General features: G+C 43.9%; 1 protein-coding gene across 3 annotated transcripts; it reads left to right on the top strand.

The window, feature by feature from the left end:
- Positions 1 to 850: 850 nt before the first annotated feature.
- Positions 851 to 106,466, top strand: PLEKHA2 (pleckstrin homology domain containing A2). Of its 3 annotated transcripts, none has more exons than XM_077262265.1 (12): positions 851 to 906; positions 16,574 to 16,734; positions 21,152 to 21,208; positions 29,646 to 29,694; positions 31,681 to 31,778; positions 62,966 to 63,097; positions 63,256 to 63,408; positions 73,111 to 73,179; positions 76,126 to 76,196; positions 87,735 to 87,798; positions 92,672 to 92,749; positions 105,940 to 106,466. In XM_077262265.1, exons 2-12 carry the CDS (start codon positions 16,582 to 16,584, stop codon positions 106,249 to 106,251), a joined length of 1,236 nt encoding a protein of 411 aa, XP_077118380.1. In that variant the 5' UTR covers positions 851 to 906; positions 16,574 to 16,581; the 3' UTR covers positions 106,252 to 106,466. The 3 variants fall into 3 exon arrangements, with proteins under 3 accessions (XP_077118380.1, XP_077118382.1, XP_077118383.1); XM_077262267.1 differs by lacking the exon at positions 851 to 906 and adding an exon at positions 13,869 to 14,275; XM_077262268.1 differs by lacking the exons at positions 851 to 906; positions 16,574 to 16,734; positions 21,152 to 21,208 and adding an exon at positions 29,356 to 29,433.
- Positions 106,467 to 121,896: the final 15,430 nt, after the last annotated feature.

The following is a 121,896-nucleotide window of genomic DNA, read 5'->3' as shown; positions in this document are numbered from 1 at the left end:
TGTGGCTATTATACAGTATTGAGCATCATGTGTGGCCATTATACAGTATGAAGCATCATGTGTGACCATTATACAGTATTGGGCATCATGTGTGGCCATTATACAGTATGGAGCACTGTGTGGCCAATATACAGTATGGAGCATCATGTGGAGCCATTATACAGTATGGAGCATCATGTGTGGCCATTATACAGTATGCAGCATCATGTTGGCCCATTATACTATATGGAGCATCACGTGGGGCCAGTACACTGTACGCAGCATCATTTGGGGCCATTATACAGTATGGAGCGTCATGTGTGGCCATTATACAGTATGGAGCGTCATGTGTGGCCATTATACAGTATGGAGCGTCATGTGTGGCCATATTTTTTTTTGTTTATAATTATTGTTTATGAAACATTGTGATCAGAAGTGCTAAATGGGTGTGGTTGGGGCGTGACTAGTTGTGAAATGGGTGTGGTCAGAGTGTGGCCTAAAATTTGCCGCTGACTTTATCCCTCTTTCCCTTCCTCGGAAGTTGGGAGGTATGGCTGCAGGATCATGGGGCAGGGTGAAGACATATTGGGCTGCATCATGGGGCAGGATGGAGATGATGAGACACATGAGGCAGTATTATGGGACACAGATGGGCAGGATCATGGGACACAGATGGGGCAGGATCATACGGTATACTGTTTTCAATGGGGGGTGCTGGTACTGTGTAGGACGACACTGTGTCTCCTTTTTTTCTTCATCTGGTGTAGTGCAAACGTTGGGAAAAAAATTAATAATGTGCTCTGCAAACGGTGCTCTAGATAACTGTATTATTTTCTGTAGAGATGAGTCCTGGCTGGAAGAAGTGATGGCGGTCTGCACTCGATAAAGAAAAGCGAAGATGAAGGACTTCAACTAGAGACGTCAATGGTGAGTCAGTGTATTACCTGTACACTTACACTATACACTATTATACACAGAGCTCTTGTGTATAATGTCACTGGTGATCACTGTATTACCTGTACACTGACACTATATACAGAGCTTCTGTCACTGGTGATCACTATATTACCTGTACACTTACACTATACACTGTATATTATATACAGAGCTCCTGTGTATAATGTTACTGGTGATCCCTGTATTACCTGTACACTGACATTATATACTGAGCTCCTGGGTATAATGTCACTGGTGATCCCTGTACACTGACACTGTACACAGAGCTCCTGTGTATAACGTCACTGGTGATCCCTGTATTACTTGTACACTATACATTATAAACAGAGCTTCGGTGTATAATGTCACTAGTGATCACTGTATTACCTGTGCACTGACACTATATACAGAGCTCCTGTGTATAATGTCACTGGTGATCACTGTATTATCTGTACACTGACACTGTATACAGGATACCGTGTGTATACTGTCACTGGTGATCACTGTATTACCTGTACACTATATACAGAGCTCCTGTGTGTAATGTCATGGTGATCACTGTATTACCTGTACACTGACACTATATACAGAGGCCCTGTGTGTAATGTCACTAGTGATCACTATTACCTGTACACTGACACTATATACAGCACTCCTGTGTGTAATGTCACAGTGATCACTGTAGTGCCTGTACACCAACAGTGGTGGTATTTGTTCCTTGTGTGTGATATTATTCAGTCACTATATGGTGGTAATATGTGGTCTGGTCATGGTGTGGCAGTATCTGTCCCATGTATATGGTATTATTGGTCATTTTAAAAATTGGAAAATAAATAAAAATATACCTAAAGAGTATTGGATATTTTAACAAATGCTTAACAGGTTAAAGTAGAGTAGGGCCTGGCCAAAAGAGTCTACTTTGTCATGATGGCAGGCTTAAAAACCTTTTGGCTAAAACAAAAGCTGTTGGCTATGTATGCGATATGGTGATGGGAGCTGTTAATGTGCGATTGGTGAGGACGTGGTGCAGAAGTGGAGTTTTTCCAAGAGTGGGCGGTGTGACTGTGGAAGGTTTGAGGGTTGGAGTGTTGTGAATTTACCTTTTGGCTCCCTCTAGTGGCTACTAGTGATTTGACTCTGGGTATGTCATTCATCCCTTGTATGCTCACCTGGGTCGTTAGGTCAGGGGTGTTGCTATATAAGCTCCCTGGACCTTCAGTTCAATGCCTGGCAACGTTGATATCAGAGCTAATCTGTAGTGCTCTTGTCTACTGATCCTGGTTCCTGCTTGATTAAGCTAAGTCTGCTTTCTTGCTTTTTGCTATTTGTTTTTGTTTGCATTTTTGTCCAGCTTGTATATAATCTGTTTCCTGACCTTGCTGGAAGCTCTAGGGTGGCTGGTGTTCTCCCCCCGGGCCGTTAGACGGTTCGGGGGTTCTTGAATCTCCAGCGTGGATTTTGATAGGGTTTTTGTTGACCATATAAGTTATCTTACTACATTCTGCTATTAGTAAGTGGGCCTCTCTTTGCTAAAATCTAGTTCATCTCTGTGTTTGTCATTTCCTCTTTCCTCACCGTTATTATTTGTGGGGGGCTACTATCCTTCTTTTGGGGTCTATTCTCTGGAGGCAAGAGAGGTCTTTGTTTTCCTCTTCTAGGGGTAGTTAGTCCTCCGGCTGGCGCGAGACATCTAGCGACCAACGTAGGCATGTTCCCCGGCTACTGCTAGTGTTGGCGTTAGGAGTAGATATATGGTCAACCCAGTTACCACTGCCCTATGAGCTGGATTTTTGTACGTCGCAGACTTACTTGTTTCTCTGAGACCCTCGCCATTGGGGTCATAACAGTTTGCCAGGCCAGTATTAAATGTTAAATGCATTGCAGAAGCGGGATTATAAGAAAGAAAGTTCTGAGGTTTTTTTTCTCTCTCTCATTTTTTTTTCTTTTCCCCTTTACCTCTGAGTGGCTTGTGATTGCTGCAGACATGAATGTCCAGACCTTGATTACAAGTGTGGACCAGCTTGCTGCTCGTGTGCAGGGCATACAAGATTATGTTATCAGAAGTCCTATGTCAGAACCTAAGATACCAATTCCTGAACCGTTTTCCGGAGACCGATTTAAATTTAGAAATTTCAGGAATAATTGTAAATTGTTTTTGTCCCTGAAACCCTGTTCATCTGGAGACTCCGCTCAGCAAGTAAAAATTGTTATTTCTTTTTTACGGGGCAACCCTCAGGATTGGGCCTTCTCGCTGGCGCCAGGAGATCCGGCATTGGCTGACATTGATGCGTTTTTTCTGGCGCTCGGTTTGCTTTATGAGGAACCCAATCTTGAGATTCAGGCAGAAAAGGCCTTGCTGGCTATGTCTCAGGGCCAGGACGAGGCTGAAGTGTATTGCCAAAAATTTCGGAAATGGTCCGTGCTGACCCAGTGGAACGAGTGTGCATTGGCTGCTAATTTTAGAAATGGCCTTTCTGAAGCCATTAAGAATGTGATGGTGGGTTTTCCCATTCCCACAGGTCTGAATGATTCTATGGCCCTGGCTATTCAAATCGACCGGCGGTTGCGGGAGCGCAAAACCGCTAATTCCCTCATGGTGTTGTCTGAACAGACACCTGATTTAATGCAATGTGATAGAATCCTGACTAGAAATGAGCGGAAAATTCATAGACGCCAGAATGGCTTGTGTTACTACTGTGGTGATTCCACACATGTTATCTCAGCATGCTCTAAGCGTATAGCTAAGGTTGTTAGTCCGGTCGCCATTGGTAATTTGCAACCTAAATTTATTCTATCTGTAACTTTGATTTGCTCACTGTCATCGTATCCTGTCATGGCGTTTGTGGACTCGGGTGCTGCCCTGAGCCTTATGGATCTGTCATTTGCCAAGCGCTGCGGATTTGTTATTGAGCCATTGGAAAATCCTATCCCTCTTAGGGGTATTGATTCTACGCCATTGGCAAAAAATAAACCGCAGTTTTGGACACAGGTTACCATGTGCATGACTCCCGAACATCGGGAGGTAATACGTTTTCTTGTTCTGCATAAAATGCATGATTTGGTTGTTTTGGGTTTGCCATGGTTACAGACCCATAATCCAGTCTTGGACTGGAAGGCTATGTCAGTGTCAAGTTGGGGCTGCCATGGAATTCATGGAGATTCCCTGCCCTTGTCTATTGCTTCTTCTACGCCTTCGGAAGTTCCGGCGTATTTGTCTGATTATCAGGATGTCTTCAGCGAGTCTAAGTCCAGTGCACTGCCTCCTCATAGGGAATGTGACTGTGCAATAGAGTTGATTCCTGGCAGTAAGTTTCCTAAGGGGAGACTGTTTAATCTGTCGGTACCTGAACATACCGCGATGCGTTCATATATGAAGGAGTCTCTTGAGAAGGGGCATATCCGTCCTTCTTCTTCCCCTCGGTGCGGGATTCTTTTTTGTGGCCAAAAAGGACGGATCTTTGAGGCCTTGTATTGACTATCGGCTTTTAAATAAGATCACTGTCAAATTTCAGTATCCTTTGCCGCTGTTGTCAGATTTGTTTGCCCGGATTAAAGGTGCCAAGTGGTTCACCAAGATAGACCTTCGTGGTGCGTACAACCTTGTGCGCATTAGGCAGGGCGATGAATGGAAAACCGCATTCAATACGCCCGAAGGTCATTTTGAGTACTTGGTGATGCCATTCGGTCTCTCTAATGCACCTTCAGTTTTTCAGTCCTTCATGCATGACATTTTCCGGAAGTATCTGGATAAATTTTTGATTGTTTATCTGGATGATATTCTGTTTTTTTCTGATGATTGGGACTCGCATGTGGAGCAGGTCAGGATGGTTTTTGAGATTCTGCGTGAAAATTCTTTGTTTGTAAAAGGCTCAAAGTGTCTCTTTGGTGTACAGAAGGTTCCCTTTTTGGGGTTCATTTTTTCCCCTTCTGCTGTGGAGATGGATCCAGTCAAGGTCCGAGCTATTCATGATTGGACTCAACCCTCGTCAGTTAAGAGTCTTCAGAAGTTCTTGGGTTTTGCTAACTTCTACCGTCGTTTTATCGCAAATTTCTCTAGCGTTGTTAAACCGCTGACGGATATGACCAAGAAAGGCTCTGATGTAGCTAACTGGGCTCCTGCTGCCGTGGAGGCTTTCCAGGAGTTAAAACGCCGGTTTACTTCGGCGCCTGTTTTGTGCCAGCCTGACATCTCACTTCCTTTTCAGGTTGAGGTGGATGCTTCGGAGATTGGGGCAGGGGCCGTTTTGTCACAGAGAGGCCCTGGTTGCTCTACTATGAGACCTTGTGCCTTTTTCTCTAGGAAGTTTTCGCCGGCAGAGCGAAATTATGATGTGGGCAATCGGGAGTTGTTGGCCATGAAGTGGGCATTTGAGGAGTGGCGTCATTGGCTCGAGGGTGCTAAGCATCGTGTGGTGGTCTTGACTGATCACAAAAATCTGATGTATCTCGAGTCTGCTAAACGCCTGAATCCTAGACAGGCCCGCTGGTCATTGTTTTTCTCCCGTTTTGACTTTGTGGTCTCGTATTTACCAGGGTCTAAGAATGTGAAGGCCGACGCTCTGTCTAGGAGCTTTGTGCCTGATGCTCCTGGAGTCGCTGAACCTGTGGGTATTCTTAAGGAAGGAGTTATCGTGTCTGCTATTTCTCCAGATCTGCGACGTGTGTTGCAGAGATTTCAGGCTGGTAGGCCTGACTCTTGTCCACCTGACAGATTGTTTGTGCCTGCTAGATGGACCAGCAGAGTCATTTCCGAGGTTCATTCCTCGGTGTTGGCAGGGTACCCGGGAATTTTTGGCACCAGAGATCTGGTGGCCAGGTCCTTTTGGTGGCCTTCCTTGTCAAGGGATGTGCGGTCATTTGTACAGTCCTGTGGTACTTGTGCTCGAGCTAAGCCTTGCTGCTCTCGTGCCAGCGGGTTGCTCTTGCCCTTGCCTGTCCCGAAGAGACCTTGGACACACATCTCTATGGATTTCATTTCTGATCTTCCGGTGTCTCAGGGCATGTCTGTCATCTGGGTGATATGTGATCGTTTCTCCAAGATGGTCCATTTGGTTCCTTTGCCTAAGCTGCCCTCTTCTTCTGATCTGGTTCCTGTGTTCTTCCAGAACGTGGTTCGTTTGCACGGCATTCCTGAGAATATTGTGTCGGACAGAGGATCCCAGTTTGTTTCCAGGTTCTGGCGATCCTTTTGTGGTAGGATGGGCATTGAGTTGTTGTTTTCATCCGCTTTCCATCCCCAGACTAACGGACAAACGGAGCGAACTAATCAGACTCTGGAGGCTTATTTGAGGTGTTTTGTCTCTTCTGATCAGGATGATTGGGTGACCTTCTTGCCGTTGGCTGAATTTGCCCTTAATAATCGGGCTAGTTCAGCCACCTTGGTTTCGCCATTTTTCTGCAACTCTGGTTTCCATCCTCGTTTTTCCTCGGGACATGTGGAACCTTCTGACTGTCCTGGGGTGGATTCCGTGGTGGATAGGTTGCAGCGGATCTGGGGGCATGTGGTGGACAACTTGAAGTTGTCACAGGAGAAGGCTCAGCGTTTTGCCAACCGCCGCCGCGGTGTGGGTCCCCGACTTCGCGTTGGGGATTTGGTATGGCTGTCTTCTCGATTTGTTCCTATGAAGGTCTCCTCTCCCAAATTTAAGCCTCGCTTCATTGGTCCTTACAAGATATTGGAAATCATTAATCCTGTATCCTTTCGCCTGGATCTTCCGGTGTCGTTTGCCATCCACAACGTATTTCATAGGTCCTTGTTGCGGCGGTACGTTGTGCCTGTGGTTCCTTCTGCTGAGCCTCCTGCTCCGGTGTTGGTTGAGGGCGAGTTGGAGTACGTGGTGGAGAAGATCTTAGATTCTCGTCTCTCCAGGCGGAGGCTTCAGTACCTGGTCAAGTGGAAGGGCTATGGTCAGGAGGATAATTCCTGGGTGGTCGCCTCTGATGTGCATGCGGCCGATTTAGTTCGTGCCTTTCACGCCGCTCATCCTGATCGCCCTGGTGGTCTTGGTGAGGGTTCGGTGACCCCTCACTAAGGGGGGGGGGTACTGTTGTGAATTTACCTTTTGGCTCCCTCTAGTGGCTACTAGTGATTTGACTCTGGGTATGTGATTCATCCCTTGTATGCTCACCTGGGTCGTTAGGTCAGGGGTGTTGCTATATAAGCTCCCTGGACCTTCAGTTCAATGCCTGGCAACGTTGATATCAGAGCTAATCTGTAGTGCTCTTGTCTACTGATCCTGGTTCCTGCTTGATTAAGCTAAGTCTGCTTTCTTGCTTTTTGCTATTTGTTTTTGTTTGCATTTTTGTCCAGCTTGTATATAATCTGTTTCCTGACCTTGCTGGAAGCTCTAGGGTGGGTGGTGTTCTCCCCCCGGGCCGTTAGACGGTTCGGGGGTTCTTGAATCTCCAGCGTGGATTTTGATAGGGTTTTTGTTGACCATATAAGTTATCTTACTACATTCTGCTATTAGTAAGTGGGCCTCTCTTTGCTAAAATCTAGTTCATCTCTGTGTTTGTCATTTCCTCTTTCCTCACCGTTATTATTTGTGGGGGGCTACTATCCTTCTTTTGGGGTCTATTCTCTGGAGGCAAGAGAGGTCTTTGTTTTCCTCTTCTAGGGGTAGTTAGTCCTCCGGCTGGCGCGAGACATCTAGCGACCAACGTAGGCATGTTCCCCGGCTACTGCTAGTGTTGGCGTTAGGAGTAGATATATGGTCAACCCAGTTACCACTGCCCTATGAGCTGGATTTTTGTACGTCGCAGACTTACTTGTTTCTCTGAGACCCTCGCCATTGGGGTCATAACATTGGAGGCAGAGCTGGAGTGGAGCCTGGGCAGAGTTTCAAGGGCCCTGAAATTCCTGGTGGCATCATTGGTTGTGGCTGTTGAACACCTGCAAGACATGCAGGCGCGGAGACTCGAACATATTATTCGAGCAAGCTGAAGTCATTTGGTTATTTTTACCCAAGCATGCTCGCTAATCACTTGTGAGTATAAAAGGTGGGACAAATAAATGACGTGGCAGGACAGTGGGTCTGAGCCCTTGAAACGGGACAGTCCCGCTGAATCTGTTACAGTTGGGAGCTATGGAACCCTGTGATGATAACCAACTAAACAGGAACTGCAGCCAAAGAAGGATACAAATAAAATGCATAACAATGAAAAACATATATAAATACAATTTCATCCATTTAACCACCACGGACTGTCAGAGCAGTGGAATTCCATCTTCACATCATTGCCAGTATCTGCTCTGTATGGAGCGAGCTCAGCTCCTGAGTAATAATGGTATATTATGGAGCGTTAAGGAGTTAGAGAGGATTTTGAAGCTGATCTGCTAAAAAAAAATCTTCCTTAAAATACTCATCGTGAACATAGCCTAGTGTTGCCCAGATAGGCTCAGATATGGGTTTTGTATGGTACTTGGACAAACAATTGATTCTATTCTTATTTTATTTTTTTTTCTGCTTGGATGTACGACCTCAACATTCATTCCACATTTCACATTCCATACTGCAAATCTGACAGTAATCGAGCAATACGACCCATGTGTAGATCAGCGTGCACGCCCTTGTTCTCCACAACCTCCTCCAGAAAACAGCAGCACACCCATGTGTGGGAGACACGGAGGAATTAAGAGAGCTGATCAGGACAAAACATGAATCCAACAAAAAGTGTTTTGTTTTTCCCATTTCTCCGAGGCTTGGGCCGACCCCTGAATGTATTAGTCAAGTATCTATCTTCTTTTTTTTTTACACTTTGGTAATCTAAGAGACTGTGATGAGCCTACATGACTGAGATCAGTCGATTGGGCATTCGTAGGAAAATGTGTTCTTGCCAACGGGCGGCGACCAGCTGACAAAAGCCCAAATACACAATCGGCTGGTTACATCAAATCAAATATCACTGTTTTTGGCAGCGCATCTCTCCAAAAATCCACAAATTGTATAGAGACAGCATGATTTTATTGACAACCGATCTTCCTATATAAAAGGACTTTTAATCAAGTCCTGTAGACTGTGCAACAATACCAAGGATGATGATGGGTCCATGGAGATGTGTAGTTGAAGGCCATAAAAATTTCCCCTAAAAAGGAACCTTAATGTGCCACTGCTACAAAAAAATAAGCGACATGGGTATGCATGGGTAATCAGCTTTATTAAAGTGGTTGTGTTATGGTTGGTAGCATAAAGAATAATGGCCAAATTTTGGGCTCCCTGGAAAAAGCAGGTGGCAGAGGGTAAAGAGCACAGTGCCTACCTAATGCCAAGAGCTCTACATCACTCTATGTGACTTCAGACTTGGGAATCCTCACAGTACACACTGTCAAAATTCTCCAGTACCAACGCCGGGAGTAGGCAGGTGCGTGGCAAAAAGTCTGTGATGTGCTGATTTGCATTCATGCGGTCACGTTCCTACTAGACTTGTGCAGCCTCACTCAATACAAGTGAATTGACAGAAGCCGGACACGTCTAGTCGGAATATGACTGCAACTATGCAAATCCCATACTTGCGGTCATATGATTACCCGCACTCCGCACTGACATCGCCCGCTGTGAGAACTCACAAGTCTGCAGTCACATAGAGTTACTGTAGATTTGTACCCAGAGGACAGACAACCCCTTTAAAGAAACAATTTTCCTATTATAATGCAGATAAGTCGACCCCTATTGCATTTGGTCACCCATTTCTTTATGCCACGCTCACACGTTCAGTATTTGGTGAGTACTTTACCGCAGTATTTGTAAGCCAAAACCGAACGGAATAATCAGAGGAAAAGTATAATAGAAACACGTCACCACTTCTGGATTTATCACCCACTCCTCATTTTGGCTTACAAATACTGAACGTGTGGACGTGGCCTTACAGTCGGTCACATTTAGGACCCAATTCATCATTGGTTTTGCACCTTTTTTTCTGGAGTAATAATGGTTCTAACACTGACATTACTGTTTGCTCCTTTTTTAATTAACTTTACTTGATGTTGTCTTTTCAAAATATCACAAAATTTTGGTACAAATGAATTCCAGTTCCCTAGTGGAGAAAAAAATGTCTCTAATTTTACTTTTGCATAGCTGAAGACAAACCTGCAACATATTAAAGATCTTCGCTCTCAAAAGAACTGTGAAAAAGATAAAAGGAAAAAAATTCAAACATCTTTAATTTAAGTAGTTGGTGCAAAAAATGGCAACAATTGCCACAAGAAAAAAAAATCAGTCAATTAAAAAAACACATGTGATAAATTGAGGTGTTAAAATGGTATTTTAGCTAAAAGAAAGAAAAATTGTGTTTTAATTTTCACAAGATCTCTGCTTGCTATCAATGAATTATAACATTCTTGTTCACGTCTAGGTGCTAAAACAGGTACAGGACTCATACGTTTCACAGCTGAGGACAGGGTCTGTTTTAGACAAAGTGGGGCCCTGTGCAAAACTTTAAAATGGGGCCCCAAATGCTCACATATTGCACCATCACACAAAGAAACATTTTGGTTGCATTTACATGCACAGAGTTGAGCCCGTTAAATAAGCGTGATCGACAATATTGAAGTCATTCTGCTGCCTCTTTACACCAGCTGAGGAAGAATGATGGGCACAGAACAATCACTAATAGATCAATCTGTCCGCATACAGTATTATGTTATCAGCAGCATATCAGCACCGGGCGATGTGCTGCCGAGAACAATTTTTGTTCCGGCATAAACAATTCAATCACTTGATGAGTATGCAGCATTTTGTTTGCTGAGTATAATGTACCCCATAGTCCTCCATATAGTATAATACACCCCATAGTCCTCCATATAGTATAATACATTCCCCATAGTTTTCCATATAGTATAATGCACTCCCCATAGTCCGTCATACAATAAAATGCACTCCCCATAGTCCTCCATATAGTATAATACACTCCACATTGTCCTCCATATAGTATAATGCACTCCCCATAGTTCTCCATATATTATAATGGACTCCCCATAGTCGTCCATATAGTTTAATACGCTCCCGTTGTCCTCCATATAGTATATATCAGTATTTACAAAAGAAAATCCCATGGCAGCCAATATGACTAGTGCTAAAAATTCCCAATTAAATGTTACCTGCTTAACCCAGCAGGAAGTACGGCGGCGTCTAAAAATCACAAAAATTGACAAATCTCCAGGGCCGGATGAGATACACCCCCGAGTACTGCAGGAATTAATTACAGTCATTGATAGACCATTATTTTTAATCTTTAAAGAGTCCATAATAACAGGGTCTGTACCACAGGACTGGCGTATAGCAAATGTGGTGCCAATATTCAAAAAGGGGACAAAAACTGAACTCGGTAATTATAGGCCAGTAAGCTTAACCTCTACTGTGGGTAAAATCCTGGAGGGCATTCTAAGGGATGCTATACTGGAGTATCTGAAGAGGAATAACCTCATGACCCAGTATCAGCACGGGCTTACTAGGGACCGATCATGTCAGACTAATTTGATCAGCTTCTATGAAGAGCTAAGTTCCGGACTGGACCAAGGGAACCCAGTAGATGTAGTGTATATGGACTTTTCAAAAGCTTTTGATACGGTGCCACACAAAAGGTTGATACATAAAATGAGAATAATGGGGATAGGTGAAAATATGTGCAAGTGGGTTGAGAGCTGGCTCAGGGATAGGAAACAAAGGGTGGTTATTAATGGAGCACACTCGGACTGGGTCGCGGTTAGTAGTGGGGTACCACAGGGGTCAGTATTGTGCCCTCTTCTTTTTAACATATTTATTAATAACCTTGTAGGGGGCATTCAGAGTAGAATTTCAATATTTGCAGATGACACTAAACTCTGCAGGGTAATCAATACAGAGGAGGACAATTTTATATTACAGGATGATTTATGTAAACTAGAAGCTTGGGCTGATAAATGGCAAATGAGCTTTAATGGGGATAAATGTAAGGTCATGCACTAGGGTAGAAGTAATAAGATGTATAACTATGTGCTTAATTCTAAAACTCTGGGCAAAACCGTCAATGAAAAAGACCTGGGTGTATGGGTGGATGACAAACTCATATTCAGTGGCCAGTGTCAGGCAGCTGCTACAAAGGCAAATAAAATAATGGGATGCATTAAAAGAGGCATAGATGCTCATGAGGAGAACATAATTTTACCTCTATACAAGTCACTAGTGCGACCTCACTTAGAATACTGTGCACAGTTCTGGTCTCCGGTGTATAAGAAAGACATAGCTGAACTGGAGCGGGTGCAGAGAAGAGCGACCAAGGTTATTAGAGGACTGGGGGATCTGCAATACCAAGATAATGCACTCCCCATAGTGCTCCATATAGTATAATGGACTCCCCATAGTCCTCCATATAGTTTAATATGCTCCCATCATCCTCCATATAGCTTAATACACTCCCATCATCCTCCATATAGTATAATGCACTCCCCATAGTCCTCCATATAGTATAATGGACTCCTCATAGTCCTCCATTTAGTTTAATATGCTCCCATTGTCCTCCATATAGTATAATGCACTCACCATAGTTCTCCATATAGTATAATACACTCCTCATAGTCATACATATAGTATAATGCATTCACCATAGTCATCCATATATTATTATATGGTCCCCATAGTCCTCCATATATTATAATACGCTCCCCCATAGTCCTCCATACAGTATAGTGCACTCCCGATAGTCCTCTATACAGTATAATGCACAGCCCATAGTCCTCAATATAGTATAATGCTCCCATAGTCCTCCATACAGTATAGTGCACTCCCGATAGTCCTCTATACAGTATAATGCACAGCCCATAGTCCCCAATATAGTATAATGCTCCTATAGTCCTCCATACAGTATAATGCACCCCCATAGTCCTCCATACAGAATAATGCAACCCCTATATAGTACATACAGGGGCTGAAGTGAAGTCACCGTACTCGCTGTGTCAGACGCAGAGGGGGAATGATGATAGAGGGAGTGTAATTTGATGCTCTCTCCTCCATCATTGCTTTCAACTATTTCAACATCTAGGATGCTGATACAATGGAGGGGGCTGGAGCCCTTGCTGGCAACGGGCCCCCCTGACTCACAGGCCCCATAGTGGCCACTGGCTGAGGGACTCTGGGGGCGTGTGGTTTGCCTGCCCCTAATGTTGGCCCTGGCTGAGGGTTTGTTGGAATTATATCTGGTTAGTTTGATCATATGTGCAAATCTCAATTAAGGCCACGTTCACACTATGAGTATTTGCAAGCCATAACTAGGAGTGGGTGACAAATACAGAAGTAGTGACGTAGTTCTATTATACTTTTCCTCTGATTGTTTCACTCCTGGTTTTGGCTTACAAATACTGAGGTAAAATACTGACCAAATACTGAACGTGTGAACGTGGCCTAATAAGTACGAGTGCTATCAGTGAAAAATACAGATAGTTTTCCTCATGAGAATTCTGACATCTGAATGAGCCCTTAGGCTGCATTCACGCACAAGCGTAAAATAAAAATGTCTGATTTTCATCCAGAAAAAATGGACAATTTCTCCTTTGTATTATCATCCATTATCATTTACAAGAACAAATACAGTTAATAATTCCTGTAAAATGTGGATGCAAAGAGGTTGATCCATATGGGACATTCAGTCATCTGAACCGCACTATTGAATTACGGTACATCATCGGTGTGAGGTCACTTTTTTCCACGGACGGCACTCGGACCGAAAATACGGTGGTGTGATTGATGCATTATCCTGATAGTTTGTGTGTAGACTTTGTAAACTGGTGTTTTTCTGCACGTTTCCCCAGATTACAATTGACCGTTAAAAGAAAAACTTTTTGGAAATCCCAAAAGTCTCAGAAATTTGTGAGGTGATATCGAGTGGCGTGATCCACAGAGTGTTAATGTGTTGTGGGCATTTGTCTGCTCCTCCAGCTTCCTGCTTCACTTCACCATAACCCGGCCCACACTTGTGAGTGTGTCTTTTGTGTGTGGAGGGGTGTGCAGCGTGAGGCGTGCCTGTCACACTGATTGTCAGGGGAAGACTCAGTGATTAGGAAGGAGACAAACAAACACACAAGGAGGGGAAGTGGCACAGAGATGATTCTGAGGAGCAGGTCTCTGAGGACTTGACTCGTCACTTGCTCTAGCAAAATTTTGGCAGGAGGCTGAAAACTTTCCAAGCCGCCCTATAGACACTCTGGGCTTCACAAGAAGGATTCTGGACTTAGATAAAGCTGAAATTCCAGATCTTCTGCCTTATGTTATCCGAACGGCTTGGAAGACGCAAGTAATACAATCTAAGAAGCTCAGCGGAGGGGCCGCCAGATGGGATCCGCTGCCCAAAAAATGGCAAAATCTAAGCACAACCAAGCCAAGTGTTAAAGGTAGGTCACGATGGGATCTTCATGAGATCATGAGATACACATCAAAAGACTAGATTATCAATCTGGACAAAATCAAGGCTTCTCTGCGGTATATAATATATACCCGTATGGTCACGTGTACCACACATATGTCACACATATGACATTATATGTAGGGTTTTTGGAAAGGAACACAGTCGTTGGGATTGCGATGATATACAGTTTTGGAAACCTTGAAAAAAAAAGGCGGATTCCACAGAATCCTCTCCAAATTTGACCCGTCATGTCATAAGGGCTGCAAAAAAAAGTGTGGACAAAAAAATGCTACAAGAACCTCTTTAAAAAACAAATATGATTCCTGAAGTGGATTCCTCTTGAGATGTTTTTAGGATTTTGCCGAGTCTAGCAAAAGTCTGTTTGAACATATCCTAAGGGTCTAGTGACCACCTGACAGAGTAGTATCAGATCAAGAAATAGTTATATGAAGTAACTAACCAGTGGCCACGTGTCGGTAGGTCAGTGGTCTCCAATCTCCAACCTTAGGTCTGTTTCCACTGCAGACTGGGCCCTATCTGATGATCTGACAGGAAACTATCTCTGTCCCTTCACTTTGACCCCTCTCACTGTGGGCTAGTCACAAACATTAACTCTAACTCTCCCTACTGTCGGTCAAACTACAACACCGTCACTAATAACATGTCATGATGCACGTTAAACATTACAAGAGTACGCGTGTCTTCAAAGGGGAACATGGGCCGTATGTCCATCTCCTTACAACCACATACCACATCAAAATTGATTGTGCATGAAAAAAGAAAAAAAGCGCTTGCAAAAGCCCATGAAACCCAACTGCAAAAAATAATTTAGGCCCCAAAATACATGCACTTAGGTAAAACAGTACCCAAAAGTTGTACAACCCTTTTAAGTCCATTAGAAGATACGTTCCTGATTGGCTATTATAAAGCTTGTCTGCTGCATGAGAGGACACCCGTAATATAAATGGCTCATGTATATGGGGGCCTTTTTACAGATTTTTTTTCTGTGTCCTCCCTATATAAGATTTTACCTTTTATTTTTATTAATTGGTAATTTTCATGATTTGTTTATGAGTTATCATTAGGTTGAAAGCATCTGGAAACTGACCTTGCTGGTCCTTCGAGAACTGGTATTTATTCCATTACAGAGCCTTCTATAGGACACTTTTGTATGAACTATATAAATAATGATATAGCCCAAGGCTAGGAACCATTCATCCATGTGTATCAAAAGTACTGAGCTCATTTATTGATATTTCATTATATTTTATTTTACTCTGTCAGCGATGGGTACATTTTCCATTACCAAGCCTTCTATAGGGCAGTTTTGGATTAAGCAAAATGAATAATGATAAAGCCCCAGCCCCGGCACTATTCATCCATGTGTATTAAAGGTACTGAGCACAGTTATCGATAGCTCATTATTTCTAATTTTAGGATTAGCTTTACTGGTGTTTTAGCAATGGGTGCATTTTCTATTATGAAGCATTCTTTATTTCATTTTTATTGAGTACGATAAATAATGATAAAGCACTACTTAGGCACCATTCATCCATGTGTGTTACAGGTACTGAGTTCAGTAATTTGATAGCTCATTTCATCTGGTTTAGGATTATCTTTACTAGTGTTTCGGCAATATGTAGATTTTCACAGATGGAGACTTCTATGTTGAAATAGCGGTTTCTATTAAAGTATTGCAGCCTCCTATTAGGTTATTTGCCCATTCAACCATCAATATTCACAGATTTGCTCATCTTTAGTTCTCATATAACACACAAAAGGACTGTACTATTTATTTATTAATACAGTTTTGGATGAGGAAAATAAATAATAATGATAAACCCAGACCAGTGATCATTCATCCATGTGCATTAAAGGTACTGAGCTCAGTTCATAGCTGATTATTCAGTCATGGCCGAAATTGTTGACACCCTAGAATTTGTATCTATAAAATGAAGTATTTTTCCAACAAAATTACTGCAATTACACATGTTTTGTTATACACATGTTTATTTCCTTTGTGTGTATTGGAACATAGGAAATATATGGAAATATAGGCATTGTAGAATATCCATACTGGGCAAATGAAAGGTCGGAACTATGGAAGTTGGTTGTACTGACACTGGGACTGCGGTGACCAATCTACTTTGAACACTGTAAAAGCCTTAATTACCAGAGATCTGATTAAAAACCTCCATTGTTGGACCTTATCAGACTATCTATGTATTATTAATAAATGTAAGGTCATCCTCACTGATGAAATGTATTGTTTTTCTTGCTGCAGGGTGATGTATGCATGCATTAGGAATGCCTTATGTGGATCGAAAGAACAGAACCTGTGGGTTTCTGGACATTGAAGATGCAGAAAGTGGGAGATTTCTCCGAAGATATTTTATCCTGGATACACAGGCCAATCATCTCATCTGGTACATGGATAATCCTCAGGTGAGCAATACAAAAGAACTACTCTGAACAAAAAAAACCTTAAAGGGAGTATGTCAAGTTTCTATGCAACCTAGGATAGAAAGGGCGGCTCTAAGTTCAGGGATTTAATATTTTCCATGATACAAGTGTTTCATTAAAAAATCTGTTTAACTGCTGAGAGAAAGCCTGAGAGTCCAGCTTCCGTCCCTCCACATAGAGAAAGCATAGATGTCCTGCTTTTCACTCCCACACAAAGACAGAACCTGTGAGTCCTGCTTTCTCCCTCCACATAGAAAAATTCTGGGAGTCTTGCTTCCCTCTCCATACATAAAGAAAGCCTGTGAGTCCTGCTTTCCTCTCTACACATAAAGAAAGCCTGTGAGTCCTGCTTTCCTCTCCTACGCATAAAGAAAGCCTGTGAGTCCTGCTTTCCTCTCTACACATAAAGAAAGCCTGTGAGTCCTGCTTTCCTCTACTACACATAAAGAAAGCCTGTGAGTCCTGCTTTCCTCTACTACACATAAAGAACGCCTGTGAGTCCTGCTTTCCTCTCCTACCCATAAAGAACGCCTGTGAGTCCTGCTTTCCTCTCCTACGCATAAAGAACACCTGTGAGTCCTGCTTTCCTCTCCTACCCATAAAGAACGCCTGTGAGTCCTGCTTTCCTCTACTACACATAAAGAACGCCTGTGAGTCCTGCTTTCCTCTCCTACCCATAAAGAACGCCTGTGAGTCCTGCTTTCCTCTCCTACCCATAAAGAACGCCTGTGAGTCCTGCTTTCCTCTCCTACGCATAAAGAAAGCCTGTGAGTCCTGCTTTGCTCTCTACACATAAAGAAAGCCTGCGAGTCCTGCTTTCCTCTCTACACATAAAGAAAGCCTGTGAGTCCTGCTTTCCTCTTCTACGCATAAAGAAAGCCTGTGAGTCCTGCTTTCCTCTCTACACATAAAGAAAGCCTGTGAGTCCTGCTTTCCTCTACTACACATAAAGAAAGCCTGTGAGTCCTGCTTTCCTCTACTACACATAAAGAAAGCCTGTAAGTCCTGCTTTCCTCTCTACACATAAAGAAAGCCTGTGAGTCCTGCTTTCCTCTTCTACGCATAAAGAAAGCCTGTGAGTCCTGCTTTCCTCTCTACACATAAAGAAAGCCTGTGAGTCCTGCTTTCCTCTACTACACATAAAGAAAGCCTGTAAGTCCTGCTTTCCTCTCCTCTCCTACGCATAAAAAAAGCCTGTAAGTCCTGCTTTCCTCTCCTCTCCTACGCATAAAAAAAGCCTGTGAGTCCTGCTTTCCTCTCCTACCCATAAAGAACGCCTGTGAGTCCTGCTTTCCTCTCCTACGCATAAAGAAAGCCTGTGAGTCCTGCTTTGCTCTCTACACATAAAGAAAGCCTGCGAGTCCTGCTTTCTCCTACCATTTATGAAGAACGCATGTGAGTCCTGCTTCCTTTCCCACTCATTTACTGAGAGAATTTTACAGCTTTCCTGAGAACTCTGTTTCCACAATGACATACATTCCTCCTGGAAATCTTGTGATTAGGGTATGATCCTACACAGTTTCTAGGCTGTGCTTTCCGTGCCAGACTGTGTAAGAACACACCATATTGACAGGGGGAACGACATTGTCCAGGTGCTAATTTCTTCTTTTTATTTTATGAGGAATACAAGTATATATTAAAACAGAAATTTCAGTGTATAGCATAAAACAGGGATGCTCTCTTTAAAGGGGTTGTTTGGATAAAGGGGTTGTCACGGGGACCCATACCGATCAGCATATTCGGGAATTTTTATCACCTAAAGGGCACTTTTATACCTGTCACAAAATAGAGTAGCTGGAGTGGATGCTCCATTCATTTACTAGTGGGATGTCAGAAACAGCTGAGTGTGTAGGGAATTAATGGAGGGTGATCCAGCTTGCCCACTGCCTCTCTATTTTAACGTGTTAGCGGTTGGACCCCCACCAATCAACAAGTTATCCCTTATCCACAAGGTAGGTGATAACTTATTTTCACTGGACATCCCCTTTAAGTCCTTGTGTCATGCTCCAACCCCTCCGTTTCCTCTGGAGTGCTTTTTTTAAATACTCTGTATTTTTCACTGCCAAATCAGACTATATAGCTCCATAGCCCTACATAAGAAAAAAAAACCAGAATAAAAAGTCTTAGTTATAGTACATTTATCCTTAAGAAGTGACAACGATCAGCCCCCCAGACTTAAAGAGAAACTAAACTTTTTTTTTGTGCGATTATTGATCAGTCTTTGCAAGGTTCTGAAGCTTTGTAATATACTCTGTTACCTTATTTTGCTTTCTTTTCTCCCGTGCTGAGAGTTCTGTTTCACCTGCCCTGTTAAGCACTTAGAGCAGATGTTTTGAACTGCAGCTCTAGCAAATATCCATTCTCTTGTGTGAGCTTCATTATTGATCAGTCTTTGCAAGGTTCTGAATCTATGTAATATACTCCGTTACCTTATCTTGCTTCCGTTTCTCCTAAACTTCCTGTTTCACCTGCCATGTTCATGCACTTAGTAAAGCTGTTTTGAACCGCAGGTCCAGAAAATATCTATACTCTTGTGTGAGCTACACTGCTCCCCTTCCCTAAGCTCAGACAGGCACATAGTGTCTGATCATAGGGGAGGGGGCAGAGATGATCACAAGATTGATCAATAATGAAGCTCACACAAGAGAATGGATATTTTCAAGACCTGCAGTTCAAAACAGCTGCTCTAAGTGCATGAACAAAGCAGGTAAAACAGAACTTTCAGCATGGGGTGATGGAGTATATTACAAAGATTCAGAACTTTGCTAAGACTGATTAATAATGAAGCTCACACAAGAGTATGGATATTTGCTAAACCTGCAGTTCAAACCAGCTTCTTTAAGACCATGAATAAGGCAGATAAAACAGGACTCTCAGAAGTGGAGAAAAGGGAGTAAGATAAGGTAACGGAGTATATTACAAAGCTTCAGAACCTTGCAAAGACTGATCAATAATGAAGCTCACACAAGAGTATGGCTATTTGCTAGATCTGCAGTTCAAAACATCTGCTCTAAGTGTATGAACAAGGCAGATGAAACAGGACTCTCGGCATGGGAGAAAAGGAAGCAAAATAAGGTAACGGAGTATATTACAAAGATTCAGAACCTTGCAAAGACTGATCAATAATGAAGCTCACACAAGAGTATGGCTATTTGCTAGATCTGCAGTTCAAAACATCTGCTCTAAGTGTATGAACAAGGCAGATGAAACAGGACTCTCGGCATGGGAGAAAAGGAAGCAAAATAAGGTAACGGAGTATATTACAAAGATTCAGAACCTTGCAAAGACTGATCAATAATGAAGCTCACACAAGAGTATGGCTATTTGCTAGATCTGCAGTTCAAAACATCTGCTCTAAGTGTATGAACAAGGCAGATGAAACAGGACTCTCGGCATGGGAGAAAAGGAAGCAAAATAAGGTAACGGAGTATATTACAAAGATTCAGAACCTTGCAAAGACTGATCAATAATGAAGCTCACACAAGAGCATGGATATTTTCTAGACCTGCATTTTAAGCCAGCTTCTCTAAGACATGAACAAGGCAGATGAAACAGGACTCTCAGCATGGAGTTTAGGAGAAAAGGAAGCAAGAAAAAGTAATGGAGTATATTACAAAGCTTCAGAACTTTGCAAAGACTGAGCAATTAGGTTTAGTTGCTCTTTACAGCTGCTACCACTGAAGAGGCGCCTCTCTGAGTCTTATTCTGCAGCACACGAAGTTCTGTTCATGCCACTTCCTCTTCCGTTATTGAATTTACCAAACCTTCAGGAAAATGCACCAACTCTTGTCCTCCACAGCAGCATCTGCGGACCGTAATAATTCATCTTAAAGGAGCACAAAATATATTTATAAATAAAAAAATATATCGTCTCTTATACAAACATTGGTGCAGATGGTGTATTGATTTTAATGTTACATTGCTATATGGTTAGAGCCGAGGACAGGAAGAGTTGTTATGTGAACATTGATTAAAAAATAAAACTTTCTGATTGTGGCCAATTATAGCAGAAGTTTCTTACATTGGCGTATAGGCACGGCGGTGGTCCCCAGTCCTATAATGCCGGATGATCAGAAGTTTACTGTATTTGGATTGCTTTATAGATTGGACACAATGGACGGCCGTGCTGATCACGTGTTAATATTACAAGTAATTTTCTGCATCTTGTAAAACAGTTGTCCAGAATTAGAAAAAAAAAAGTCTTTCTTTTCAGCGCCCCACCTGTCTGTGGGATGTGTCTGGCATTAGAGCTTTGCTGAATTTACATGAATCAGTATGAGCTGCAATACCAGACACTGCCATGGATAGAGGGTGGCGCTGTTTCTGGAAAACAAACCCTGTTTAATAATCCTGGGTGGATAGATAGATAGTAATTATTTTCTTGTCTTTTACTTCTCAGAACCTGCCTCGAGGAGCCGGAGCGGTGGGATCAATAAAACTGACATATATATCAAAAGTAAGTATCCCCTCCTCCGAGGGAGCGCTCACACCGTCCACCTACAATTGAGCAGGTGAAAGACCCTCTTTAAAGATGTGCATGAAATTATAAAAGCATCCGTTTTCTTCCTGAAACAGCGCCACCCTTCTTCAGCTGGCCGTCTCTGGTATTGCAGGAGAGCCCATTAACTTAATTTTTGCAATACCAAACACAACCTATAGACAGGAGTGGCGCTGTGTGCAAGGAATCAGATTTTCAGATTCAGTGTAACCCTTGTCTATGTAACGGTTAGCTGTGGCGCATGGGGCTGCTGTTTTTACCCACTTTCTTCTTTTTCTCTGAGCCGTGCGGCCAGGCTTCCTGTCTTTGTCTCAGGATATTTTTAGTGCCTCAGTTCTTCACTTATTTTTGTCTTTCTTTAAACCACAAGAATGTGAAAGGTTATGACCAGTTCAGACATCAGTGACCATTGTCTGGAACAAAAAAAAATGCTAAAAACCCTGAAAAACCTATTTTTATTTTAAATAAAATGGAATTTTTAGGTTTTGTGTGCGAGAAAGACAAATTTTAAAGAAACATCAACGTAAAATTAATTTTATAACTGTCATTATGGAGGTGGTGGAGATGCTTTACTACATGCACCAAATATGTGCACCCTGCTGCATTCTCTGCCTTGGCTTTTTTAGTGGCTCTGATCGTCCTTCCTGTTTGGCTGTGTTATAGCATGTGATGCGATAGCTGCAAGGTCTTATACGCCAGTTTCCTTGGCTGATTAGTACCCAGTTTATAAAATGAGTATTTATAGATACCCTCATCATAAAGGCTTTATGGTGGGGTCCTCTTAGTCATTATTGGGTTTTGTGAACTTTTTGAGTGTTCCTCGTCCAGGTGGTGTTTTTCTGAAGCACTTCATTATGTGGGGTTTTCTACACTCTAAACTTCAGTTGCCTGTGGAGAAGGGCTTAGGGCATTTGTTGGTGGCTTTGGGGTATTTCATGTCAATTAAATGGGTTTTATGAGACTTTGGAGGTTATCTTATCAATATTATTTATCACCTATCTATAGGAAAGTGCTAACTGCATGACTGTGGTATTCTGAATGCTAAGGCTATGTGCACTGCGGATTTTTCAGCGCGGATTCTGCAGAATCCGCAGGTAAAATAACCTGCGTTTTACCTGCGGAATCCCTATGGGTTTTCTGCGGATTTCGCCTGCGGATTCCTATAATGGAACAGGTGTAAAACGCTGCGGAATCTGCACAAAGAATGAACATGCTGCAGAATAAACAATGCTACGTTTCTGCGTGGAATTTTCCCCAGCATGTGCACTGCGGATTTGGTTTTTCATAGGTTTACATGCTACTGTACAACGCATGGAAAACTGCTGCGGATCCCCAGGGCCAAAACCGCAACGTGTGCACATAGCATAAAACGCCTACTGGTATATAAGATCAGCATTGCACATACATGACCACTACTACATTCACTTTTATGGGCCTATGTTGGCAGTATTGTACATAAATGACCACTACTCCATTCACTTCTAGGGGCCTATGAGATCAGTATTGTGCATACATGACCACTACCTAATTCACTTTTATGGGCATATAAGAGCAGTATTGCACATACATGACCACTACTCCATTCACTTCTATGGGCCTGTGTTGGCAGTATTGTGCATACATGACCACTACTCCATTCACTTCTAGGGGCATATGAGAGCAGTATTTTGCATACATGACCACTACTCCATTCACTATTATGGGCTTATGAGAGCAGTATTTTGCATACATGACCATTACTCCATTCCGTTCTATGGGCCTATGAGAGCAGTATTTTGCATACATGACCATTACTCCATTCCGTTCTATGGGCCTATGAGACCAGTATTGTGCATATATGACCACTACTATATGACCACTTGTATGGACCTATGAGAGCAGTATTTTGCATACATGACCACTTCTCCATTCACTTCTATGGGCCTATGAGACCAGTATTTTGCATATATGACTACTATATGACCACTTGTATGGGCCTATGTTGGCAGTATAATGCATACATGACCACTACTCCATTCACTTCTATGGGCCTATGAAAGCAGTATTTTGCATATATGACCACTACTATATGACCACTTGTATGGGCCTATGTTGGCAGTATAATGCATACATGACCACTACTCCATTCACTTCTATGGGCCTATGAAAGCAGTATTTTGCATACATGACCACAATTCCATTCACTTCTATGGGCCTATGAGAGCAGTAGTTTGCATGCGTAATCACCACACTCACTTTAGTTGAGGCTTTCAATAATTCACAGAAATGCCACTACTGCCCCTTGTGGCCAAAGACAGCATAACAAATAAAAGATTTTCCAGCCGTTTTTTGATTAAAATATTTTTAAAAACTTTTATTCCTTATAATAAAAATCGGCACTCACAATAAATCCAAGTATGATGTAGCTTCCTACACGTTTCAGACAGAAAGAGAAGCCCTTAATCATGGTACTCCTTGTTCTCGCAATTGGTAGTGGTCCCACCTTTGGACTTCCGCTGATAACCAATGAGATGTTGATCATCTGTCCGATCAGTGGGTGTTTGCCATCCCCAGCGATCAGCTGATTGGAGTCGCTGCAGTGTAGCGGAAGTAGCACAGCGCCTCACATTGTGTTGTGGCCATGAGTGGTACTGCAAGCTCCATCTTTTTCCCTTGTATGGCAGAGAGCTTGGAGGATCCTTTACAGCCACATTACAATATATGAAGTTGTGCACTTCTGATGGCCTCTTCAATCAGTTCATCACTGAGGATATCCGGAATCAGACCCCCATGTAGCTGAAAAGTGGGGCCCTTGAGTTGATTACTGGTGGGCCCTTGGCTCCCCAATCCACGTACTTATAGGGTTATTCCCAAACAATCACGTTATTCCCTAACCATAAGACAGAAGATAACTTGCTGATAAATGATTGCTGGGGGTCCAAGATTGCTTCAGCCCCATCCTGAATAAAGTGGAGGTGTTCATATGTGGCCTCAGCTGCCGGAAATAGGCGAGCCCTGTACTCGGCATTCCTATAGGCAATGAATGGAGTGACTGCCGTGCATGTGCTCCTGATCGATTCCGGGTTGATTTAAAGAGTTCTATTCTTGGTGTTCTAGAGCTCTGATCTCGGGATCGCTGGGTGTCCCAGTGGTCGGACCACCAGCGATCAGGGAGTTATTCTGATTCCTGTTGGATAGGATATGACTTGCCTTTTTTAGGAATAACCCTTTAATTCCTATTATAATTCTCCTACTTCATTCCTATTAGAAGCAATGGCATTAATCAATCAATCGGATTATTCATACTTGTTATATATATATATTTTTTTAATCAAATGTTTATGAGAAATGAATGGGACGACTGACACTAGAGCGAGACATTATACACACGCCGTCCAAAGAAAGGATCAGGTCATTTCAGGCTATCTCCTACCGAGCCAATGGACACATATGTCTGTCAGATGCTATCAACATGGCGGTCTGGATAAGATTTCAAAGGGATTTCTACAGATTTACTCAAAATAACCAGATTCCAGCTTCTAGTTTTTAATATTTTTTTTTTTACAGTGCAAATTAAAAAAAATAAAAGCGTTGAACTGGAGCTTTTCTACTGTATCATGTGAAAAAGGGACAAAAAAAGCAAATACCCCAAGACGCCCGCCACGTAACTGCCTCAATAAGACAGATCTGGGCAGTCAAAGCTGGAGCTCAGGGCTGGTGCCAGCAGCTGGTTACACAGGAGCCGGGGCACAGTGCACCCGTGGGGCCCTCTGGGATCTGTGTGTACTGTGTGTATGGAGCGGGGTCAGGAGCCGTATGGTACAGCCAGCATCCCATTCCAGCTGCAGCAAGCGGAGCCAGCTCTGATCACTGCTGATTATTCCCCTAGATGCTGCTGTCAATGGTGACACGTCTGCCATCTTTGTACACCTATGAGGTCCAACCGTTCCCAGGTCTTCAGAACAGAACGTTAATTTTGCAATATTATGATATTCCAGTGTATTATACAGTTTCAAGACTCCCACAAGGCTAATAAAAAATTCTAATAAAGCAATAAAATACTGTATATATATATAAAAAAAAAAAATAATAGAATGTTATAATATTTATCCCAGACAGTAAAGGTAATAAAAAATGGTAGAAAGTCTTTTTTGGTCATTTTGCCCCTCCAAAAAAAAAAAAAAAAAGTCTTATGGATCCAAACATGGTATAAAAAAAAATCATACCGGAAAATACAAGCCTTCATACAACTACACAAAAAAATTAAAAAAGTTACTTGTCATGGGAGTTGGTAAGAAAAAAAAAAGGAATATAAAGAGGGGCCCACGGGGACTTGGTCACCCAAGGGCTTACTTAATCCGGAGTTATTCAGGGCACTGTTTGGCGGTACAGTCTGGCCCCAGTGTAGAGCTGTAAAGTCTGGTCTAACTGTGTGGGCGCTATTATTTAGGAGCTGTATGGCAGAATTATGTGGGTGCATTATAGCCATATTATCTGGGTACTTAGTAAAGTAGTAAAACGGTGTTACAGTGTAGGTACATCTGCAGTGTATGGTGCTGTTATTTCAGTACGGTATGACGGTATTATCTAGACACAGTTATTTGAGTATGTTAAAGGGCTATTCCTATTCTTTAAACCCTCTCTCCCCCAATATCCACCGGTGATAGCCGACCATAGCGCATGACTACGTCCAGCAGTCCCATAGCGAAAGACCGAAGCAGCAGTGTGCATGCGCGGTCACCACTCAATTCGGATGGTTAGTTGTGGCCCCCACTGATCCACAATGTATCGCCTATCTTTTAGACTGCCGATAACTTGTAATGTTGGGAATAACCCTCCAGTTGTGTTATATGTATGGCGGCATTATTTCAGGTCTGTATTACGACGAGATTTCAGCATTGTATGGCGGTATTATTCTTTGCACCAGTGTCTTGTGACAACTTCTTCTGGATCTTTACTGCTAGACATAGGATATATTATCCTTATAATGGTTGAATCAGGCATGCACGGTGCAAAAACGTGGGCACTGCGATACAATATTATATGGCGGTTGTATTACTTGGATACCATATGGCTGTATTATGGTTTTTTTTCTTTTGTAGTATCCATAGCAGTCAGGACCCCCCCCCCAAAAAAAAAAAAAAAAATAATCCAAATGACCCAACACTTGACATAACTATTCAGAATGTTCATTTGGGATGTTAGACGAGACCCCCTCAGGTCTCCGTATCGTCAGCCGAGTCATAAGAGTTGTTGATGTTGGAGATAAGACGCCAGTCCTTCCAGTACAGATTGTACCAGCAACCACTGGTTTCCTACTGAATAGGAAAGCCGACAAAACTGAAGAAGTGAGCGAAAATATCTGATGTGGTTTTAATTATCCTTTGAGCTTGCGTTATAAAACCCGCCTTCGTAATCAGTGGGTTTCAGTCTGAACTCCTCTTTTATCTGCATTTCTTATATCACTGATGTAGCGGAGATGAGTTAGTCATTTGGCGATATCATGATGTGTTATCTGTGGTTTTGCATAGGACTGCACGTAAAGTTTTACAATATGTAATGTCAGAATGACGGTGTGGGAACTATATGGCGGTTTTATGTGCACACTCTATGTAGTATTAGTTAAAGTATATACCTGTGCTTTATTATTATTATTTTTATTATTATTTATTATTATAGCGCCATTTATTCCATGGCGCTTTACATGTGAAAATGGGTATACATAATAAAAAGAGCTGCTGTGCATTGCTATTATTTAAAGGGCTATCCCCATCATAGCAAGCTATCCCCTATCTGTAGGACATAGCATAACTTGTTCGCAAGTCTCCAACCACCCCAAGAATGGGGCTCTGAATGTGGGGCATCCATTCTATTCATTGTCTGTGGCCTCCAGAGAAAGCGAGCACAGCACCGCCACTATTTCGCCCAGTCCTATAAAAAATAAAAGGAGTGGAGGTCAGTCAATCGGCTCTATTTAAGACAGAGCCCTGATTCGGGAGTATTTGGGAAGTCCATTCGGACAGACATCTAGCAATTAAAAAGTTCTGCCATATCCTACAGATAAGAGATGAATTGCTATTTTAGGAATGAGTCAATGATGTATGGTGGTATTATTTGGGCACAGAATAGCCGTATTGTGTGGGAAACATATGGCAGTGTTATATAGTACAGTAGTAGTAATAATAATAATGATAATAATAATATTATTCAAATACTATATTGATATATTATTTGGCATTGGAAATATGTGTTATGTTTATTTACAACTGTCTCTTATGTAGCATCATCATCTTTCACAGTGTTTTTTTAGACATTGCCGTCACACACAGTAAGTGGGGCTCACAATCGAAATTCCCTATCAGTAAGTGTAAGGAGTACGGAAAGAAATCGGAGAACCCGGAGCAAACCATAAAAACAGAGAACACACAAGCAATTGTAGCATTGTGTGGGTAATATATGGCAGTGTTATACAGGCATTATATGGTAGAATTATGTAAAGCCTATGTGAGTGATATTATTGAGAAATGGAAGGTACCGCAGCAACGCGGCCATAAAGTGGAGACCCCGTAACATTACAGAGCATGGGGCTGAGTGCTGAGGAGCAGAGGGCAGAAAGCCCCCAATGCTCTGCTGACTCCATAACTGCAGAGTCCAGATCTCCTCTGGTATTAACATCAGCACAAACACTGCGCCCCCACCAGGAGCTTAACGGCCAAGCAGGTGCATGCAGCCTTAGGCTACGTTCACATTTGCGTTGTGCGCCGCAGCGTCGGCGACGCAACGCACAACGCAAACAAAAACGCAGCAAAACGCATGCACAACGCTGCGTTTTGCGCCGCATGCGTCCTTTTTTTGATTGATTTTGGACGCAGCAAAAATGCAACTTGCTGCGTCCTCTGCGCCCGGACGCGTGCGCCGCAGTGACGCATGCGGCGCAAAACGCAAGTGCGACGCATGTCCATGCGCCCCCATGTTAAATATAGGGGCGCATGACGCATGCGGCGACGCTGCGGCGCCCGACGCTGCGGCGCAGAACGCAAATGTGAACGTAGACTTACATCACCAAGCACAATGTCGAGCGTTGGATGGAGTGGTATGAGGCCGCCACCACTGGACTCTGTGTTCTGTGCAGTGACTGATCACACTTCTCTATCTGTGTCTGATGGACGGGTCTTGGTTTGGTGAATGCCAGGAGAACATTACCCACCTGACTACATTGTGCCAATGGAGGGAGGAGGGATAACTCTATGGGAAGGGAGGATTCGGGGGTCATCTGAGGCCCTTTTGTTCGAGTGAAGAAAAGTCTTACTTCTTCAGTACAAAACAGTTTAGACAATTGTAGCTTCCAACTTTCGGGTAACAGTTTGGGGACGGCCCTTTTCTGTTCCCCATGATTGTGCCCAGTGCAGGAGGTCCATAAAGGCATCGTTGGGGGAGTTTGGTGCAGAAGAACCTGACCGGCCACACAGAGCCCGGACCTCAGCCCCATCCAACATCTTTGGGAAGAACTAGATCGGAGATTATGAGCTCGGCCTGTCCTCCAACATCAGTGTCTGACCTCACAAATGCTATTCTGGATGAATGGGCAAAAATTCCCACAGACACTGACTCCATATTAATGTCTATGAATGTCTATGGAGGTCATAAAACTGACTCCATATTAATGTCTATGGAGGTCATAAAACTGACTCCATATTAATGTCTATGGAGGTCATAAAACTGACTCCATATTAATGTCTATGGATGTCTATGGAAGTCATAAAAGCCCCTGTAGGTGAAATGTGTAGGTGGTACATAGTTTTGTCCATATAGTGTATGAATAAAGGGTTTTCAATGAGTAGTTGAGAGCTGACTAAAATGCTTGAGGGTGAAACACCCGCGAGTCACATTCATGAGCTGGACGATCAGTGTCTCAGGCTTCTACATCAGCAAAAGAAAATCATCTGCGCCTGTAAGAAAAAGGAGAAGCGGCCATGAGGAAGTGAGAGTTTATGAGCCAGCACATCGGTGTTGGGCAATAAGGCCGAGGCCTGTCTCAACTTGTATGACTGACTACTGAGATAACGATAAGTGCAGCCGGCGCACACACAAAGCCTGGATTAGACAGGTTGTGTCACCATGACGATGGGCATGTGGACATAATGGAGGGTCTGCAGCACAGGACCCCTCTAGGATCCAAAGAGCCACCAGCTGACGTCACTGTGGTAGACCAGTCATACCTACTATTACATGGTCGGCCATTTATAGGAATGGCCTCATGTATAACTGCATTTCCTGGCAGTGAAGCTTTGTGTGGCTGTGCAGGGGCTTTGACTTGTGTGTGGGCTCAGATACTGAACGGTATATGGTATTTAGTACATCACCTATAGGGGGTCCATGACTGAAATAACCCGTCTGATTATCTCTTTTTCATTAGGTCAGCATAGCTCCTGCAAAACAGAAATCAAAGTTTACGCATTGCTTTGGTAAGAATATCTGCCATTTATATATATATATATATATATATATATATATATATATATATATATATATCATTAATCCATTGCCTCCTCCAATGTTGCCTATATCTGATGTACAGCGGTCCTAAAGCCGCCCTCATCATCCTCACTGGGCTTCCTATACATACCCTGGTCTCCTATTGTGAAATGATGTCTAGAAGACACCGTGGGGACAGGCCATATTATCAGATCTATGTACAGACCCTCAAATACAGGACGCAGCCAACGTGCCCCCAACTCACGCATCTGAATCATCACCACTGTATCGACAGGACAGCTGCTCCCTGTAAAAACACATCCGAGTGACAGTGCCCCGCAACCTGAAAAGTCACAGTGCCCCCAGAATATGAAAAGCTACAGTGCCCCCAGAATATGAAAAGCTACAGTGCCCCCAGAATATGAAAAGCTACTGTGCCCCCAGAATATGAAAAGCTGCGATGCCCCAAAAATATGAAAAGCTACAGTATCCCCAACAATATGAAAAAACACAGTGCCCCCAGAATATGAAAAGCTGCGATGCCCCCAAAATATGAAAATCCACAGTGCCCCCAACAATATGAAAAGCTACAGTGCCCCCACAATGTGAAAAGCCACAGTGCCCCCACAATGTGAAGAGCCACAGTGCCCCCAGAATATGAAAAGCTACAGTGTCCCCAACAATATGAAAAAACACAGTGCCCCCAACAACATGAAAATCCACAGTGCCCCCAACAATATGAAAAGCCACAGTGCCCCCACAATGTGAAAAGCCACAGGGCCTCACAATATAAAGTCACAGTACCCCCACAATATAAAGAGCCACAGTGTCCCCAATATAGAGAGCCACACAATATAAAGAGCCACAGTTTTTTCCACAATATGAAAAGCCACAGTGCCCCCAGAATATTAAAGGCTACCCCGCCAATATTATTATTATTATTATTATTGTTTATTTATATAGCACCATTAATTCCATGGTGCTGTACATGAGAAGGGGTTACATCAAAATACAAATATCACTTACAGTAAACAAAACTAACAATGACAGACTGGTACAGCGGGAAGAGGACCCTGCCCTTGCGGGCTTACAATCTACAGGATTGTGGGGAAGGACACAGTAGGTCAAGGGTTGCAGTAGCTCCAGTGGTGTTGAGGTGGCCGTGTAGTCTTTACAGGCTGTAAGCTTCAATATGAAAGCGATAGTGACCCACAATCTGAAAAGTCACAGTGCCCCTATAATATGATAAGCCATTTTTGCACTTGAAACCCCTGCCTTCTTTTTTAAATCTATTATCTATTATCTATCTGTCAATATATCTCCTATCTATTATCTATCTATCTATTATCTATCTATCTATTATATTATCTAGCTATTATCTATCCATCTATTATCTCTCTATTATCTATCTATCTACTGTATCTATTATATATTTTCTAGCTACTATCTATTATCTATATATCATCTATCTATCATCTATCTATTATCTAGCTGTTATCTATCTATCTATCTATCTATCTAGCTGTTATCTATCTATTCATCTATTATCTATCTATTAAATATCTATTATCTAGCTGTTACATATCTATCTATTATCTAGCTGTTATCTATCTATCTATCTATTATCTATCTATCATCTAAAAATCATCTATCTATTATCTATCTGTTATCTATCTATCTATCTATTATCTAGCTGTTATCTATCTATCTTTCTACTGTATCTATCTATCCATCATCTAGCTGTTATCTATCTCTATCTATCTATCTATCTATCTATCTATCTATCTATCTATCTATCTATCTATCTATCATCTAGCTGTTATCTATCTATCTATCTATCTATCTATCTATCTATCTATCTATCTATCTATCTACGAGACACTGAACCATCCTGCACATCTTTTTACTCAACTCTACTGTCTGTTTATCATTATATTTGCACTATTTTTACTGAAATCCCTTTATATTTTCACCAGTTATCAATGCGTTATCTCAAAGATATTTTTTTCAAGCCGGCGACCAAAAGGATCTTCAGGGATGGGTTGATGCCTTAAACGCAGCAAGTAAAATCACAGTAAGTAACAATAATGACTTCTTAATAACTTGTGTATGTTCTATGAAAGGTTGGGATCATCCATTTATGACATCCATTGTAATGTCGCATCTAGGGGTCTCCATAATGTCACGTATTAGCTTTGGCATTTCAGGATTTTCAGTGTAATATTGGTTCATTTTGTGATGTTAATCCAATTTCTGTCATTTGTGAGATGGATTTTTTGGGTTGCTTCTCATTTTTCTGATACATGTATATATCTCAGCATTTGCTCAGCTTATGAGATAGATCCTATGTCTACCTGGTGCCAGTCTGCAGCAGTAAAGCCACATCAAATATGTATTTGTGACCTTATGCTTGGAAAATTGATGCTAAGGTATTTCTGAGGACTGGAGTATTAGTTGTATCTCATTATCTATTATCTATTTTGCAAATCTCTGAGATAATTTGCTAAACTGCATTCCAGGATATAATTAAGGCAAGATGCCTCATGATAAACAGCATTTTCTTTTCAGTATCAAAAATTCTACATCTGTAGCCCTTATTATTTCATTGTGTCGGCATTGTGTGTGGCCAGGCCAATCTTTAATATTAAACGGAATGTGTTATCAGAAAGTGACGTATTCTTTAAATCAGGTGTTTATGTTACATGTATTTAAAGAAAATAAAACGGAACTAGTGTTTTTTATATCCATATCACAATCTTTATTAAAACAAAATTAATAATCTTTGCATTTTCATGATGGGTATAATTAGACTCATTTTTTCTGTCTTTTCAAATAGAGTTTTCAGCAGACTCTTTATCATCAGAGGTGGGATTAGAATGACAGGTAACACCTCTATACACTGCTGATAGCACAGAATCCACCAATCACAATAGGCGGTATCACAGCTGATCCTGCTCCCCCTCCTTTTGTAATGACCTTAGCACACGCTCATTCAATGCTTTAATACAAAAGATAAGGTTCTGACCATTGCTGCTAATGTACATGTATTGTTTCCTGAAACAACAGGACGTTAGACTCTAAAGAAGCCCCAGTTGCCGGTGTGAAAATTGCAACATTTGTAATTTTTAATACAGACTGTGATATTGAAAAAAACACATTGCCAAATTTGTTAAAACATGCATTTAACATAAAAACCTGATTTAAGCAATAGGTAGTTTTCTGATTACACATTCAAGTCTTCTTTTTAAGTCTGTATAATGTGTTATGTGATAGTTCTTGTCACGCCGACATCTCATGCGGGTAGTAAGCGCCGCCCTACTCACTACGGTCACTGCTCTGCTTCTCCCAGCCTCGGTTCATCTCCCTGAACTGCCTCTTGCAGCATTTCCAGCTCTGCTGCATCATACTGCTGCTGGCGAGTTTCCATTTGGCCATAGGGAGGCATGGCCAGACTCTGCAGGAATTTAACTACTTATATCCTGCAGAGTCTGGTTTCCATAGCCAATCCCTAAGCAGCAGGGGGTTTATCAGGCAGCTCATCCCACCACTCCTTTTCTGAACCTAGGTTGCTTGTCTCTAGTTCCTGTTTGTGCTTGTTTGTTCTGTCTCTCCTGTTATTGACCCGGCTTGTTTGCCATTTATCCTGATTTCTACGCTCCTGACCTCGGCTACGTGTATTGATCCTGTGCTACCTGCCCTGACCTCGGATTGTCTGATCACATCTTTGGCTTGGCCCCCATGTACCTCACACCCATGCCTCTGACCCTCCGGTCAGCTGCTATAGACTGACCAAGAGACTGACCTGGTGACTACCTGCGGCAAAGACTATCCTCACCTTCACAGACTCTAGTGAAGAGCCAATAGTCACTTAGTCAGTCCCCTCCAGGGTAAGCCCGGCCCATGGCGCAGTGAGTCCACACCTATCAGCGTTGCAGTTCTCAAGAACTGAAACTGGTCATAGATGGACTCATGGGTTTTAGACAAAGTCGGGTCTTGGGAAAAATTTAAAGTGGGACATCAAATGCTAACATATCATAGGAACTTTTAGGGCGCACAAAAGCCGATGTCAGACTATTAAACAACTGTACATAAGTCATTCAGGGCTCGTTTACCGTCCGCTTTACACAAGCTGACGAAGAACGATGGGGGCAGAATGATAGCTAATGCCATTTTTCTGTCCCCATACATATTGTGCAATCAGCAGCACGTGTCCTATTTACACCGGGAATTGTGCTGCCAACAATGATCATTTTTATTCTCGCATAAACGACCCACTTACCTAATGAATGGAGGTTATTTGGCGATTGTCTAGTGCTGCCAGCATTTTTAAATGTGGATGATACACACACTGTAGACTCACATATACCAAAACACACACACACACACACACACCGTTAACTCACACATACCAAACACACACACACTGTAAACTCACACATACCAAACACACACACTGTAAACACACATACCAAACACACACACTGTAAACTCACACATACCAAACCCACACACACTGTAAACTAACACATACCAAACCCACACACACTGTAAACTAACACATACCAAACACACAATGTAAACTCACACGTACCAAACACACACACACAATTTAAACTCACACATACCAAACACACACTGTAAACTAACAAATACCAAACACACACACACAATGTAAACTCACACATGTACCAAACACACACACATACCGAACACACACACACACACACACTGTAAACTCACACATACCAAACACACACACACACACTGTAAACTCACACATACCAAACACACACACATACTGAACACACACACATACTGAACACACACACACACACACTGTACACTCACACATACCAAACCCACACACACTGTAAACTAACACATACCAAACCCACACACACTGTAAACTAACACATACCAAACACACAATGTAAACTCACACGTACCAAACACACACACACAATGTAAACTCACACATACCAAACACACACACATACCGAACACACACACACACACACACACTGTAAACTCACACATACCAAACACACACACACACACTGTAAACTAACACATACCAAACACACACACATACTGAACACACACACATACTGAACACACACACACACACTGTACACTCACACATACCAAACCCACACACACTGTAAACTAACACATACCAAACCCACACACACTGTAAACTAACACATACCAAACCCACACACACTGTAAACTCACACATACCAAACACACACACATACTGAACACACACACATACTGAACACACACACACACACACACACTGTACACTCACACATACCAAACCCACACACACTGTAAACTAACACATACCAAACCCACACACACTGTAAACTCACACATACCAAACCCACACACACTGTAAACTAACACATACCAAACACACAATGTAAACTCACACGTACCAAACACACACACACAATGTAAACTCACACATACCAAACACACACACATACCGAACACACACACACACACACACACACTGTAAACTCACACATACCAAACACACACACACACACTGTAAACTAACACATACCAAACACACACACATACTGAACACACACACATACTGAACACACACACACACACTGTACACTCACACATACCAAACCCACACACACTGTAAACTAACACATACCAAACCCACACACACTGTAAACTAACACATACCAAACCCACACACACTGTAAACTCACACATACCAAACCCACACACACTGTAAACTAACACATACCAAACACACAATGTAAACTCACACGTACCAAACACACACACACACAATGTAAACTCACACATACCAAACACACACACATATCGAACACACACACACACTGTAAACTCACACATACCAAACACACACTGTAAACTAACAAATACCAAACACACACACACAATGTAAACTCACACATTTACCAAACACACACATACCGAACACACACACACACTGTAAACTCACACATACCAAACACACACACCAACACACACACACACACACACTGTAAACTAACACATACCAAACACACACACAATGTAAACTCACACGTACCAAACACACACACATATTGAACACACACATACTGAACACACACACACACCCACACACACACTGTAAACTCACACTTACCAAACACACATACAATGTAAACTCACACATACCAAACACACACACATACCGAACACACACATACACACACACTGTAAACTCACACATACCAAACACAAACTGTAAACTCACACTTACCAAACAGACACACACACTGTAAACTAACACATACCAAACACACACACATGTACCAAACACACACACACACACTGTAAACTCACACATACCGAACACACACACACTTTCACATAACAAAGACACACACACTGTAAACTCACACATGCCAAACATACACACTGTATATTATACATACTGTATGATACACACAGTACAACACACACACACTATGTTATAACTATACATGCTATGCTATACTCCTGTACTATTGATATATGGAAAAAAATTAAGTAAAATAAAACTACAGTTATGCTTTAATGTAAGCTTGTCTGGGAGAAATACTTTGCGCGCCACTAAAAATGTTTTCACCCTAGCTGCACCCTTTTTCGACCACACCACTCCCACAATCCATCCACGGGGAAAACCTTCCTGGAAACACTGCAATCCAAGATGTGGTGGGAGGATTTGAGTGGGCCGAGATTTGCCAACTCTTCAGGGTCTTTTTTTCCCCCCTGAGAACCTCCTGGACATTCCTGAGCAATTGACTGATATGATTATGTAGTCCCCGAGTTGATGTCAGTGGTGTCACCTTGTCATGGTGTTTCCATGTGGGATCACAGGTCCATTTAGACGGGACAATATTGGCCCCTTAACGAGCACCGATCGACTGTCCGCAAGGCAATCTGCACTCGTTTACTGCTCTGTATGAAGGCTGGTGAATTTGGGAACAGAGTGATCCATTAATACTATCGTTCCGCCCCTATACAGTATTATTGTATCAGCAGCACATCCACGTGGCGAAGTGCTGCCGAGAATAATTTTTTTTTATGCCGGCATAAACGATCTGATCGTGGGATCGTCACTATGTTTTGGGACTAGTGTTCTTGCAATGGTTGTTTGCAGATTATCAGCTCATCTAAATGGACTTTATGACTATATATATACCGTATTTTTGTCTCACGCTGTAAGGCAGGGCACACTACTGTCAGGTACAGAAAGGTACCTCGGTAAGGTCAGACAAGGTAAGAAATGTCATGGGAAGAGGGAAAAAGTTGAAGTTTATATATCGGATGGATTGAAGTTCCCAACAGCACAGAGAATTTCAGGAAAAGCCCTTACTGATCATGCGTGAGGCAGAGACCTGTCCACTCCACGTGACAGTCCTTCATGTGACAGGGACCGTCATGATGTGATGAGGAAACACAGAAAAGTGGAAGTGATGGCGTGGAGGGAAATCTTCACATTTACAACTATTTACACTCGTGTGCGATGTCTCACAAGCCGGTACACTCCGAACTATCAAGGCGGACTCCGCTCATAAAGTCAGGCTAGAAGTGATGTTTAACGAGAGCACAGGATTACTAGGTGTCACGTATATTGCCATAAACACGTAATGATGTGCCCTGAACATGTGCAGATGGGCCGAGGACACCATAGAGGAGAAGACCAACCACACATTTCCTCAGATCTTCCTAAAGTTACTTGTACACAAATCTGATTAATAAGGCCAAGAGACGGAAAACGTTCTGTCTGACTGTCCCGTAGAATAAGCCCCGCTCAATAAGCGTTAGTCACGAGCCCAGAACACTCGCCGCTGAGTTGCCATTGTGCTGACTACAGATAGGCCGCAGTCGCACCGTGCTAGTCCCTCACTTATTGGCAGTATTAATCAGATTTTTCTAATGGTACGTTCATTCCCATCTCCAATATCCTCGCCCAATATGTAGTAGGTGTAATCAGAGGCGTAGTTAAGAGTTCAGCTCATGGGGGCGAAACATCTGAGTGGGCCCCTAACCAGTCACAAACTCCTCATCCTGCTGATACCCCAATACTGAGCTGCTGCTGCCGTATGTGACCCTATTACTGCCCCTGATACCCCAATACTGAGCCGCTGCTGCTGTATGTGTCTCTATTACTGCACCTGATACCCCAATACTGAGCCGCTGCTGCTATATGTGTCCCTATTACTGCCCCTGATACCCCAATACTGAGCCGCTGCTGCCGTATGTGTCCCTATTACTGCACCTGATAGCCCAATACTGAGCCGCTGCTGCCGTATGTGTCCCTATTACTGCACCTGATACCCCAATACTGAGCCGCTGCTGCTGTATGTGTCCCTATTACTGCACCTGATACCCCAATACTGAGCCGCTGCTGCTGTATGTGTCCCTATTACTGCACCTGATACCCCAATACTGAGCCGCTGCTGCCGTATGTGTCCCTATTACTGCACCTGATACCCCAATACTGAGCTGCTGCTGCCGTGTGTGTCCCTATTACTGCACCTGATAGCCCAATACTGAGCCGCTGCCGTATGTGTCCCTATTACTGCACCTGATACCCCAATACTGAGCCGCTGCTGCCGTATGTGTCCCTATTACTGCACCTGATACCCCAATACTGAGCTGCTGCTGCCGTGTGTGTCCCTATTACTGCACCTGATAGCCCAATACTGAGCCGCTGCTGCCGTATCTGCAACTGATACCCCAATTCTGAGCCGCTGCTGCCGTATGTGTCCCTATTACTGCACCTGATACCCTAATACTGAGCCGCTGCTGCCGTATGTGACCCTATTACTGCACCTGATACCCCAATACTGAGCCGCTGCTGCCGTATGTGTCCCTATTACTGCTCCTCATACCCCAATACTGAGCCGCTGCTGCCGTATGTGTCCTTATTACTACACCTGATACCCCAATACTGAGCCACTGCTGCTGTATGTGTCCCTATTACTGCACCTGATATCCCAATACTGAGCCGCTGCTGCCGTATGTGTCCCTATTACTGCGCCTGATACCCCAATTCTGAGCCGCTGCTGCCGTATGTGTCCCTATTACTGCACCTGATACCCCAATACTGGGCCGCTGCTGCCGTATGTGTCCCTATTACTGCACCTGATACCCCAATACTGAGCCGCTGCTGCCGTATTTGACCCTATTACTGCACCTGATACCCCAATACTGAGCCGCTGCTGCCGTATTTGACCCTATTACTGCACCTGATACCCCAGTATTGAGCCGCTGCTGCCGTATGTGTCCCTATTACTGCAACTGATACCCCAATTCTGAGCCGCTGCTGCCGTATGTGTCCCTATTACTGCACCTGATACCCTAATACTGAGCCGCTGCTGCCGTATGTGACCCTATTACTGCACCTGATACCCCAATACTGAGCCGCTGCTGCCGTATGTGTCCCTATTACTGCTCCTCATACCCCAATACTGAGCCGCTGCTGCCGTATGTGTCCTTATTACTACACCTGATACCCCAATACTGAGCCACTGCTGCTGTATGTGTCCCTATTACTGCACCTGATACCCCAATACTGAGCCGCTGCTGCTTACAGGATGCGTTTTTTCAGCATTGACTAACATTAGCGACGCATTTGCGATGCATTGCCACACGTCGCAACCGTCGTACGACGGTTGCGCCGTGTTGTGGCGGACCGTCGGGACCAAAATCCGTCCCCAGCTCCCCGCACTTCCTCGCACCTCACAATGGGGCAGCAGATGCGCTGGAAAAATGCATCCGCTGCACCCGTTGTGCGGCGGAGACAACGCTAGCGTCGGGAACCTCGGCCCGACGCTAGTGTGAAAGTAGCCTAAGTGTCCCCTTATCATTAATAATATCCCCTGAGACGTCTCCTGTACAACTCCCCTCTACACAATGTCACCACATCTCCCTTATGCACAGTATGAAGTCCTCACAGCTCCCATCTATAAGGTATGATGTCCCTACAGCTTCACTGTAGACAGTATAATGCCCCCAAAACTATATCATGTCTCCACAGTATCCCCCACACTGTATGATGGCCCCGCAGTAGCCCCCATGCTGTTTGATGGCTCCTACATTGTACAATATCTCCACTGTAGCCCCCACTGTGTATGTATAATGGTCCACTCACTGTATGATGACCCCTGTTATGACTTGGTGGTTAAAAGGCAACATGGGACAAGCTCTGAGGAGGTGGTATCTGTACTGACCGCAGTTCCTAATCCTAACACCAACACTAGAAGTAGCCGTGGGATGTTCCTGTCACTCCCTAGACACCTCGTCACAGCCTGAGAACTAACTACCCCTAAAGATGGAAACAGAAAACTATCTTGCCTCAGAGAAAACCCCCAAAGGAAAGATAGCCCCCCACAAATATTGACTGTGAGTGGAGAGGGAAATGACATACACAGAATGAAAACAGGATTTAGCAAAGGAGGCCAAAACTACCTAAATAGACAGAACAGAAAAGGATACTGTGCGGTCAGTATTAAAAGCTAAAAAACTCCACGCAGAGTTTACAAAAATAATCTCCACACCGACTCACGGTGTGGAGGGCAAATCTGCTTCCTCAGAGCTTCCAGCTAAGTTGAACATATCATACTGAAAAGCTGGACAAGAAAAAACATAACATGAGCTGAGCGATTAAGTCCACAGCAGGTGGACAACAAAAGAACAAGCAAGGACTTAGCTTTGCTGAAATGGACCGGCAATCAGATAAATCCAAGGAGAGATCTGAATCCAACCAAGAAACATTGACAGCTGGCACTGGCTGAAGCCCAGAGCCAGGTTAAATAACAGAGCCAGAAAAGACGATCAGTGGAAGCAGCTGCTAATGCTAAACCCAAGGAGCAGCAGTTCCACTCAAAACCACCAGAGGGAGTCCAAGGGCAGAATTCACAAAAGTGCCATTCACAACCACCGGAGGGAGCCCAAGAACGGAATTCACAACAGACCCCCCCGCAGTAGTCTCTAAACTGTATGATGGACTCAACACAGTAGTCCGCACAGTATATTGGCACCCTTAGTAGCCACCACCCTGTAAGATGGCCCCCTTAATAGCTCTCACTCTGATGACCACATTAGAAGCCTCGATTCTGTAGGAAGGCCACCTTAATAGCCCCCTTGCTTTATCATGGCCACCTTAGTAGCCACCACCCTGTAAGATGACCCCCTTTATAGCTGTCACTCTGATGACCACATTAGAAGCTCCAATTCTGTAGGAGGGCTACCTTATTAGCCCCATGCTTTATCATGGCCCCCTTAGTAGCCAACACTCTGTAGAAGGCCCCCTTAGTAGACCCCCGCTCCTTATGAGGGATCACTTGGTAACTCCAACATTGTATCATGGCCCCTTCAGTTGCCCTCACGTCACGTGATATGATGGTCCCCCTTAGAAGCCCACACACTGTATCATGGCCCCCTTAGTAACCTACACTATGTATGCGGGCCGGCATAGTAGCCCCCACTTATGTGTGAGGTCCTGCTTAATATCCCCCATGATATGTGATGGCCCACTTAGTAGCCCCTACTATGTGTGATGGCCTCCTTACATATTGTCCTCATGCTGTGTGATGGCTCGCTTACTAGCCCCAACGCTGTATGATAGCCCCATTAGTTGCCTCCACACTATTATGATGGCTCCCCTTTGTAGTAGCCCCACACTATTATGATCCCTTTAATACTAGCCCCCCACACTATTACGGCCCCCTGACTCTTATGTCCGGTGCGTGGTGCAGCCCAATGATGTCATTGCTTCGCACCGCCCTGGACCTACCATTTTTGTAGGCCTCAGGCCTAATGCGATTTGTGGCATACAAAATGTAAAGCGACAATGCAGGGAGACCATTTCTCCCTGCTATGTGGCAGAGTTTAACTGTATCGGCACGCTGTGCACACCAATACAGTTCAGGGTAATGGTGGCTCCGGGAGAGCCCTTCCAGGTCAGGGGCCCGAGGCAACCACCCTCTCTGCTCCCCCCGTTAGCTACGTTTCTGGGTGTAATAATAATAATATCAGCAAATACCTCCAATTAGAAATGTAGTATAGTTCTTCAGATTTTCTATGTCGCTTTCCCCATGTGCAGGTCATTGCAGTAGCTTAGGTATCCATGGTTACGACCACTCATATAGTGACAGTTAGTTGTTAGTGGTCGTAACCATGGATACCTAAGCTACTGCAATGCCCTGCACATGGGGTAAGCGACACAGTGAATAAGAAGAACTATACTACATTTCTAATTGGAGGAATTTGCTAATATTATTATTATACCTACTACATATTGGGATAGGCTCCTGGAGATGGGAATACCCCTTTAACTGGAAAATCACTCAGGAGAGGAGGGAAATGTACAGGCTGTATTCTTAAAGGCTCTTTTACACAGGACAATTATCTGCAAAATTGTATAGGTAGTGTCTTTGATGTGGACTCCAGTGCTGAGCCCGCATCTTTCCCTGCATATGACAGCTGATTTAAACAGCCATCATGTGTCTAACAGCTGCTGGTGGATCGGTGCTCTACCCGCAGCTCTAAACCTGCTAGATCCCGCTGTCAATCACTGACAGCGGGATTTAACAATCGCCAGCCGGAAGGGGGTCACAAATTATGCACATCGGCGCCACTGTCACTTGATCATGGGGTGCCGATGGGTTTTCATGACAACTCAGGGTCTGCAGAACACCCCTGGGCCTCTCAAAGTGAATCTCCTGTGAACGCCGGCTCGTGACCGACGTTCACAGATTGTGATTTTTTTATATGTGTAGCACAGGCGGTCGCAGATTCAAGTCTTCTAAGGGGAATATTAAAGTCAGTCGAAAGTTTTAAAAAATATGAAGAAAATAACAAATTCCCATATTTGGTATTGCTGCGTTTAGAAATTTTAGATCTATCAAAATATTAAAAATTCCATAATAACAAGAGATCAAAACATCCTATCTACCCCCAAATTGTATCAATAAAACGGTCAGCTCAAGCCACAAAAAGTAATCCCACACCCAGCCCCAGATCCTGAAAAATTAAAACGCTATGGGTCTCGGAAAATGGCAACATAAGTGAATTTTTTTTTTATCTTACAAATTTCAGATTTAGTTTTCACCACTTCAATAACAAAAAAATCCTCTACATGTTTGGCGTCTGCGTCCTCATACTGCCCTGAGGAATCATATTGTCAGGTCAGTTTTACCATATAGTGAAAATGGTAAATAAAAAAGCAAAAAAACAACTGTGGAACTGCACTTTTTTTGCAATTTCACCGCACTTGGACTTCTTTTTCCCTTTATACAGTACACTATATGGTAAAATCAATGGTGTCATTCAAAACTACAACTCGTCTCGCAAAAAACAAGCCCTCAAACGACTATATTGACAGAAAAATAAAAAAGTTACGAAAACGGAAAACCGCAAGGTCATGAACGTGTTAAATCATCGTTGTCTACAGCACATCTCCCCTTGTAACATGGCCGAAATCATGTATGTTGAAAGAGGGCAGTATTGCAGTTTTTCGAAAATGGGCTGGTGTAAACTGGCCTTGGCTTTCCAGAATTAAGGGGCTCTGCTTCTGTGGTTGCAGTGTGGATCTTGGCATTGAGGCCGATGCTGTTATGGAGGCACTGTATCCATCTTTGTTAATAGGACTAAAGCCTAATTTAGACCCATTGGCCCCATCCGTAGCGGGCATTCATCTGTTCTGTGCCAGGTTGTCATGAGTATGTCACATCCTCCTAGGACATCCCGGGTTAGGCGATCATTACGTATTGTGAATCGCAGGTCTTCAATTTACCCTTTGTGTTTTGTTCCTCATATTAAATGGACTTTGTTTCCTTTGGCGCTGAAGAAGTTAACGGCTCTTTGTATGCTGGTTAGAGACATGCACCTCCATCTCACAGGTGCTCCTGACCTGCTCATTTTCTCTCTATAAAACCTTGCCAGACTTTCTAATCCCGGCTTGTGAAGTTTACTTCCTGGCTTGCTGGAGTTGGTGTGCTGAAGTTGGAGTTCATAGTTGCTGCTGGAGATTGCCGCATGCTGTTTTTGGGTGTATGCTTTCTCAATTATCCTATTCTCATTTGGTTTGTACATGCCCATCATTCCCTTTATTCCTCCCTACCTTTGGTGAAGGTGAATGTTTTTGTATGTAAGTTGGTTTTTGTTATCCCTGTTCGTCTTACATTTATATACACTAACATATCTGCCTCAGGCCTCCTGAGAAAAGGGGAGGGGAGAGTGTAGGACATTAACAGGAGCATAGTAAGGTCAGAGACTTAGGGTACCCTCTCACTATACGATTTACCAACGATCACGACCTGCGATACGACCTGGCCGTGATCGTTGGTAAGTCGTTGTGTGGTCGCTGGAGAGCTGTCACACAGACCGCTCTCCAGCGACCAACGATGCCGAGGTTCGCTGGTAACCTGGGTAAACATCGGGTTACTAAGTGCAGGGCCGCGCTTAGTAACCCGATGTTTACCGTGGTTACCAGCGTAAAAGTAAAAAAAAAGAAACCGTACATACTCACCATCTGATGTCCGTCAGGTCCCTTGCCGTCTGCTTCCCGCTCTGACTGAGTGCCGCCGTACAGTGAGAGCAGAGTGCAGCGGCGACGTCACCGCTGTGATCTGCTCTCACTTTCCGGCCGGCAGACAGTCAGAGCGGGAAGCGGACGGCAAGGGACCTGACGGACATCAGATGGTGAGTATGTACAGTTTGGTTTTTTTTACTTTTACGCTGGTAACCACGGTAAACATCGGGTTACTAAGCGCGGCCCTTCGCTTAGTTACCCGATGTTTACCCTGGTTACCAGCGAACGCATCGCTGGATCGCTGTCACACACAACGATCCAGCGATGACAGCGGGAGATCCAGCGACGAAAGAAAGTTTGAAACGATGTGCTACGACGTACGATTCTCAGCAGGGTGTCTGATCGCAGTAGCGTGTCAGACACTGCGAGATCGTAACTATATCGCTAGAACGTCACGAATCGTGCCGTCGTAGCGATGAAAATGCCACTGTGTGACGGTACCCTTAGGCCTCTCTACCTTTTAAGTGTACCCCTTAAAGTTTGGGATAGTTAGGGTCCCAGTTCCAGTGACAGTTTGAAGTCCCCCTCCCTTACTGAAGACTGTCACAGCGTGACACAGGTACAACCCCGGAATGTTTGGTCTCTGAGGTGACTGATATCTCGGCACCCTCTATGCCGCCCGACTGTGGCTTGTTGTGTACCTGTTATGTGACACCATGTCTGTGTGGTCTGTTCTCTGCGTACAGCTGACCCACTTTCTCATACTAGTCTCAGAAACTAAACTGTGTGACTAAGTAGAGTAGAATTATTCTTCTTTTAAGTCCGTGTTTCACTGACTAGTTTGCCGTATGTGCCAAGAAAGAGTCACGAAGTGACTAGACACATTAGGCGCCTACCTGAACCCTCAAAGTAGGGGTTGCCCTAGTCTATCCGTCTACTGGATTACCCCAGAAGGTGGAGTCAGCAGGGTTACTTTGCTATGCTTCTATCTTAAATCTTATATGTTCCCTCCCCAACCCAGGGAGTTGTGAGGCTGAAGTGTTTAGGAAAACACTAACCAAACATTCAGTGTTCACAGACAGGAATAAAAGAAAACTACAATCATACAAATACACTCACAAAACAACAGAGTGGAACATAGGGGAAGGATAGGTAGGAGAAACCAAATAGGAGAGGATGAGGATAAGCATGCAACCTAACTCCAAACAGAAACCTCGTGAACAACTCTCCAACCGCCTACTCCAAACACTGAATTTCTCCTTCAACATCTAACCAGGATGTAAGAACTATACTTACAAGCATTACACTCAAGCATACTGTATATACCAGAGGGGAGTGGCCAACACAGAACAGCTGAGACAATTTAGGACAGAGAGCTGCATGAGATTAACAGAACTGATCAACTCTTGCAATGACAAAGCAAGGAAAGAAACCGAACTGTTTAATAGGATGGTGAAACAGTTCTAATCAGTGCAGGATTTCATGTGACCAAACGCTGTGATCTTCTTGCCTCTCTCTGTCGTGGTATCCCTGGGTCAGAAAGCTCCTACAACATAGGACAAGTGGGCACATAGGCTCCAAAAGAGCGTGTTTTTCAGCTTGGTCAGGCAGTATATGTCAAGAAGGCTGACATTTGCAAGTCCATTCCAAAGAAAATCCATTTAAAAAGGTATCCTGGGCAGTATAGGGTTTTTGGACCTGGGATCCTATACTTGATGGATACCTATAAGGAAGATGGATTCTGATCCGTGTGTGTTTTATAAGCGGCCGCACACTGACAGATGAATGTTCTTCTCGTGGTGTAGTATTATTATACATTAGTTTATATGGATTATTAGACGCCTAATGAGCCTCCATTATCCTGCAATCAATAAATCCCCATGTGCATTGTACTCCAGTGTTAGGTGTTTGGGAGCGGCACTGACTCCCTAAGCTTCTCTAGGAGGTGGATTGTCCTGCCTGTGACATGTACGTACCTGTGCACTGCTTACAGTGTGTATATCCTACAATCCATAACACTGTTATATACAGAATTGCTATAATATAAAGGATTCTGCCATCACACTGGTAATATACTCAAAAAGCCGAGTGTGAGTTACCAGGGCAGTGCCAATAAGTTACTCCGCCTTGTCAGAATAATTAGATAAAGGGCTAGGACAGCAAACAAAACAGATTTATGATGAAAAAAAATTTTGATTATTAATTAAAGGGGACCTGTCACTTGCAACAAAAATGTTGATTTTTACCTAGTGTAAATGCCGCTGTTCTCCTGAATCCGTTGCTATTTTTCTTTTGTTCCTGCGCCTATCCGTTCCTGAAATATTGCTCCCTTTTCCCTGTGTATAAATTTAGTCTGGTTAGCCAAGGGGGCATGGTCCTTAAGAAGACACTCCCCCACAGAGCCGTTGAGGACCACGCCCACATAGCTAAAATTGCTAGATTTATATATGATAGAAAAAAGGCTATATCTAAGGAATGGAGAGGTGCAGGAACAAACTAAAAACAATGTCGGATTCAGGAGAACAGCGGCATTTACACCAAGTAAAAATAAATATTCATGGCAAGTGACATATCTTCTTAAATATGGCAAAAAAATGGTGGCCATTAAGTATTTTAATCCCTGATTTCTAGACTCTTACCCTACCATACTACCGTAGTTACAGGGCGCTCAGAACTTGACGTCATTTCGGGGAAATAAAAGGGAACAAAGGCCCCTTTGTCACCATGGGGTAGGTCCACACACCAAAATTTTGCAGTTTTTGTTGTGGATTTATTTGGGGAAACACAGATTTCTTACTATTTACCTCATAGGGTGATGTTACTTGCGAAATCCCACAGCATAAATGAACATCCACATCACATCAATTAAGGCCTTATTCACACGTGACAAATGCAGACTGTCGTGTGGTGCTCCACTTTTTATCCCTTTGCACTCCATCAGACTGTATTTTCCATTCATATATCATCACACTCAAGCAAAAAAAATCTGGTGAAGGTTAGTATAGTAACCTTAAAAGATAGACAAAACATGTATGCCAGCCATGTAATATTTCACTCTGCGCTTGCTGTGGGTGGTTATGTGGGTGTTGTTAGTTACGAAAATAAATTTTAAGCCAGATTTATGAATTATCATTGCGAATTTACTCGATGGAATTTTACTCGATGGGTGGGAATCATAGACGCATATTGGAGAAGATTCCTAATTATTGTGTTTCATGGAAGCCTTAAAAGCCTCATCAGGTGTTCAAAATTGAGGCCAGGAGGACCATCAGTGGAAAAATAGTTTTGGAAACAGGTCATGAATATTATGGTTTTCATTGTCTTCTATGTCCTGTCCACCCTTTCCTGACCTCTCAGCCCTCTGACCCTCTGATTCAACATCCACACATATCGCTATCACCAAGACAGTTTAATCCCAAGAGCAGGACCAGTTTGAGGTTCCCTCATCAAGACCTCTTCATGGCATTGCCACCACGGTCTCCAGACCAATCTCCATCTATCATTAAGCACAAGACAAAAGTGGGACTCATCGCTGAAGAGCATAGACCTCAATTCCAGCCTGCATTGCTCTATTTCAGCCTCTGGTGTCTATTTAGAGACAACGTGGACAACGCCATGAAGAAGCCTTTGTGAGGGCACGTCACACCGATCCTACTCCCAGAATTACGGTGTATGGTGGCATAACATACGGTAGCTGAACCCTTCTAGTCTTTATTCCAGGCTCACTAACAGCTCAGCAGTACATTGATTTGGTCGTGGAACCAGTGGTACAGCCATTTTTCCAAAGTTTCCCATGAGCCATTTTTCAACAGTAGCTCGTAGTACTCTGAGCATCCTACATGGCTTAAACATGCTACCATGCCCTGCAAAGTCTCCGGACTCGTCTCCCTCATTGAGCACATCTGGGACGTCATTGGTCGGCGATTTAAAAAGGAGCTGCCAGCAGCGGATCTTGATGATTTGTTCAAGAACATTCGGTGCCGCAGAACATTCCTCAGACAACCATTAATAACCTCATTGATAGAAGACAAGCCATGTATGTGCGGGGATTTCTACAACTGGTGCCCATACTCCATACTGATGTTTTGAAAATTCTGTTTCCATTTTTTCATCATTTGTAGATCATTAGCATGTCTATCCATCCTGTGATTTCCAGAATGCCACGACTTTTCCTTCTTGGTGCTGCAATTTCAATGCTGAGAAGTGTTTACATAATTATATAACTGAATTATTCATTATGGGAAATTGTTTTGTATTCCTCAATCAGAATAACCATCTACCCCAAATAAAAAAATATATTCAGCTTCTATATGATGCACCAAATCTTCACTGCTTTAGACACCTGGCCGTCAAAATAAATGTATGTGGGTAACGGTTTTATGATGGAGATGGAGGTTGCATTGCTCCATTGAGCACCATTTCCTCCAACAACAACCATAACCATGTCAGCATGTCTGCTCTCACCACGCCAGCTGCTGTTTTTGTCATGTTCATGCTCTGCTTCAGTGAACGCCAAAAATAAATGGTCAGACATCAGTAACCAATGTTATTTGCAGAAAATAGAAAAAACGGATAACACTCACCGATCCTTAAAAATCTTGCTAACGTTTAAAACATCCTGGCCAGGAGAACAGATGAAGGAGTGTGTGAGCCAGTGCTGACGACGGCCGTTTCGCGCTCAACGGTCTACAAGATTGACATGTAGAAGCGCTGTTGAGTGCGAAATGGCCGTCGTCAGCACTGGCTGGTATCCTATGGTATAGTTGACGCATATGTGCCACATATGTGATTATCAGACTTTGCTGCAAAGTGGTGCTGTCACTTTTTTTTTCTCTCCTTTTTTATTGTGTAACCAATGTTATTTACTGCACTTCACTAACCATAAAACCCATATGAATATATTATAATATCCTACTACTAGAGGAATAGGGTAGCAGGCAGTAAGCAATGAGATATTTTCTACCTAAAATGTAAAAATTTATCAATGAATATAATTTTGTTCACCTCATGTCTGTTGTTACCAGATGATATTACACCAAATCTGTATCTGTCATTATATACTACGTGTACCCCAATATACTGACGAGTGGACAGATTTGTTTGTAGCTTTGTACCGGGGTCTTATTTCTGGTCTCACCTGACCTGTTACCACAAAAATCTGAGGAATGATGATTTGTCATATATCACACAGTATGAAGCAGAATGATGGCCCAGTGATGCCCCCCACACAGTATGATGCCTCCCAATGCAGTATGAAGGCCCAGTGATGCCACCGACATAGTATGATGCCTATCTTTGGAGCATGACAGCTCAGTGATGACCGCAACCCAGTATGATGCCTCTCAATGTAGTATGGGGGACCAATGATGTCCCCATACAGTTTGATGCCCAGCAGTACATTCCCCACACACATTATGATGCTCCCCCAGTGCCCATCAACACAATACAAAATAATGCCCCAGCTGTGCCCCTCAGTATAGTATAATGCCCCAATACAGTATAATAATAATAATTTATTTCTTAAGTACCAACATATTCCGCACTTTACAATTAAGAGGGACAAGTAGAAACAAGATAAGGCATTTCACAGCAATACATAATTGAACAATTATCTACAGCAGTGAGGATCTTACTCATAAGCTTACAATTTATCAATATGATACCTCTAGAGTGACCCGAATAAAATAAGAAAGTGACAAAATGCCCCCCATAAAGTATGTTGCCAATACAGTGCCTCCAATACAATATGAGGCCCCAATTGTGTCCGCAATACAGGTTTAGGCCCCCACGGTGCCCCATAATACATTATTATGCCTCAATAGTGTCCACAATATAGTGTGATGCCTCTACATTGCTTGCCAACACAGAATGAAACTTTCATTGTGCACCCCAATACAGTATGATGCCCCCACAGTGTCCACCAAGACAGTATAAGGCAGCCATTGTGCCTCCAATATAGTGTGGTGCCCCCACAGATTCCCTTAATACAGAATGCGGATGCGACAGTTCCCCCAATAAAGTATGATGTCTCCATAATGCCTCAAAGACAGTATAAGACTGCCATAATGCCACCTAATACAGTATGAGGCCACCATTGTGAATGAATTGTGATGCCCCCACAGACCCCCCAATAAAGTGTAATAGAGTGTAGGGTTGCGTATGTCACCACGGAACAGACAGACCAACTGCTGAAGGGGATTTATTAACAGGGGTAAAATTCTCCTCGCAGGGAGTAAACAGGGTTAATAGAGTCAAGTAAAACAGTAAACAGTTAAGCGGAATCAAAGGGTTAACGAGTGTTCTTGTAACTTATCAGCCCAGGGAGGTCCTGACTGGAGGGTCCTTTTTCCCAATGTGGATACAGTCACCAGCAGGTCTTGAGATCCTGAAGTCTCTTCTGTGCCTCCTGGAAAGTCCTGGGTTAAGTCTCTCTGCAATCTGTTCTTCACAAAGTGAAACTGAAACCAGGAAATAGCACAGTCGTCGCTGCTGCAAGAACCTCTGTGCACCAGGCTGACAGTCTCCCTGTATTAACGCTGTCACACACACACTGGGTAGTTACTTATCACACTCAGGGATTCTTTGTTTGTCACTGCGGTCACCAGGGATTCTTTGCTTGTCACTGCGGTCACCAGGGCTGCACAGTCACTGTCTCTGATTCTGGAGGCTTCCAAATCTACACCCCCACATCCAGCCTTCACTCTGGCGGGTATCTCAGCCTCAGTGCCCTCACGGGGAGCACTACTTTTAGGGGAGCGCCGCCTGCCCTCTCTTTGGCGCGCTGCTTTCTCTCTGCTCTCCCGCTCTTTTCTGACCACACCTCTCTTTTCCCAGCAGTCCCCTGGTCCCCTCTGTCCAGGGCAGAAAGTCTTCCCCCCAGCAACCCAGCTGTCTGACTAAGTGGTTCCAGGCAAGGAGCAGGGAAAGCAACCTCCTTACATTCCCCCTCTCTTAAAGCTCGCCATTCCACGGGCGAGGACTCTTTGTGCTTCTCTTTGTTCTTTGGAGGGGAGTCAGATACCTGCGATTCTCGCATCTCCTTCTGCCTTTCTTCTTGTACATACTCCCAGACTAAATGGTCTAGGAGCTGCTCATCAGTCAGGTTGAGATATGCTTTCTCTGCTTCATCAACTACTGCTGTCTTCTTCTTTTTCTTCTTCTTCTTCTTAGCTTTGCCGCTAGCAGATGTCTGCGTAGATGATTCTTCCTCCTCCTTGTCATTATCGGAAACTTTAGGGACTTCTTGTTCGGGCTCCTGTTGTGAATTTACCTTTTGGCTCCCTCTAGTGGCTACTAGTGATTTGACTCTGGGTATGTCATTCATCCCTTGTATTCTCACCTGGGTCGTTAGGTCAGGGGTGTTGCTATATAAGCTCCCTGGACCTTCAGTTCAATGCCTGGCAACGTTGATATCAGAGCTAATCTGTAGTGCTCTTGTCTACTGATCCTGGTTCCTGCTTGATTAAGCTAAGTCTGCTTTCTTGCTTTTTTGCTATTTGTTTTGGTTTGCATTTTTGTCCAGCTTGTATATAATCTGTTTCCTGACCTTGCTGGAAGCTCTAGGGTGGCTGGTGTTGTCCCCCCGGCCGTTAGACGGTTCGGGGGTTCTTGAATCTCCAGTGTGGATTTTGATAGGGTTTTTGTTGACCATATAAGTTATCTTACTACATTCTGCTATTAGTAAGTGGGCCTCTCTTTGCTAAAATCTAGTTCATCTCTGTGTTTGTCATTTCCTCTTACCTCACCGTTATTATTTGTGGGGGGCTACTATCCTACTTTTGGGGTCTATTCTCTGGAGGCAAGAGAGGTCTTTGTTTTCCTCTTCTAGGGGTAGTTAGTCCTCCGGCTGGCGTGAGACATCTAGCGACCAACGTAGGCATGTTCCCCGGCTACTGCTAGTGTTGGCGTTAGGAGTAGATATATGGTCAACCCAGTTACCACTGCCCTATGAGCTGGATTTTTGTACGTCGCAGACTTGCTGATATCTCTGAGACCCTCGCCATTGGGGTCATAACAGTTTGCCAGGCCAGTATTAAATGTTAAATGCATTGCAGAAGCGGGATTATAAGAAAGAAAGTTCTGAGTTTTTTTTTTCTCTCTCTCATTTTTTTTTCTTTTCCCCTTTACCTCTGAGTGGCTTGTGTTTGCTGCAGACATGAATGTCCAGACCTTGATTACAAGTGTGGACCAGCTTGCTGCTCGTGTGCAGGGCATACAAGATTATGTTATCAGAAGTCCTATGTCAGAACCTAAGATACCGATTCCTGAACCGTTTTCCGGAGACCGATTTAAATTTAGAAATTTCAGGAATAATTGTAAATTGTTTTTGTCCCTGAAACCCTGTTCATCTGGAGACTCCGCTCAGCAAGTAAAAATTGTTATTTCTTTTTTACGGGGCGACCCTCAGGATTGGGCCTTCTCGCTGGCGCCAGGAGATCCGGCATTGGCTGACATTGATGCGTTTTTTCTGGCGCTCGGTTTGCTTTATGAGGAACCCAATCTTGAGATTCAGGCAGAAAAGGCCTTGCTGGCTATGTCTCAGGGCCAGGACGAGGCTGAAGTGTATTGCCAAAAATTTCGGAAATGGTCCGTGCTGACCCAGTGGAACGAGTGTGCATTGGCTGCTAATTTTAGAAATGGCCTTTCTGAAGCCATTAAGAATGTGATGGTGGGTTTTCCCATTCCCACAGGTCTGAATGATTCTATGGCCCTGGCTATTCAAATCGACCGGCGGTTGCGGGAGCGCAAAACCGCTAATTCCCTCATGGTGTTGTCTGAACAGACACCTGATTTAATGCAATGTGATAGAATCCTGACTAGAAATGAGCGGAAAATTCATAGATGCCAGAATGGCTTGTGTTACTACTGTGGTGATTCTACACATGTTATCTCAGCATGCTCTAAACGTCTTACTAAGGTTGTTAGTCCGGTCGCCATTGGTAATTTGCAACCTAAATTTATTCTATCTGTAACTTTGATTTGCTCACTGTCATCGTATCCTGTCATGGCGTTTGTGGACTCGGGTGCTGCCCTGAGCCTTATGGATCTGTCATTTGCCAAGCGCTGCGGATTTGTTCTTGAGCCATTGGAAAATCCTATCCCTCTTAGGGGTATTGATTCTACGCCATTGGCAAAAAATAAACCGCAGTTTTGGACACAGGTTACCATGTGCATGACTCCCGAACATCGGGAGGTAATACGTTTTCTTGTTCTGCATAAAATGCATGATTTGGTTGTTTTGGGTTTGCCATGGTTACAGACCCATAATCCAGTCTTGGACTGGAAGGCTATGTCAGTGTCAAGTTGGGGCTGCCATGGAATTCATGGAGATTCCCTGCCCTTGTCTATTGCTTCTTCTACGCCTTCGGAAGTTCCGGCGTATTTGTCTGATTATCAGGATGTCTTCAGCGAGTCTAAGTCCAGTGCACTGCCTCCTCATAGGGAATGTGACTGTGCAATAGATTTGATTCCTGGCAGTAAGTTTCCTAAGGGGAGACTGTTTAATCTGTCGGTACCTGAACATACCGCGATGCGTTCATATATCAAGGAGTCTCTTGAGAAGGGGCATATCCGTCCTTCTTCTTCCCCTCTTGGTGCGGGATTCTTTTTTGTGGCCAAAAAGGACGGATCTTTGAGGCCTTGTATTGACTATCGGCTTTTAAATAAGATCACTGTCAAATTTCAGTATCCTTTGCCGCTGTTGTCAGATTTGTTTGCCCGGATTAAAGGTGCCAAGTGGTTCACCAAGATAGACCTTCGTGGTGCGTACAACCTTGTGCGCATTAGGCAGGGCGATGAATGGAAAACCGCATTCAATATGCCCGAAGGTCATTTTGAGTACTTGGTGATGCCATTCGGTCTCTCTAATGCACCTTCAGTTTTTCAGTCCTTCATGCATGACATTTTCCGGAAGTATCTGGATAAATTTTTGATTGTTTATCTGGATGATATTCTGTTTTTTTCTGATGATTGGGACTCGCATGTGGAGCAGGTCAGGATGGTTTTTGAGATTCTGCGTGAAAATTCTTTGTTTGTAAAAGGCTCAAAGTGTCTCTTTGGTGTACAGAAGGTTCCCTTTTTGGGGTTCATTTTTTCCCCTTCTGCTGTGGAGATGGATCCAGTCAAGGTCCGAGCTATTCATGATTGGACTCAACCCTCGTCAGTTAAGAGTCTTCAGAAGTTCTTGGGTTTTGCTAACTTCTACCGTCATTTTATCGCAAATTTCTCTAGCGTTGTTAAACCGCTGACGGATATGACCAAGAAAGGCTCTGATGTAGCTAACTGGGCTCCTGCTGCCGTGGAGGCTTTCCAGGAGTTAAAACGCCGGTTTACTTCGGCGCCTGTTTTGTGCCAGCCTGACATCTCACTTCCTTTTCAGGTTGAGGTGGATGCTTCGGAGATTGGGGCAGGGGCCGTTTTGTCACAGAGAGGCCCTGGTTGCTCTACTATGAGACCTTGTGCCTTTTTCTCTAGGAAGTTTTCGCCGGCAGAGCGAAATTATGATGTGGGCAATCGGGAGTTGTTGGCCATGAAGTGGGCATTTGAGGAGTGGCGTCATTGGCTCGAGGGTGCTAAGCATCGTGTGGTGGTCTTGACTGATCACAAAAATCTGATGTATCTCGAGTCTGCTAAACGCCTGAATCCTAGACAGGCCCGCTGGTCATTGTTTTTCTCCCGTTTTGACTTTGTGGTCTCGTATTTACCAGGTTCTAAGAATGTGAAGGCCGATGCTCTGTCTAGGAGCTTTGTGCCTGATGCTCCTGGAGTCGCTGAACCTGTGGGTATTCTTAAGGAAGGAGTTATCGTGTCTGCTATTTCTCCAGATCTGCGACGTGTGTTGCAGAGATTTCAGGCTGGTAGGCCTGACTCTTGTCCACCTGACAGATTGTTTGTGCCTGCTAGATGGACCAGCAGAGTCATTTCCGAGGTTCATTCCTCGGTGTTGGCAGGGCACCCGGGAATTTTTGGCACCAGAGATCTGGTGGCCAGGTCCTTTTGGTGGCCTTCCTTGTCAAGGGATGTGCGGTCATTTGTACAGTCCTGTGGTACTTGTGCTCGAGCTAAGCCTTGCTGCTCTCGTGCCAGCGGGTTGCTCTTGCCCTTGCCTGTCCCGAAGAGACCTTGGACACACATCTCTATGGATTTCATTTCTGATCTTCCGGTGTCTCAGGGCATGTCTGTCATCTGGGTGATATGTGACCGTTTCTCCAAGATGGTCCATTTGGTTCCTTTGCCTAAGCTGCCCTCCTCTTCTGATCTGGTTCCTGTGTTCTTCCAGAACGTGGTTCGTTTGCACGGCATTCCTGAGAATATTGTGTCGGACAGAGGATCCCAGTTTGTTTCCAGGTTCTGGCGATCCTTTTGTGGTAGGATGGGCATTGAGTTGTCGTTTTCATCCGCTTTCCATCCCCAGACTAATGGACAAACGGAGCGAACTAATCAGACTCTGGAGGCTTATTTGAGGTGTTTTGTCTCTTCTGATCAGGATGATTGGGTGACCTTCTTGCCGTTGGCTGAATTTGCCCTTAATAATCGGGCTAGTTCCGCCACCTTGGTTTCGCCATTTTTCTGCAACTCTGGTTTCCATCCTCGTTTTTCCTCGGGACATGTGGAGCCTTCTGACTGTCCTGGGGTGGATTCCGTGGTGGATAGGTTGCAGCGGATCTGGGGGCATGTGGTGGACAACTTGAAGTTGTCACAGGAGAAGGCTCAGCGTTTTGCCAACCGCCGCCGCGGTGTGGGTCCCCGACTTCGCGTTGGGGATTTGGTATGGCTGTCTTCTCGATTTGTTCCTATGAAGGTCTCCTCTCCCAAATTTAAGCCTCGCTTCATTGGTCCTTACAAGATATTGGAAATCATTAATCCTGTATCCTTTCGCCTGGATCTTCCGGTGTCGTTTGCCATCCACAACGTATTTCATAGGTCCTTGTTGCGGCGGTACGTTGTGCCTGTGGTTCCTTCTGCTGAGCCTCCTGCTCCGGTGTTGGTTGAGGGCGAGTTGGAGTACGTGGTGGAGAAGATCTTAGATTCTCGTCTCTCCAGGCGGAGGCTTCAGTACCTGGTCAAGTGGAAGGGCTATGGTCAGGAGGATAATTCCTGGGTGGTCGCCTCTGATGTGCATGCGACCGATTTAGTTCGTGCCTTTCACGCCGCTCATCCTGATCGCCCTGGTGGTCTTGGTGAGGGTTCGGTGACCCCTCACTAAGGGGGGGGTACTGTTGTGAATTTACCTTTTGGCTCCCTCTAGTGGCTACTAGTGATTTGACTCTGGGTATGTCATTCATCCCTTGTATTCTCACCTGGGTCGTTAGGTCAGGGGTGTTGCTATATAAGCTCCCTGGACCTTCAGTTCAATGCCTGGCAACGTTGATATCAGAGCTAATCTGTAGTGCTCTTGTCTACTGATCCTGGTTCCTGCTTGATTAAGCTAAGTCTGCTTTCTTGCTTTTTTGCTATTTGTTTTGGTTTGCATTTTTGTCCAGCTTGTATATAATCTGTTTCCTGACCTTGCTGGAAGCTCTAGGGTGGCTGGTGTTCTCCCCTCGGCCGTTAGACGGTTCGGGGGTTCTTGAATCTCCAGTGTGGATTTTGATAGGGTTTTTGTTGACCATATAAGTTATCTTACTACATTCTGCTATTAGTAAGTGGGCCTCTCTTTGCTAAAATCTAGTTCATCTCTGTGTTTGTCATTTCCTCTTACCTCACCGTTATTATTTGTGGGGGGCTACTATCCTACTTTTGGGGTCTATTCTCTGGAGGCAAGAGAGGTCTTTGTTTTCCTCTTCTAGGGGTAGTTAGTCCTCCGGCTGGCGCGAGACATCTAGCGACCAACGTAGGCATGTTCCCCGGCTACTGCTAGTGTTGGCGTTAGGAGTAGATATATGGTCAACCCAGTTACCACTGCCCTATGAGCTGGATTTTTGTACGTCGCAGACTCACTTGTTTCTCTGAGACCCTCGCCATTGGGGTCATAACAGGCTCCTCAGTTTGGGGGCTTAGTACAAGCAATTCTTCTCCATGGCTCCCCCTCTCTTTGACAGGAGCATTCTCGTCAAAGCTTGAGTCAGATGAATGAAGACCATGCAGGCCGGACTCTTTGTCATCTGCGCCGGACTCTGCGGGCATCATTTCCCAGGGCTTCTCAGCCACACGCCCTGTCTCACACAGCTGCTCCATGTCCCCTGTCCGATCAGGAACTGGTGAGCTGACAGCCAGCACATTCTTCACCTCAGGGGACGACATCAGTGGTTCCTCCTTCTCATCGGCTCGGACACTGAAAACGAGTGTCGCAGGAACACTTGGCATTTTCTCTCCTTCTTCAGGAACTCGTGCTGGACAGGGTAGTAAAGCACTTTGGTGGTCTTCTCGAGTGAACGTCACTTTCTTTCCTCCGGACTGAGTCTCACCAACAAAACCTTCAGACCCAGGCTGTAGATCCACCAGGTTCGCCTTTACACGTTGGGACAGCACAGTCATTTCACCAGAGATGCTTGACACCTTCTCCACCTCTCTTTGGCGTCCGACATTGTGGTACTGTCTTGTCCTAGGTGGAACTCTTCTCTTCCTGCCATACCATTCCCTCCAGGGGCGACGTTCCTTCCAGTTAGCAGGACCCTCAGAGGGGTGAGCGGATCTCTGCCACCGCTCTTCTCGGGTAGGGCAATTTCTGGACATGTGTCCCACCTTTCTGCACGTCCAGCACTCACGTCTGCGTCTGTCTGGAGGGCGCTTCAGTCTGGATCGTCGACCTCGGCAGGGGACATCTTTCATCTGCGGTTGCTCTTCACCCCAGGATACGGAGTTACACTCTGGGGCCACCACCGAAGCCGCCTTCATGTTGCGCACCTCTCCTCTAACTCTTTCTGGCGGCTCCCGCATGTTACCTTGGGATATGCCGCTGGTCCCCAGAACGGCAGTCAGGGCTTTCCCCAGACTCTCAATCTCCTCCCAGATTCTTCTTATCTTCAGCTGGGAATCTCGGGTCCACATCGCCTCCTCTTCATTTGGACTGGATGCTCCGCAGTTGTAGCATCTAGGCAGTCTTCTTCGCCGAGCGGCACTAGTCTCACTTTGGAGGGCGGTCTCTCTTTCTCGCACCGGAGGGCTGTACTCTGCAGCAGGGATCTTCTTATATTCAGCCACCTCCTCACGGACTCACTTAACCTCCTTCTTCAAGTCTTCTACCCATTGAGGGGCTGTTACCTCCCTGCTCCATACCTTTCTCACTGGCACTACCACCCCTTGCTCTTGCTCGCGTGTGCGTGCCTCACTCCCGACCTCAGAGAAAGTCATATCTAGCTTTACACGCATGCGCTCTCGCAGGGCCTGTTTCATCAATACATCTCGCAAGCCTGTCACCAGTTGGTCTCGCAGTACAACGTCAATTGACCCCACACCTATGCCGTCCTTCCGTATAATGGCAGTATGAAGCTCCTGCAGTGCGTTCATATATTGCGTCACGGTCTCCCCCTCTCTTTGTTCCCGGCGGAACAGTCGCATGCGCAGCTCCCCTACGTCAGTGGGGTCCCCATGCGTCTCCTCAAGTATACGTAATACTTTGTCCAGGGTATCTCTCGCCTGGGGGGGTCTTAGCATAACAGAGTCCCGTGCATCCCCCTCTAGGGCCATCACAGCTATTTCCACCTGCAGAGCCGGTGTCATAGGATGCATCCGCATCATCCCTTGGATGCGCTCCGTCCAACCCCACAACATGACATTACTCCCTGAAAATTTTGGCAGGTTAGCTAACATGGCTCCCAGGGAGATGCTAGACCTGGGGCCTCCCTCAACTGCTTGGTCTGCCCCTTCCGTGCTACCGTGTGACATCCTGCCGACTACGCCAAGTGTAATAGAGTGCAGGGTTGCGTATGTCACCACGGAACAGACAGACCAACTGCTGAAGGGGATTTATTAACAGGGGTAAAATTCTCCTCGCAGGGAGTAAACGGGGTTAATAGAGTCAAGTAAACAGTAAACAGTTAAGCGGTATCAAAGGGTTAACGAGTGTTCTTGTAACTTATCAGCCCAGGGAGGTCCTGACTGGAGGGTCCTTTTTCCCAATGTGGATACAGTCACCAGCAGGTCTTGAGATCCTGAAGTCTCTTCTGTGCCTCCTGGAAAGTCCGGGGTTTAGTCTCTCTGCAATCTGTTCTTCACAAAGTGAAACTGAAACCAGGAAATAGCACAGTCTCCGTCGCTGCTGCAAGAACCTCTGTGCACCAGGCTGACAGTCTCCCTGTATTAACGCTGTCACACACACACTGGGCAGTTACTTATCACACTCAGGGATTCTTTGCTTGTCACTGCGGTCACCAGGGCTGCACAGTCACTGTCTCTGATTCTGGAGGCTTCCAAATCTACACCCCCACATCCAGCCTTCACTCTGGTGGGTATCTCAGCCTCAGTGCCCTCACGGGGAGCACTACTTTTAGGGGAGCGCGGCGCTGCAGCCTGCCCTCTCTTTGGCGCGCTGCTTTCTCTCTGCTCTCCCGCTCTTTTCTGACCACACCTCTCTTTTCCCAGCAGTCCCCTGGTCCCCTCTGTCCAGGGCAGAAAGTCTTCCCCCCAGCAACCCAGCTGTCTGACTAAGTGGTTCCAGGCAAGGAGCAGGGAAAGCAACCTCCTTACAAAAGTATACCCCCTAAGAGCCCTTAATAGATTATGGTGCTCCCACAGTGCCCCCAATACACTATGTGGTTGCCACAGAGCTCCCAATACTATATTGTTCTTCCAATATACTGTAGCATGATGCCCCCACAGTGCCCCCAATACACTATGTAACTGTCACAGACCTCCAATACTATATGTTGCCCCCAATATAGTATGATGCCCCCACAGTGCCCCCAATACAGTACGTGGTTGCCACAGAGCTCCCAATACTATATTGTTCCTCCAATATAGTATGATGCCCCCGCAGATCCCCCAATACACTATGTGGCTGTCACAGACCCCTCAATACTATATTGTTCCTCCAATATAGTATGATGCCCCCACAAATCCCCCAATACACTATGTGGCTGTCACAGAGCCCTCAATACTATATTGTTCCTCCAATATAGTATGATGCCCCCGCAGATCCCCCAATACAGTATGTGGCTGTCACAGACCCCTCAATACTATATTGTTCCTCCAATATAGTATGATGCCCCCGCAGATCCCCCAATACAGTTTGTGGCTGCCACAGTGAGCCTAATATCGCATGATGCCCCCCGTTCTATTGCCTCCACAAATGCTCCTCAATAACTATACACATTAGATTATTGCTCATTTTGATAAGACTGACCCTTGCTCTAATGTGCACAGGTGGTTCTAACTATTACCCAATGGCATTTGTTAAAGAAAGAAGGATCGGGCAGTTGGATTTGAACATGCCCGATCCTATTGTTCTAAATGGAGATAAGCTGCGTTCAGAGGAATTAGAAGTAATATCAGCAGTATGAGACGTACTATGTTCTCTGATATAAAGTCTCCTCACGTACAGCACACCTGGTAAAAATGTATACGAGGGGATAAAATGGGGGCTTTGATGTGATTCAATAGAGAATGGGGCAAGCTGCAGGGCATGTGCTCCTCTCTTGATAGGGCTAATGATACTGTGAGAAATGGGCCGCACTCCAGGATTGTGTAACTGCCGTGTCTGGCGTAGGAGGCCAGCCATATACATGATTAACACTTCTTTTGTTTCAATGGCGGTGAAGAAGCACGCCGGTGTGCTAAAGGCAAAGTCACTCCTAGGTTTCTAACAATGCGAGCGGGTACAGGAACTTTTCACCCCGGGGTCTTTCTCTGGCTGTTGTTTTGTACACAATGCTACAAGTGCAGCGTCGGACAGGATTGCCAAAGGCCCACCGGTAACATTGATTCTTGGGACTGACTGTTTAGCTACGTGCAAAAATATCCTGACTTTAGTTCACAAATTTATTTTTTGCTTCCATATAGTATTAATTTAACTAGATTGTTTAATGTCTGAACTTTTTCTGGAAACTGTGAATCAAGTGTAATAGCACTACTCATTAGCAGCCCTTCACAGGGGGCCTACCGGAGGATTCTCCTGTTCTCCTACCGGCCAGTCCGAGCCTGTACAAGTGAATGCTAAAGAATCTGTTCCATCAGATACAGCTCTGGCAAAAATTAAGAGACCGCTGCAAAATTTTCAGTTTGTCTGATTTTTCTCTTTATAGGTATATTTCGAGTAAAATGTTAATTGTTCTTTTAGTCTATAAACTTCTGACAACATGTCTCCAAATTTCCTAGCGATAATTTTTGTATTTTTTTTCGAACAAAGAAAAATGGTCAAAATTAAACAAAAAAAAACAGTACTTTCAGACCTCAAATAATGCAAAGAAAACAAGTTCATAATCATTTAGAAACAACAATACTAATGTTTTAACTGAATAGTTCAGAAATCAATATTTTGTGGAATAACCATGATTTTCAATCACAGCTTTCATACGTCTTGGCATGCTTTCCGCCAGTCTTTCACACTGCTCCTGGCACAAAAATGTAAGCAGTTCTTCTTTGTTTGGTGGCTTGTGACTATCCATCATCCTCTTGATTACATTCCAGAGGTTTCCAATGGGGTTCAGGTTTGGAGATTGGGCTGCCCATGACAGGGTTTGGATGTGGTGGTTAATTTTTCCAGAGCTTTAAAAAAAAGGACTATCCACATGGAGGACTCTCTTATGGGCCATCTGGACAGAAACTGGTAATGTTGACCCTTGGATAGGGTCATTTTTATAGTAATAAGAAAAGCATTGGTCCCCTAATTCCCATTTTGGAAATGATTTTTCATGGAACAGGTTTATTCCACCTGGAACAAGATGTCTTTTTCAGGTGGATTCTCCATGGAACCGTGGTCTTTTTCAGTTATATTCCATGGGGAACACAGTGTCTGTTTCAGGCAAATTCTGTGTGGAACAAGGTGTCTTTTTCCAGCAGATTCCGCATGGAACACGGCATCTTTTTCAGGCGGATTCCTCCTGGAACACGGTACCTTTATCAGGTGGATTCCATGTGGAACAAGGCGTCTTTTTTTCCGGCAGATTCTGCATGGAACATGGCATCTTTTTCACTAGGATTCTACGTGAAGCACGCCGTCTTTTTCTCTTTTTCAGGTGGATTCCACACGGAACATGACCTCTTTTTCAGGTAGAATCTGCCTGGAACCCATGTAAAAAAGCTCTCAATAAACGTTAAAAAGAATGAACATATGCACAGTATTGTCAACGACTCCCTGTGCATACAGTCCATCTTTTGGAGCTTCTTAAACCACTTCACGCTTGTAAAACTCTGCAATGGCTAAAAGAAGTGGCCTTTCCATTCTTCATGCGGCTTTTGCTTGGAAGCTGCTTCTATTTTACATAATAATTTTTTTTTTAAATGTCATAAAGATGAAAAAAGACGTTAGAGAAGTAAGTCACTACGGGAAAAACACTGCCGGCGTTTTCCTGAAGCATCTTCTGCCACTATGCTGGTGCGCCATCATCTATAAGACACCGTGCGAATGGACAGTTTTCCTTCCTCTGAAATTGGCCCACCCCTCAGACCCCATATTCAGATATTACCCAAGTTTCCTAGAAAATGTTTATGTGTTCCAAAATTTTTTCGATGAGAAGTAACAACCCGTCCTGGCACATATTGTGCCACCAATCTGGTAGTCAACGCACAACTCATTTTTATTTTTTTTTTTGGTCTTGTTCATCTAAGTTGTTGTTCTACAGGTACCCAGACCAGGATCGGCTCAGACATCTGAGATGGGGTCCACTGGATCTGGATCCCAGGAGAAAAAGACACAAACCGCATACGAGACCAAGATTGTTGGCGGAGTCGTGGTGCAGACTCCCATTATCCAGGTGACGTTTTATCCCTTTAATCTGGAATCTGCTTTTCTAAAAATTTTGATCCTTCCAGAGTTCCTCTGAGTCCACCCCATAGGGGGCTGCTCTGGGGGTCCCGAGGACTCTGTTATTACCGTAGTCTGCATTCACATTGCTATTCTCTCTTCTTATAGAATGGAAGCGAATGTCCCGAGGTCTTCCACCATGAAGTGTCCTCCCACACCTCGCTCCGCCGCAGTCATAGCCTCATTCCCCAGCTGCCTTATAAGCCTCCATCTTCCATTTGTGTTTTGAAGAGCGGATATTGTGTCAAGCAAGGACATATGGTAACGACATCTGATGGCATCGTCGTGTATATGGCGCCACATACTGTGCAGCCTACTCCACTGCATTGCACTGCATTGCTAACAAAACTAACAATACCATTCAGTTCTTAAGTTTAAGTTTTGTAATGCTGCCATACAGTGCTGAATATTAATATCGCACGGTGCTCCCACAAACTTATCAAATTACTCGTTTATCTGGTGCCATATGGTGCATACATAACACTATTACAGAGCCATACATAGTACAGAAATAAGTTTAGGCAGCACTGTGCGATATTACTGTTCAGCACTGTATGACAGCATTATGTTAGCACTGTAGTGCAGTATAATATGGTGCTCTTTACCTCTGTATGGTGATATTATTTTGGAACTATGGGGTAGAATTATGGTTGCATTATTTGGCATTAAATGGTGTATGGTGGCATTATTTTTTAAACTGTATGGCAGTTTAATACGGTACTAATTTGTGAGTCGGTATTATTTTGGAGCTGTAAGATGGTAAAATGTACTATTTAGCTCTGTGTAGTGATATTATTTGGGCAATTTAAGAGAATATAATGTGCTACTATGTAGCGCTCTATGGTTTTATTATTTCGGCACTATAAGGTAGTATAATATCGTAATATTTGACTGTATGGTTATAATATTTTGGAACTTCGAGGCGACATAATGTACTGTTTAGCTTTGTATGCCTTTATAATTTTGGTGTTATAAGGAAGTATAACATTGTACTATTTAAATGTGTATGGCGGTATTATTTTGGCACTGAAACAGTATAATGTAGTGCTATTTAGCTCTGTATGGTGGTATTATTTTGGCACTATAAAGCATTATAATATGGCACTAGTTAGCTGTATATGGTGGTCTTATATTAGCAATGTGAAGCAGTATAATATGGCACTATTTAGCTGTGTATGGCAGTATTATTTTGGCACCGTGAAGCAGTATTACATTGGCACTATTTTACGGTGTGTAGTGGTATTATTATAGCAATGTAAAATAGTAAAAAATTGCACTATTTAGTTGTGGGCGGTGGTATTATTCTGGCACTGTGAAGCATTACAATATTATAATATTTAGCTGTGTATGATGGTATTATTTTGCCACTGTGAAGCAGTATGATATGGCACTATTTAGCTGTGTTTGGCGGTATTATTTTGCCACTGTGAAGCGATATATTATGTTACTATTTAGCTGTGTGTGGTGGTATTATTTTGGCACTGTGAAGCATTACAGTATTATACTATTTAGCTGTGTGTGGCGGTATTATTCTGGCACTGTGAAGCATTACAGTATTATACTATTTACCCGTGTGTGGCGGTATTATTCTGGCACTGTGAAGCATTACAGTATTATACTATTTACCCGTGTGTGGCGGTATTATTCTGGCACTGTGAAACATTACAGTATTATACTATTTAGCCGTGTATGGCGCTATTATTCTGACACTGTGAAGCATTACAGTATTATACTATTTAGCTGTGTGTGGCGGTGTTATTCTGATACTGTGAAGCGTTACAGTATTATACTATTTAGCTGTGTGTGGCGGCATTATTCTGGCACTGTGAAGCATTACAGTATTATACTATTTAGCTGTGTGTGGCGGTATTATTCTGGCACTGTGAAGCATTACAGCATTATACTATTTAGCTATGTGTGGCGGCATTATTCTGGCACTGTGAAGCATTACAGTATTATACTATTTAGCTGTGTGTGGCGGTATTATTCTGTCACTGTGAAGCATCACAGTATTATACTATTTAGCTGTGTGTGGTGGTATTATTCTGGCACTGTAAAGCATTACAGTATTATACTATTTAGCTGTGTGTGGCGGTATTATTCTGGCACTGTGAAGCGTTACAGTATTATACTATTTAGCTGTGTGTGGTGGTATTATTCTGGCACTGTAAAGCATTACAGTATTATACTATTTAGCTGTGTGTGGCGGTATTATTCTGGCACTGTGAAGCAACACAGTATTATACTATTTAGCTGTGTGTGGCGGCATTATTCTGGCACTGTGAAGCATTACAGTATTATACTATTTAGCTGTGTGTGGTGGTATTATTCTGGCACTGTGAAGCATTACAGTATTATACTATTTAGCTGTGTGTGGCGGTATTATTCTGGCACTGTGAACCATTACAGCATTATACTATTTAGCTGTGTGTGGCGGTATTATTCTGGCACTGTGAAGCATTACAGCATTATACTATTTAGCTATGTGTGGCGGCATTATTCTGGCACTGTGAAGCATTACAGTATTATACTATTTAGCTGTGTGTGGCGGTATTATTCTGTCACTGTGAAGCATCACAGTATTATACTATTTAGCTGTGTGTGGTGGTATTATTCTGGCACTGTAAAGCATTACAGTATTATACTATTTAGCTGTGTGTGGCGGTATTATTCTGGCACTGTGAAGCAACACAGTATTATACTATTTAGCTGTGTGTGGCGGTATTATTCTGGCACTGTGAAGCATTACAGTATTATACTATTTAGCTGTGTGTGGTGGTATTATTCTGGCACTGTGAAGCATGACAGTATTATACTATTTAGCTGTGTGTGGCGGTATTATTCTGGCACTGTGAAGCATTACAGTATTATACCATTTAGCTGTGTGTGGTGGTATTATTCTGGCACTGTGAAGCATCACAGTATTATACTATTTAGCTGTGTGTGGCGGTATTATTCTGGCACTGTAAAGCATTACAGTATTATACTATTTAGCTGTGTGTGGCGGTATTATTCTGGCACTGTGAAGCATCACAGTATTATACTATTTAGCTGTGTGTGGTGGTATTATTCTGGCACAGTGAAGCATCACAGTATTATACTATTTAGCTGTGTGTGGCGGTATTATTCTGGCACAGTGAAGCATCACAGTATTATACTATTTAGCTGTGTGTGGCGGTATTATTCTGGCACTGTAAGGCAGGATAATATGGGTGCTGTAAGGCTGCATTTGGCCAGGTAAGCCATCACTGGAGCATCTTGACATTGAATTCCGGAGAACAGCAGGTTTACACCAGTGAAAGTGAGCATTTGGGAATTATAAACCTTGTGCTCACGCCTGTTGATTAATCAGCTCAGTAATGTCATTAATGTAAATTAATGAATGTTAAAATTTAAAAGGCCACATTCCTTCCTGACTGGTTCTCTCCCATTACTGGTGTGTTATTAGGCTGGAGAATACATAATGATATACATGCAGAGAAAACAGACAGCTTTCCAGCTGACACTTGGATGACGTCTGAATGGCGACATTTTGTCCTGTACGAGTTGCCATAACCTTGAGATTCCTGTTGCCATAATGGTGATCTCATCAGAGACATCCCCTTCCATAATGCATCCTCCAGGGTGATCCGCTGATCGCCCCAGATCCTGCTCTTGGCCAGCCATTCATTTTCCCTGCAGTGGCCTCTACAGGGTAAATGTGGTATTACATGGCAGGCATTCAGATTTCTTGACATCCTTGTAATACAAGCCCCCCCCAATTCAGGTTGATAGAGGGTAGTAGGGGTCCCAATAGGACATGTACACCCACAAAGGATATCTTATAGGTTGTGGTGGGTGCATGATTGGAAGGGATCGACTGAGCGCACCAGATTCTGCAACTCTGGCCAGCAAAGTATTTTTCCTGCAGTGGCCACTAGAGGTAAAATGTGGTATTACATGGTAGCCATTCAGATTAATGGCCGTCTTTGTAATACAAGGACGGCTTGAGTCCTCCAGAACAAGAACATGTCATACACAGCAGCCCCCCATTCTGGTTGATAGAGGGGGTCTCTTATTGTACATGCAGATAGGAGTTACCCTCATGAGACCACTATTTCAAGTTTTCAATTCAACGATATTGATAAACTCTTGCCTGAATCGGTGTAATAGGGAAAGCACTGTAGGAGAATGGGGACAGCTGTATACAAATGTTGAGCCACTAGTGGATGTAATGGACATGTGTGCCAATTTATCAGCTCTCACGTCCTTAAGACCTCTATGGCTCAGCACTGGTCCCTGTTTTTACAATTTCACTATATGCTGATGTATCTTCATCTGGGACCTAATTAGATCACAACTGTAATTAAAAAATAAAAAAGGAGTAATTTACATTGGAATGTTAATGACCCCCTATGGGTGATAATAGCTGCTCAAATATTCCATTCATTTGTTCTGGTTCTGAGGGCGAGCGGCCAGGTATTTCAGTGACAACGCCCTGGAGCTCAGGTGAGCGTGCGGTCATGGGATCGGATATATAGGAGCTATGTGGTTCTTCAAAGCTCGACTGTGTGACACTGACAGAATGCTTCATGGGTGGCATGTATCTGCAAACAATGGGGGACTTAAAGGGTCTTTCACTTGCCATGAATATATCATTTTTTTAACCTGGTGTGAATGCCGCTGTTCTCCTAAATCAGGCGCTGTTTTTCTTTAGTTCCTGCATCTCTCTATTCCTGAAATATGGCCTCCTGTTCCCTGTATGTAAAACAAGTCTTGTTGGCAAAGTGGGCGTGTCCGCCATCCTTCTCTTCTTGAGGACCACTCCCAGTTAGATAACTAACCTACATTTACATACAGTAAAGAGGGGGCCATATCTCAGGAATGGAGAGGCGCAGGAACAAAAGAAAAATGACACCGGATTCGGGAGAACAGTGGCATTTACACCAGATAAAAAAACACCTATTTATGGCAAGTGATTGGTGATCATTAAAGAGAATGTACGTGCTCATAGAGGTAAGGCCTGGCACACCTTGGACTGAAGTTATAGCATCCATAACTGTCTGACCACCAGGCATGGCACAACGTGAACCTGACGTTAGAGCATCCATATCTGTCTGATCGCCTGGCCTGGCACAACGAGGACTACAGTTATAGCATCCATGACTCTCTCTCCTTGTATTGGTATCTCTCCTGTAACACCATGTCCAACCCTATAAGGCTATATTCACACATGGCCTACAGTTAGCGTGTATGCTACGAAAACTCTCGATGCAAGAACCAACGTGTCACTAGGGTTATGTTGTCATACGGAGGTCAAAAAATGAAAATGCCTTTGGTTTCTGTCTGACCAGTATACATTAGTATATACAGTGGGTACGGAAAGTATTCAGACCGCTTTAAATTTTTCACTCTTTGTTTCATTGCAGCCATTTGGTAAATTCAAAAAAGTTTATTTTTTCTCATTAATGTACACTCTGCACCCCATCTTGACTGAAAAAAACAAATGTAGAACTTTTTGCAAATTTATTAAAAAAGAAAAACTGAAATATCACATGGTCATAAGTATTCAGACCCTTTGCTCAGTATTGAGTAGAAGCACCTTTTGAGCTAGTACAGCCATGAGTCTTCTTGGGAATGATGCAACAAGTTTTTCACACCTGGATTTGGGGATCCTCTGCCATTCTTCCTTGCAGATCCTCTCCAGTTCCGTCAGGTTGGATGGTGAACGTTGGTGGACAGCCATGTTCAGGTCTCTCCAGAGATGCTCAATTGGGTTTAGGTCAGGGCTCTGGCTGGGCCAGTCAAGAATGGTCACAGAGTTGTTCTGAAGCCACTCCTTTGTTATTTTAGCTGTGTGCTTAGGGTCATTGTCTTGTTGGAAGGTGAACCTTCGGCCAAGTCTGAGGTCCAGAGCACTCTGGAAGAGATTTTCATCCAGGATATCTCTGTACTTGGCCGCATTCATGTTTCCTTCAATGACAACCAGTCGTCCTGTCCCTGCAGCTGGAAAACACCCCCATAGCATGATGCTGCCACCACCATGTTTCATTGTTGGGATTGTATTGGGCAGGTGATAAGCAGTGCCTGGTTTTCTCCACACATACCGCTTGGAATTATCACCAAAAAGGTATATCCATCTCATCAGACCAGAGAATCTTATTTCTCATAGTCTGGGAGTGCTTCATGTGTTTTTTAGCAAACGCTATGCAGCTTTCATATGTCTTGCACTGAGGAGAGGCTTCCGTCGGGCCACTCTGCCATAAAGGCCCTACTGGTGGAGGCTGCAGTGATAGTTGACTTTGTGGATCTTTGTCCCATCTCCCTACTGCATCTCTGGAGCTCAGCCACAGTGATCTTGGGGTTCTTCTTTACCTCTCACCAAGGCTTTTCTCCCACGATTGCTCAGTTTAGCTGGACGTCCAGGTCTAGGAGGACATCTAGTGGTCCCAAACTCCTTCCATTTAAGGATTATGGAGGCCACTGTGCTCTTAGGAACCTTGAGTACTGCAGAAACCTTGGCCAGATCTGTGCCTTGCCACAATTCTGTCTCTGAGCTCCTTGGCCAGTTCCTTTGACCTCATGATTCTCATTTGGTCTGACATGCACTGTGAGCTGTGAGGTCTTATATAGACAGGTGTGTGCCTTTCCAAATCAAGTCCTATCAGTTTAATTATACACAGCTGGACTCCAATGAAGGAGTAGAACCATCTCAAGGAGGATCACAAGGAAATGGACAGCATGTGATTTAAATATGAGTGTCTGAGCAAAGGGTCTGAATACTTATGACCATGTGATAGTTCAGTTTTTCTTTTTTAATACATTTGCAAAAATGTCTACATTTCTATTTTTTGCATTCAAGATGGGGCGCAGAGTGTACATTAATGAGAAAAAATGAGCTTTTATGAATTTACGAAATGGCTGCAATGAGACAAAGAGGGAAAAATGTAAACGGGTCTGAATACTTTCCATACCCACTGCTGTACTATATATATATATATATATATATATATATATATATATATATATATATTTACATGGGATACATATTATACATATACATATGGAATTTCATAGTCTGTGTTTTCCCTGCCCACAGGATCCAGTAAAAAAAATGTATCTGTCTAATAATTTATTTATTTTTTTTACATGGCAGTCTATGTGTGATGGATGCCACAGTTTGGCGTTGGTCAGAGTCTCCATTTAACATAACTTTGGGCGTTTTACCTGACGTATGTGTTAATAGAGGCGTTAAAACCTGGTGGGAACATAACCTAGCGAGCCTCGCAAGATGTCTAAGGTCAGACATGGACTTGCAGGCATAGATACAGCCACTAGTTGGCACTAGATAGCAAATTTGCATGTTTTTCCCCATAGCTCACTGCCAGTTATACTCCATCCTCTGGTCTGTTTAAAGGGGTTGTCCAATACTAAAAATATTTTATTTTTTTAAATTTATATGCTTGTAATTTGAGCTATGAATTATTTTTGCAATTGGGGGTCATTAAATATTTTGCACAGTTTGCCTTCTGTAGCCTCTGTGTTGCACCGATTACTGCTGGCTGCAGAATGAGTTAACTGGGAATCTTCAGTGAGTCCGCAATACTGGTCTCAAGGGGAAGTTTTAGCTCTTTTGCCTGGATTTTTCAGATCTCTTCTCAGTTGATTTATGTCCACAGACCACACCAAAGTTGAATTTTGCAGAGAATAAAAGAGCCTGTAAAAACCAAGTGGTGCAAAATTATTACTGACACCGAATCGCAAAAATGATTTTTAGCCCGAAACACATGCATTTAAGTTAAATAAATAAATAAAGTCTCCCAAAGATGGACAACCCTTTTAGACCGGTTTCACACGTCAGTGGCTCCGGTACGTGAGGTGTCAGTTTTCTCACGTACCGAAGACACTGACACACGTAGACACATTAAAATCAATGTGTCTCTGCACATGTCAGTGTGTTTTCACGCACCGTGTGTCTGTTTGAAAAACACGGAGACATGTCAGTGTTCGTGGGAGCGCACGGATCACACGGACCCATTAAAGTCAATGGGTCCGTGTAAAACACGTACCGCACACGGATGCTGTCCATGTGCCGTCCGTGTGCCGTGCAGGAGACAGCGCTACAGTAAGCGCTGTCCCCCCAGCGTGTGGTGCTGAAGCCGCCATTCATTTCTTCTCTCCAGCAGCGTTCGCTGGAGTGAAGAAATTAAAAAACTTTTTTTTTTTTTTTGCGGTTTAAAATAAAGTACCCTGTCACCACCCCCTCCCACCCCCTGTGCACCCGCCCGCTGGAAATAAAATACTCACCCAGCAACCTCAATGCTTCCTCTCAGCGCTGCAGCTTCTCCTGTATGAGCGGTCACGTGGTGCCGCTCATTACAGTGATGAATATGCGGCTCCACCTCCCATAGGGGTGAAGCCGCATATTCCTCAATGTGGGAGGGGGGTGGTGACAAAGATCTTTATTTCAACCACCAAAAAAAACAAAAAACAATGATTTTTCATTTCTTCACTCCAGCGAACGCTGCTGAAGAGAAGAAATTAATGGTGGCTTCAGCACCACGCTGGGGGGACAGCGCTTACTTTAGCGCTGTCTGCTGCACGGCACACGGACAGCACACGGACAGCATCCATGTGCGGTACGTGTTTTACATGGACCCTTTGACTTTAATGGGTCCGTGTGATCCGTGCGCTCCCACGAACACTGACATGTCTCCGTGTTTTTCAAACGGACACACGGTCCGTGAAAACACACTGATATGTGCAGAGACACATTGATTTTAATATGTCTACGTGAGTGAGTGTCTCCGGTACGTGAGAAAACTGATACCTCACGTACCGGAGCCACTGACGTGTGAAACCGGCCTAAGAGAAGGCAGAGACGGGGTGGGGGGGGGGTGAATACGTTCCACGGTGAGAGATCAGTCACTTGTGGCTTCTGGAAGGGTTCGTCTAATGTCAAACCTTCCTGCCTTCTTTCCTGTGGTTAATTTTCGTGGTTGAAGAAGATACAAAGCCGGTAGTGTGAATGGGAAAAAATGAGAGATCTGCTGCCCGATCTATCACAGAGAGGTATAGCCGCGCCATACGTACTGTATCCTGAGAGGTGATCCTACACCGTATATAATGGGAGAGCTCGAGGCCCTTTAAATGGCGCATTGACGGCTCTCTCCGCCAGTCCGGGGCTCTCTCCGCCAGTCCGGGGATCTCTCCGCCAGTCCGGGGCTCTCTCCGCCAGTCCGGGGCTCTCTCCGTCAGTCCGAGGCTCTCTCCGTCAGTACAGGGTTCTCTCTCCGTGAATCCGGGCCTCTCTCCGTCAGTCCCGGGCTCTCTACGTCAGTCCGGGGCTCTCTCCGTCAGTCCGGGGCTCTCTCTCCGTGAATCTGGGCCTCTCTCCGTCAGTCTGGGGCTCTCTCTCCATCAGTCTGGGGCTCTCTCCGTCAGTCCGGGGCTCTCTCTCCGTGAATCTGGGCCTCTCTCCGTCAGTCCGGGGCTCTCTCTCCATCAGTCTGGGGGCTCTCTCCGTCAGTCCCGGGCTCTCTCCGTCAGTCCCGGGCTCTCTCCGTCAGTCCCGGGCTCTCTACGTCAGTCCCGGGCTCTCTCCGTCAGTCCCGGGCTCTCTACGTCAGTCCCGGGCTCTCTACGTCAGTCCCGGGCTCTCTACGTCAGTCCCGGGCTCTATCCGTCAGGTCCGGGCTCTATCCGTCAGGTCCGAGCTCACTATGTCAGTCCCGGTCTCTCTACGTCAATCCTGTAGTCAGCGACCCTAGTGTTGTTGAATAGAGCACACAGGACCCCTGTTCTTATGATTGGAGTAGATCCCAGCAGTGGGATCCCTAGAGGTGATCTATTCATCACTGATCCTGTGGAAGGGGCATAGGCAAACCCCTGTAATATTTTCTAAGAGATACCCAAGATGAAGTTTTGTTCTTAGTTTTATAGATTTTTGGGTTAAATTATGTTCTTTTTTTTATTATTTTACAGAGGAAAAACTGGAAGAGAAGATTCTTTGTCTTGAACGCGTTTAATATTAGCTACTACAAATGTGAAACGGTAATTATTTCTTCTTTACAGTGAACCTTACGCAGAAGAGACCATATAACCATACACCCAGTCCTAGGGCGTAAGGCTCAATGCTTGTACCCCCGGAGAGTTCACTCCTCCCTACCTGCTTGCTTCAACTTTTTTATTTTCCAGTGCCCATTGGAGTCAACCAGGGCCCTTATGGCTTAAAGAAAATCTGTCTTAAAGAGACTTGGTCTGAGTTGTAATACCAGGCACTGCCTATGGGCCCGAGTGGCACTATTTCCAGAAGAATGCACACTTGTTTTTCTGATTTCATATAATAATAATTGCAATGGATCCTTTAAAACTGGATGGCGCCTTTATTGAATCCGTTTTTTTCCATTGAAAATGTAGACAAAATGAAAATACCCTATTTCCAAGATTGTAAATCTCACTTGTCACTTCGCACAAAATCTGTGGAAAAACATGATCTCGTTTCGGTCATTTCACACAAGATAAAACTACTTTTGGTTCTCATATTCATGCAATATATACAGGAATTGTCACAATTCTCATAGTCTTGAACTTGCCAATCGCTCTTTTTGAGCCAGCGGTGCGTCTTCATCAACATTCTGCCAGCACTATAGGTACTGTTATCTGCCTGTCCTCATTTCCCAGGGTTTTCTGCGACTTAATCAATCTTACAGGCAACTTAGCCACTATAAAACTCTTACCTTGTAGATTTTGCTTCTTTAGTTGGACAGAAAAACAGTTTTATTCAATATGTAGATGAGGGTTCCTTGGTGTGACCAAGGTCTGAGTGCACTCTTTTGCTCCTTTCATTAAAATGACATACTCCCGTTATGTTAATGACTGCACTCACTTCCACAGAGCAAGCACTGCCTGAATTGAATCCCTGGTCCTGTACATTTCCCCTGACATTGCGTTAACTAACTAAGCGCGCGAGCACACAGTGTCAGTGCTGGTGCACTTTCATCCCTCTCTCTTGTCTGCAGCCGCTTGTTATGAACAGGATCACACAGTAACGGCCGGCCAATGTAGATAGGAGAGAGGGATGAGAGCATGGCAGCACTGACTCTGAAGGAGCTAAACTCACATAAACGGAGTCAGTGCTGCCATGTTTTCATCCCTCTCTCCTGTCTGCACGGATGGCTGCCGTCGACAGGAGAGAGTGATTAGAGCATGTCCGCGCTCACACTGCAGGAACCAAGCGCACAGACAGTGTCAGTGCTGGATCAATCTCATCCCTCTCTCCTGTCTGCAGCCTCTTGTTGCACACAGAATCACATGGTAGCGATCGGCCGGTGTAGACAGGAGAGAGAGATGAGAGCATGTCTGTACTAATACTGAAGGAAACAAGCGCACACACACAGTGTCAGTGCTGGATCAGTCTCATCCCTCTCTCCTGTCTGCAGCTTGTTGTTGCACACAAAATCACATGGTAGGGATCAGCCGGTGTAGACAGGAGAGAGGGATGAGAGCCTGTCTGTACTGATACTGAAGGAAACAAGCGCACACACACAGTGTCAGTGCTGGTTTGCTTACATCACTCCCTCTTGCCTTTATCCGTCTACTGAATCACGCAGCAGAGGGCAGCTGTCGTCTACAGCAGAAAGGGATGAGAGCACGTCCGCACTGACACTAATGGAATTGAGCGCACAGACAGTGTCAGTGCACGCTGGATCTCATCCCTCTCTCCTGTCTGCGGCCACTTGCTCATCACAGAATCACACATTAGTGGCCGGCTGAAGTAGACAGGAGAGCGGGATGAGAGCATGTCCGCACTGACACTAATGGAGCTGAGTGCACAGACACAGTGTCAGTGCATGCTGGATCTCATCCCTCTCTCCTGTCTGCGGCTGCTTGCTCAGCACAGAATCACACAGTAGTGGCCGGCCGATGTAGACAGGAGAGCGAGATGAGAGCGTGTCTGCACTGACACTAATGGAGCTGAGTGCGCAGACACAGTGTCAGTGCACACTGGATCTCATCCCTCTGTCCTGTCTGCAGCCGCTCGCTGCACACAGAATCACACAGTAGTGGCCGGCCGATGTAGACAGGAGAGCGGGATGTGATCATGTCCGCACTGACACTAATGGAGCTGAGTGCGCAGACACAGTGTCAGTGCACGCTGGATCTCATCCCTCTCTCCTGTCTGCAGCCGCTCGCTGCACACAGAATCACACAGTAGTGGCCGGCCGATGTAGACAGGAGAGAGGGATGAGAGCGTGTCTGCACTGACACCGTGTGTGTTCGCTCGGCTCCTGCAGTGTCAGTGCAGATGTGCAGGGCTGGGCACTCAATTCAGGCAGTGCTCGCTCTGGGTAAGCGAACGCTATCAATCAACATAATGGGGGTTGCGCAGTATGTTGATTGAGATGGTAAAACAGTGCACCAGGACATTGGCCAATGCAAGGGTGCACCGAGAAGTACTCATTTACATATGAAATAAAATCATTTTTATGTCCCACTAAAGACAATATGAGTTTTATAGGGACTAAATCCCCTACAGGACTCTATAAGTAGTTTAAATCACCGGGGTTTTTTTGGAAGATGGGGGGTGACAGATTGCCTTTAAAGTAAATGTCTGCATGTTAACATCATTTAATTTTTAGGTTTACATTTTCGTTAAGAAGGGATGACACTTTGTCAGCCTGAGGTCACCATAGGGGGAACATAGGAGCTTCCAGTTTACTGCACTTAACAGGGTGGTACACAGTCAGCTTGCCCCGAGGTGGCTGCAGGCAGTCAGTATTTCATTACTCAGTTATGGCCGTCTGCACGGGATATGGAGCTTCTCCCTGGGCCACAATATAATATAATGTCATTTGTGATTTGAATTTTTTTTTTTTTTTAAACGTGAACGTTTCATTTGAAGACTACAATGTGGAGAGGAGCGGCGCTCGCTCCCTGGGTTTTGTAAATCTCTATATTCCAGAGGCCAGTTCTGAATTCTTTATCTTCTCTCATTAGGATCGGGAGCCCCTGCGCTGCATACATCTTAGGGATATTTTGAAGACACATGAATGTCTTGTTAAATCTGGGTAAGTAATGAATATTCGGTCACCCAATATCAGAAAACCTCCTGGGCTATAGAGAGGGACAGGTTTAATGTGCCCAGTCTCTATAGAAAACTGTAGAGCAGGGGTGGGCAATTAATTTTCCCGAGGGGCTACATGAGAGACCGTGAAGGTTGTGGAGGGTCGAATCAATGCGCCGAAATTCATTCTACTCAATATTAATATTGATATATTATAATTATTATATTATTGCTAATTATATTAATTGTATCACTTAATATTGAGCAGAATTAAGTAGACTGACATCCCCCTATATATCGTTTGAACCCGAGTACAGCCCCTTCTGTATATCGTATGAGCCCCACACAGCCTCCCTATGTGCAGCATGTTACCGCCATAGCCAGCACCATGCGTGCGGCCCGTGGATCTCTGGTGCCCAGTCCCACCGCTGTGTCGGACTGAGGCAGCCTGCGGGCCACACCTTGCCCAGGTCTGCTGTAGAGCAATATTAGGTGTTTTTTCTGCGCAGCTGGTGGAATCCCGCAGGAAGGATCCAGGAAGAAGAAGTTTGATAACTTTGAAACATGTGGATAATAAAACTGCAGTACTTCCATCATTGTGTGTCCTGGATCTTTCCTGAGGGATTCTTGCAGCAGCGCAGAAAAAACACCTAATATTTCTCTACAGTTCTCTTGTGGTTTTGCGACCCGTGGCTCTGTAGTTGTGTGGGATTCACAACCTTATCAGGTGAGCAAGTAATCCCCACTAACATACCTGCGGTTATCAGCTAGGACACTATTGCGCTTTCTTCTTCCGTTATTACAGTCTCCATACACCATGCTCCAAATTATTATGCAAATTATATTTTTCTCGGATTTTCCTAAATGGTCGGTGCAAATGACAGTCAGTCTAATAAAAGTCATCACCCGTTAGATTATACATCGAATTTTATTGAAGAAACCTCCCCATGATAACAGTATAATCTCCAAAATGAATAAAAACTCACAATGCACTGTTCCAAATTATTATGCACAGTAGAATTTCTAAACATTTGATTTGTTTTAAAGAACTGAAAATGCTCATTTGTGGAGTTTGCAGCGTTAGGAGGTCACATTCACTGAACAAAAAAGCTATTTAACTCCAAAACATCCTAACAGGCCAAGTTACATGTTAATATAGGAACCCTTCTTTGATATCACCTTCACATTCTTGCATCCATTGAACTTGTGAGTATTTGGAGAGTTTCTGCTTGTATTTCTTTGCATGAAGTCAGAATAGCCTCCCAGAGCTGCTGTTTGGATGTGAACTGCCTCCCACCCTCATAGATCTTTTGCTTGATGATACTCCAAAGGTTCTCTATAGGGTTGAGGACAGGGGAAGATGGTGGTCACACCATGAGTTTATCTCCTTTTATGCCCATAGCAGCCAATGACTCAGAGGTATTCTTTGCAGCATGAGATGGGGCATTGTCAGCATGAAGATGATTTTGCTCCTGAAGGCACGTTTCTGATTTTTAGACCATGGAAGAAAGTTGTCAGTCAGAAACTCTATATACTTTGCAGAGGTCATTTTCACACCTTCAGGAACCTTAAAGGGCCCTACCAGCTGTTTCCCCATGATTCCGGGCCAAAACATGACTCCTCCACCTCCTTGCTGATGTCGCAGCCTTGTTGGGACGTGGTGGCCATCCACCAACCATCCACTACTCCATCCATCTGGACCATCCAGTGTTGCTCGAAACTCATCAGTACACAAGACTGTTTGGAAATTAGTCTTCATGTATGTCTGGGCCCACTACAACCGTTTCTGCTTGTGAACACTGTTTAGGAGTGGCCGAATAGTAGGTTTATGCACCACAGCAAGCCTTTGAAGGATCCTACACCTTGAGGTTTGAGGGACTCCAGAGGTACCAGCAGCTTTAAATAACTGTTTGCTGCTTTGTAATGGTATTTTGGCAGCTGCTCTCTTAATCCAATGAATTTGTCTGGCAGAAACCTTCCTCATTTCACCTTTATCTGCATGAACTCTGTCTGTGCTCTGTTTCAGTCACAAATCTCTTCACAATATGATGGTCACTCTTAAGTTTTCGTGAAATAGCTAATGTTTTCATCCCTTGACCAAGGCATTGCAGGATTTGATGCTTTTCGCCAGCAGAGAGATCCTTTTTATTTCCCATGTTACTTGAAACCTGTGGTCTGCTTAATAATGTGGAACATCATTTTTAAGTAGTTTTCCTTTAATTAGAATCACCTGGAAAACTAATTATCACATGTTTAAGATTGATTTCAGTGATCCATTGAGCCCTGAGACACAAAACCATCCACGAGTTTATTTGAAAAACAAAACAATTAAATCTTTATGACACTTAAAAATCCAATTTGCATAATAATGTGGAACACGGTGTAGAAGGCAGAGTTCTGGCTTTTCCCTAAATCTTGTTTCACGTGCACAAGCACCGGAAGAGATGTGGGGGGCAATAATATTCCTCCTTAGACATATATTTACTTTTTTTTTATTGCTGTAGGACATAATGAGGAAAATTAGTTATATATTAACTAAGAGCATCTAGTGCCGCAGCTTACAGATATATTATACCTTCAGTATTGCGTTTGTGTTTACTTTTCATGGCAAGTGAGGGTAATTCTTTGCAAATTTTTACTAGAATCCAATAGTGTCAAATTTTTGCCTTTTTCCAAGCAATTTTTTAAAATTTTTCAATAGTAATAAGCTTTGGTTACAAATATCGTATGTGTTTCCATGGTAACAGACTACAAACAAGCTCTGTGTAGTCGGAATCTGCGGTCAGACTTTCCATCTAGTTCTTAGTAAAGGATATTAGGTACAAGAGGGTAGCCATAGAGAATGGTAGCAATTATAGCAGCCTGGCCCTGGTGTCTCGGGGGACCCTAAGGACCCTCTGCCACGTAAGAATACCCCAGTGTTATAAATGGTAAATCTGGGGGCCCTGGTACAGATTTTGCTCTGGGCTCTGCCTTCCTCGGTGTGCACATTACAGTCTTATCTCTAGTCGCACATTGTAGATAGTTACTAAAGTCAGAGATTCATTACGATTAGAGAGTAGCTCTCCCCTGCAGAGAGCGGAGCCCGGCTGTGACAGCGGCTGTGACAGTGGAGGAAACCACAGCACACAGGATGTCTTTATCTGAGTTTCATCACTTTTCTGTATCACTCACACTCCTAACCTTCAGCAATGTGATAGACCGCCGGGCCGCACCTAACATCCAAACCGTGACCCCCCACACCCCCGTTATCAGTCCCTTCACACCGCGTCACCAAGTACGGCATTTATCAGCTTATCTGCATATTGGGCAACAAATATGTCCCCCTCATTAAATATTTTCTTTCATTATTTCTGTGCTTTGTGGAAAATTTGCAGTTCTCTGGAAACCATCAGCAACCAGGTTATCTGCTGTTGATGGATCTCAATGTGCCGATAAATCTTGCTCTTCTATGGGACTCTGAATGATGACCCGGTGCTCACACGTGCAGCACCATCCTACGTCAGTGAGGGTCCCTGCAGTTGGACCCCCAGCTATCCTCTGCATAGGCGATAAATGTATTTAGAGGGACAAACCCTTTTAATAGCTAAAGGGTTAATCCCAAAATCAAAAGTTATCCCCTGTTCATAAGATAGAGGATAATTTTGTGAAAGCTGAGGATCGGACCACCGAGACCCCCAGCAATCCCGAGATTTGGGCTCTGGAACCTCGAGAATGAAGCTCTGTAGCCCTGTAATGTTAATAAAGCTGTGCTCCATTCATTGTCTATGGAACTGTTTGGACGAAGCATTTCAGTGCAAAACGCGCGTCGGGTGTGGTGGGTCCCCAGGAGCGCTCCATTGGTAATTATCATGCTATTACTTTGTTGAATTATACACTTGTACTATTTTTCTGTTCATTTCTACTTGCATGTTTGTACATGGTCACATGGCACATTTGCACATAGTTTGTTATATTATGGAATGACTATTATACCACTATTATTGTAGCTTTTGCCAGGGTTTCCCACCATTTTGCCTGTGCTGTGGCTATATACCCAATACTGATTATTGTTTTTATTATGGTTAATAAAGTTTATATGTGTTTTACTGGCCTTATGTGAAGGTAGTTTTTTGGTGCTTTTGCTATTATTTCCTTCATGGTCTTATGCGGAGATTATACTTAGGTGTTTATGGAACTGTTTGGAAATAGCAGAGCTCTGTATTCGGCTCTTCTGGCAGTCCCATTGACAATGACTGGAGGCTAAGTGTGTGCACCCCTTCTCCGTTCAAGACAGGGCTATAGAGCCCCATTCTCGGGGGTGACTTGTAATTTTGGGAATAACCTTTTAATATCTTCTGCATCTGCTATTTATGAAGTTTAAAGGGGTTTTAGTATCTCAGTAAGTGATGCCATATCCTTAAGATTGACCATCATTTAATTATCGCTGGGGGGTGGGTTGTTTCTAAACTCTGCATGACAAGGTTGCAGCATTTCTTCCGCGCTGTCAGTTTTTATTTTCTGCTGTGTGATACTTTACTTTAAAATCAGCTCCCCCTAGTGGCAAATTTTGCAAATTACAGGTCAAATTCACTTAAAGGGCTATTCCCATCTGCTATCCTATCCCAATATGTAGTACATGTAATAATAATAATAATAATAATATTAGCAAAAACCTCCAATTAGAAATGTAGTATAGTTCTTCTGATTCGCTATATCTCTTTCTTCATGTGCAGGCATTGCAGGACCTTAAATATCTTAAATATCCATGGTTACGACCAATAGCAACTAGCTGTCAGTATCAGTGGCGTAACCATGGATACCTAAGGACCTGCAATTCCTGCACATGAGGAAAGAGACATGGCAAATCAGCAGAACTATACAACATTTCTAATTGAAGATATTTGCTAATATTATTATTGTTACATCTACTACATATTAGGATAGGATCTTGGGAACACCCATTTAACCTTTTACAAGTATGAAATATTCTGTTATTAATTAACTTGAATCTCAGCTAGTCTTATGATTTATTCTTGAATTTTTAGGCTGGATTCACAAACGTCTTTTTTTTTTTTTGTTAAAAGAAAAAAGCACTTTTTTTCTGACAAAGGTTCATGGATTTTTGTCATTTTTCTTTTGTGCCCGGATGTCGCTTTCCAGCCTGTAGTGCCATATAAAATGTGCTACCTATAATTTAGTGACTTTTGGGGGGTTAGGTTTTTTTGGGGATTTTTTTCGTGGTTTATAAGCCATAGACTTTTCTATAGTGCCTGAAAATTGGCAGGAGTAATGCATGTAACAAAATGCAAAAGAATTTAAAAAATCTCCAAAAATGTAAATAGGAATAAAAAAAAATCAGCTTGAACGAGTCCTTACAGAATATATTCTGGTTTCTCAACATTTGCTGTTTTTTTTTCCATTAAACAAAAGCTGCTGCTACCTGGAAACCACAAGCAAGCAGGCTAGTTGTTTGTAGATGCAGGATAGCTTAATTACATTTTCTTACTTTACACTTCCACTTCCATATAGCAAGGCAACAATATTCCCCTCCAAAGAACTATGTAGAGGGAAAAACAAAGTCAGATACTTCAAGAACAGCCTGATGACAGTCTAAGAGCTCTGTCCCTGGGTAGTAGGGCTAAGACAGCTGTCCCTGGGTAGTAGGGTGGAGAAAACTGTCCCTGGGTAGTAGCGCGGAGAGAGCTGTCCCTGGGTAGTAGGGCTAATAGAGCGGTCCCTGAGTAGTAGGGCTAAGAGAGCTGTCCCTGGGTAGTAGGGCAGAGAGCTGTCCCTGGGTAGTAGGGCTAAGAGAGCGGTCCCTGAGTAGTAGGGCTAAGAGAGCTGTCCCTGGGTAGTACGGCGGAGAGAGCTGTCCCTGGGTAGTAGAGCAGAGAGAGCTGTCCCTGGGTAGTAGGGCTAAGAGAGCTGTCCCTGGGTAGTAGGGTGGAGAGAGCTGTTTCTGGGTAGTAGGGCTAAGAGAGCGTTCCCTGAGTAGTAGGACAAAGAGAGCTGTCCCTGGGTAGTAGGGCAGAGAGAGCTGTCCCTGGGTAGTAGAGCAGAGAGAGCTGTCCCTGTGTAGTAGGGCTAAGAGAGCTATCCCTGGGTAGTAGGGCAGAGAGAGCTTTCCCTGAGTAGTACGGCTATGAGTGCTGTCCCTGGGTAGTAGGGCTAAGAGCGTTATCCCTGGGTTGTAGGGCTAAGAAGAGCTGTCCCTGGGTAGTAGGAATAAGAGAGCTGTCCCTGGGTGGTAGAGCTAAGAGAGCTGTCCCGGGGTACTAGGGCTAAGAGAACTGTCCCTGGGTAGTCGAGCTAAGAGTGCTGTCCCTGGGTAGTAGGGCTAAGAGCGCTGTAGCTGTGTAGTAGGGCTAAGAACGCTGTCCCTGGGTAGTAGGGCTAAGAACGCTGTCCCTGGGTAGTAGAGCTGAGATTGCTGTCCCTGGGTAGTAGGGCTAAGAGCGCTATACCTTGTTAGTACAGCTAAGAGAACTGTCCCTGGGTAGCAAAGTTAAAATCACTGTCCCCACGTAGTAGGGCTAAGAGAGCTGTCCCTGGGCAGTAGAGCTAAGAGTGCTATCCCTGTGTAGTAGGGCTAAAAAGCTGTGCCAGACCTCAGAGCCCAAGATAGACTGCTCCCTATGCTAAGTACTGGCTGTGTCTGCTCTGATTCAAAAATGGAACCACACAAAAGTGCTGGCTGACAGCTATCTTTGTCTTTACTTTTTTGTGGGGACTGACTGCGTTCACTTTTTGGGCTGGCTGACTGCTTTTACTTTTTGTGCTGCCTGACTATGTTCACTTTTTGCGCTGGCTGACTGCGTTCACTTTTTGCGCTGGCTGACTGCATTCACTTTTTGCGCTGGCTGACTACGTTCACTTTTTGTGTTGGCTCACTATGTTCACTTTTTGTGTTGGCTGACTGCATTCACTTTTTGTGTTGGCTCACTATGTTCACTTTTTGCACTGGCTGACTGCATTCACTTTTTGCGCTGGCTGACTGCGTTCACTTTTTTGCTTTGGCTGACTGCATTCACTTTTTTGTGCTGGCTGACTGCGCTCACTTTTTGCGTTGGCTGACTGCATTCACTTTTTGCGCTGGCTGACTGCATTCACTTTTTGCGCTGGCTGACTGCATTCACTTTTTTGCTTTGGCTGACTGCGTTCACTCTTTTTGCTGGCTGACTGCGCTCACTTTTTGTGCTGCCTGACTGCGTTCACTTTTTGTGCTGGCTGACTGTGTTCACTTTTTGTGCTGGCTGACTGCGTTCACTTTTTGCGCTGGCTGACTGCGTTCACTTTTTGCGCTGGCTGACTGCGTTCACTTTTTGCGCTGGCTGACTGCGTTCACTTTTAGTGCTGGCTGACTGCTTTTGCTTTTTGTGCTGCTAACTGCGTTCACTTTTTGCGCTGGCTGACTGCATTCACTTTTAGTGCTAGCTGACTGCTTTTATTTTTTGCGCTGGCTGACTGCATTCACTTTTAGTGCTGGCTGACTGCTTTTACTTTTTGCGCTGGCTGACCTCGTTCACTTTTTGTGCTGGCTGACTGCGTTCACTTTTTGTGTTGGCTGACTGCGCTCATTTTTTGTGCTGCCTGACTGCGTTCACTTTTTGTGCTGGCTGACTGTGTTCACTTTTAGTGCTGGCTGACTGCTTTTACTTTTTGCGCTGGCTGACCTCGTTCACTTTTTGTGCTGGCTGACTGCGTTCACTTTTTGTGCTGGCTGACTGCGTTCACTTTTTGTGCTGGTTGACTGCGTTCACTTTTTGTGTTGGCTGACTGCATTCACTTTTTGTGTTGGCTGACTGCATCCACTTTTTGTGCTGCCTGACTGCGTTCACTTTTTGTGCTGGCTGACTACGTTCACTTTTTGTGCTGGCTAACTGCGTTCACTTTTTGTACTGCATGCATGGCGTACACAAAGACGGCACCTTCCCCTTGTGCTGGCGCCCAGATTCCAAAATTGCATCACATTGCCAGCTCTGCCTCACTGCTAAGCCCTGGCAGTGCTGACGTAGAAGGCATCCAGTACTTCGTAGAGAGGATGGTGCCAGCTCAGGGGGCAGGTGCCATCTTAGATTTGCGATCCGGCGCACACTTCAACACTGCTCTGACCGTCTCTCCACTTTCCCCATACAGGAGCCGTTAGATCAGTGCTAAAGTGTGCTCCAATCTCGTGGGCTGCATAGAATGACATGGTGGCTGGATTCGGCCCACAGGCCTTGAGTTTGACACGTCTGCTAGAGATTAAAGGTGAAAACTCTGCAGCATAAAAAGCCATTTCAGCTAGCAGACATGTAAGCTGTGTCTGTGCTGCCCAGTCACTACCATTCCGACATTAGGTGTGGATGTGGATGGTGGAAATGTGTGCATGGCACATACAGAAGCGGGCACTGTCTTATCCCTAACCTCCCCCTCTCATCCCACCATGCGGTCTTATACAACTCACCCCAACAGCTGGACAGCCATCACGTATCAGCTGGTAAACATAATTACTGGAACATCGTAATTACTTCCCTTCCTCATGAGGTCACGTCTAGCAGAGCGCATTGGATGAAGACTGGCACAGGGAGAAATGATGTATTTATGTGCATAGATAACGCATATTTTACTTACCCTGTGTTGTGGTATAAAACCTGTAGATATATCCATAAATACGATTTCATTAGCATTACAAATTATCCACAATGTTGTCATTTGGTAGGTTCATTGATGCAAACATTTATAGGTAGTGTGTATACACATTTAAATTGGTTAAATGCCTTTGTGATAACACACTGTGCAAATAATTAATGCTTCTATTTAGTGCACATATTAATGTCATCATACGGTACACATAATTTATACTTGAATAATGCTTCCATACTGTAAATATAATTGATGCTAGGAAAAGTATACATGAAAAATGCTACCATACTGTACACATGCTAGTATACCATATATACACATAAATAATGCTGCATACTGTGGGCATAATTAATGCAAGTATATAGAGCACATAGATAATGCTTCTATATTGTACAAATCCTTAATTCTAGCACATAGTACACATAAATAATGTTACCATAATGTGAACATTGCTAATTCTAGTATACACTACAAAGAAATGTTACCATACTGTACGCATAATTATTACTAGTATTTTCTATGCTGCCATCTTATATACATTAGTAAGTAGTTTTATTAAATAATACTTCTACACTATAAACATAATTGATGCTAGTTTATAGTATGCACTATAATGCTACCATAATGTACACAAAATTAATGCTAGCATAAATACACATAAATACTATTACTATACTGTACTCATGATTAAAGGGAACCCGTTACCATAAAAATTCAGTCCAATCTGCAGACATCATAATATAGAGCAGGGGAGGCTGGGCAGATTGATATATAGTTTTGCACAGTGGCGTAACAAGAGTGCAATGGGCCCCAGTGCAGAATTTGGACCTGAACCCCACTTGCATGTCAGTCAGATGTCTGGGCCCTTGTAGCCTTCTAGATCTTGTAAAGGCATACGTATTTGCCCCCTATTTAATAATGTCCCTGTCCTGTCTCCTTCTTGTAATAATTTCCCCCATCCTGGGCCCCATGCTATAACATTTTCGCCCAACCTGTTCCCCTTCCTGGCATAATATCCACCATCCTGGTATAATGTCGGTATTCTGGTATAATGTCCCACATCCTGGTATAATATCCCCCATCCTGGTGTAATGTTCCCCTTCTTATATAATCTCACTATCCTGGTATAATCTCCCCATTCTGGTATAATGTCCCCCCATCCTGTTGTAATGTCAATGTCACTCATGTTGGTATATTGTCCCTATTCTAGAATAATGTCTCCATTCTGGTATAATGCCCCCCCCCTTCCCCATTCAGGTACAATGTTCCCATTCTGGTATAATTCCCCCATCCTGGTATAATGTTCTCCATGCTGGTATAATGTTCGCTCACATTCTAGTATATTGACCTTATTTTGGTATAATATCTACATCCTGGTATAATGTCCCCCATGCTGGTGTTATGTCCGCATATTGGTATATTGTCCCCCATGCTGGTATAATCACCATATTCTGGTATAATGTCCCCATTCTGGTTTAATACCCCTCATCCTGGTGTAATGTCCCCCATCCTGGTATAATGACCCTATTTTGGTATAATATCACAGGTATCAGTTTTTGCTGCATTTTTAGTGAAAAAAACGAGGTACAGCATTTAGGGTACTGTCACACAGTGCAATTTTCGTCGCTACGACGGCACGATCCGTGACGTCGCAGCGTCGTATGATTATCGCTCCAGCGTCGTAGACTGCGGTCACACTTTGCAATCACGGCGCTGGAGCGATGCCGAAGTCCCCGGGTAACCAGGGTAAACATCGGGTAACTAAGCGCAGGGCTGCGCTTAGTAACCCGATGTTTACCCTGGTTACCATCGTAAACGTTAAAAAAACAAACAGTACATACTTACATTCCGGTGTCTGTCCTCCGGCGTCTCAGCTTCTCTGCACTGTGTAAGCACAGCGGCCGGAAAGCACAGCGGTGACGTCTGACGTCAGACGTCACCGCTGTGCTCGCTTTCCGGCCGGCCGGCGCTCACAGTGCAGAGAAGCTGAGACGCCGGAGGACAGACACCGGAATGTAAGTATGTACTGTTTGTTTTTTTAACGTTTACGATGGTAACCAGGGTAAACATCGGGTTACTAAGCGCGGCCCTGCGCTTAGTTACCCGATGTTTACCCTGGTTACAAGCGAACACATCGCTGGATCGCTGTCACACACAACGATCCAGCGATGTCAGCGGGTGATCAAGCGACGAAAGAAAGTTCCAAACGATCTGCTACGACGTACGATTCTCAGCGTGGTGTCTGATCGCAGTAGCGTGTCAGACACAGCGATATCGTAACGATATCGCTAGAACGTCACGAATCGTACCGTCGTAGCGATCAAAATTGCACTGTGTGACAGTACCCTTAGTTTTGTGATTTTCACAAGTTTAAACCATAATGTTTTGATGTTCATGGCAGTTTAGGGTTGGTACAATTTAATAGGATTAGTACAGCTTAATTATATTAGTGATGTGTACAAAGTAAACAATGGCCGACCAAGGTGTGAGAGTGAACAATACCTGTGTAAAGTAAACAGTGTCCTACAAACTACCGATGTCTTGGGTAAACTGTTCCCAACCAATTCACCCCGCACTACATTTTCCATAAATGGTTTTATGGTTTCACATATGTCTTGCATTGGTGACCTGTGTTCATGTTTCTGTGGTGGAAGCAAGCTGAACAGGATCCTAAAAACATAACAAAAATGCAGCAAAACCTGCTTTTTTGTGAGCAGCTTCTTTTACTACCAAGAGAGCAGGTTTTCCTGCAGAAAAAAAAGCAACATTTCCTTTGCATTTTAGGAAAAAAAAAGGGGCTCACAATCTATATTCCCTATCTTTGGGAGTGTGGGAGGAGACCCAGGCCAACACGGGGAGAACATACTGTACAAGTAGGATAATATTTGACAGCCTGTATTAATATTACTTACACATTATGTTGGTATTATTGCAGGGATTTGCTGATGAGGGACAATTTATTTGAAGTTATTACCCCTCCCAGGACATTTTACATCCAGGTAAATATTATAACTTTTTTAATTTATTGAATATCATGTGTTTTATCTGCAATAAGGAATGACTCAGATTTGGAGCCTCGTCACTTTCAACCAATGTCAACGAAGGTCCAAAAAAATGCCAGAACTTCATTAATTTGACTTTACTTTCTGGTGCATTTTGCTTGGTACATTTTTTTTCCCACTATGTGAGAATGGAGGAAGAACTTTTGGATCTTAAAAGTCGGGATTGTAGCAAAGAGAAACAATAGAAATCATAGCATGACGTGAAATCAGAGGTCATTGCTGGACACCACAAGGCAACACAAGGCCTGGATAGTGTGGTGGTCGGGGTGGCGTGGGGGGATATAGGCAGACTTACCAGGGTCCTGGTGCATCAGAGGGATACAGAATTAGACACCATCATTATAAATGACACATAGAAGGGGAAGATCCTGTTTCAGATTTTGCATTGGAGTCCAGGAGCATTAAAGGGTCATTGCCTCCTCAACCTTTCATGGTGGAGATAGGAATAATTGCTTCCAGCTTCCAACCACCGGAAGCACAGAATGTGACTGAACCACGCCATGTCTCCACTCCCTTATTCCATTCTCCATAATTCCCATTGATCGTCTTTGTTCCAGAGACAGAAATAGGTTAACCTTCAATTTAAAGGGATCCTGTCCTGATGAAACTGGTGCCTGATCTGCAGGTAGGATCTTACAGAGCAGGAGGAGCTGATCAGGTTGATGTACTATACATTTTTGTGGGAAAAGTTTCAGTAAATCTTGCACTTTCTTCACTGGCACTTGTAGGCATAAGAGTCTAGTGGGCGGTCCTACTCATTGATTGACAGTCTTCCCTGTATGACTGTACATGCAGAGTTAGCTGCCAATCACTATTAGGACTGCCCACTGGATTCCTATTTTATTCATTGAAATCCCTGATGACTGTCCAGTGGGTGGTCTTAATAGTCATTGACAGCCAACGCTGCATGCACAGTCTTATAGGAAAGACTGTCAATCACTAATAGGACCTTCCACTGGACTGATATGTATATAAACTCCAGAGATTACAATGAATAAAATGAGTCCAGTGGGCAGTCCTACTGGTGATTGACAGTCTTTCCTGTACGACTACATGCAGAGATAGTGTCACGCACAGTGTGGGAAGACTAAGTGCAACATGAAGGGATGAGGGGAAGGAATCCCAGACACTATGGAAAGGGTAAGTGGAGATCCCTAGGCAAATCTAATAACACTACACCTGCCCTAACATCCCTAAATTGGTTCCTCACCAATCGCCGAGCAGGAAACCTAAGCCCTGTATCTCCCTAGAGCTAGGCCCTGGATTGGAAGGGGGAGGGGAAGACACTGGTCAGTCCGCACTGTAAACTAAAGACAAAAAGGTAGACAGACAAGGGGAATGAACTTAGCTTGATCAGACTTAGAGAGGTAACACCAGATGTCCTCAAACAGATCCAGAGAGGAAGTTAGCCGACTGCTATAGCTCCAAACCTTCACAGGGGAAAAATGTGAATATCACTGGCGAGTCTAAGTGGAGCGAGACCAGAGTATATGACTATGAAAGATGGTGGGATGGGGTATGTGTCCCCGAGATGGGATTGGGTCCCCAATAATTTTTTGAGAAGTAGGAACACAAGATACGGGCAATGATGATGATTACTGATACAACATGTATATTTGGGAGGTAGGTTGAAGGAACGCTCCATTTTGGTTTTATTTGGCAGGAAGAATATATAGTCGACCATTTCTGTCTTGTCGGATTCCATGAAATTATAAAACTCAGTAAGATTTCCAGAAATAGCTGGCACATTAAGCCAGAATTAACATTTCAGAAGTCACATCGGCCATTTATGTTGGCCGCACCTCAGATTTTTATTGGACGGGGCGCCATTCGCAGAAATGAACTGTTCGTTGGAAAGAAGGACTATTCAGCTTCGTTTTGACACATTACTTGATTATTTTCGGGAAGACTGTGATGACAGTATGTGATGGCTGTAAGGAGACCTTTCTGTAGATCGGGATGACATCAGTCCTGGCTCCATGCCCTCACAAATACCTGCTCCTTGAATGATGGACTCTCGCCTGGATTGCTCCTCTATCTTTGTCGAGCTCTTAGAAGATCAGTAGAGACGGACGCTGGCCGGGCAAGGATGGTGATTCGCGTGACATCTACAAATAAATCAGCCAGTCATTCAGACTTCTTTAGAATGAATGTTCTCTACTCTCTCCTCCCTCATCCTCTCCCCAAGGGGTTGTCCAATCTGAAATAGTGGATGCCAAAGGGGGAAACGATCTGGAAGGATAATTTCCATTGATCTAAACTGTATAACATGTTGAGCAATGAAAAACTCTTTTATTTTGCATCTAAAATAAAAAAAATGCAACTTTTTTTGATGTATACAGCTCTGATGCAGACATATGTGACTCTATGGTTACAAACAAAGCATCAGAATAACAAGGAATGGGTAGCAGCCATGCAGTATGGGAAAAATAGGTGCTACAAACCCATCTAGAAAGAAAAGCAAGTATAATGACACTCAAAAAAAAGGTTTATAAAGTGGGGAAAATAAGTATTTGATCCACTGCCGATTTTGCAAGTTTTCCCACCTACAAAGAATGGAGAGGTCTGTAATTTTTATGGTAGGTACACTTCACCTGTGAGAGACAGAATCTAAAAATAAAAGCCAGAAAAATCACATTGTATGATTTTTACATAATTAAATTGCATTTTATTGATTTTATTGCATGAAATAAGTATCTGATCATCGACCAACCAGCAAGATTTCTGGCGCTCAAAGACCTGTTAGTTTTTCTTTAAGATGCCTCCTACTCTGATCTCATTACCTGTATTAATTACACCTGTTTGAACTCGTTACCTGTATAAAACACACCTGTCCACACAATCAATCACACTCCAACCTCTCCACCATGGCCAAGACTAAAGAGCTGTCTAAGGACACCAAGGACAAATTTGTAAATGCACAAGGCTGGGATGGGCTACAGGGCAATAGGCAAGCAGTTTGGTAGGAGGGCAAAAACTGTTGGCACAATTATTAGAAAATGGAAGAAACACAAGATGACTGTCAATCTTCCTCAGTCTGGGGCTCCATGCAAGATCTCGCTTCGTGGGGTAAGGATGATTCTGAGAAAGGTCAGGAATCAGCCCAGAGCTACACAGGAGGACTCGGTCAATGACATGAAGAGAGCTGGGACCACAGTCTCAAACATTACCGTTTGTAATACACTATACAGTCATGGATTAAAATCCTGCAAGGTTCCCCTTTTCACACCAGAACATGTCCAGGCCCGTTTGAAGTTCACCAATGACCATCTGGATGATCCAGCGGAGGCATAGGAGAAGGTCATGTGGTCAGATGAGACCAAAATAGAACTTTTTGGTATCAACTCCACTCGCCGTGTTTGGGGGAAGTAGAAGTATGAATACAACTCCAAGAACACTATCCCAACCGTGAAGCATGGTGGGGGAAACATCATACTTTGGGGTTGCTTTTCTGCAAAGGGAACAGAATGACTGCACCATATTGAAGGGAGAATGGATGGGACCATGTATTCTGAGATTTTGTCCACTGACCTCCTTCCCTCAGTAAGAGCATTGAAGATGGATTTTTGCTATGTAATTTGACAGCAGCATGATGTAGGGGCAGAGACTCTGATTCCAGCAATGTGTCAATTACCGTAGTTTACTGGGTACAGCAGTTGTGATAGAATCACAGTTTTCTCTGCTGAAGATCTAGCAGAGCTCAAAATGCTGACACCTGTATAACCCCGCCCACACCACTGATTGACCCCATGGTGGAGGTGTAGTTGGACTGGGAGACACCTAGTCCTGTGGTGATAATCTCCTGCTGGTAAAACATTTTGAAACAGCAAAACACAAGTCAGTAAGTGACACATCACTGGAATCAGGATCTCTGCCCCTACATCATGGTATGCTCAGATTACATAGCAGAACCCGCTGACAGATTCCTTTTATCACTGTCCATTAGGAGAATCGGTACAAATAATCCATATGGTGAAAAAATCCACTAAAAACATTTCAAAAGTTCATAACAGCTAAAAAACTAAATACAAGACCTATCAAACCACCAGGATAAGTATTGGGGTAAAAAATGTTCCCCCATATCTCGTCATATAAGGCAGAAAAACTGCTAGCATAGAAAATACTACAAATCACATACTGTGTAAAGTGCAAAAAAAATCTGTGCAAAATAATAATTACATGGAATAGAGTATACCTATAAATATAGCAATAAATATTCTGGGGAAAAAATATTACCAAAGTGAAAACTTAAAAAAACAAAAAAAACAAGGAGAAGGGCATCGTCCCCTGAGGAAGTCACATACTAGTGAGGTTTACCATGTTCTTCCTTATTCTCCTTCACCATCCCTTCTTGGCTTTTTTGTGATATTGGTAATATTTATGATTATTTATATACAGTATTTATGATATTATTTATTGGTATACTCAATTTAGTTTAATTCCTATCTTGCACAGATTTTCTCTACACATTGCACTTTACACAGTATGTGATATGTTGTATTTGCTATGCAGGCGGGTTTGACATCTTCTATGATGAGTTTTGACCCTGACACTTATCATGGTGTTTTGTTAGGTCTTGTATTTAGTATTGTGCTGTTCTGCACTGTTTACGTGTTTTTAATACCATTTTTTTGACACATGGATTAGTACTACTGATTAACCTAATAAATTATATTGTTATTCAATGGGCATGACCCGTTTTTACATAGACTTTATTTTTTTTGTGTGTTGCTAGACTAGAAATAAAGCCTACATATAGTCTGTCCTAACTTTTACTTGTATTTCTACCCTGTGTTCTTGTTCCTTACAGACTGACAGCCCTCAGGAGATGCACAGCTGGATAAAGGCAATCAATGCCGCCATTCAAACCTTAAGGACCCGCTGTCGGGTATGTACAAGTCTGCCGCCTGCCATAGTCTACGGTCTTCACCATGTAGACCTTCACCTCCCTATGTGATAAGCAATGTATGATCCCTGAGGGTCTGATTACTGGTAGTTCCCATACATCACCACTACTGCACGGATCAATATCGCACACATCTAATATAGTCCAAATGTTAAGTTAAAAATTAAATTCAAATTTATTTATTTTTTCTTAGATTTGTCATGGACATTTAACGTCCTTCAACTTTCTTCCTTCACAAATAAGTCTGGGATTTCACAAGAAACTATATTTAGTCTCTACATGTAGGAAAACAAGATTTTGCAATTTCATGTTTGGAATGTAAAACAGATTAAGTTTGTGTCATCATATGAAGTAGTAATAAATCTGCCCTATATGTGGGTGGCACAGCCTGGATGCCTGAAAAAGTTTCGCCCTGTCCCTTTAAAATGTGATATAACTCAAATGAAAACTGTCACAATATGTTGTTATTTCATATATTTATTATTTCATATATTGTTATAGCATTATTTTATATGTATAACTTCACTTATTAATATAGTAATAATATACTGTATCATTTATATAGAATTAAAATATCTTATATACAGTAATCTATATAGTATTATGGGGTTTTATATATATATATATATATATATATATATATATATATATATATATATATATATATATATATATATATAATATTATAAAGCATTACTTTATTTAATGTTTTAATGTTATTTATTCTATCATTATTTATTATTTTATATTTATACAACATTATAATATATTATATACGGTAACCTATATAGTATTATAGTAATATATATATATATATATATATATATATATATATATAAATATTTATAAACACACACACACACATATAGGTGCTTCTCACAAAATTAGAATATCATCAACAAGTTATTTTAAAGTATTCAGACACCGTTAAATTTTTCACTCTTTGTTTCATTGCAGCCATTTGGCAAATTCAAAAAAGCTCTTTTTTGCTCATTAATGTACACTCTACACCCCATCATGACTGAAAGAAAAAATAGAAATGGAGTAATTTTTGCACATTTATTAAAAAAGAAAACTGAAATATCACATGGTCATCGGTATTCAGACCCTTTGCTCAGACACTCATATGTAAGTCACATGCTGTCCATTTCCTTGTGATCCTCCTTGAGATGGTTCTACTCCTTCATTGGAGTCCTGCTGTGTTTAATTAAACTGATAGGACATGATTTGGAAAAAGGCACACACCTGTCTATATAAGACCTCACAGCTCACAGTGTATGTCAGACCAAATGAGAATCATGAGGTCAAAGAAGCTGGCCAAGGAGCTCAGAGACAGAATTGTGGCAAGGCTCAGATCTGGCCAAAGTTAACAGAATTTCTGCAGTACTCAAGGTTCCTAAGAGCACAGTGGCCTCCATAATCCCTAAACGGAAGAAGTTTGGGACCACCAGAAGTCTTCCTAGACTTGGCCGTCCAGCCAAACTGAGCAATCGTGGGAGAAGAGCCTTGGTGAGAGAGGTAAAGAAGAATCCCAAGATCACTGTGGCTGAGCTCCAGAGATGCAGTAGGGAGATGGGAGAAAGTTCCACAAAGTCAACTATCACTGCAGCCCTCCACCAGTCGGGCTTTTACGGCAGAGTGGCCCGACGGAAGCCTCTCCTCAGTGCAAGACATATGAAAGCCCACATAGAGTTTGCTAAAAAACACATTAAGGACTCCCAGACTATGAGAAATAAGATTCTCTGGTCTGATGAGACGAAGAAAGACCTTTTTAGTGATAATTCTAAGCGGTATGTGTGGAGAAAAACAGGCACTGCTCATCACCTGCCCAATACAATCCCAACAGTGAAACATGGTGGTGGCAGCATCATGCTATGAGGGTGTTTTTCAGCTGCAGGGACAGGACGACTGGTTGCCATTGAAGGAAACATGAATGCAGCCAAGTACAGAGATATCCTGGATGAAAACCTCTTCCAGAGTGCTGTAGACCTCAGACTTGGCCGAAGGTTCACCTTCCAACAAGACAATGACCCTAAGCACACAGCTAAAATAACAAAGGAGTGGCTTCAGAATAACTCTGTGACCATTCTTGACCAATTGAGCATCTCTGGAGAGACCTGAAAATGGCTGTCCACCAACGTTCACCATCCAACCTGACAGAACTGGAGAGGATCTGCAAGGAAGAATGGCCGAGGATCCCCAAATCCAGGTGTGAAAAATGTGTTGCATCATTCCCAAGAAGATTCATGGCTGTACTAGCTCAAAAGATGTTTCTACTCAATACTGAGCAACGGGCCTGAATACTTATGACCATGTGATATTTCAGTTTTTCTTTTTTAATAAATTTGCAAAAATTTCTACATTTCTGTTTTTTTCAGTCAAGATGGGGTGCAGAGTGTACATTAATGAGAAAATTGAATTTACCTAATGGCTTCAATGAAACAAAGAGTGAAACATTTAAAGGGATCTGAATACTTTCCGTACCCACTGTATATAAAATACTGTATACATAATATTTATATAAAATAATTCTTTATTTTATGTATTATTTTTTATTGTATCATTTCTTATATATTTGCCATAGTGATAAGTTGTACTATTTCTTACATATGTATATATATATATATATATATATATATATATATATATATATATATATATATATATATATATATATACACTGCTCAAAAAATAAAGGGAACTCTTAAACAACAGAATATAACTCCAAGTAAATCAAGCTTCTGTGAAATCAAACTGTCCACTTAGGAAGCAACACTGTTTGACAATCAATTTCACATGCTGTTGTGCAAATGGAATAGACAACAGATAGAAATTATTGGCAATTATCAAGACACCCTCAATAAAGGAGAGGTTCTGCAGGTGGGGACCACAGACCAAATCTCAGTACCAATGCTTTCTGGCTGATGTTTTGGTCACTTTTGAATGTTGGTTGTGCTTTCACACTCGTGGTAGCATGAGACGGACTCTACAACCCACACAAGTGGATCAGGTTGTGCAGCTCATCCAGGATGGCACATCAATGAGAGCTATGGCAAGAAGGTTTGCTGTGTCTGCCAGCATAGTGTCCAGAGGCTGGAGGCGCCACCAGGAGTCAGGCCAGTACACCACGAGATGTGGAGGGGGCTGTAGGAGGGTAACAACCCAGCAGCAGGACCGCTACCTCAGCCTTTGTGCAAGGAGGAACAGGAGGAGCACTGCCAGAGCCCTGCAAAATGACCTCCAGCAGGCCACAAATGTGCATGTGTCTGCACAAACGGTTAGAAACCAACTCCATTAGGATGGTCTGAGTGCCCAATGTCCACAGATGAGGGTTGTGCTCACAGCCCAACACCGTGCATGTGGAGCACCCCCACTGCCGCAGGGCCGAGGGGCACCCGGTACCGGGCCTCTGTGTCTCGGTTCTGGGGTTGTCACGGTGGCTAGGCCCGGTCCGTGACCCTGCTGAGGGGCGTCCAATGAAAGTTGCCAATGTGCAGATGTTGTGGTGTGGTGTAGGTCGCGGTGAATAACGAGGACACCAGGCTGCAGTCTCTTAACCTCTTTACTGAAGGCTTCAGGATCCTCAGTCCGGAATACGGTCAACCAGGCTACCTGAGTCCAGCCGGTCCGATGGCACCTCCAGAGTTCCCTTTGCAGGTGGAAATCTGTGCCTACCTTCTAGCGCTTGTGTGTTGCAGTCCTTCCCTGCTGTGCTTACGGGATAGTCCTCACAACTGTTGTGTCTGTTTCTGAAGTTCCCTCACAACTCGATTATGATGTTCTTCTTCATCCCCCAGATGATATGGCTAGGACGCACCCGTATGACGGGTAGGCTCGGAGGTCTTCCGGGACCCTAGAGTCGCCCCTCTCCAAATGTTGCCCCCTGTGTCTGCTTAGGTGATGTTGGGTGAGACAGCCCGCCTATAACTGACTGTCCTGCCATAGGTTTGAAGTAAGGCCTGGAGCTCAATACTTCCTCGGCATTTCCGGCCACCGGCTGCGCGCCTCAGTAGGATGTTGCCTCGTCTTACAGCACGACTCCTACTGGCGTTTCTCCTTGTTGCGTTGATCTCGTTTCTCACTCAGCACAATAAACCTCGCTTCTTGTCCTTTCTTGGGGTACCGCCGCAATGAAGTGCAGGCGCGGTCCCGTAATGTTCTTTCTGTTCACTGGGCCTCTGTCAGCATCCCACCCCTGACAGGGACCCCCCTGAATCTTCCCCTGCAACACCCTCTGCCACAGGATGTTGCCTGGTTCCAACCCAGTCAGCTTCTGTCTAACTTCCTATCTAACCCCCAGTTTTACCAGACTGTGAGGAGTGGCCTAATACATAGCACCCTTAGCTCCCCCTGGAGGCCAGACTGTGAAGTGTATTGGTGTCTGTGATACCTGGTCAGGTGAACTCCTTCAGTGCCATCAGACCAGGACTCTGGGGCGCTGCACTCCCCCCCGGTTAAATCCAGTACTCCTGGACTGGGAAGAAAACAACAATACATGTTAGCAAAAAGACATACAATTTTTGGAAATGCAACAATAAGTAAATTTGAACAGAGCTTCCCTTTATGGGAGGTGAGGACACTTGAACGTTACAAACATGGTTAAATATTTTAAATAACATACTATAAATAACTTCTCTTACCCAACCGGGTATTCTACTTAGTTCAATTTCTGAACAATAATTTAACATTGCCTTTAAGGACGTACTAGCTGAATCCACTAAAGACCTTCTTATAAAACGCTATAAGGCTAATCAACTTTTCTTCATTTTCCATCTTTACATCTGCAGGACCGCCTATCTGCCCCAGGCCTACTGCCTCTCGCTCTGTTGCAGGACCGCCCCATTCCTCATCCGGGCCTACTGCCTTTCTGCTACTATACACAGTATAGAACTTATCAACCTTCTCTCAGTTTAGGATCGCTGAGCCATCTCTGTACGGCTCCTAGGAGGACTCACCAACTAACCCCATACGGGTTCACTTCCTGTCCTCATCCTCTAACACATTATTAAGCATTTCTTACAATTAACTAGCTAGCTACATATAACTTCGACATGTAAGCATCATTCAACTTTAAGTGCTATTGGTGAACGTCCCCTTTAAGAGGGGACCAAGTCTCTCGGAGGTAGTGCAACTTCTCAAGCTGCAATTTCGTATTCAGCAAGGACTCCAGTGCTGTTTCCAAGAGCAGTTTCTTCGCAAACAGTCCTTTTCTTTGTAAAACCAGTAGAGGGCACCTTTAAGAAGGTGAAACTATGTACAATAAGTTTGTAATCATGCAGTGTTCATGATCCAGCAGTTATTTTCAACAATGATGAACGAGAAACAAAAACAAAAGCAAAAGTGGGGATCCCGGGTAAACTAAGGGATCCCTTTAAAAGTTAACCCTAGTCGGGTTGTAGCAGCAGAAAGACACATAGAAAGACGAACAGTTAACTATATACAAATGATGAAGCATTCTGGCTTACTCAGTTTCTGGCTGGGCAAGAGGCAGCCTCCTTCCGGGTCTCACCTGGCAAACGGGTCGTGGTGGTGTAACAAGGACCGGTCCTGGCCTTAACAACGACAGGAACCCTCGTCGGGACACCCTCCTCGCTCGTGGGTGCGCACGACCCGTAGCTACACGGTGGGCCTGGATTCCCTGGGGTTCCGCGGGGGCAGGTTCCGGCACCTTCCCTGCAGGAGGCTCGTCCTCCGACGTTCCGGCAGCGGCCTGGGGTGCGACGCACCGCTGGACGCCCCGAGCTATCCAGCCAACCTCCCTCCTCCACCGGGTGTAAGTCACTGCATCTCCGGGCTCCAGGTCGCAGTCATACCTTCCTCCGCAGGGCTCCACTTCTTTCCGGTCAACACGGACCTGCACTGGCTCTCCAATTTCTTGGATGACTCCCCTTCCTTCCCAGGAGTTGAAGAACACCACCACACCCCAGTGTGATGGCGGGGTCTCCTCAACGCCCGTTAGGTCGACCTGGGCCGCGGGTTGGGGTCTGTCCCGCCACGCCGTCATCAGGCGCCGCAGGTGTTCGGCCTCCGGCAGGGTCCTCAGGCCCTGTGCCTGCAGCTCACACTCCGCCGCGGTCGGGAGGAAGGAAGCGGGAGACACCGGAGACAGGCGGACTTCCGTGGGCTGGCCCAGCCGAGCGGTTACACGGGCATCGGCCTCCCGGCGGCGTGTTATCTGCCAGGCCTCGGCTGCAGCCACACACTCCTCAGACAGCGGCCAGTTGGGTCTGCCCATCGGTAGCTCCGTAAGGGCCAGTCCCTGCAACGATGGAGCATCTGGGGCTGTGTCAGGTGGTGCAGCCTTATGCTGGGTCGGGTCGTCCCCACGCGGTGCTCCCGGCGTCGCCATCTTTGTTTCCTCCCCAGTGTCTTCTTCCCGCGGTCTCTTTCGTGGGCGGCCCCATCTCCATGGTCTCCACCCCCCCAAGAGGATGAGAAGGCGGACCTCGGCTGCTGACGGACACGTCCTCAGGATGCAAAAATGTTTAGACTGGGCGGCCATTGTCTTTCGCGCTCTTCAGCTGGTCCACGCCTACTTCACGCCCCTCTTCTCCTCCTGCGCTCTCCTCAGCGCTGTAATGGCGGCGGTTCTTGGCGGGAATTTTTGGCGGCAAGGGCAATACACAGTCTTTGCAATAAGTGACAGTCCAAGCACAATAAATCACAGTTCCAAGGCACACATGACCTGATTCTTCAGGCTTAAGTAGATCCTGTTCGTGACGCCAAGTTGGAGCGCCCCCACTGCCGAAGGGCCGAGGGGCACCCGGTACCGGGCCTCTGTGTCTCGGTTCTGGGGTTGTCACGGTGGCTAGGCCCGGTCCGTGACCCTGCTGAGGGGCGTCCAATGAAAGTTGCCAATGTGCAGATGTTGTGGTGTGGTGTAGGTCGCGGTGAATAACGAGGACACCAGGTTGCAGTCTCTTTACCTCTTTACTGAAGGTTTCAGGATCCTCAGTCCGGAATACAGTCAACTGGGCTACCTGAGTCCGGCCGGTCCGATGGCACCTCCAGAGTTCCCTTTGCAGGTGGAAATCTGTGCCTACCTTCTAGCGCTTGTGTGTTGCAGTCCTTCCCTGCTGTGCTTACGGGATAGTCCTCACAACTGTTGTGTCTGTTTCTGAAGTTCCCTCACAACTCGATTATGATGTTCTTCTTCGTCCCCCAGATGATATGGCTAGGACGCACCCGTATGACGGGTAGGCTCGGAGGTCTTCCGGGACCCTAGAGTCGCCCCTCTCCAAATGTTGCCCCCTGTGTCTGCTTAGGTGATGTTGGGTGAGACAGCCCACCTATAACTGACTGTCCTGCCGTAGGTTTGAAGTAAGGCCTGGAGCTCAATACTTCCTCGGCGTTTCCGGCCACCGGCTGCGTGCCTCAGTAGGATGTTGCCTCGTCTTACAGCACGACTCCTACTGGCGTTTCTCCTTGTTGCGTTGATCTCGTTTCTCACTCAGCACAATAAACCTCTCTTCTTGTCCTTTCTTGGGGTACAATGAAGTGCAGGCGCGGTCCCGTAACGTTCTTTCTGTTGGCTAGGCCTCTGTCAGGATCCCACCCCTGACAGGGACCCCCCTGAATCTTCCCCTGCAACACCCTCTGCCACAGGATGTTGCCTGGTTCCAACCCAGTCAGCTTCTGTCTAACTTCCTATCTAACCCCCAGTTTTACCAGACTGTGAGGAGTGGCCTAATACATAGCACCCTTAGCTCCCCCTGGAGGCCAGACTGTGAAGTGTATTGGTGTCTGTGATACCTGGTCAGGTGAACTCCTTCAGTGCCATCAGACGTACCATAGCCCCCCTTAGCGGCGGAGCATCAGTACTGCAACGACCAGGACTCTGGGGCGCTGCACATGACAATTGGCATTTGCCACAGAACACCAGGATTGGCAAATTCTCCACTGGCGCCCTGTGCTCTTCACAGATGAAAGCCGGTCCACACTGAGCACATGTGACAGATGTGACAGAGTCTGGAGACGCCGTGGAGAGTGATCTGCTGCCTGCAACATCCTTCAGCATGACCGGTTTGGCAGTGGGTCAGTAATGGTGTGGGGTGGCATTTCTTTGGAGGGCCGCACAGCCCTCCATGTGCTCGCCAGAGGTAGCCTGACAGCCATTAGGTACCGAGATGAGATCCTCAGACCCCTTGTGACACCATATGCTGGTGCGGTTGGCCCTCGGTACCTCCTAATGCAGGACAATGCCAGACCTCATATGGCTGGAGTGTGTCAGCAGTTCCTGCAAGATGAAGGCATTGAAGCTATGGACTGGCCTGCCCATTCTCCAGACCTGAAACTGATTGAACACATCTAGGACATCATGTCTCGCACCATCCACCAACGTCACGTTGCACCACAGACTGTCCAGGAGTTGGCATATACTTTAGTCCAGGTCTGGGAGGAGATCCCTCAGGAGACAATCCGCTGCCTCATCAGGAGCATGCCCAGGCGTTGTAGGGAGGTCATACAGGCACGTGGAGGCCACACACACTACTGAGCATCATTTCCTTGTCTTGAGGCATTTCTACTCAAGTTGGATCAGCCTGAAATTTGATTTTCCACTTTGATTTTGAGCATCATTCCAACTCCAGACCTCCGTGGGATATTAATTTTGATTTACATTGATCATTTTTAAGTTTTATTGTTCTCAACACATTCCACTATGTAATGAATAAAGATTTGCAACTATTTTAGTGTTCCCTTTATTTTTTTGAGCAGTGTATATACTGTATATATATATACAGCTTTGGCAAAAATTAAAAAACCACTGCAAATTTTTCAGTTTGTCTGATTTTTCTCTTTATAGGTACAGTACAGACCAAAAATTTGGACACACCTTCTCATTTAAAGGTTTTTCTGTATTTTCATGACTATGAAAATTGTAAATTCACACTGAAGGCATCAAAACTATGAATTAACACATGTAGAATTATATACTTAACAAAAAAGTGTGAAACAACTGAAAATATGTCTTATATTCTAGTTTCTTCAAAGTAGCCACCGTTTGCTTTGATGACTGCTTTGCACACTCTTGGCATTCTCTTGATGAGCTTCAAGAGGTAGTCACTGGGAATGGTCTTCCAACAATCTTGAAGGAGTTCCCAGAGATGCTTAGCACTTGTTGGCCCTTTTGCCTTCACTCTGCGGTCCAGCTCACCCCAAACCATCTCGATTGGGTTCAGGTCTGGTGACTGTGGAGGCCAGGTCATCTAGTGTAGCACCCCATCACTCTCCTTCTTGGTCGAATAGCCCTTACGCAGCCTGGAGGTGTGTTTGTGGTCATTGCCCTGTTGAAAAATAAATGATGGTCCAACTAAACGCAAACCGGATGGAAGATGCTGTTGTAGCCATGCTGGTTCAGTCAGTATGCCTTCAATTTTGAATAAATCCCCAACAGTGTCACCAGCAAAGCACCCCCACACCATCACACCTCCTCGTCCATGCTTCACAGTGGGAACCAGGCATGTAGAGTCCATCCGTTCATCTTTTCTGCGTCCACAAAGACACGGTGGTTGGAACCAAAGATCTCAATTTGGACTCATCAGACCAAAGCACAGATTTCCACTGGTCAAATGTCCATTCCTTGTGTTCTTTAGCCCAAACAAGTCTCTTCTGCTTGTTGCCTGTCCTTAGCAGTGGTTTCCTAGCAGCTATTTTACCATGAAGGCCTGCTGCACAAAGTCTCCTCTTAACAGTTGTTGTAGAGATGTGTCTGTTGCTAGAACTCTGTGTGGCATTGACCTGGTCTCTAATCTGAGCTGCTGTTAACCTGCGATTTCTGAGGCTGGTGACTCGGATAAACTTATCCTCAGAAGCAGAGGTGACTCTTGGTCTTCCTTTCCTGGGGTGGTCCTCATGTGAGCCCGTATCTTTGTAACTTTCAAAGTTTTCCCAATTTTTCGGACTGGCTGACCTTCATTTCTTAAAGTAATGATGGCCACTCGTTTTTCTTTACTTAGCTGCTTTTTTCTTGCATAATACAAATTCTAACAGTCTATTCAGTAGGACTATCAGCTGAGTATCCACCAGACTTCTGCTCAACACAACTGATGGTCCCAACCGCATTTATAAGGCAAGATATCCCACTTATTAAACCTGACAGGGCACACCTGTGAAGTGAAAACCATTTCCGGTGACTACCTCTTGAAGATCATCAAGAGAATGCCAAGAGTGTGCAAAGCAGTCATCAAAGCAAAAGGTGGCTACTTTGAAGAACCTAGAATATAAGACATAATTTCAGTTGTTTCAGATTTTTTTGTTAAGTATATAATTCCACGTGTTAATTCATAGTTTTGATGCCTTCAGTGTGAATGTACAATTTTCATAGTCATGAAAATACAGAAAAATCTTTAAATGAGAAGGTGTGTCCAAACTTTTGGTCTGTACTGTATATTTTTGAGTAAAATGTAAGTTGCCCTTTTAGTCTATAAACTACTGACAACATGTCTTCGAAGTTCCAAGCAATAAATTTTGTATTTATTTTCTGAAAATGAGAAATAGTCAAAATAACAAAAAAAAATGCAGTGCTTGCAGACCTCAAATAATGCAAAAAAAAACAAAACAAGTTAATAGTCATTTAGAAACTAATGTTTTAACTCAGGAAGAGTTCAGAAATCAATATTTTGCGGAATTACCATGATTTTTCATGCGTCTTGGCATGCTTTCCACTATTCTTTCACACTGCTTTTGGGTGACCTTATGCCACTCCTGGTACAATAATTTAAGTAGTTCTTCTTTGTCTGATGGCTTATGACTATCCATCTTCCTCTTGATTACATTCCAGAGGTTTTCAATGGGGTTCAGGTCTGGAGATTGGGCTGGCCATGACAGGGATTTGATGTGGTGGTCCTTCTTCCACACCTTGACTGAACTAGATGTGGGGCAAGGCGCATTGTCCCGCTGGAAAATCCAGTCCTCAGAGTTGGGGAACATTGCCTGAGCAGAAGGAATTAACTGTTTTTCTAGGATATCCTTGTATGCTGCTTGATTCATACGTCCTTCGCAACGATTAGTCTGCCCAATTCCAGCCTTGCTGAAACATCCCCAGATCATCACCGATCCTCCACCAAATTTCACATTGGGTGCAAGACACTGTGGCTTGTACGCCTCTCCAGATTTTCCGTCTAAACATTAGACGATCAGGTGTTGGGCAAAGCTGAAAATTAGACTCATCAGAGAAGATTACCTTACTCCAGTCCTCTATGATCCAATCCTTATGGTCTTTGGCAAACTTCAGCCTGGCTCTCCTTTTCTTCTCATTGATGAAAGGCTTTTTTCTAGCTTTACATGACTTGAGTCATGCCTTTAGTAGCCTGTTATGAACTGTTCTTGCCATGCACTTCACCCCAGCTGCCATTTGCCATTCCTTTTTTACGTCACTTGATGTCATCCTGCGGTTGCTGAGTGACATTTGAATAAGATGACGTCATCCCGGTCAGTGGAGAGTCGTTTTCGCCCTCTGCTGCTCTGTAGCTTTGTTGTCCCCAATGTCTGCTGCTTGACCTTGTTGTAATGGACTGCCATCTTATAAATTTTAAGGATGGAGGCAACATGACGCTCACTGTGTCCCTCTGCTACTAAAGCCAGAATTGAGCTCTTCTTTTCCTCACCCAAGACTTTTCTTTCAAACTCCTTTGGCATGGTTAAAAGTTATTTTTCATTCCTATTACTTTTGGGATATTACTAGCACTTGTTTGCCATCCAGCTTGTCCTATTGCAAGAGGATTGTGAACACCACAGCAGAGTTTTTTTTATACTTTCCCTCGTAAAATAAGATTTGGTTCAGGTGATCACCTAATCAGAAGCACATTAAGTAGAATGAGGTGGAATTCAACTGACGCTGGAATGGAATGGCTGTCAGACATGTAGAGAAGCTGATTTCTATAAAACTGTGCAGTGATCTCTTAATTTTTGCCAGAGCTGTATATATAGATATACATAAATAATTTATATAGCACTACCTTCTATAGTATTATAATATTTTTTATATTATTGTATATAGCTTAATAGTGTTATTTTCTATATATTAATTTCTATATATTTGCGATATTATTATACTATTACTTTTAGTATTTTTTTACATATATAATAATAATAATATTATAATTTAGCTATATGTTGTATTACATAGATATTTTATTATACATTTCCCTCTTATGTATTATATAAAATTCTGTAAGGTTATAAATTACAGTACAGCCACAGGTTTCTTATCGGTGCTTTTTTGTAACACTGAATTCTAGCTAACCAATACACAAATGTAGTATCAGAGAAGAGGAAATGGAGAAGAACATAACAGATTTTAGGATCTGTTTCTTTATGGTGTCTGTATATTAGCGTTGTACATGGTCCAAACAACTAGAACGAGAGGAAATCCTCATGAAGTCCTAAGATGGGCTTATATCCATTATTCCTTAATTTGGTCACATTAATTAAAACTGTTGGGGATAAAAACCAATCAGAGCTCAACATTCATTTCTTAAACTTCTCTTGTAAACTGAAAGCTGCTCTGTGATTGGCTGCTGCAGTATTATAGTATGACAATGTATTGTACAAAAGATCACAGGTTCAAGTCCCCTAAGGGTACTAATAAATATGTAAAAAAAAAAATCTTTGAAAAATATAAAAATATTCTAAAATATAAAACTTCAAATAAGACCCTTTTCCTGGAACATAAAATGAGAAAAAAATTATGTGTTTGGTATCACAATATGTGTAAGTGTCTGAACTATTGAAATATTATAGTATTAATCCCATTTAAAAAAAAAATCAAAACGAGAAAAAAATCAGAATCTCTGTTTTTTGGTCAGTTCATCTCCCCCCAAAAAATGGAATACAAAGTGATCAGAAACTCCAAAATGGAACCGATACAAAATACAGCGATTGAATAAAAAATAAAAGGTTATAGCTCCTGGAAGGTGAGGAGGAAAAGTCAAAAGCAATAAAGGGGCCCAAGGGCCGACATAAACCTGGATCCGGCAACAGTATTGGTTGAATTAAAATAAGTTCTATAAACCGAGAATTGCATAATAGTTTGAGAAATTCAGGGTGACTGAAATTGAAATATCTGGAGTCTTTTGAAGGTCTCTGACCAATTAGATTCTCCAGCATCTCTCAATGTTTTGGATCTGTAGTGATCACAAATTACTGATCTCCACCTTCCTTTTTCTCCGTAGGAGTCTTTTGGCCGTACCATGTCTTTACACCGTTCCTCTATTCCAGTCTCTTCCTCAGCCTCCGTCCACTCTCTACCATCGCGTGATGTCAGACGCCCCCTGGGAAAATCAATGTCAATCAAATCATCATGGCAGCCGTGGACGCCAGTCCCGAAATGTGAAACAGAGTCAATCGCAGAAGTGACATTGGGGGGTTCTATTGACGGTGAATTTGGGGTACGAGCCAGACACATGTCTGAACCCCAGCGGTTAACAGATGACCCGTTTCCATATGATCTAGATAACATAAAAATCCGTACTTCAGATGTGTAACCAAGCCTAAGCTTACAGAGCTGGCCTACAAAAGAGACAAGATGGCTGCCGCATCTACAGACTCTTACATTACATACCGGGTGAACCATTATACAGTGTTTTTTACGAGATACTACCTGAATTGCTTCATTGCTGCCATGGTCTTGGCATTTGACTGTGAAATTTTCTGATCTTCTTGTTTCAACTCAGTATAATAAATAATTAGTTTCCAGTTTATCTAGCCGATGCTCTAAGCATATACAAAATGACTTCTGTCTGGAGCTTGGGTGAATATCACATACGTTCTGTCATGATGATTGATTACAGTAGGTCTTCTCTGCCTTGAAATTAATGTTACATCATGGACAGTGCAAAAAATGGCAACCCAAATAATCTAAAATTAATTTGTTGTGTCAATGTTATACATCCAATACCTGGAAATTTGTGGTATATTTAAAGCCTGATCCCTGGTGGTCTAGTGTTAGGAGATGAGTTGTAATCATTAGTGGTCCTGCAGAGAAGTGTCCTATGGGGAAATGGGATGGATTCATGGTCATCCATTGTCGCGAGGGGTGTTTCAAACATTAATGGTTTAATGGTTATGCAGAGAAGGTGTCTAGTGGAGAAATTAGAAGAATCCCTCACGGCTGAGTGTTAGGAGGCAGATATTATCATTAGTGATCTAGTGGTTCAGTAGAGAAAGTTTCCCGTTGGGAAATGGGAAGAATTCATGGTCATTCAGTGTTAGGAGTGGTGTTGCAACCATTAATGGTTTAGTCGTCTTCCAAAGAAGGTGTCGAATGGAGGAATAGTGGTCCTGCACAGGTGTTGAGTGGAGAATTAAAAAAAAATCCTGGTGGCCCAGTGTTAGGAGGGAACTTGTAATCATTAGTTGTCTAGTGGTCCTGTTGGGAAATAGAAAGTATTCATGATCTTCCAGTGTCGGGAGGGGTGTTGCAATCATGAATGGTTTAGTGATCCTCCAAAATAAGCGTCGAATGGGGGAATGGGAGTGATCTCTGGTAATTTGGGAAGGTGGATTATGTTCCCTGGGCTTGGAATAGAGATGATTTAAGAGGTTATATGACTGTCAATAGTGGCAGTCCTTTCTCCAAGTGCTGGTGTAAGGAAAGCCATGTCTTGATCAGACCTTAAACTTCCTGTGAATCAGAAAGTGATCTGTTAATATCAGTTTCAGAGTGGGAAGTCCGCAGCCTGGTGACCTGGGCACAACATGGTACTAAGCTGCTCTGGGTGACATGCGGAGTAGAAGACATATAAGTTCACTCTAGGATGGAAGAAAGATGGCTTTCTACTGCACAACTTGGAGGTAGCAACAGGATGCCTGTCCCTGTAACCAACCTTGTCACATCACTTTGTCCAAACTCCTCCAAAAAGGATAATGCTGTTTCATGGTTCCTCTCTCTTGTCAGTATAGAACAGGGTACTGGTTGGGTAAGAAGCCTTGACAGAGGCCTACAAAATACTGCTTCTCTTTGTGGAGACCTATAGGCTATACAATTCTTCCCGGGGTAAAGACATGCAATTTGTTTCTCATTCAGGAGGAAGAAAACTGCCTCTCTCTAGTGCCAGCTATTGAAGGTAGCTATCCTTTATTTCAATATCTTGTCTGCAGGACCCAGAAATATAGTCAGCATTGCAATGTCAACCTCATCTACCTTCACTAGGTAGAAGATAAAATGACTTGAGTAATGCCACAACTAGAGTTAGGAGATTAATTTGCTGGACTCCGGTCCAGTCAGGTCAGTAGTTTCTTATCTTCTACATCATGAGGGCACTGGCTAATCCAAAGACACGATTGGGATCCCGTAAGGGAAGATATTCGCAAGTCTCCCGTTCAGCGGCCAAAAACTACAAACCTGGCCAATGGACTGGAGTACTGCAAATGGATCCTCCCATCTCTAGTCACAACATCTTTATATCTCCATACCTGGTGATAGATTTTTCCAACTACTATGTTTTTGCGCAACAAAGAGTTCTTTGTGCAGACTTACCATGCCTTTATCATTAGCCTACCTATATAAAAACCCTCTGGCTATAGAGAATGGGGGGTGCACCATGGCTACAGGTGAGCGGAAAAACTTGAGAGCCAACCCCTTATAGGCAGAGGTGACAACTTTGTTCATAGCGAGAGACTATACTCCTCTTCAGTCTTCATTTAAATGCATAGAAAACTTATACAAATAGAATCATAGCATAATTTTTAGATTAAAGTCAGTAATGGGTTTAGGCCTTGCATATGAATCCCGCATACTCACTAGTGGTGTCTTAAATCTCTCCAACAAATTCTTACTCACCTTACTCTGATCCATTGAGCTCTCTTAGGGTACCGTCACACAGTGGCATTTTCATCGCTACGACGGCACGATCCGTGACGTTCTAGCGATATCGTTACGATCTCGCAGTGTCTGACACGCAGCAGCGATCAGGGACCCTGCTGAGAATCATACGTCGTAGCAGATCGTTTGAAACTTTCTTTCGTCGCTGGATCTCCCGCTGTCATCGCTGGATCGTTGTGTGTGACAGCGATCCAGCGATGCGTTCGCTGGTAACCAGGGTAAACATCGGGTTACTAAGCGCAGGGCCGCGCTTAGTAACCCGATGTTTACCGTGGTTACCAGCGTAAAAGTAAAAAAAAACAAACCGTACATACTCACCATCTGATGTCCGTCAGGTCCCTTGCCGTCCGCTTCCCGCTCTGACTGTCTGCCGGCCGGAAAGTGAGAGCAGATCACAGCGGTGACGTCACCGCTGCGCTCTGCTCTCACTGTACGGCGGCACTCAGTCAGAGCGGGAAGCGGACGGCAAGGGACCTGACGGACATCAGATGGTGAGTATGTACGGTTTGTTTTTTTTACTTTTACGCTGGTAACCACGGTAAACATCGGGTTACTAAGCGCGGCCCTGCGCTTAGTAACCCGATGTTTACCCTGGTTACCAGCGAACCTCGGCATCGTTGGTCGCTGGAGAGCGGTCTGTGTGACAGCTCCCCAGCGACCATACAACGACTTACCAACGATCACGGCCAGGTCGTATCGCAGGTCGTGATCGTTGGTAAATCGTTATGTGAGACGGTACCCTTACTCCCCAGTTAGGTTTCACGTGGTGAGGTGGATTCTCAAAGCCTGACAATGGTGCAGCAAGATAATCGTGAGGCAGAAATGGAGTCTATAATGTATGGACGGCAACTGGAGGGGTTGAGTAGTAGGCCACAAGAAAGCCGAATATTCAGTGAAGGAAGATAGATTAAGCAGAATCATGATAACAGCAGAGAAGACTCATAGATGTGGGAAAGTGGAGTATGTCGCAGAGCTCTGGGTGGCATTGACCAGAGATATAGCACCGTTAGGTAGGTCAGGAGACTCACTGAAATGATATATCAGAGCTGAGAAGGCCAGGAGATGTTCTGATGTGTAACGAAGTAGTGGCACTTCAACTGCCTGAATACTCATGCATCATGCTGCAGCCCGAGCTGGTATATAAGGTTTACGATAGTGAACCCAGAAATGTGCTCCAAGTTACTATGAAAACCCAACAGGCAGAAGAGCCAGCTAGAGCAGGAGTCGAGACAGATCCAAGACAGGTGAGTAACCCCCACCAGTAACTCTCTGACACTGACTTGGCCCAATGATGTAATGAGAGATGACCTTTTTAAGCTCACCTGATTTCAAAGCTAGTTTACCCAATAACTAGGAGTATCCTCAATGATTTGTATTTTAGTATGTGATTTCTGGTTGCAAACTTTTTTATGATCTAATTCAGTGTTCCCCAACTCCAGTCCTCAAGAGCCACCAACAGGTCTTGTTTTCAGGATTTCGTTAGTATTGCACAGGTGATAATTGCATCACCTGGACAGGCAAGCATTCAATCACCTGTGCAATACTAAGGAAATCCTGAAAACATGACCTGTTGGTGGCTCTTGAGGACCGGAGTTGGGGAACACTGTTCTAATTAATGCTCCTTCTGGGCAACCCCCACATGTACTTATGCTGGCTAACAGATGTAAATCATTCAGCTGCGGTGCTAAAAACTAAAACTCTGAGCACTAAAAAATACTCGGAAGACCCCTGAGCGTGCTCAAGAAATCTCAAGTAACGAGTATATTCGCTCATCATCACTATTCTTAAGTTCTTCCACTTGATATATTTACTAGCCCGAGGGGCTATTCTTTGAATTTTCATGAGTACAGTTCCATTGGCCAAAAATCATACAAAGAAATCCTTCTTGCTTTGGCAGCCATCGAACAAAGGAGAGTTCCAAAAGCGAATTGCCTGCAGCCCTGGCAGGAGTAGAGCTAAACTCCATAGGTTGTTTTGGGTTAATGTTCTTGGGTGAGTCTGCATGGCCTTCTCATCTTGGCATTGGTCTTATACTAAAAAACATTTGATCCTTTCCGACACATAAAAATTAATTACAGCACAGTGAAATTATGTCACCTCCTTAATCCTGGCTTCTGAGAATATGAAATTTAAGCCTTCTTACAGATATTTGTCACATCGGACGTGTGGACAGTGGACAAACAGTGAAGAATTTGGACTTTGCCGGTTATTAATGGCTTTGGGCACTAATGTCCTTTAATTTGCTGGGTCACATCCCGCTGAGGAATAATAAAATGTAATTTGTTATAATGATGTAAGGTTTGAATGACATCACAGACATGTTGTCGGGCTGCACACTGTGACCTTTAAAGCGGAAAATTAATTATTCTACCGGATTTTGGAACATCAGGGACTAAATTTTACCCTTCATTTGCATTTCATACATTTACAATACAAGATGAGGGCAAAAGTGATGAGCGAACGTGCTGAGATAAGATGTTATCTGAGCATGCTCGGGTGCTAACCAAGTGACTTTGGCGCACTCAAATAATATGCTCGAGTCCCCGCGGCTGCATGTCTAGCGGCTATTCGACAGGCGCAACACATTGCCTGTTTGTTAGATAATTCCTGCAAGTGTTGCGACTGTCGAACAGCCGGAAGACATGCAGCCACGGGGACTCAAACATATTATTCAAGCACACCGAAGACACACGGTTAGCACCCGAGCATGGTAAGAACTTACCCGAGCATGTTTGCTCATCGTTACAGGGCAACTATAGATGGACATCTGATGGTATCTATTATAATAGGGTCTGCGAAGGCATCCTGCAAGAGTGGAATTGATCCTCTGTACTCCAATTCCATTCCCTGATATCAATGTATTTAGATGTGAACTATAGATTGAACGAAAAGGAAAAAAAATTTAAAGGGAATCTCTCAGAATGTTTTTGTTCCGTAATCTGAGAGTACCATGATGGTGGGGCCGAGACTCTGATTCTAGAGATGTATCACTTACTAGGCTGTGTGCTGTTGGCTTAATAAAATCTTTGTCTTATCAGAAGGAGATTATCACCACAGAACTAGGTGTCTCCTGCCTCCACGTCCCCACCACGTCCCCACCACTGATTCAAAATACAAAAAACACACTAGTAGTCAGCTCACCTGAAAATCTGCCACCTCTCATCTGTTACTGCACGGAGGTAGGAGCACACAGTCCACAGGAAGAAATACAATAGATCCAGCAGGAAATTCAAGTAAAAATTCTTGTTTATTTCTTCATGTTTAAAATATAGATAAAGGTAAACCACTCAAAAAGTATTGAACAGCATCACGCATAAAAAATTTCATGGAGTAGCAGCGTTATTCTGACGCGTTTCGACTTGATGTCTTAATCATGGCTTGCAACAAGCCACCTGGGAGACACACCAAACATGTGGAAGAAGGTGCTCTGGTCAGATGAAACCAAAATCAAACTTTTTGGCAACAATGCCAAACGATATGTTTGGCGTAAAGGCAACACAGCTCATCACCCTGAACACACCATCCCTACTGTCAAACATGGTGGTGGCACCATCATGGTTTAGGCCTACTTTTCTTCAGCAGGGACAGGGAAGATGGTTAAAATTGATAGGAAGATGGATGGAGCCAAATACGGAACCATTCTTGAAGAAAACCTGTTGGAGTCTGCAAAAGACCTGAGACTGGGACGGAGATTTGTCTTCCAACAAGACAATGATCCCAAACATAAAGCAAAATCTACAATGGAATGGTTCACAAATAAACGTATCCAGGTGTTAGAATGGCCAAGTCAGAGTCCAGATCTCAATCCAATGGAGAATCTGTGGAAAGAGCTGAAAACTGCTGTTCACAAACGTTCTCCATCAGACCTCACTGAGCTCGAGCTGTTTGCCAAGGACGAATGGGCAAGAATTTCAGTCTCTCGATGTACAAAACTAATAGAGACATACCCCAAGCGACTGTAGCTGTAATCGCAGGAAAAGGTGGCGCAACAAAGTATTAAGTTATGGGGCCGAATAATATTTCACTCCCCACTTTTCAGTTTTAAATTTCCACAAAAATTTAAAATAACCAATAAATTTCGTTCAACTTCACAATTGTGTTCCACTTGTTGCTGATTCTTCACCAAAAATTTACATTTGGTATCTCTATGTTTGAAGCATGATATGTGTGAAAAGGTTGAAAAGTTCCAGGGGGACGAATACTTTCGCAAGGCACTGTACCTTAGTTGGGAGAGAGCATGGCAAGGTTGGCCTATGAGTTCATCATAGTTTATGCAGCAAAAGTGGCATAAAGGAAGACAGAAATGAACTCCATTCTCTGACTGGAGTACATTTCTTATCCTTACATCAAGCCTGCAAAACAAAAAGACATTCAAAACCCGTTTCTTTATAAATGGGGGCCTAAAGTAGCCACTTATTGGCTTTCAACGCTCACACGGCATAATAATGTAGCACGAATCCCAGCAAACCCAGCGCCAACATTGCTGCAATGGCACTGATGCGGTAGGTGAGTATCTTATTTTATTTTACTCGGACTACTTCATTTAAAAAGTGGTTGCCCTGGTAAATGACAACCTCTTTAAACAAGCACTCCTATCAAAGTTTTTTTGCTCTTATATTGCAATCATCATATTATATAGCACTGTGTACTTACAATTGCTTATTTTCCCTTTCTACCCAAATAATTCTTATCTTTTCTCTGCTCTATGTAGAAACAGGAAGTTTCATGTCCCCACATGAGTCATTCCTCTCTTCAGCTCCCGCCTCTCCCCACTGCCAGGGACTTTTGCAGTGACTCATACAGAAAAAAATTGACCTCCTCTTTCTACAAAGAGCTTAGAAGGATCCAGCTACCTCGTTTTTTTTAATCACGTGATGTCATAGACCTAATGGAAAGAGAAGAATTTTATGTTTAGGGTCATTGTCTTGCTGGAAGACCCAGCCACGACCCATTTTTAATGTCCTGGTGGAGGGAAGGAGGTTGTCACTCAAGATTTTACGGTACATGGCTCCATCCATTCTCCCATTGATGCGGTGAAGTAGTTGTGTGCCCATAGCAGAGAAACATCCCCAAAACATAATGTTTCCACCTCCATGCTTGACAGTGGGGACAGTGTTCTTTGGGTCATAGGCAGCATTTCTCTTCCTCCAAACACGGCGAGTTGAATTAATGCCAAAGAGATCAATTTTTGTCTCGTCTGACCACAGCACCTTCCAATCACTCGCAGAATCATCCAGGTGTTCAGTGGCAAACTTCAGACAGGCCTGCACATGTACATTATATAATAAAAGTTGTTACGCCTTTTAGCAAAAAAGATGCCTTTGGGTTTATTTATACTCCGTGGTTCTTTGTAGGATTTGATTAGCAGTGGAGTTTTTTGCCCTGTATTTCTCTATGTCCATTATAGGGTGTACCCCTGTGAGAAGTTTTGACTGATATGCATCAGTGGTATCTGTATTTAGGCCTGCACATGTGCCTTCTTGAGCAGGGGGACCTTCCGGGCACTGCAGGATTTTAAACCTTTACGGCTTAATGTGTTAGCAATGGTTTTCTTGGTGACTGTGGACCCAGCTGCCTTGAGATCATTAACAAGTTCCCCCGTGTAGTTTTAGGCAGATCTCTCATCTTCCTCATGATCAAAGATACCCCACGAGGTGAGATTTTGCATGGTGCCCCAAATTGATGTTGACTGACAGTCATTTTGTATTTCTTCCATTTTGTTAATATTGCACCAACAGCTGTCTCCTTCTCACCCTGCGTCTTACATATGGTTTTGTAGCCCATTCCAGTTTTGTGCAGGTCTATGATCTTGTCCCTGACATCCTCATAAAGCTCTTTGGTCTTGCCCATGTTGTAGAGGTTAGAGTCTTACTGAGTAATTAAGTCTGTGGACAGGAGTCTTATATAAAGGTGATTATGTAAGACAGCTGTCTTTAATGCAGGTAACGAGTTGATTAGGAGCGTTTAACTGGTCTGTAAGAGCCAGAACTCTTAATGGTTGGTACGGGATCAAATACTTATTTCTCACTGCAAAATGCAAATAGATTTATATAATTTATACAATGTGATTTTCTGATGTTATTTTTGATATTCTATCTCTCAATGTTAAAATTAACCTACCCTTAAAATTAAAGACTGTTCATTTCTTTGTCAGTGGGCAAACGTGCATAATCATCAAGGGATCAAATACTTACTTCTCCCACTGTAGTAAGAGTAAAAACACTTTGATGGCGGTGTTTCTTTAATTATTACCCTATATTATATTTATTTTCAATATATGTGTACATCCAGACCTTTTTTGTTTCTTTTAAAGAATGTTTTTATTAACATTTTTCAGATTACAAAAACACAATGTATGTAGGCAAAGGAAATCTACTATATAATTGTCTAAGGGTCACTTCCGCCTGTCTGTCCTTCTGTCTGTCGCGGTTATTCGTTCGCTGATTGGTCTTGCCAGCTGCCTGTCATGGCTGCCGTGACCAATCAGCGACGCGCACAGTCCGGAAGAAAATGGCCGCTCCTTACTCCCCGCACTCACTGCCCGGCGCCCGCATACACCCCTCCGCTCACCACTCACACAGGGTTAATGCCGACGGTAACGGACCGCGTTATGCCGCGGGTAACGCACTCCATTACTGCTGCTATTAACCCTGTCTGACCAAGTTTTTTACTATTGACGCAGCCTATGCAGCGCCAATAGTAAAAACATCTGTTAAAAATAATAAAAAAAATAAAAAATTATTATATACTCACCTACGCCGCCTTTCCCGCTCCTCGCGATGCAACCGGCACGTTCTGTTGGCACGGATGGTCTGGCAGAAGGACCTGCCATGACGTCACGGTCATGTGACCGCGACGTCATCGCAAGTCCTACGCGCCTGCACGGAAAGGACCTGCCGTGACGTCACGGTCATGTGACCGCGCAGTCATCACAGGCCCTGCGCGAGCAGGCTGGGACCGGAAGACGACAGGTGACAGAACTACAAGTATGGTGAGTATGTTAGAACTACAAGGGGCCCTCGGATCGGAAGGTGAGTATGTTTATTCTTTATTTTTTAACCTGTGACTTACGTGGCTGGGCAATATACTATGTGGCTGGGCAATATACTACGCGGCTCTGTGCTATATACTACATCACTGGGCAATATACTACGTCACTGGGCAATATACTACATGGCTGGGCTATATACTACGTGACTGGGCAATATAATACGTCACTGGGCAACATACTACATGGCTGGGCTATATACTACGTGGCTGGGCAATATACTACGTGGCTCTGTGCTGAATACTACGTCACTGGGCAATATACTACGTCACTGGGCAATATACTAGCAATATACTACGTGGCTCTGTGCTGTATACTACGTCACTGGGCAATATACTACATCGCTGGGCAATTTACTACATGGCTGGGCAATATACTACGTGGCTGGGCAATATACTACGTGGCTGTGCAATATACTACGTCACTGGGCTATATACTACGTCACTGGGCAATATACTACGTCACTGGGCAATATACTACATGGCTGACCAATATACTACGTGGGCTGTGCTATATACTACATGGACATGCATATTCTAGAATACCCGATGCATTAGAATCGGGCCACCATCTAGTAGAGTAATAAATGGTTGATTTGGCTAAAGAGAAACCGTTCTATATAAAACCTTTATGATATAAGTCAATGAAGTAATATAAATTACTGTGCAATAGGCTAATGAACAACTAAGTAAACTTTTAACAGTGGTGTCAAATGAGCGCCAATACCAACAATAGCCCATTTCCTCCTCTTTTCCATTAAGAAAAATTATGGTTATTGTAGAGGAAATAGTAATAGAGGATCTCCTCCTGGTGGTGTGTGGGTGGCTTTGTGTCTCCATATTGCAGACCTAACCTGGAGTGGAAAACTAAGGTAACATCATCGGAGGATCTCCCATCAACAGCCTTTGTTGAAACCATGTGGTTGGTCCAACACTATCTTGCAAGGAGTTACGAATGTGATTGTCCCGATTTTGCCTATTACTGTGTCTGGATGCAGTGAGTGACAGTTCTGCCATCCAATCTACGACAGGCGCGTGCTGAGCGATCAGTATGGTGATGGACAGCTCAGCCGTCTAATCAAATGCTGGGGCGTGCTGAGCTGTCAGTGTCTTGAGTGACAGTCATCCAATCAAGACCCAGGGTGTGCCAGGGGTTCATTCGTGTGTCTCCTGTTCTGATTATTTATCTGGTTATTTAACTAGCTCTCTGCCGGGGATTGCCACCAGTTGTAGCTTTTCTCAACTACTGTGTGCTCTGTGCTCCTAGTCTTGTATTCTGATCTTTGTTGCTCGACCTTGGATTTGCCTTTGACCTTGCTTTTGTCTACCCCTTTTTTGGTGATCCGATATCTTTTTGGAATTCTGACCCCGGACTATGTCCTGACTATGCCTTTGTCTCACCCCTCGGTCTATGACGTACCCTCCTGGCTTTTGACCTCTGACCTCTTGTCCCTGAGTAGTGACTAGCGTCAAAGTGGTGAGGTAAAAGTTCTATTAAAAAAACTCTCCCAAATATCACAGAAATTTTGAACTTTGTTCCTTTTGAAGATGTTCCTGCAACCAGTCCATCTTCATCAAAAAGGAAAGTTTTTTAAAAAACAATTTGTATGGACTAAGTCATATGTGAAGAATTGCTTTGGATCCTGATGCTGCTACTGTGTGTAAAGGTTTCCTATGCAGCCCTGTTTTATAAATAATATTGATATGGTATCTGCCAATCTTATCTCTCGTGGTGCGGCGTATCATAGATGAACTACTCTAACAATAAAGAACCCTTACTTATACAGATGTGGTCCTACAAGGAATGTATAGAAGGGTAGCAACACATTAAGATCATTGGTTTGCATCTCTCTCTCTAAACCTCCCAAATATTATTTGCTTTTGCAGCTGCTGCTTGACATTGAGTACTGCTGCTTGGCATACTTGTACCATAATACCCACGTCCTTCTCTTGTTCTGTTATCCTCAGTTTTATTCTATTTAACCAGTTCAGGACCAGGGTATTTTCAACCTTCACCACTAGACACAATTTTTCTGTTTTACATCATCTTAGGCTGGGAATATATGGCAACTTGCACAGCGTAAAATTGCTGTATAATGCTGCTTTAATGCTTCTAAATGGGGTCGCAATGCAAGCGATAGGGTAGCGCAACAAGCAAGTCGTAAAAAGTTGGAGCCAGTTGCTCATAGCAAAGTGACCCCTGTCATGATCTCAATGGCAAGAGAACATAGCATCAGCATATATAGGAACTAGCTCTTGGAAGATGGGAACTGAGCTGACCATGAACTAAACCTAACACACAACTAGCAGTGGCCGGGTAGCATGCCTACGTTGATTCTAGATGCCCAGCACCAGCCGGAGGACTAAATAATGCTAGCAGAGGAAAATATTAGTCCTAGCTCACCTCTAGAGAAATACCCCGAAAGGAGACAGAGGCCCCCCACATGTATTGGCGGTGAATAAAGATGAAATAACAAAACGTAGTATGAAAATAGGTTTAGCAAATTTGAGGTCCACTTACTACATAGCAGAAGACAGAAAGAACACTTTCATGGTCAGCTGAAAACCCTATCAAAACACCATCCAGAAATTACTTTAAAACTCTGGCATTAACTCATAACACCAGAGTGGCAATTCCTGTTCACAAGAGCTTTCCAGACACAGTAACGAAACTACAGCTGTGAACTGGAACAAAAATGCAAAAACAAACATGGACAAGAGTCCAACTTATCTAGTAGTTGTCTAGGAGCAGGAACAAGCACAGAGAGGCTTCTGATAACATTGATGACCGGCAAGCAACTAACAAAGCAGCAAGGTTATATAGCGACTCCCACATCTTGATGGGAACAGGTGAACAGGGAAGATGAAGACACCAGTTCAATTCCACCAGTAGCCACCGGGGGAGCCCAGAATCCAAATTCACAACAGTACCCCCCCCTCAAGGAGGGGGCACCGAACCCTCACCAGAACCACCAGGGCGATCAGGATGGGCCCTATGAAAGGCACGAACCAGATCAGAGGCATGAACATCAGATGCATTCACCCAAGAATTATCCTCCTGGCCGTATCCCTTCCACTTGACCAGATACTGGAGTCTCCGTCTGGAAACACGAGAGTCTAAGATTTTCTCCACAACGTACTCCAACTCACCCTCAACCAACACCGGAGCAGGAGGCTCAACGGAAGGCACAACCGGTACCTCATACCTGCGCAATAATGACCGATGAAAAACGTTATGAATAGAAAAGGATGCAGGGAGGTCCAAACGGAAGGAAACAGGGTTAAGAATCTCCAATATCTTATACGGGCCGATGAACCGAGGCTTAAACTTAGGAGAAGAGACCCTCATAGGGACAAAACGAGAAGACAACCACACCAAATCCCCAACACAAAGCCGAGGACCAACACGACGGTGGCGGTTGGCAAAAAGCTGAGTCTTCTCCTGGGACAACCTCAAATTGTCCACCACCTGCCCCCAGATCTGATGCAATCTCTCCACCACAGCATCCACTCCAGGACAATCCGAAGATTCCACCTGACCAGAGGAAAATCGAGGATGAAACCCCGAATTACAGAAAAACGGGGACACCAAAGTGGCAGAGCTGGCCCGATTATTGAGAGCGAACTCCGCCAATGTCAAAAAAGCAACCCAATCATCCTGGTCAGCAGACACAAAACACCTCAGATATGTCTCCAGGGTCTGATTAATCCGCTCGGTCTGGCCATTCGTCTGAGGATGGAAAGCGGACGAAAAAGATAAATCTATGCCCATCCTAGCACAGAATGCCCGCCAAAATCTAGACACGAATTGAGTCCCTCTGTCAGAAACGATATTCTCAGGAATACCATGCAAACGAACAACATTTTGAAAAAACAGAGGAACCAACTCGGAAGAAGAAGGCAACTTGGGCAGAGGAACCAAATGGACCATCTTAGAGAAACGGTCACACACCACCCAGATGACAGACATCTTCTGAGAAACAGGCAGATCTGAAATAAAATCCATCGAGATGTGCGTCCAAGGCCTCTTAGGAATAGGCAAGGGCAACAATAATCCACTAGCCCGAGAACAACAAGGCTTGGCCCGAGCACAAACGTCACAAGACTGCACAAAGCCTCGCACATCTCGTGACAGGGAAGGCCACCAGAAGGACCTTGCCACCAAATCCCTGGTACCAAAAATGCCAGGATGACCTGCCAACGCAGAAGAATGAACCTCAGAGATTACTCTACTGGTCCAATCATCAGGAACAAACAGTTTATCAGGTGGGCAACGATCAGGTCTATCCGCCTGAAACTCCTGCAAGGCCCGCCGCAGGTCTGGAGAAACGGCTGACAATACCACTCCATCCTTAAGGATACCTGTGGGCTCAGAGTTACCAGGCGAGTCAGGCTCAAAACTCCTAGAAAGGGCATCCGCCTTAACATTCTTAGAACCCGGTAGGTATGACACCACAAAATTAAACCGAGAGAAAAATAATGACCAGCGCGCCTGTCTAGGATTCAGGCGCCTGGCGGTCTCAAGATAAATCAAATTTTTGTGGTCCGTCAATACCACCACCTGATGTCTGGCCCCCTCAAGCCAATGGCGCCACTCCTCAAAAGCCCACTTCATGGCCAAAAGCTCCCGATTCCCAACATCATAATTCCGCTCAGCGGGCGAAAATTTACGGGAAAAGAAGGCACAAGGCCTCATCACGGAGCAGTCAGAACTTTTCTGCGACAACACTGCCCCAGCTCCGATCTCAGAAGCGTCGACCTCAACCTGAAAAGGTAGAGCAACATCAGGCTGACGCAACACAGGGGCAGAGGAAAAACGGCGCTTAAGCTCCCGAAAGGCCTCCACAGCATCAGGGGACCAATCAGCAACATCAGCACCCTTCTTAGTCAAATCGGTCAATGGCTTAGCAATATCCGAAAAACCAGCAATAAATCGACGATAAAAGTTAGCAAAGCCCAAAAATTTCTGAAGACTCTTAAGAGAAGAGGGCTGCGTCCAATCACAAATAGCTTGAACCTTGACAGGATCCATTTCAATGGAAGAGGGGGAAAAAATATATCCCAAAAAAGAAATCCTCTGTACCCCAAAAACACACTTAGAACCCTTCACACACAAAGAATTAGACCGCAAAACCTGAAAAACCCTCCTGACTTGCTGGACATGAGAGTCCCAGTCATCCGAAAAAATCAGAATATCATCCAGATACACAATCATAAATTTATCCAAATAATCGCGAAAAATATCATGCATAAAGGACTGGAAAACTGACGGAGCATTTGAAAGACCAAAAGGCATCACTAAATACTCAAAGTGGCCCTCGGGCGTATTAAATGCGGTTTTCCACTCATCCCCCTGCCTGATTCGCACCAAATTATACGCCCCACGAAGGTCAATCTTAGAGAACCACTTGGCCCCCTTTATGCGAGCAAACAAATCAGTCAGCAACGGCAATGGGTATTGATATTTAACAGTGATTTTATTCAAAAGCCGATAATCAATACATGGTCTCAAAGAGCCGTCTTTTTTTGACACAAAGAAAAAACCGGCTCCTAAGGGAGATGACGATGGACGAATATGTCCCTTTTCCAAGGACTCCTTTATATATTCTCGCATAGCAGCATGTTCAGGCACAGACAGATTAAATAAACGACCCTTTGGGTATTTACTACCCGGGATTAAATCTATGGCACAATCGCACTCTCGGTGCGGAGGTAACGAACCAAGCTTGGATTCTTCAAAGACGTCACGATAGTCAGACAGGAACTCAGGAATTTCAGAGGGAATAGATGATGAAATGGAAACCACAGGTACATCCCCATGAGCCCCCTTACATCCCCAGCTCAACACAGACATAGCTCTCCAGTCGAGGACTGGGTTGTGAGATTGCAGCCAAGGCAATCCTAGCACCAAATCATCATGTAGATTATACAGCACCAGAAAGCGAATAATCTCCTGGTGATCCGGATTAATATGCATAGTTACTTGTGTCCAGTATTGTGGTTTATTATTAGCCAATGGGGTGGAGTCAATCCCCTTCAGAAGAATAGGAGTCTCCAAAGGCTCTAAATCATACCCACAGCGTTTGGCAAAGGACCAATCCATAAGACTCAAAGCGGCGCCAGAGTCGACATAGGCGTCCGTGGTAATAGATGACAAAGAGCAAATCAGGGTCACAGATAGAATAAACTTAGACGGTGAGGTGCAAATGGAAACAGATTTACCAAGCTTTTTAGTGCGTTTAGAGCATGCTGATATAAC

This window comes from Ranitomeya variabilis, chromosome 5, assembly GCF_051348905.1.
Source record: "Ranitomeya variabilis isolate aRanVar5 chromosome 5, aRanVar5.hap1, whole genome shotgun sequence".
Classification (NCBI taxonomy): Eukaryota; Metazoa; Chordata; class Amphibia; order Anura; family Dendrobatidae; genus Ranitomeya; species Ranitomeya variabilis.
Note: the sequence above shows the minus strand (reverse complement) of the source record. Positions and strands in the feature narration are given on the sequence as shown.

Excerpts from the sequence above, each read along its gene's own strand:
- PLEKHA2 (XM_077262265.1), top strand. The coding sequence starts at position 16,582 with ATGCATGCATTAGGAATGCCTTATGTGGATCGAAAGAACAGAACCTGT. Across the intron at positions 16,735-21,151 it reads GGTACATGGATAATCCTCAG|AACCTGCCTCGAGGAGCCGG; the intron begins GTGAGCAATACA and ends TTTACTTCTCAG. Across the intron at positions 21,209-29,645 it reads AACTGACATATATATCAAAA|GTCAGCATAGCTCCTGCAAA; the intron begins GTAAGTATCCCC and ends CTTTTTCATTAG.